Raw genomic sequence first — 119,984 nt, forward strand, 5'->3', positions numbered from 1 at the left:
CCCCGCCTATGCTGTCAGATCCCTCCTGGACTCCCGATGTTGTGGGGTCGGTTCCTGTACCTGGTGGACTTGGAGGGGTACGGTCCAGAGTAGCGGTGTTGGGTTCTGGTGGACTACATTCTAGATCCCAAAATCCTCTGAGATTTCCACCTTCGCTGTCCACCTTCCACCTTCTCCGTCTTCACGCTCGGGGCCATCGTCCTGGCCAGCGTCATCCTGTGGCTGGAGCCACGCGTAGGGGCTGGGGGGCTACTGTCCCGCTCTGGTGCTCAATGTTGCCGGTTTACTAACCACCGGTCCTGGCAACCCATCACGAGGCACATCTGGACTTCATCACTACTCTGATTATTCCTCCTTTATCTAGCACTCCCTAGCATCACTCTTCAGACAGTATTGTTTATGTGTTCATATCCAGGTGCTCTCTTGTTATCATTAACCTGTTATGGATAGGGGGCAGTATTTTCACGTCTGGATAAAAAACATACCCGATTTAATCTGATTATTACTCCTGCCCAGAAACTAGAATATGCATATAATTATTAGCTTTGGATAGAAAACACTCCAAAGTTTCTAAAACTGTTTGAATGGTGTCTGTGAGTATAACAGAACTCATTTGGCAGGCCAAAACCTGAGAAGATTCTGTACAGGAAGTACCCTGTCTGACCATTTCTTGGCCTTCTTTGTCATCTCTATCCATTACAAAGGATCTCTGCAGTTACGTGACACTTCCTACGGCTCCCATGGGCTCTCAGAGCCCGGGAAAAAGCTGAATGACGTAATTCAAAGCCCTGGCTGAAACACACGAGCGCTTTTGCTAAGTGGTCTATCAGCGGACAAAGGGCTTCATGCTCGTGCACGAGACGACACATGTTTTTATTCTATCGTCTCTGAACGGATTCAACGACTCCCGGTCGGAATATTATCGCTTTTTTACGAGAAAACTATTTTACACCATTTTAAAGACAAGACTCTCGTTAATCTAACCACACTGTCCGATTTCAAAAAGGCTTTACAACGAAAGCAAAACATTAGATTATGTCAGCAGAGTACCAAGCCAGAAATAATCAGACACCCATTTTTCAAGCTAGCATATAATGTCACAAAAACCCAGAAGACAGCTAAATGCAGCACTAACCTTTGATGATCTTCATCAGATGACACACCTAGGACATTGTGTTATACAATACATGCATGTTTTGTTCAATCAAGTTCATATTTATATCAAAAACCAGCTTTTTACATTAGCATGTGACGTTCAGAACTAGCATACCCCCCGCAAACTTCCGGTGAATTTACTAAAAATGTACTAAATTACTCACGATAAACGTTCACAAAAAGCATAACAATTATTTTAAGAATTATAGATACAGAACTCCTCTATGCACTCGATATGTCCGATTTTAAAATAGCTTTTCGGTGAAAGCACATTTTGCAATATTCTAAGTAGATAGCCCGGCATCACAGGGCTAGCTATTTAGACACCCAGCAAGTTTAGCACTCACCAAAGTCAGATTTACTATAAGAAAAATGTTATTACCTTTGGTGTTCTTCGTCAGAATGCACTCCCAGGACTTCTACTTCAATAACAAATGTTAGTTTGGTCCCAAATAATCCATAGTTATATCCAAACAGCGGCGTTTTGTTTGTGCGTTCAAGACACTATCCGAAAGGGTAAAGAAGGGTGACGAGCACGACGCATTTCGTGACAAAACATTTCTAAATATTCCATTACCGTACTTCGAAGCATGTCAACCGCTGTTTAAAATCTATTTTTATGCCATTTTTCTCGTAAAAAAGCGATAATATTCCGACCGGGAATCTGCGTTTAGGTAAACAGACAAAAGAAAATAAAGCATGGGGTCGACTCGTGCACGCGCCTAAGCCCATTGTCCTCTGATCGGCCACTTGCCAAAAGCGCAAATGTGTTTCAGCCTGGGGCTGCCTCGATATCATTCAGCTTTTTCCCGCCTTCTGAGAGCCTATGGGAGCCGTAGGAAGTGTCACGTTACAGCAAAGATCCTCAGTCTTCAATAAACAGAGGCAAGATGCTCAAGGAATGGTCAGACAGGCCACTTCCTGTAAGGAATCTTCTCAGGTTTTTGCCTGCCATATGAGTCCTGTTATACTCACAGACACCATTCAAACAGTTTTATAAAATTTAGGGTGTTTTCTATCCAAAGCCAATAATTATATGCATATTCTCGTTTCTGGGTAAGACTAGTAACCAGTTTAAATATGGTACGTTTTTTATCCGGCCGTGTAAATACTGCCCCCTACCCCCAACAGGTTAATCTTTGTACAATGTATGGTTCTTCTTTGAGATCACACACAATTGTTTCAGCTGCCCCTTGGACAGTGGTGGAAAACCAAAAGCTTTCAGAACCCTGGCCAAGGCGTGTTTCAGTTTTGTTGTAAAAAGTTATTGTGCGATGTCCTCAAAGTACTGTAGCGCTCAAAATTGTAAGCTTCTAGTTTGAACAAGCAAGACTGTCTTTGCTGGCTAGGATGGCCACCTTACACCCTATGCATGATTTCTTTAGCTTGATCGCAATGATTTGTTCCAGAACAAGAGCCAACGTTGCCTTGATAATCTTTACAATGGGGGTGGTGAGACAACTGTCCGCATTGTTTTGTAGGTATGTTAGATTCAGAGGTCCTGTTTCTGAAGCAATCTGATCAGTGGTAGTTCATTTGCATAAAATAATCCAGAGTTGCATGTTTTTGGTAAAGGTATGAGTCAGGATAGCCGGTCTCTGCATTGTCATCCAAGACCTCACAACACCAGTCACTAGATCCATGGTCTTGGAGGTCACATTGTGGATCATTTTGAGACATACTCCTCAATTGCTGTAAGCAACTCATGTTGATTGGTTGTCTTCCCTCTTTTTAACCTGTTGTTCTGGTAGATAGGTGCAGGGGCATATCACGTCAGTGCTTCCACCCACAGTCACACTCTAATTGATCTTCAATATCCGACGGGTTTAACTCTGATCTGACAGCCTGACACTGTTTCAACCCTTCAATACATTTCTGTTCTATTAGGAATATCTTTTGACTAAGACACACAACACATTCTAGAAAACACTCCGTTCACTTGAGGTAAAATCTACCTTGTGTCTTACAAAATTCCTTGCCTTCATTGAGTAAAATGTAAGCATAGGCTGTGAAGGCATGAAAACACCACCAATACCACCATCCGAACATTTCCACTCATGCCCAAACATGTCTGGATGTACAGTGAGGGAAAAAAGTATTTGATCCCCTGCTGATTTTGTACGTTTGTCCACTGACAAAGAAATGATCAGTCTATAATTTTAATGGTAGGTTTATTTGAACAGTGAGAGACGGAATAACAAATAAATCCATAAAAACGCATGTAAAAAATGTTATAAATTGATTTGCATTTTAATGAGGGTGTTACGCACGCCTCTAGAAAGAGGGAACGCAACACCCTGCTACAACTTAACTCTCCGTGGTGTGAAAAAGGTATAGAAGTGTAGGTGTGAGCAAGGATGACAAAAAGGCAGAGAATACCGTTAACAGGGAATTTATTCCTTCACGCGGTAAGGTTGGGGAAAAGGGGCTGGACGGAACCAAAGCAAAGAAAGTAAATATCAAAGCCCCCTCTCCGACCTTACCTGCCTACCCACTACTTACCTAACTAGCACCACCTGGTGCACTAACCAAAATACAGGGGATGGTCCACCCAGGTCTTTCCTAGTGTGCATAGACAATAAATTACTACGGGTATATGTATGCCCGCGGGCCTCTTGCCTAAGCACTCCCTAGGTGCCTTCCCCTTCCCCCCTGGGAACAAATGAAACAGAATATTCCAAATGTCTTTACAACAAACTGAGAAAAAAACCACTAACTCAGGACATTAAAGAAGCTCTCTCTGAGCAACAAACTAACACAGAAAATTACAATCAGCTCTCACAGCAACAACTACACAGTACATACCAAATGTCTTAGCAACAACCAACATGATATAACTCTCAGCCATTATCTGTGTCTCCCAGCAAATATCTCTCTGTCATCATCTGTGTGTCTCCTCCTCTGAGCAACAGCACACTGGCTTATATAGCTTTAGGTGGGGTTGTTAATTGGAGACAGCTGTGTCCTGACGAGGGGGCGGGGTCAGCTCTCCAATCAGGAATGGGGCCGACCAATCAGCTGCTTGGAGAACTTCAGGAAGCCATTACCTGAAACACAAACTACAACACAGAAACTGGGGAACGTAACAGAGGGAAATAAGTATTGACCCCCTCTCAATCAGAAAGATTTCTGGCTCCCGGGTGTCTTTTATACAGGTAATGAGCTGAGATTAGGAGCACACTCATAAAGGGAGTGCTCCTAATCTCAGCTTGTTACCTGTATAAAAGACACCTGTCCACAGAAGCAATCAATCAATCAGATTCCAAACTCTCCACCATGGCCAAGACAAAAGAGCTCTCCAAGGATGTCAGGGACAAGATTGTAGACCTACACAAGGCTGGAATGGGCTACAAGAACATCGCCAAGCAGCTTGGTGAGAAGGTGACAACAGTTGGTGTGATTATTCGCAAATGGAAGAAACACAAAAGAACTGTCAATCTCCCTCGGCCTGGGGCTCCATGCAAGATCTCACCTCGTGGAGTTGCAATGATCATGAGAACGATGAGGAATCAGCCCAGAACTACACGGGAGGATCTTGTCAATGATCTCAAGGCAGCTGGGACCATAGTCACCAAGAAAACAATTGGTAACACACTATGCCGTGAAGGACTGAAATCCTGCTGCGCCCGCAAGAAAGCACATATACATGCCCGTCTGAAGTTTGCCAATGAACATCTGAATGATTCAGAGGACAACTGGGTGAAAGTGTTATGGTCAGATGAGACCAAAATGGAGCTCTTTGGCATCAAGTCAACTCGCCGTGTTTGGAGGAGGAGGAATGCTGCCTATGACCTCAAGAACACCATCCCCACCATCAAACATGAAGGTGGAAACATTATGCTTTGGGGGTGTTTTTCTGCTAAGGGGACAGGACAACTTTACCGCATCAAAGGGACGATGGACGGGGCCATGTACCGTCAAATCTTGGGTGAGAACCTCCTTCCCTCAGCCAGGGCATTGAAAATGGGTTGTGGATGGGTATTCCAGCATAACAATGACCCAAAACAGACTGCCAATGCAACAAAGGAGTGGCTCAAGAAGAAGCACATTAAGGTCCTGGAGTGGCCTAGCCAGTCTCCAGACCTTAATCCCATAGAATATCTGTGGAGGGAGCTGAAGGTTTGAGTTGCCAAACGTCAGCCTCGAAACCTTAATGACTTGGAGAAGATCTGCAAAGAGGAGTGGGACAAAATCCCTCCTGAGATGTGTGCAAACCTGGTGGCCAACTACAAGAAACGTCTGACCTCTGTGATTGCCAACAAGGGTTTTGCCACCAAGTACTAAGTCATGTTTTGCAGAGGGGTCAAATACTTATTTCCCCCATTAAAATGCAAATAAATGTATAACATTTTTGACATACTTTTTTCCCTCACTGCAGTTGAAGAATTTATGTCAAACTAGGCATTGGTTTCTTGGGCGCTGACATAATCATTGCGTCTTCATTATCCGGATGGACCCTTAGTAGACTAGACCCGTTGATAGATTTCTCGGGTGTTTTAATCTACATGTTGGGTACTTGACCCAGCTCCATGGCTGTTTGACTGGGTATATCTTGTTTCACTCAGACATGTCTGAACAAATAACCTTAAGTTTTGTGACTTATATATAGCCAAAGTGGATTAAAAAAATAAAAAGATCAGAGCATGTTCGGATCAAAGTAATCATAACATGGTGACCCCACAGTTATAACATTTTATAATCAAATTGCATTACCTCCTGCCACGCCCCCCTCATAAATCCTTATGCTCCACCACTTTCAACCAAGACACTATGCAGTACAATATTCCCAAGCCAAGCCTCATCTGTACCCCCCCCTCTCCCCAATATGTGTGTGTGTGTGTGTGTGTGTGTGTGTGTGTGTGTGTGTGTGTGTGTGTGTGTGTGTGTGTGTGTGTGTGTGTGTGTGTGTGTGTGTGTGTGTGTGTGTGTGTGTGTGTGTGTGTGTGTGTGTGCGTGCGTGCGTGCTTGCGTGTGAGGTAGGGACAGGACGAACACAGTGTGAGTTACATGCCAGTCATTGTCTTGTCTCTCGCTTTCTTTTGCTCGATCTCTTTATTCATCAATCTCATACAATGTTTACCATGACAACCACAGTGACAGGCAATAGTGATGATGATGGTGATGATGAAGAAAAATAAGCTGATGATGATGTGGATGAAGAAGAGCAAAAGGTTCGGAGGTGTTTTCGTAGTTCTGCGACCAGCCTCTGGGAGGAGTCGCGGATGTATTCTTTCATGTTACTGTTTCTCTCAGTTCTGTTATTCACTCTATCTGTCTTTCTTTCAATTTGGTCTTTGTTTTTTGTCAGGTTTTTTTTGTGCCATGAACATGTAACGTCGCCAGTAAGCACCTGAGGCCTGGCCCACAATCCTGCCAGGACTAGCCTGATTAGTGGAACTGGGAGGGGCAAGGGAGAGGAGGTGTAGGAGAGGGGAGAGAAGAGTGGGAAGAGGAGTAGGAAGTAGAACAGTAGGAAGAAGAAGGAGAGGAGGAGTAGAAGAGGAGGGATGAAAGCAGTTCCTGCTCAGTGCTGAATCCTCCTGATGGACTGGATCTGAGGGGTCTGGGCGTGGGAGCCAAACTCACGGTAGCACTTATACTCTCCTCCGTGGCAGTCACACTCCATGACGTACTGGTGGCCACGGTAGCCGGGGAACTGGTAGCACACGAAGCTACAGGGAGAGAAGAGAGCAGGCCAATCAGATACACTGTTACTGTGAGGTGAGTCACAGTGGGCCAATGGAAATGAGGGTGAGGATCAACTTGGCAATAGGACAGCATAATGCAGGCAATATAAGTGCAAATATCACTACAGTAGTATAGTACTGGAGTAGCAGCTTCAGATTTGCAATTATAGAGTAAAGATTGGTCTGTGCTAGAAATGTACAGTAGTAGTAGCACGAGTTGTAGAAGCAATCATTATTAGCACTAGATATTGGTCTGTGTCGGTAGTGTACAAGTAGTGGTAGTACAAGTAGTAGTAGAGTAGTAGTAGTCGGTGGCAATTGTGTACAGAAGCAGCAGTGGTAGTATATTTAGTGTGAAGTGGCAGTGTCCCTGTCATGGAATTAGTACTTACGCTCCGCTCTGGATGTGCATGGATCCAACCTCATTGTTGAACCAGCCCATGGCCTGCAGGGAGGGGTAGTCATCACACATCTCAAACTGGCGACCAGTCATGTTCTCCTTCTCATAGATGGTTATGCGGGACTCCTTGTGGCTCTGATAGAGATGGAGAGAGGGAGATAGATAGAGAAAGGAGGGATGGTGAGAGCGATGAGCGATAGAGAGATGATGGGATGAAAAGGAGAGACATTTTAACACACAGTTTACATTCTTATAGTATTTCATATATTGTTATTGATAATTGAATGTATCATAAGGTTATACAATGTTATGCAATGTAAATATAATCTGGTAACATAGGCATGGTAATATGTCATGTTCATTATGTAATAAAGTAAAGATATTGCAGTGTGATTTGATGTATTGTAGATACTGTTGATAATGTGGAGTGACTCACAGCGGAGCAGATGGGTCTGAAGGAGATCATCCTCTCAATGCGGTAGGAGTTGCTGCCGCTGTAGGCCTCGAAACGGGGGTAGTCTCCCTTCTCCAGGACAAACTGCTGGCCACAGAAACTGGAGTGCTCATAACCCACCCAACTAGAGGGAGGGAGAGAAAGGGAGATGGAAAGAGGGAGATAGTGATGGAGGGAGATGGATTGAGAGAGAGGGCGATGTAGGGAGACAAAGGAAGGTAGGGAGAGAGAGGTAAAGAGATAAGAAAGGGAGATAGTGAGATTGAAATCAAGGAAAGAAAGACAGTGATGGATGGAAGGAGAATTGAAAGAAGAGATGAATAAGGAGAGAGAGTGATTAGTTAGTGCCCAATGTAAAAAGTTTTGGGACTACTTACGCTCCACACTCAACCTTCAGGGATCGGATGTTCTCCATGCCACACTCCATGATGTTTTGGCAGCAGGCGGTGAACTCCATACGTTTTCCCTGGAAGTACTCCTGGTCGTACACAGTAATCTTCCATGGGCCCATGGGCATGGTATTCATAGGGTTGGTCAGAGCCATTATGTCCTTCTGCCTCAGTGCTGACCTGGAGAGAGAGAGGAGGGAGGGAGTTAGAACAAATAAACATGCAATCATCCATACTGACATTCTTCTCCAAGCATGTCTCTGCACATAGACAATCATCACTGTATAAAAACATAGAAGCTCTCACGGAAATAGTCTGATATACATATAAATAATTCAGTTAATTCTTGATAAAATATATTTTTATCAAGAATGTCTTGAAGCTCGCAGTGAATGACCCATATCCTCTGGTCCCCTGACCTGTAGCTACAGAACAATACAGTTCATTGAATCATGAGGTAAAGCCTTAGACAGATGCCTGACCAGCTCTTTTAAATAAACAGAGTGATCTATGCATGATGACCAGTCATTTATACCTCTCCACTGAAGCTCCCTGTCATCAGAGCCTCAATGGTTCTCAGACTATTTTATACCATGATCCACTTAAACTGAAGCCTTTCAAATAATAGCATTGTAATCCTCCAAATAAGACAAAACAAAATGTATCTTAATTCTAACAGGTCTTCCGTGAGACCTCCCAGTCACCCCCCACCACTGTTTCCAGATACATAATTTGGGAAACACTACCCTGTAGTCCCGTTCTAACAGCCCTGCGAAGCTCTATCACACAGACAAATAGAAGTCTATGGGCCGGCTATGCTATGTCAAGACCCATCAGATCAGACCTATCCAAACAGACAGGACTAAATTAAGTCTGTTAGATAAACATGAAGCAATGTGCTAGCAGACCTACCTAAAACGTAAGCTGTGTCTGTCACAGGGTTCCACTGACTGGTCTGCCAGAGAGGTGTGTGTGTGGGTATATATACACCCCGGGGCCTGGGGCTAGGGGGTCGGCCACACCCGATTCACTGTCAGCACTTTGCTTTGGGATCCATTGTTACTAAGCCTGAACCTGCCTGAGATGGGGTTAACACACATACATATGCATACATGGGCGTACGCAGACACACACAGAAATAATTAAGGCAGGTCTTTATACCTTAGAGTGTTCATATATGGATTAATTGTGTATTCAGTAAATGGACATGCACACACACACACACACACACACACACACACACACACACACACATTTGCTCACAGAGACACAGGAGCACAGACTTACAGACACATAAAGTCAGACCACTGTAGATACAGATGGGGGGAGGGGGGGCAACTCAATATTAGGAAGATGTTGCTAATGTTTGGTATACTCAGTGTATGAAATAATATTACTAACTGGGTAGTTTGGGTCCTGGATGCTGATTGATTGAAACAGCATTTCAACTGTGTGTATATCAGATAATAGACCATGGGTATGAAACAAATAATACTTGTTTACTGTTCTACTGATGTTGGTAACCAATTTATAATAGCAAAAGACTTTGCGTCGTGCATTAGAACAGCCCTTGGTATATTGGTCATTATAAACTGGGTGGTTCGAGCCCTGAATGCTGATTGGCTGACAGCCATGGTATATCAGACCGTATACCACGGGTATGACAAAACATTTATCTTTTACTAATTACATTGGTAACCAGTTTATAAAAGCAATAAAGCACCTTGGGGGTTTGTGGTATATTGACCAATATACCACGGCTAAGGGCTGTATCCAGGCACTTCGCGTTGCGTCGTGTGTAAGAACAGCCCTTAGCTGTGCTATATTGGCCATATACCACACCCCCTCATGCCTTATTGCTTAAGTATACCACTAACTCTTTATTATGATAACAGTGTAATGTAACTTTACTTACTATGCATTTTTAGCTCAGTGTAACAGTGTTGGTCAAAAATACACGTTATGGGTCATTTGTGAATGACATAACTGATCAGCATTTTGGGAATAGTAGAAGGACATTTGTTAGGATGAGGGGGCAGTGGTACAATGCCAGGGGGGTAATGAGGGGGCAATATAACCCTGGTCTCTGCCATGGAGGATAGAGTGGTAGTTGGGTAGATCTTTGCACTGGTAAAGTCTGGTACAGTTTATTAGTACTGGCTGGTTATTTCTGATCTCTAGTGTGAATGGACCATGATTTAATAAAATATCAGATGTGGGGGTGGTATAAAAGAGCGAGAAAGAAAAAAAGAGAAAGAGAGAGAAAAAGAAGAGCTCTTGTTGCCAAGGATACAGAGTGAAAAATAAGAGCTCTTGTTGCCATGGATACAGAGAGAAAAAGAAGAGCGCTTGTTGCCATGGATACAGAGAGAAAAAGAAGAGCTCTTGTTGCCATGGATACAGAGTGAAAAATAAGAGCTCTTGTTGCCATGGATACAGAGCGAAAAATAAGAGATCTTGTTGCCATGGATACAGTTAGAAAAAGAAGATCTCTTGTTGCCATGAATACAGAGGGAAAAAGAAGAGCTCTTGTTGCCATGGATACAGTGAGAAAAAGAAGATCTCTTGTTGCCATGGATACAGAGAGAAAAAGAAGAGCTCTTGTTGCCATGGATGCAGAGAGAAAAAGAAGATCTTGTGTTGCCATTGATACAGAGAGAAAAAGAAGCGCTCTTGTTGCCATGGATGCAGAGAGAAAAAGAAGAGCTCTTGTTGCCATGGATACAGAAAAAAGAAGATCTCTTGTTGCCATGGATACAGAGAGAAAAAGAAGAGCTCTTGTTGCCATGGATACAGAAGAAAAAAAGATCTCTTGTTGCCATGGATACAGAGCGAAAAAGAAGAGCTCTTGTTGCCATGGATACAGACAGAAAAAGAAGAGCTCTTCTTGCCATGGATACAGAGGAAAAGGAAGAGCTCTTGTTGCCATGGATACAGAGAGAAAAATAAGAGCTCTTGTTGCCATGGATGCAGAAAGAAAAAGAAGAGCTCTTGTTGCCATGGATACAGAAGAAAAAAATAAGATCTCTTGTTGCCATGGATACAGAAATAAAAAGAAGAGCTCTTGTTGCCATGGATACAGAGTGAAAAAGAAGAGCTCTTCTTGCCATGGAGACAGAGAGAAAAAGAAGAGCTCTTGTTGCCATGGATACAGAGAGAGAAAAGAAGAGCTCTTCTTGCCATGGATACAGAGCGAAAAGGAAGAGCTCTTCTTGCCATGGATACAGAGAGAAAAAGAAGAGCTCTTGTTGCCATGGATACTGAGAGAAAAAGAGGAGCTCTTGTTGCCATGGAGACAGAGAGAAAAAGAAGAGCTCTTGTTGCCATGGAGACAGAGAGAAAAATAAGAGCACTTCTTGCCATGGATACAGAGGGAAAAAGAAGAGCTCTTGTTGCCATGGATACAGAGAGAAAAAGAAGAGCTCTTCTTGCCATGGATACAGAGAGAAAAAGAAGAGCTCTTGTTTCCATGGATACAGAGAGAAAAATAGATTTGTTCTTCTCTGGAGAATGTTGCAGTTTTTGGATGAGATGCAGAAGAGTTGTTTGTCAACGTTACTCACTGTTCACATAGCCATTGTTCATTTGTTTGTGTTCTAAAGTAGTGTATAGTTAAGTATGTAGCTAATTATTTACATTAGCCATCAACATTTTAGTTGTATTCAAGATTCTTCCTAGATTTATTTTGTTTGTGTCTATATGCTTGTGTATGTACACTTGTCTGTCCTAAGTAAATGCACTGATATGCTGAAAGCAGTGACAAACTGTGTCTTGGACTAGTTTCTAGTAAAGCATGCATTTACCAATATGCTGGAGGCAGAGCAATTTTCCATTTCACCTCCTTTTTCCTTTTCTTTTTTACAATCAACCTAAATGAACATGAATTGTGGCGCTGTCATTATTTCCATGTACAGTACGGTGTAGTGAACTGTACATCCATACTTAAGGCAAAGCAGGCACGCTCTGTCTGGTACAATGGGAGATTAGACAGGACAGAGCTAAAGTAAAATGCTATAGCCTATTCTAAATCTCTATGGCGCTATGCCTCTCTCCCCTGTATGTCATTGTGCTGCTAAAGCAAACAAGCAGAGATGGGACAAAACAGTATAGCGAGAGACTGGTGGGACTGTAGAATGCTTAACATCTAACAGAGGCTACAGCATCCATCCATCCACTCCTCTCACCAAACAATGAACACGTTGGGAACAGCTTACTGAGGTCAGCACATTGCCCAGACCTCTGTGTGTGTGTGTTTGTGTGTGTGTGTTTCTCAGTGAATGTTGGTCTATGCATATGTTTTGGATGTTTTGGTGTGCAGCGGCTTTGTTGCTAGTATGTGTATAAAGCATATGTCACGTCCTGACCAGTAAAAGGGGTTATTTGTTATTGTAGTTTGGTCAGGGCGTGGCAGGGGGTGTTTGGTTTGTGTGTTTCGGGGTTTTTGGTTTATGTTCTAGATGATCTATTTCTATGTGTTTATCTAGCTTGTCTATTTCTATGTTAGTTTTGTCAATGACCTCCAATTAGAGGCAGCTGGTTGTTGTTATCTCTGATTGGAGGCCATATTTAGTTGTGTGTGTTTTCACTTGTGTTTGTGGATGGTTGTTTCCGGTATAGTCTGTGCACCTTACTTTGTTTTGTTTAAGTGTTTTTCTTTAATAAAATAAAGAAGATGATAAATATACCCGCTGCATTTTGGTCCGCTCCTTACGATGACCGTTAGAGCATATCAATGTATGTGTGTGTGTGTCTGTGTGTGCGTGTGTGTGTGCGTCCGTGTGACACCCTTAGCATGTATTCCTCTGTGTGTGTGTGTCTGTGAGTGTTTCTGCTGATGTTAGCAGCAGCCTAGAAGTGACAAAGAGACAAGCACTGTCAGCAAGCCTATGGGAGGAGCTCTCTGTGACCATATATACTCTACCGTATACAGACATCGGCCATTCAACAAACACGCAGGCGGACAGACACACTCACGCCTTAGACCTGTGCTAAGAAACATAATCACCTTATCAGATGAAAATGTACACAGGTTGCTGTTTGTTTTGGATGAACCGATTCTTCAGTGCTGCAAACATTTTTTGGTGGGTGAAAAAGCTAAACATAATCCACAAAGAAAAGACTGCTAATAATTCTCCACAATCATAGAGTCCGCCCTTTTCTTTTGCGGTGTTCTCTTTCCGTTATTGCACCTTTTATGAAAATGTATTCTAGTAAACAAACTCAGCAATGTATTTTTTACAAATGGACTTCAGGAAAAATGTGAAAATGCTCCTTTTCAGCCTTGATGACAAACCAAACCATAACAAACCCATCCTGAAATGTCCACTGTGACTGGTTCTGCAGTAGAGGCCTGTAGGATGCAGCATTTCCTTATGGATGAACTTGTAGAACTGCTGTGACATTTTGGAACAGCTGTGACATTCCAGAATCTGTTTGACTTTCCAGAATGTCTGGGATATTCACTGGAAATCTCATGGACTAGACTGTATGCCATTGGCCATATTGGCAATGGCATACAATGCCATTGGCATATTGGCAGTCCGTTTTACCATATGGCACATTTTAATAACCTAAAGTTGCCATCTCCACATGCACCTACCTTCTCACCGATCTGAAAGAACAGGCCAGCCAGGTGAATGCAAACCTTTTGCAAACCTTTGGCATTTGCTTTATTGCAGAGGCAAGGAGAGAAGGCCACTTTTTTAAATACGCAACCTATGACCATATAGGAAATAACCCCAAATGATGTATAGACTGCCGTCTAGTCCAGTGACACTACATGGTCTGGTCAGTACAGGGTAGGGTACTGATAGGCTGTGGTAAATATTAGTCTCGGAAAGTCAAACCCACTCTCCACAGAGTCGGCAGAAAGTGGATGTTTCTGGTTCTCAAGGGTACAGTATTTTCAACCTAACTTCCATTTCCCCTGAAAAATGGAAGTGGGGACTCAGTTTAGGCATCTTTTTATGCCTGCTACCTGCTACCTAGGCAAGCTGGAATATTGGTACATTGTGTGTGGTAACCAGTATGTCTAGAGAGACAAATTAAATACTGCTAAGGCATTCAGTGTTGTGGTTCTGACCTATTACTCAATTGTACTTCCTAATGCACCTGCTGCAAATGATGAAACAATATGGAGAAATTTAGGCTATATAGGTTTATAGGCCTACCCCACATGATTAATATATCTGTTTGGTCCTCTGACAAACCAATAGGCCTAATTGACTTCTCTTGATGGAAATCAGCAGCCAGTATCATTTCAGCTGACATGGCAAAACATTTTTGGAGTGACATCCAAACGGACCATACATAATTGAGAGATAGGGGTAGCGCCCAATAGGGATCAAATAAAATATTATATCAGATGTCTAAAACCTTGCATTGTTTTTAAATGTAACATGTTAGTGGAGAAGATGCAGTTTGGGCATTTGGATCTCAACCAGTGCCACTTCCCTTTTTCCAATTACGACGAAAAGGCACAATGCTCACTTTGCCTTGCAATCTTTACGAGGCAGCTGCAAGCCCGCAGACGACTCCACCAGAGACTGTTTCAGTCAGGATACAGTGCGCTGTTGGTGGATTTGTTCGATGTTAGGAAGAGAGAGAGCAACTCTATAGCAGTATCATCTCCTGCAGACAGCAGACTTCAACTCAGAAAGAAGAAGGGCTTTGAATTAAGCACCAAGCAACTACAGACAGCAGCTGTAGCCTTTGGAGAGGGAGGGAGGGAGGACGACCGTTTTGTATCTTGCAGGCACGGGCTAGGAGAAGGGGGAGGAGAGACAGAGAATGAGCTATTCTTGCAGCAGCAGACGCAACAGCCGGGACCGTCAAGCGCTAAGAAGTCCACAGGTAATAATCCTGGCAGTTGCTGATACCGGAGTAAACAGCAGTAACAACATCAACAGCCAGGCTAGCCTGAACGCGAACCAAAGCCCAACAGCAGCAATGAAAGTAAAAAAAGGCTGCAACTCAACGGGTGTGGGGGTCCCAGCGACCACGGAAGAGGAACTGCTCGGGAACACGGCGATCACTCCCGAGGACGTATTGGGCTTGCAGAAGATCACCGAGAGTAAGTTCGATAGTCCATATACCACACTAGGCTTACCGATTGACTGGCTGCTTTGGGTAGCCTAATAATAAGACACGCATAAAACCCCATTCATTTAGTGAATGAAGTGTGAAGGGGCCTAAGCAAAGTGTTGCAGAGAGGGTGTTTCTTTTATTAAACAGTTTCCTTCTCTTCCACAATGTTCATGCATTCATTGCAACAATGTAACCACATTCCATCTTCTCTGGTTAATAATACATTGTCAGCTGAATTTTACGGAAAACTGCCCAGCTAGCACAATGGATCTGGGCCGATTCCAGCTGAGAGTCGGGGCACTCAGCTGAGAGTCAGACTCGGCCGATGTCATGTGGCCCGAGTCTGGGCCGCCTTCGGCAGTATTACTTATGGCTAGGATGCGGGGATTGAGCTCGGGCTGATTCAGGTGTGAGTTATCTGGCCCAAATGTATTACTTGAGGCTCAGGCCGATTGAGCTACTCTCTGGCAGATGATTATACGGGCTGCTTTATGTAATTAGCATTTCATTATTTATTTGGCCATATTTTCTCTTTGTTTCTGTGATCCAAAAATACAATTAACATTTAAATGAAATTCTTTAAGAGTCCTGTGTAGTATTTCAGTATTTTGATACTTTGTGCAAGGCAATTGATAAGCATTAAAAACTGTGTGGATGGAGCCTCCCGAGTGGTGCAGCGGTCTAAGACACTGCATCGCAGTGCAAACTGCGTTGCTACCGGGAGACCAATGAGGCCACCCACAATTGGCCCAGCGTCGTCTAAGTTAGTGGAAAGTTTGGCTGGCCGGGATGTCCTTGTCCCATCACGCTGTAGTGACTCCTGTGGAAAAGGTCAAGGTTTCTGAATACTTTTCCAATGCACTGTGGAGAGAGAGAGAGAGAATGGTTTAGCAGCTATATCTATCCATCTCTGATGCCCTAACCCCACTAACCTCCGTGTGCAGGAAGTTAAGTAACAGGTGGCCAGTAGGGCACTTAACTATTTTAAGTAATACCTTCTTACACAACAGGTGACGTCCCAAATGGCACCCTGTTCCTTATATATGTAGGGAATAGGGTGCCATTTGATGCCCATCCAAACACCCTCCCTCCCCTCACACTTAGCCTATAAAATGCTGGTTGTTGTTTTACTTAATCAAATCAAATGTATTTATAAAGCCCTTCTTACATCAGCTGATGTCTCAAAGTGCTGTACAGAAACCCAGCCTAAAACCCCAAACAGAAAGCAATGCAGGTGTAGAAGCACGGTGGCTAGGAAAACTCCCTAGAAAGGCCAGAACCTAGTGAGAAACCTAGAGAGGAACCAGGCTATGAGGGGTTGGCCAGTCCTCTTCTGGCTGTGCCGGGTGGAGATTATAACAGAACATGGCCAAGATGTTCAAATGTTCATAAATGACCAGCAGGATCAAATAATAATAATCACAGTAGTTGTCGAGGGTGCAACAGGTCAGCACCTCAGGAGTAAATGTCAGTTGGCTTTTCATAGCTGATCATTCAGAATATTTCTACCGCTCCTGCTGTCTCTAGAGAGTTAAAAACAGCAGGTCTGGGACACGTAGCACGTCCGGTGAACAGGTCAGGGTTCCGTAGCCGCAGGCTGAACAGTTGAAACTGGAGCAGCTTCTGTTATTCTGTGTAGCATGCTGACCTCCAGCCATACACTTATAAATTAGGATTCTTCCTCTGCACTACAGGGATGAGAGTTCCTCATGGAACCTTTTTTAATCCAGAACTTCTTCAGAACAATCTTCTCTATGAAAGAAATGGTTCTTTGTTAGATGAAAATGTTCTACCTGGAAGGATCCTTCTAGATGGACAAGTCGAGAACCCTTTCTTATACAGTGCTACTGCCATAGAAACAGAACAAGAGTAGTGTTGAACAATGTCCAGCTGGGAATACCCTAATGAGCCCAACTCCGAGGCCGGGACAAGCTCCAACTCGGAGTGTCGGGACGAGAGGGGAGTCATGCTTGGATGGCTGCAGCATCTTGGAAAATCTCTCCATGGTTACAGCAGCCTATCTCTCTGTGGCCTAACAGGAACACACACACAGAGACAGTCCTCTCTGTGTCAGGAGGGAGAGTCTGTCTCTCTGTCTGTCCATTCGTCCGCCTGGCTGTCTGTCTGCCTGCCTCGTTGGCTTGCTAGCTGGCTCATTCGCTGTCTGCCTGTCTGTTGGCCTTGTTTCCTCTGTCCCCTGAAGAACAAAGGGATCACACTCTTTCAGAGGCTGACACCATTTCTTCCAGTCAGAGAGAAAGAGGGAGACAGAGAGAGAGGAGAAGGACGCCTTATAGTCAGTGTTTGTGTGTGAGTTTATTGAGTTCTAACAGAGCACACAATGGACAAGACAGGAGTCTGACAGTCAGTGACTTTCATTTAGTTCTGTGACGACCCTCCCACTCTGTCTGCCGAATTCTTTCTCTTTGCTCTTGTGTTCCTTAATAGGATGTCAGTGGGCGGAGCTGGGAGGGTCTTCAACGAAATGGGACACACCCGGGATAAATACACCTTTTCCCCATTCATTGAGGAGACTCTCTCCATGCAGACACACTGTTGGATTTTGGTTGTGGGATTTTTGTGGCCTTTTTGGCTGTTTGCTTTGGCACCTTTCAACACATCTCATTATCACATCTACAGTGGGGACAACAAGTATTTGATACACTGCCGATTTTGCAGGTTTTCCTACTTACCAAGCATGTAGAGGTCTGTAATTATTATCATAGGTACACTTCAACTGTGATAGACGGAATCTAAAACAAAAATCCAGAAAATCACATTGTATGATTTTTAAGTAAATCATTTGCATTTTATTGCATGACATAAGTATTTGATACATCAGAAAAGCAGAACTTCATATTTGGTACAGAAACCTTGGTTTACAATTAAAGAGATCATACGTTTCCTGTTGTTCTTGACCAGGTTTGCACACACTGCAGCAGGGATTTTGGCCCACTCCTCCATACAGACCTTCTCCAGATCCTTCAGGTTTCGGGGCTGTCGCTGGGCAATACGGACTTTCAGCTCTCTCCAAAGATTTTCTATTGGGTTCAGGGCTGGAGACTGGCTAGGCCACTCCAGGACCTTGAGATGCTTCTTACGGAGCCACTCCTTAGTTGCCCTGGCTGTGTGTTTGGGGTCGTTGTCATGTTGGAAGACCCAGACACGACCCATCTTCAATGCTCTTACTGAGGGAAGGAGGTTGTTGGCCAAGATCTCGCGATACATGGCCCCATCCATCCTCCCCTCAATACGGTGCAGTCGTCCTGTCCCCTTTGCAGAAAAGCATCCCCAAAGAATGATGTTTCCACCTCCATGCTTCACGGTTGGGACGATGTTCTTGGGGTTGTACTCATCCTTCTCCTTCCTCCAAACACGGCAAGTGGAGTTTAGACCAAAAAGCTCTATTTTTGTCTCATCAGACCACATGACCTTCTCCCATTCCTCCTCTGGTTCATCCAGATGGTCATTGGCAAACTTCAGATGGGCCTGGACATGCGCTGGCTTGAGCAGGGGGACCTTGCGTGCGCTGCAGGATTTTAATCCATGACGGCGTAGTGTGTTACTAATGGTTTTCTTTGAGACTGTGGTCCCAGCTTTCTTCAGGTTATTGACCAGGTCCTGCCGTGTAGTTCTAGGCTGATCCCTCACCTTCCTCATGATCATTGATGCCCCACGAGGTGAGATCTTGCATGGAGCCCCAGACCGAGGGTGATTGACCGTCATCTTGAACTTCTTCCATTTTCGAATAATTGTGCCAACAGTTGTTGCCTTCTCAACAAGCTGCTTGCCTATTGTCCTGTAGCCCATCCCAGCCTTGTGCAGGTCTACAATTTTATCCCTGATGTCCTTACACAGCTCTCTGGTCTTGGCCATTGTGGAGAGGTTGGAGTCTGTTTGATTGAGTGTGTGGACAGGTGTCTTTAATACATGTAACGAGTTCAAACAGGTGCAGTTAATACAGGTTATGAGTGGAGAACAGGAGGGCTTCTTAAAGAAAAACTAACAGGTCTGTGAGAGCCGGAATTCTTACTGGTTCGTAGGTGATCAAATACTTATGTCATGCAATAAAATGCAAATTAATTACTTAAAGATCATACAATTGCTTTTGATGTGATTTTCTGGATTTTTGTTTTAGATTCCGTCTCTCACAGTTGAAGTGTACCTATGATAAAAAATTACAGACCTCTACATACTTTGTAAGTAGGAAAACCTGCAAAATCGGCAGTGTATCAAATACTTGTTCTCCCCACTGTATGTACGCAACCACTCACTTACGCTACTGATTACTGACTACACACCCCATTGTTAATTGTATTTAGGTTACTTCAGTTAATAAATATATTTTGTTATTCCTTATCTCCACATTGTCTCCCTTTTTGTTACGGACTTCGAGCTGGTTTGTGACAGTTCACTGTTCTTGTCCTTTAAAGACATGCTCCGGGACTTTAGCAAATTGGGCTAAACTACATTAGGATTTTTTTAACATCCCGCTTTAGGCTGGATGTGTCAATGTGTAGTTCATACATGTGTAATCTATGAGCAGAATTACTGTTTTACCTTAATAAGCCATGAAATCCCTAGTTTGAAAGTGACTGTTGATTGGTAACTGTGTGGCACCATTTTCCTATTCAGGGAATCTACACACATTTTAGTGACATACTGCAAGCTTGACCCATGTGGGCCAGCCCGCTAGCGATTTGAGTTCCAGCCCCTTGCTATTATTTTCAACATGTCAACCAAATAAGGTTTACAAGCTATACATAGTGCATTTATGAACGGGGATTTACAAACTGATGTATTTTATAACATCACTGTTTGCTAGTCGAGCTAGGCTAACTAGTTAGCTATAGCCAGAGCCATATATATATATATATATATAGAGAGAGCTATATTTAGAAACACGAAATACATGGCTCTCTGGCCATAGCTAGCTAACTTATCATAATAAGGCTCTGGATTATTTGAAAAATAAATAGAAAGGAAAATACTCCACATAGTAGCTATGTAGCTAATGCAAATATTCTACTGATAAAGCTACAGGATTAGTAGCACCCATTCATAACTTCACTAATTAATTTTTATTACTTGCAATTTACATATAAAATGTAAAAACCATAAGTCTATTAGTAGCTTGCTTCCCATATTGATAATCAATTTATACAATGTGTTGCTCATCATCAGACTAGCCGAGGGAAAGAACATGATCTACGGATAAAAGGAGGACGAGGACGGGCTGTGCAAGGTGCTCCCCTGGGCCAGGCTTGAGTTGCATAGGGGCGACGTTCAGCAGAGAGGGACTGGAATAGATGGTCCAAGTCGAGGAGAGACAGAATGCGGGAGCAGATGATGAAACAGTAGGATAAGAATTTGCAATTGCGCTCAGCATAGCAAAATGTCAACAGATAATGTCCTAGGCCTTATTAATTATACCGTTCATAACTTGTAAACATAACTCTCTTTCCCACTGTAATGCATTGATATTTAATAGCATGAATAAACAATATGCAATATCATTCCAGTAGCCTATGAAATGTTTTCTAGCACAATAGTAATAATAATAGTTACACCTGTATAACTGTGCTATTTATGACCCTTTCGAAAGGGTCTCTATGAATCATAACGAGTCTTATAATGCTACTCCTGAAAACATGTAACTAACATACAGTGGGGGAAAAAAGTATTTGATCCCCTGCTTATTTTGTACGTTTGCCCACTTACAAAGAAATGATCAGTCTATAATTTTAATGGTAGGTTTATTTGAACAGTGAGAGACAGAATAACAACAAAAAAATCCATGTCAAAAATGTTATAAATTGATTTGCATTTTAATGAGGGAAATAAGTATTTGACCCCTCTGCAAAACATGACTTAGTACTTGGTGGCAAAACCCTTGTTGGCAATCACAGAGGTCAGACGTTTCTTGTAGTTGGCCACCAGGTTTGCACACATCTCAGGAGAGATTTTGTCCCACTCCTCTTTGCAGATCTTCTCCAAGTCATTAAGGTTTCGAGGCTGACGTTTGGCAACTCAAACCTTCAGCTCTCTCCACAGATTTTCTATGGGATTAAGGTCTGGAGACTGGCTAGGCCACTCCAGGACCTTAATGTGCTTCTTCTTGAGCCACTCCTTTGTTGCCTTGGCCGTGAGTGTTGGGTCATTGTCATGCTGGAATACCCATCCACGACCCATTTTCAATGCCCTGGCTGAGGGAAGGATGTTCTCACCCAAGATTTGACGGTACATGGCCCCGTCCATCGTCCCTTTGATGCGGTGAAGTTGTCCTGTCCCCTTAGCAGAAAAACACCCCCAAAGCATAATGTTTCCACCTCCATGTTTGACGGTGGAGATGGTGTTCTTGGTGTCATAGGCAGCATTCCTCCTCCTCCAAACACGGCGAGTTGAGTTGATGCCAAAGAGCTCCATTTTGGTCTCATCTGACCACAACACTTTCACCAGTTGTCCTCTGAATCATTCAGATGTTCATTGGCAAACTTCAGATGTATATGTATTCTTGAGCAGGGGGACCTTGCGGGCGCTGCAGGATTTCAGTCCTTCACGGCGTAGTGTGTTGCCAATTGTTTTCTTGGTGACTATGGTCCCAGTTGCCTTGAGATCATTGACGTAATCCTCCTGTGTAGTTCTGGGCTGATTCCTCACCGTTCTCATGATCATTGCAACCCCACAAGGTGAGATCTTACATGGAGCCCCAGGCCGAGGGATATTGACAGTTCTTTTGTGTTTCTTCCATTTGCGAATAATCGCACCAAATGTTGTCACCTTCTCACCAAGATGCTTGGCGATGGTCTTGTAGCCCATTCCAGCCTTGTGTAGGTCTACAATCTTGTCCCTGACATCCTTGGAGAGCTCTTTGGTCTTGGCCATGGGGGAGAGTTTGGAATCTGATTGATTGATTGCTTCTGTGGACAGGTGTCTTTTTTACAGGTAACAAGCTGCGGTTAGAAGCACTCCCTTTAAGAGTGTGCTCCTAATCTCAGCTTGTTACCTGTATAAAAGACACCTGGGAGCCAGAAATCTTTCTGATTGAGAGGTGGTCAATACTTACTTCCCTCATTAAAATGCAAATCAATTTATAACATTTTTTACATGCGTTTTTCTGGATATTTATGTTGTTATTCTGTCTCTCACTGTTCAAATAAACCTAACATTAAAATTATAGACTGATCCTTTCTTTATCAGTGGGCAAACGTACAAAATCTGCAGGGGATCAAATACTTTTTTCCCCCCACTGTAAGTGGACTATGTCTTATGAAGTAGGCCACATTCATACAAAACCATAATACAGAACTATATGCTTGACAGTATATTGTCATGTGAGAAACCACAAGGTTGCTTTATCGAATCCCTGAGCCGACAAGGTAAAGAGCTGTCATTCTGCCCAAGAGCAAGGCAATTAAACCCCACACCAGCTGCTCCTGGGAGCCGATGATGTTGATTAAGGCAGTTCCCTGCACCTCTCTGATTATGAGGGGATGGGTTAGATGCGGAAGACACATTTCGATTGAATGCATTCAGTTGTGCAATGACTAGGTATAGTGCATTTGGAAAGTATTCAGACCCCTTGCAAATCAATTTACAATATTTTTGACATGCGTTTTTCTGGATTTGTTTGTTGTTATTCTGTCTCTCACTGTTCAAATAAACCTACCATTAAAATTATAGACTGATCATTTCTTTGTCATTGTGCAAACGTACAAAATCAGCAGGGGATCAAATACTTTTTTCCCTCACTGTATATATAGGGCGCACATGTATCAACTTTCACAGTGAATGCTTTTGTTCAAATGTTTTGTGTGCGTATTAATTGAATATTACCAAATGCATAAGTAAAAAATATTGCACCTATTTAATGTAACCCTTGCCGTTAATAGATTGTAAAGCAGCATAGAACTGACCTAAACGTTTGGAAAATATAAGTTCACTTTTGCATCCATAGTATTAAAACACATCTGAAGTGCAAGTGCACTGTTTAGCTGGGGAGGACGGCTGGGGAGGACGTCTACTGCTGATCACTAAAATATCCTAATGACTATCACACTTCCTCAAGCCAAAGATTATGGTGACACTATACCAAAGATGGTTTGGTATGGTTTAGAAACCAAGCTTGAGTTATCAGTATAACCCTGATAACCAATCACAGATGGTGTTGGGATCCAGAATGTCCTCCACCTGAACCCAACACCGCTCCTCTGGGCCATACCCCTCCCAGTCCACCAGATAGTGGAGCCAACCCCCAAGATGTCGGGAGTCCAGTAGAGATCTGGCGGCATAGGCCGGACCCCCCCTCGATGTCCAGGGGGGACAGCATCAGGGGACCAGGAACCACCGGCCTGAGAAGGTAGACATGAAAAGGTGAGATACAATAGTCACTGGGAATCTGTAGCCTATACGTCACCTCGTTCACCCTCCGGATAAACTTCAATGACCCCACAAACCGGGGGCTCAGCTTCTTGCTGGCCAGGCGGAGTGGGAGGTTCCTGGTAGAGAGCCAGACAATCCCCAGGGTGGTACATGGGGGGGCAGTGTGGTGGCATTCTTCCTGCTCCTTCTGACAGTTGATGGCACGCTGGAGTCTCACGTGAGCATCGCGCCACAGTTCTTCTGCGCACCCGAACCACTCATCAACCGCAGGAGCTTTGGTCTGGCCCGGGGTCCACGGAGCCAGGGCCGGCTGAAAACCCAGAACACACTGGAAGGGGGTCAACCCAGTGGAGGAGTGACGCGGCAAGTTCTGGGCGTGTTCTGCCCATGGAAGGAATCGAGCCCACTCTCCCTGCCAGTCCTGAAAGTGACTCCTCAGGAACCTCCCCAGCTCCTGGTTCATCCTCTCCACCTGCCCGTTGGACTATACCTCGAGGCCTATACCTGGAAGTGAAGCTGACCGTGACCCCGAGCTTCTCCATAAAGGCTCTCCATACCCGTGATGTGAACTGGGGGCCACGGTCGTAGACAATGTCCTCCAGAAGGCCATAATGCCAGAAGACCTGCTGGAATAGTGCCTCAGCGACCTGGAGAGCTCTAGGGAGACCAGAAAGAGGGATTAAACAGGATTTTGAAAGTCTATCCACAACCACCAAAATGGTGGTGAACCAGTCAGAGAGGAGATCAGTAACAAAGTCAATGGATAGATGGGACCAGGGATGCTGCGGCACGGGAAGGAGTTTCCCTGCTGGAGAGTTCTGGGGGGATTTGTTTTGGGCACATACGGAACAGGAGTTGACGTAGCGAGTGACGTCATGTGCCAAGGTGGGCTACCAGTACTTCTCAGAGATGGATTGGTAGTGCGAGAAATACCTAGATGTCCAGCGATGACAGCTGTGTGTGCCCAGGTCAGCAGCTGATCCCTTATCCTCGTGGGAACGGAGATGCGTTCGGGAGGACAGTTAGTGGGTGCGGGCTCCCTCTCCAAAGCCTGGCGAATGCCCACCTTGCTTGGCACAGATTTAGCCTCCTCGCTGTTCAGGTTCCGATGGTCGGTGAGGATGACGAATGGTTCCTTGGCACCCTCCAGCCAGTGTCTCCACTCCTCTACTACTCCACTACTCACCGCCAGGAGCTCTCGATCACCGATGTCGTAATTCCTCTCTGCAGGGGACAGTTTTTTAGAGTAATATGCACACAGACTCAATTTCTGTGGATTACCCTGTCATTGAGACAGAGCTGCCCCCATGCCCCCCTCTGAAATGTCCACCTCCAATGCAAAGGATATCGTGGGATCTGGGTGTTTGAGCAATGGGGCGGAGGTGAAACGTCCATTTTACATTTACATTTTACATTTACGTCATTTAGCAGACGCTCTTATCCAGAGCGACTTACAAATTGGTGCATTCACTTTATGATACCCAGTGGAACAACCACTTTACAATAGTACATCTATATCGTTTTTTTGGGGGGGGGGGGGGTTAGAAGGATTACTATATCCTATCCCAGGTATTCCTTAAAGAGGTGGGGTTTCAGGTGTCTACGGAAGGTGGTGATTGACTCCGCTGTCCTGGCGTCGTGAGGGAGCTTATTCCACCATTGGGGTGCCAGAGTAGCGAACAGTTTTGACTGGGCTGAGCGGGAACTGTGCTTCCGCAGAGGTAGGGGGGCCAGCAGGCCAGAGGTGGATGAACGCAGTGCCCTTGTTTGGGTGTAGGGCCTGATCAGAGCCTGAAGGTACAGAGGTGCCATTCCCCTCACAGCTCCGTAGGCAAGCACCATGGTTTTGTAGCAGATGCGAGCTTCAACTGGAAGCCAGTGGAGTGTGCGGAGGAGCGGGGTGACGTGAGAGAACTTGGGAAGGTTGAACACCAGACAGGCTGCGGCGTTCTGGATGAGTTGTAGGGGTTTAATGGCACAGGCAGGGAGCCCCGCCAACAGGGAGTTGCAGTAATCCAGACGGGAGATGACAAGTGCCTGGATTAGGACTTGCGCCGCTTCCTGTGTAAGGCAGGGTCGTGCGAATGTTGTATAGCATAAACCTACAGGATCGGGTCACCGCCTTGATGTTAGCGGAGAACGACAGGGTGTTGTCCAGGGTCACGCCGAGGCTCTTAGCACTCTGGGAGGAGGACACAATGGAATTGTCCACCGTGATGGCGAGATCATGGAAAGGGCAGTCCTTCCCCGGGAGGAAGCAGCTCCATCTGGCCGAGGTTCAGCTTGAGGTGGTGATCCGTCATCCACACTGATATGTCTGCCAGACATGCAGAGATGCGATTCGCGACCTGGTTATCAGAAGGGGGAAAGGAGAAGATGAATTGTGTGTCGTCTGCGTAGAAATGATAGGAGAGACCATGTGAGGATATGACAGAGCCAAGTGACTTGGTGTATAGCGAAAATAGGAGAAGGCCTAGAACTGAGCCCTGGGGGACACCAGTGGTGAGAGCACGTGGTGCGGAGACGGATTCTCGCCACGCCACCTGGTAGGAGCGACCTGTCAGGTAGGACGCAATCCAAGAGTGAGCCGCGCCGGAGATACCCAACTCGGAGAGGGTGGAGAGGAGGATCTGATGGTTCACAGTATCAAAGGCAGCAGATAGGTCTAGAAGGATGAGAGCAGAGGAGAGAGAGTTAGCTTTAGCAGTGCGGAGAGCCTCCGTGACACAGAGAAGAGCAGTCTCAGTTGAGTGACCAGCCTTGAAACCTGACTGATTTGGATCGAGAAGGTCATTCTGAGAGAGATAGCAGGAGAGCTGGCCAAGGACGGCACGTTCAAGAGTTTTGGAGAGAAAAGAAAGAAGGGATACTGGTCTGTAGTTGTTGACATCGGAGGGATCGAGTGTAGGTTTTTTGAAAAGGGAAGCAAATCTCGCTCTCTTGAAGACGGAAGGGACGTAGCCAGTGGTCAAGGATGAGTTGATGAGCGAGGTGAGGTAAGGGAGAAGGTCTCCGGAAATGGTGTGGAGAAGAGAGGAGGGGATAGGGTCAAGCGGGCAGGTTGATGGGCGGCCGGCCGTCACAAGACGCAAGATTTCAGCTGGAGAGAGAGGGGAGAAAGAGGTCAAAGCATAGGGTAGGGCAATGTGAGCAGGACCAGCGGTGTCGTTTGACTTAACAAACGAGGATCGGATGTCGTCGACCTTCTTTTCAAAATGGTTGACGAAGTCATCCGCAGAGAGGGAGGATGGGGGGAGGGGGATGAGGATTCAGGAGGGAGGAGAAGGTGGCAAAGAGCTTCCTAGGGTTAGTGGCAGATGCTTGGAAGTAAGAGTGGTAGAAAGTGGCTTTAGCAGCAGAAACAGAGGAGGAAAACGTAGAGAGGAGGGAGTGAAAAGATGCCAGGTCCGCAGGGAGGCTAGTTTTCCTCCATTTCCGCTCGGCTGCCCGGAGTCCTGTTCTGTGAGCTCGCAATGAGTCGTCAAGCCACGGAGCAGGAGGGGAGGACCGAGCCGGTCGGGAGGATAGGGGACATAGAGAGTCAAAGGATGCAGAAAGGGAGGAGAGGAGGGTTGAGGAGGCAGAATCAGGAGATTGGTTGGAGAAGGATTGAGCAGAGGGAAGAGATGATAGGATGGAAGAGGAGAGAGTAGCAGGAGAGAGAGAGCGAAGGTTGCGACGGCGCAATACCATCTGAGTAGGGGCAGAGTGAGTAGTGTTGGAGGAGAGCGAGAGGGAAAAGGATAAAAGGTAGTGATCGGAGACTTGGAGGGGAGTTGCAGTGAGATTAGTAGAAGAACAGCATCTAGTGAAGATGAGGTCAAGCGTATTTCCTGCCTTGTGAGTAGAGGGGGACGGTGAGAGGGTGAGGTCAAAAGAGGAGAGGAGTGGAAAGAAGGAGGCAGAGAGAAATGAGTCAAAGGTAGACATAGGGAGGTTAAAGTCACCCAGAACTGTGAGGGGTGAGCCATCCTCAGGAAAGGAACTTATCAAGGCGTCAAGCTCATTGATGAACTCTCCAAGGGAACCTGGAGGGCGATAAATGGTAAGGATGTTAAGCTTGAATGGGCTAGTGATTGTGACAGCATGGAATTCAAATGAGGAGATAGACAGATCGGTCAGGGGAGAAAGAGAGAATGTCCACTTGGGAGAGATGAGGATTCCAGTGCCACCACCCCGCTGACCAGATGCTCTCGGGGTGTGCGAGAACACGTGGTCAGACGAGGAGAGAGCAGTAGGAGTAGCAGTGTTTTCTGTGGTAATCCATGTTTCCGTCAGCGCCAAGAAGTCGAGGGACTGGAGGGTAGCATAGGCTGAGATGAACTCTGCCTTGTTGGCCGCAGACCGGCAGTTTCAGAGGCTGCCGGAGACCTGGAACTCCACGTGGGTCCTGCGCGCTGGGACCACCAGGTTAGAGTGGCAGCGGCCACGCGATGTGAAGCGTTTGTATGGCCTGTGCAGAGAGGAGAGAACAGGGATTAACAGACACATAGTTGATAGGCTACAGGAGAGGCTACGCTAATGCAAAGGAGATTGGCATGAAAATTAACTAAACAACTGGGGAAGCGAGAGAGCAGGGCCTCCCTCACTAACAATTCACTGAAACGCTAAAACGCTAAAATATAACTTTTTTTCTAGCTACCACTAGAAATTAAAATTTATGTGAACTACATTGGTTCAATGTTTCCAGGAATAGGCTCGAACTTAGTTTATTCCGCTAGATAACTTGGTACAGTATTCTTCCGTGAAAACCCACCTAGTGCACCGTGTCCTATGACGCCGTAGCTAACTAGCTAACTAGCATGCTAGCATCCTATAACACACGGTTAGCACCAATATTTGGTAACAACAAGCTACCAATGGATCATTCGTGTCCGTGTCTAGTTCATAACGCAGAAGTAATTAAACGTTGGCTAGCTAACACAAAGTCAGTCCTGCTAGCTACACAGGTGGACTACACATCTCGAATGTTCAGAAAGTTAAGCTTACTTTGCAAAAATCTTATTGACTAAAAATGATACAGCTAGCTGGTAGGGTTAGCTTGCTAGCAGTGGGTGCGTTGTTGACTATGTAAGAAAATGTAGCTGGCTAGCTAACCTCGATAGTTACTCTGTACTACGCCTTTATCTTGATACAAAGACAACTATGTAGCTAGCTAACATTACACTAGTCAAATCGTTCCGTTGTAATGTATATAGTTTCTACAGTACTGCTGATTGGTAAAGTTGGCTAGCTAGCTGTGGTGTTATGGTGTTGACGTCCCTTAGGGAGATGGAAGGCCTTGGCTGAGGAGAGAGGTGAGAGGAGCGGCTACGGAGCGCAAGTTCCTGATAAAACGGCAGGAGAAGTTGGCAAACCCAAAAAACTGTTCTAACCCCTTTATGGTGGTTGGGACTGGCCATGACCTGACCGCATCTACCTTCTTGTTATCCTCACTCTCTGCAGGCTGATTTCGTAGCCTAAGAAGGAAACAGCCTTCTGATGAAATTGGCACCTCTCAGCCTTGACGAACAGGTGGTTAGCAAGGAGGCGTTCCAGGACTGCTCGAACGTGAGAGATGTGATCCTCCAGGGTAGCCGAGTATACCAGGATGTTATCAAGATACACAACCACCTGGCACCGGAGCATGTCCCTGAACACCTCATTAACGAATGCCTGGAACACTGACGGAGCGTTGGCTAAGCCAAATGGCATCACCAAGTACATGTAGTGGCCAGACACTGTGCTAAACGCAATCTTCCATTCATCCCCCTCCCGGATTCAGATGAAATTGTATGCACTCTGTGGGTCCAGTTTAGTAAAGAACCGGGCACCACGGAGCTGTTAGATGGCTGCCGGGACCAATGGGAGAGGGTAACGGTACTTCGTGGTGATTTCATTGAATCCTCTAATCAATGCAGGGACGTAACCCTCCATCCTTCTTGGCCACAAAGAAGAAACCAGCCGACGCGGGAGAAGTAGACGTGCAGATGAAACCTTGTTGGAGCGTCTCTTGGATGTAATCCTTCATGGCCTGGGTATCAGCCACCAACAGAGGGTAAATGCGGAGGGTATCTTGTGACCTGGTGCACTGGTGATGAAGGGGATGTTCTCCTGATGAATGGACTCCACAGTGAGGGTGATGTGTGTGATGGTTCCGGATCCTAGTGGCCGATTATCGAGGCCTTGAACCGGGAAAGGAGAGTAGAGTGGGTATGTGATGATGTTAAGAGAGGCAAGGGTCTAGTCAATAAAGTTCCCCGCAGCACTGTAATCCACCAACGGTGTAGTTGACAGTCCCTCTTGTACTGTGTCTAGTGTGATGGACAAAAAAATAAAACAAATAAAGAGTTTAGCAGAAAGTGATGAAGATGAAATACTCACTCCTGCACCAGGAGGTGGAAGATCACTTGACCATCCCTCTGCTCTTGTGGATCCCGGATTAGGAAGTGTCGGACACCGCTGGAGCTGGTGCCTTCCTTGACCACAATACAGACAGAGCCCCAGTTGTCTCCATCTGCGTCTCTCCACCGCGGGGAGACATGTGACCCCTACCTCCATGGGTTCAGGCTCTGATCCTGAGTTTTCAGTGAGGGAGGGAGAGAAGCAATGAGTATACCGACACTCCCGAAGTAGGTTATCCAGATGGATGGCCATCGCAATGAGTGCGTCTAGGAAGAGGTTGTCATCGCAACAGGTCAGTTCTGTCTGGACCTCCTCACGCAGACCGCTTCTGAATAGCGTACGAAGCATCTGCTGGATGCTGCTACTGTCCGGAAGGTGACTGTGCATTCGGCAGCCGTCTGGTCCCCCAGCCACAATTGAAGTAGGCGCTCACCCCACTCTCTGCCCTCCAGGGGATGATCAAAGCATTTGAACAGAGCCATGAACCCCTCATATGAATCTAGCACCTCCTCTCCTCTCTCCCAGATGGCCGTAGCCCATTCCAATGCTCACCCGGTCAGCAGAGAAATAACTGTGGCAACATTAGACCTCTCGGTGGTGGGGGACCCATGTGGTGCGTAAAGTAGAGGGAGCACTGAAGCAGGAAGCCACGGCATTTAGATGGGGTGCCATCATATTTAGTGGGGGGGACAAATGGGCATCGCTGACCTGAGTGAGTTGCTGAATGGGCTGTTGTGCTGGCTCTCTGGGTCAACTGGTTGTAGAGTATACTCCGCTAGTTGACGATAACGCCTCCTGGGTGTGTTCAAGACGTTGCACAGTGTGAAGAACCTCTCACATAGCCATCCCCAGTTGTACCAACTGGTCATGGTGATGACATAGAAGGTATCCCTGCTCGTCAACTGTCTGGAGATGCTCTTTTTTCCTGCTGCCTCCATTGTTGGAGTCAGTGTTCTGTAACGGAGACGCTGAGAGTCGAGAAGCAGGTGAAAGGTTTAATAAAACAATAAACATGGAACGAGACAATATAACAGCATTTATAAACACAGGAATAATACTGACTGGGGAAAGAACCTAAGGGAGTGCCAGATATAGGGGAGGTAATAAGTGAGGTAATGGAGTCCAGGTGTGCCTCATGATGACGTACAGGTACGCGAAATGAATGATTGCATTTAGCTGTGGTTTTGGTTTTTGTGACATTATATGCTAGCTTGAAAAATGGGTGTCTATTTCTGGCTGGGTACTCTGCTGACATAATCTAATGTTTTGCTTTCGCTGTAAATCCTTTTTGAAATCGGACAGTGTGGTTAGATAAAGGAGAGTCTTGTCTTTAAAATGGTGTAAAATAGTCATATGTTTGAAAAATGGAAGTTTTCGGATTTTAGAGGACTTTGTATTTCGCGCCACGCCCATCATTGGATATTGGAGCAGGTGTTCCGCTAGCGGAACGTCTAGATGTATTAATCTAACCACATTGTCCGATTTCAAAATGGCTTTACAGCGAAAGCAAAACATTAGATTATGTTAGGAGAGTACATAGACACAAATAATCACACACGCATTTTCCAAGCAAGCATATATGTCACATAAACCATATCGGACATATCGAGTGCATAGAGGAGTTCTGTATCTATAATTCTTAAAATAATTGTTATGCTTTTTGTGAACATTTATCGTGAGTAATTTAGTAAATTGTTAGTGAATTCGCCGGAAGTTTGCGGGGGGTATGCTAGTTCTGAACGTCACATGCTAATGTAAAAAGCTGTTTTTTGATATAAATATGAACTTGATTGAACAAAACATGCATGTATTGTATAACATAATGTCCTAGGGTTGTCATCTGATGAAGATCATCAAAGGTTAGTGCTGGCTTGGTACTCTGCTGACATAATCTAATGTTTTGCTTTCGTTGTAAAGCCTTTTTGAAATCGGACAGTGTGGTTAGATTAACGAGAGTCTTGTCTTTAAATAGCTGTAAAATAGTCATATGTTTGAGAAATTGAAGTAATAGGATTTTTAAGGTATTTGAAAATCGCGCCACTGGATTAGACTGGCTGTTGCGTAGGTGGGACGAATTCATCCCGCCTAGCCCAGAGAGGTTAATCTGAGTAACAATGCCCTGTCTTAGGTCAGTTAGGAACACCACTTTATATTTAGAATGTGAGATGTCAGAATTATAGTAGAGAGAATCGTTTATTTCAGCTTTTATTTCTTTCATCACATTCCCAGTGGGTCAGAAGTTTACATACTGTCACCACTTCCGCTGAAGTCGGTCCATCTCATTGTTCGGGCGGCGTTCGGCGGTCAACGTCACCGGTCTTCTAGCCATCGCTGCTCCACTTTTCATTTTCCATTTGTTTTGTCTTGTTTTCCTGCACACCTGGTTTACATCTCCTCAGAATTACTATGTGTATTTAGCCCTTTGTTCCCTCTATGTCTGTGTGGGGTATTGTTTATTGTCAAGGTTGACAAGCTTCCGGCTGGTTTGCGCCAGGTTTTGTTTTGTACCCGTGCTTTGTGGCAGCCGGTACTTTGTACTTGGTTTTTGTACTTTGTGCTACCTCACTTGTTCTTTGGGCATTTGTTTTTGTGACGCGGATTGCGTTTTGTTCAAATGATTGCCTAAGTAAAGTGCTTTGTCCACTCATCTCTGCTCTCCTGCTCCTGACTTCCATGCACCAGCTACACCCACCGTTGACACATACACTCAATTAGTATTTCGTAGCATTGCCTTTAAATTGTTTAACTTGGGTCAAACGTTTCGTGTAGCCTCCACAAGCTTCCCACAATAAGTTGGGTGAATTTTGGGCCATTCCTCCTGACAGAGCTGGTGTAACTGAATCAGGATTGTAGGCCTCCTTGCTCGCACATGCTTTTTCAGTTCAGCCCACACATTTTCTATGGGAATGAGGTCAGGGCTTTGTGATGGCCACTCCAATACCTTGACTTTGTTGTCCTTAAGCAATTTTGCCACAACTTTGGGAGGTATGCTTGGGGTCATTGTCCATTTGGAAGACCCATTTGCGACCAAGCTTTAACTTCCTGACTGACGTCTTGAGATGTTGCTTCAATATATACACATAATTTTCCATCCTCATGATGCCATCTATTTTGTGAAGTGTACCAGTCCCTCCTGTAGCAAAGCACCCACCCACAACATGATGCTACCACCCCCGTGCTTCACGGTTGGGATGTTGTTCTTCGGCTTGCAAGCCTCCCCCTTTTTCCTCCAAACATAACGATGGTCATCATGGCCAAACAGTTCTATTTTTGTTTCATCAGACCAGTGGACATTTCTCCAAAAACTATGAACTTTGTCCCCATGTGCAGTTGCAAATCGTAGTCTCGCTTTTTCTATGGCGGTTTTGGAGCAGTGGCTTCTTCCTTGCTGAGCGGCCTTTCAGGTTATGTCGATATAGGACTCGCTTTACTGCGGATATAGATACTTTTGTACCTGTTTCCTCCAGGAACTTCACAAGGTCCATTGCTGTTGTTCTGGGATTGATATGCACTTTTTGCAGCAAAGTACGTTCATCTCTTCCTGAGCGTTATGACGGCTGCTTGGTCCCATTGTGTTTATACTTGCGTACTATTGTTTGTACAGATGAACGTGGTACCTTTAGGCATTTGGAAATTGCTCCCAAGGATGAACCAGACTTGTGGAGGTCTACAATTTTGTTTCGGAGGTCTTGGCTGATTTCTTTTGATTTTCTCATGATATCAATCAAATAGGCGCTGAGTTTGAAGGTAGGCCTTGAAATACATCCACAGGTACACCTCCAATGGACTCAAATGATGTCAATTAGCCTATCAGAAGCTTCTAAAGCCATTGCATCATTTTCTGGAATTCTCCAAGCTGTTTAAAGGCGCAGTCAACTTTGTGTATGTAAATTTCTGACCCACTGGAATTGTGATAAAGTGAATTATAAGTGAAATAATCTGTCAGTAAAGAATTGTTGGGAAAATTACTTGTGTCATGCACAAAATAGATGTCCTAACCGACTTGCCAAAACTATAGTTTCTTAACTTCTATGAGCTAGGTGGGATGCTAGCTATGGGCTAAGTCCACCTGCGGGACACACTATTCAACAGCCAGTGAAATAGCATGGCGCGAAATACAAAACAGCAAAAATCTCATAATTTCATTTTCTCAAACAACCAACTATTTTACACCATTTTAAAGATAAACTTCTCGTTAATCTAACCACATTGTCCGATTTCAAAAAGGCTTTACGGTGAAAGCATAAAATGAGATTATGTTAGGACATAAACTTCACAAGAAAAACCACACAGCCATTTTCCAAGCAAGGACATGCATCATAAAAACCAAAAATACAGCTAAAATATTCACTAACCTTTGATGATCTTCATCAGATGACACTCATAGGACTTCATGTTATACAATACATGTATGTTTTTCTCAATAAAGTTCATATTTATATCCAAAAACCCAAGTTTTACATTGGCGCGTGATGTTCAGAAAATGTATTCCCACCAAACATCCGTTGAATGTGCACATCAATTTACAAAAATACTCATCATAAACAGTGATAAAATTTACAAAAGTTATTGAAAGAATTATAGATATCCTCTATGGGCTAGGCGGGACGAATTCGTCCCACCTACGTAACAGCCACTTGAAGCCTGTGGCGCGATTTTCAATACCTTAAAAATCCTATTACTTCAATTTCTCAAACATATGACTATTTTACAGCATTTTAAAGACAAGCACTCACCATAATCATATTTACTATTATAAAAATGTCATTACCTTTTGTTGTCTTCGTCAGAATGCACACCCAGGACGTCTACTTCAATAACAAATGTTGGTTTGGTCCAAAATAATCCATCGTTATATCCGAATAGCGGCGTTTTGTTCGTGCGTTCCAGACACTATCCGAAATGGTAAAGAAGGGTCGTGCGCATGGCGCAATTCATGACAAAAAAAATCTAAATATTCCATTACCGTACTTCGAAGCATGTCAACCGCTGTTTAAAATCAATTTTTACGCCATTTTTCTCGTAGAAAAGCGATAATATTCCGACAGGGAATCAAATTTTCGGCAAACAGAGGAAAAAATCACAAAGGCGGGGGCGGTCGGGTCACGCGCCTAAGCCCAGAGTCCCTTGATCGGCCACTTGAGAAAGGCGATAATGTGTTTCAGCCTGGGGCTGGGATGACGACATTCAGGTTTTTCCCGGGCTCTGAGCGCCTATGGACGACGTAGGAAGTGTCACGTTAGAGCAGGATCCTTAGTAAAAGATAGAGATGGAAAAGAAGTTCAAGAAATGGTCAGACAGGCCACTTCCTGTAAAGGAATCTCTCAGGTTTTGACCTGCCATTTGAGTTCTGTTATACTCACAGACACCATTCAAACAGTTTTAGAAACTTTAGGGTGTTTTCTATCCATATATAATAAGTATATGCATATTCTAGTTACTGGGTAGGAGTGGTAACCAGATTAAATCGGGTATGTTTTTTATCCAGCCGTGTCAATACTGCCCCCTAGCCCTAACAGGATATACTTCTCCTTAATGCAACCGCTGTGTCAGATTTTAAAATAGCTTTACGGAGAAAGCACATTTTTCAATATTCTGAGTACATAGCTCGCCATCAAAGCAAGCTATACAGATACGCGGGGTCAACTAAACTCAGAATTAGTATTATAAATATTCTCTTACCTTTGCTGATCTTCGTCAGAATGCACTCCCAGGACTCCTACTTCCACAAGAAATGTTATTTGTGTTCGAAATACTCCATATTTATGTCCAAATACCTCCGTTTTGTTCGTGCGTTCAGATCACTATCCAAAGGCATAACGCGCGAGCGTAAATCCAGACATGAAAAGTCAAATAGTTCCATTACCGTTCGTAGAAACATGTCAAACGTTGTTTACAATCAACCCTTAGGGTCTTTTTAAGGGGTCTTTTTAACATAAAACGTCGATAATATTCCAACCGGACAATAGCGTATTCATTACAGAGGAAAAAGAAGGAGAGGCGGGCCAACGTGCCCACGCAGTAAACAACTCACTGGTCCCAGGCAGTCCATTCATTGACTGAGCTCATATTTTCTGCCCAGTAACAGGAGAAGGATGAAACACGTTTCTAAAGGCTGTTGACAGCCAATGGAAGCCTTAGGAAGTGCAATGTGACCCCACAGACACTGTAATTTCGATAGGGATTCAAAAGAAGAACTACAATTCTCAGATTTCCCACTTCCTGGTTGGATTTTTCTCAGGTTTTTGCCTGCCGTATGAGTTCTGTTATACTCACAGACATCATTCAAACAGTTTTAGAAACATCGGAGTGTTTTCTATCCAAATCTACTAATAATATGCAAATATTTGACTCTGGGCCCGAGTATTAGGCAGTTTATTCTGGGCACGCTTTTCATCCGAAAATGAAAATACGGCCCCCTATACCTTAAAAAGTTAACAAGAAATTTGGGGAGTGGTTGAAAAACGAGTTTCAATGACTCCAACCTAATTGTATGTACATTTTCGACTTCCACTGTATGCTGAGCACTTGTTGGCTGCTTTTTCTTCACTCTGCGGTCCAACTCATCCCAAACCATCTCAATTGGGTTGAGGTCGGATGATGGTGGAGGCCTGGTTATCTGATGCAGCACTCCATCACTCTCCATCTTGTTCAAATATCCCTTACACAGCCTGGAGGTGTGTTGGGTCATTGTCCTGTTGAAAAACAAATAATAGTCCCACTAAGCACAAACCAGTTGGGATGGCGTATCGCTGCAGAATGCTGTGGCAACCATGTTGGTTAAGTGTGCCTTGAATTCTAAATACATCACAGACAGTATTACCAGCAAAGCACCCCCACACCATCTCACCTCCTCCTCCATGCTTCACTGTGGGAACCACACATGCGGAGATCATCCACTCACCTGCTCTGCGTCTCACAATGACACGGTTGGAACCAAAAATGTAAAATTTGGAATCAGACCAAAGGACAGATTTTGGTGTCATGTCCATTGCTCGTGTTTCTTGGCCCAAGCAAGTCTCCTCTTTTTATTGGTGTCCTTTAGTAGTGGTTTAGTTGCAGTAATTGATTCACGCAGTCTCCCCTGAACAGTTGATGTTGAGATGTGTCTGTTACTTGAACTCTGTGAAGCATTTATTTGGGCTGCAATCTGAGGTACAGTTAACTCTAATGAGCTTATCCTCTGCATTAGAGGTAGCTCTGGGTCTTCCTTTCCTGTGGTGGTCCTCATGAGAGCCAGTTTCATCATAGCGCTTGATGTTTTTTTCGACTGCACTTGAAGAAACTTTCAAAGTTCTTGAAATTTTCCGTATTGACTGACCTCCATGCCTTAAAGTAACGATGGACTGTCGTTTCTCTTTGCTTATTTGAGCTGTTCCGGCCATAATATGGACTTGGTCTTTTATCAAATAGGGCTATTTTCTGTGAACCACCCCTACCTTGTCACAACACAACTCATTGGCTCAAATGCATTAAGAAGGGAAGAAATTCCACAAATTAACTCTAAACAGGGCAATTGAAATGTGGTCCAGGTGACTACCTCATGAAGCTGTTTGAGAAAATGCCAAGTGTGTGCAAGAGTGTGCAAAGCTGTTAGCAAGTCAAAGGGTGGGTACTTTGAAGAATCTCAAATATAATAAATATTTATTATATTAACACTATTTTTATTTAACCAGGCAAGTCAATTAAGAACAAATTCGTATTTTCAATGACGGCGTTCCCCGGCCAAACCCTCCCTTAACCCGGACGACGCAGGGCCAATGGAGGGCCGCCCTATGCGACTCCCGATCACGGCCGGTTGTGGTACAGCCCGGGATCGTAACAAGGTCTGTAGTGACTCCTCTAGCACTAAGATGCAGTGCCTTAGACCGCTGTGCCCCTCATGAGCTACTCATTTTCGCCCTACCCTCTGTAGCGCCTTGCAGTTGGATGGCAAGCAGTTGACATACCAAGTCAAGATGCTCTCAATGGTGCAGCGGTAGAACTTTTTGAGGATCTGAGGGCCCATGCAAAATCTTTTCCGTTTCCTGAGGGGGAAGAGGAGTTGTTCTGCCTTCTTCACAACTGTGTTGGTGTGTACACCATGATAGATTCTTAGTGATGTAGACGCCAAGGAACTTGAATCTCTCGACCCACTCCACTACAGCCCTGTCGATGTGAATGAGGGCGTGCTCGGCCCTCCGTTTCCTGTAGTCCACGATCAGCTCCATTGTCTTCTTGACATTGAGGGAGAGATTGTTGTCATGGCACCACAGTGCCAGATCTCTGACCTCCTCCCTATAGGCTGTCTCATTGCCCTCTGTGATCAGGTCGTCAGCGAACTTAATGATGGTGTTGGAGTCTTGCGCAGCCACCAGTCGTGGGTGAACAGGGAGTACAGGAGGGGGGGACTGAGCATGCACCACTAAGGGGCCCGGTGTTGTGGTCATCCTGGTGGATGTGTTGTTGTCTACCCTCACCACCTGGGGGCGGCCCATCAGAAAGTCAGGATCCAGTTGCAGAGGGTGGTATTCAATCCCAGTGTTCTTAGCTTAGTGATGAGCTTGGAGGGCATGATGGTGTTAAACGCTGAGCTGTAGTCAATGAACAGCATTCTCAATTATTTTTTTACAGGAAACAAGCACAGCACTTACACAAATAACTGATGATTGGCTAAGAGAAATTGATGCAAAACAAGAGCGCTACACAAACAAGGAGGTGATTCCACCTCGGGAGGCAGGAAGGAGGCAGTAGGCTAGCTAGCTCGTCTTGACGAGTCAGCTAATGTCACGTTTCGATGGCAGGAAAAGGGGTGAAGTCAAGCGCAGGAGACGGAGGTCCGTTGAACAAAACGTTTAATAATCTATAAACAAAAATGCCGCAACAAGGCAGGGTGCAAAGTCCCAATAAGGCAGGAGAACAGCTCCAAAATACAAAATAGACAGGCCGCAGCCCGGCAACCCTTAAACCTAAATAGTACGCGGCAAAGTCTAATACATAAATAAATCCTGGCCACAACGTAAAACATAACAAGCAACAATCCCACACAAATCCCCAAACCAAGCAGACAAACTAAATACCCCCCTAATTACAAACAAGGAACAGGTGCAGACAAAAAACAGACATAACTAACAGACACTGAAACATGGATCGGTGGCAGCTAGTAGGCCGGCGACGACGACCGCTGACGACACAGGCGTTGTGACAGCTAACCTGACAGCTAACCTTCTGTGGACGTTGTGACAGCTAACCTGACTAGCACGCTTTGCAGTGCTGTTTAGTTAGCCTGATCCCGTCCACATAAGAACAGATCGTCAACAAAGTCAAGGAAGAGAGGTAAACATGCATGAGCGAGGCAGGCACAGGCTGCAGGGAGTGCCCAACAACCTAACCGCCCTCTTGCTTCAAGTCGCCTCCCTTACCCGGCGACAGAGCACACAGCAGTCGGGTTGAGCTAGAGCAGCTTTCGCATGCCTCAGCCCAGGCAGACAATGTAAGCCCCTAATCCTTCCCTGGGTTCCGTAACCCAGCTGAGGTACGGGCAGCTGTGAGAGGAAGCCATAAGAATTCCACATGTTTTCCAAGGGAACCTACCTGCAGCATGGACTAGGGGAACATGCCAGGCGTGGTCAAGACGCTGTTACGTGTTCAGCCCGCACACAAGCTTACACGAGTGGGGGGCAGCCGGAGCATGCACCATGCTGAGACATACCATATATCAAGAACATCTTTTCATTTATTTGGGCATGGTCTTGAACCCGAACCCAGCTTCTTAGCCTTCGTCGTTTTGGTTGCGTTAGCCATCTTAGCCAGTTAGCCAGGCTAAACAGGCCTAAGAATAACTAACAGATTCAGCAGGAAACTCACAAAACCAGTTGCCAAGAGTTAACCAGAAGGATGAGCACGCTCTCTTTAAGTGGGACAGTTAAGTTGGAGTAATGGCTGACAGATTTCACGTTTACATGTTTATTTAAAAAAATGTGTGACATTGTTCTGCTCAGCTGAAGGTGAATAGCAGAAGAATATAAGGAATTTATCTCTGCCTCGGTTATCAGTGGAAGGCGGGGCATCCGGTGAGGCACAGGTTCATTGGCCTTGTCAGGCGTGATTCAAATGGGATTCAGTAGAGGGCGCTAGCGCAAACTCCCCAAAGCTGTGTTGTACCTAGTTGACCGACTGAAATGGAACTGAACAAACACTCCCAATAACAACATCTGCTTTAGACTCAGGTGTCAAGTCTCTAAGATGCTGGCCAAATTACTACACTCGGCTTCTGTTCTGTGGGAGTTCTCTCTCTGTCCCCTGCTTCCATCTGTCTGCCTGCCAGCCTGCTTGTCCGTCCAACTGTCTGTGTAGTGTTGTGTTAGAATGAAGTGACCCATCCTCTGATTGGAGAGGACTACATGGTCACACCATGACAACATCATGGATCACCAAGCCCTGGGGAGTTAGCGTTCAGAGGCAGGGCTGGACATTTACTACATGCCACTGTTACGAACATGTCAAAATAGTTATTCCCTGTTACGAACATGCCAAAATAGTTATTCCCTGTTAGGAACATGTCAAAATAGTTATTCCCTGTTATGAACGTGTCAAAATAGTAATTCCCTGTTACGAACATGTCAAAATAGTAATTCCCTGTTATGAACGTGTCAAAATAGTAATTCCCTGTTACGAACGTGTCAAAATAGTAATTCCCTGTTACGAACGTGTCAAAATAGTAATTCCCTGTTACGAACCTGTCAAAATAGTAATTCCCTGTTACGAACCTGTCAAAATAGTAATTCCCTGTTATGAACGTGTCAAAATAGTAATTCCCTGTTACGAACGTGTCAGAATAGTAATTCCCTGTTACGAACATGTCAAAATAGTAATTCCCTGTTACGAACGTGTCAAAATAGTAATTCCCTGTTACGAACATGTCAGAATAGTAATTCCCTGTTATGAACATGTCAAAATAGTTATTTCCTGTTATGAACGTGTGAAAATAGTAATTCCCTGTTATGAACGTGTCAGAATAGTAATTCCCTGTCATGAACGTGTCAGAGTAGTAATTCCCTGTCATGAACGTGTCAGAATAGTAATTCCCTGTTACGAAGATTGTTTCAGATCTGCAATGGGCCATTAAGTGTTGTCTTGGAGTAGATGTCAGAGTAGGGCCTGATTTTGGAACTAGGCATCTGTTTTTCACCTGCAGCACAGCCCCATATCCATCCCCATCACATCCCCTCTGGGCCAGCACAAAATAATTTGGCAGCAGACCACCATACTGTACCCTCCTTCCCTCCCTCTTCACTCAGATTCTCTCCAACCCTGCCCACCTACGTCACCTGCTCCCTCCCTCTACTAACCATACTGTGTCCCCCCCTGCCCCCCTGCCCCTCTGGTTCTAAACCTTCTCCCCTACCCCCTCTTGCTCCCCCCCTGCCTCCCTCTCTCCCCCCACTCTCCAGTGAGTGATAAAATGGATATGCTTCCTTGCGAGTCACTAGTCCCGTTGAGCTGTGTTAAAGCGCAGTGGCTTCCTGCTCGTCCCTGATTGGCTGTTCAAACAGACCTGAGTGGTCACTCTGGCTGCACATGTATTCTTTTATAATCTTGTTTTATTCTTCTCTCCTTTGATGGCTAGAGAGTGACACATAACATGGTCATCATGATCCTCATGGTAATCTATTGAGTGTTAAGGAAAAGACAGGCCATTCTCCATTCAAACTCAGCTTAATGTGATGTAAGTTTTGAGAAATACAACTTTGTTATATGTCAAGGTCAAAACTGTAGCCTACATTTGAAAAGAGAACACTAAAAACTTCACTCCCCACAACTCCAGTTCAAACCCCACTGTTTCCTTTATGAGGCATGCTAGATGTATGTAGCCTTCAGACAGTGTGTGTCTGTTTTATTATATCCATACACAACTAAAAGCCAAACGCTGTGGTTACAGTGACACAGACTCTGCTCTGCCGTTCATTTCACAACTCTGTTTTATGTAATCCCTACTGTATGCATTTCTAGCCACATCCTGATTCACATCCTGATTGGCTCAGTGGAGAAAGAACAAGCCCTCATTGGTCAAAGGCCGGGACAACTGTGAAGATGTCAGGGTGATGATGTCAGTTAATGGTATCATCATCATATTTTACATCTCCAGGTGGGGGGTTTGGATAGAGAGGTGAGGTGAGGTGCCCAGTGTGAGTAAGTGATTCGAGGGCAGGGGACCATGGTAATGCTGCTTCCAGTGGTTAGAAGGCCACCCATCACTGTGAGAGTCAGTTGGCTTTTTCAGTTGTCATGGTGATTAATTATACAGTCCAGCTGATGAGAACTGGGTCAAATGCACCTACAGTTTGGGGTCATGTACAACTATGTGGGCTGTATGGATAAGTGGGTTTCCTATTGTTATTGTATGAAGCCTATAGCTTACTTAGTGAATGGACTGATAGTGATTTAAAATATCAGCCTTCTATACAAGCGTTTTGTTAGCTGTTAGGTGCATATTTGTGGCTGTTGAATGGTAATGAGTGGAAATGTAATTTCAACTGCTGTTGTGTTGGCTTCCTTTGGTACAAAACCTGTCTTCTCTGCTATGTTCTGCTCTCCTCTCTTGCTCTTTTTCGGTTCCCATCTGCTCCTCCCTTGTGCTCAGTTTCTCTCTCTCTCTCTCTCTCTCACTCTCTCTCTCTCTAATGTCAATGTTTTCTATTCTCTAAACACACACACACCCTACTAATCCCCAGGAGGCTAATCTGAGATCGAGGATTAGTGTCTAAATAAAGGCACCATCGTCCCTCAGCTTTCTGTCCCCATATACCACCGTCACATGACATCACCCACATGACCCAGGCATCCCACTGCTGGCTTGCCTCTGAAGCTAAACAGGGTTGGTCCTGGTCGGTCCCTGTATGGGAGACCAGATATTGGTAAAAGTGATGTTGGAGGGCCAGTAGGAGGCACGTTAAACAGGTGTCCTGAGACTCTGTGATCATGGCACTTAGGGTAAGAGTAGAGGTGTTAAACCTGGTGTCCTGGCTAAATTCCCAATCTGACCCCCCCAATCTGACCCAGCTCCTCAGTAAAAGGCACATGACAACCCGCCTAGAGTTTGCCAAAAGGCAGCTAAAGGACTCTCAGACCATGAGAAACAAGATTCTCTGGTCTGATGAAACCAAGATTGAACTCTTTGGCCTGAATGCCAAGCGTCACGTCTGGATGAAACCTGGCACCATCCCAACGGTGAAGCATGGTGGTGGCAGCATCATGCTGTGGGGTGTTTTTCAGAGGCAGGGACTGGGTGAATAGTCAGGATCGAGGGAAAGATGGACGGGGCAAAGTACATAGACATCCTTGATGAAAACCTGCTCCTGAGCGCTTAGGACCTCAGACTAGGGCGAAGGTTCACCTTCCAACAGGACAACGACCCAAAGCACACATTCAAGATGCAGGAGTGGGAGTGGGACAAGTCTTTGAATGGACTGGCCCGCCCGTTCCCCAGACCTGAATCCAATTGAGCACATCTGGGACATCATGTCTCGCTCCATCCACCAACGCCACGTTGCACCACAGACTGTCCAGGAGTTGGCGGATGCTTACAGGCACGTGGAGGCCACACACACTACTGAGCCTCATTTTGACTTGTTTTAAGGACATTACATCAAAGTTGGATCAGCCTGTAGTGTGGTTTTCCACTTTAATTTTGAGTGTGACTCCAAATCCAGACCTCCATGGGTTGATAAATTGGATTTCCATTGATTATTTTTGTGTGATTTTGTTGTCAGCACATTCAACTATGTAAAGAAAAAAGTATTTAATAAGATTATTTATTTCATTCAGATCTAGGATGTGTTGTTTAAGTGTTCCCTTTATGTTTTTGAGCAGTATATATAAATGCAACATGTGTTGGTCCATGTTTCATGAGCTGAATAAAAGATCCCAGAAATGTTCCGTATGCACAAAAAGGTGATTTCTCTAAAATGTTGTGCACAAATTTGTTTACATCCCTGTTAGTGAGCATTTCTCCTTTGCCAAGATAATCCATCCACCTGACAGGTGTGGCATGTCAAGAAGCTGATTTAACAGCATGATCATTACACAGGTGCACCTTGTGCCGGGGACAATAAAAGGCCACTCTAAAATGTGCCACAGATGTCTCAAGTTTTGAGGGAGCATGCAATTGGCATGCTGACTGCAGCAATGTCTACCAGAGCTGTTGCCAGAGAATTGTATGTTCATTTCTCTACCATAAGCAACGTTGTTTTAGAGAATTTGGCAGTATGTCCAAACGGCCTCACATCCGCAGACCACGTGTACCCGCGCCAGCCCAGGACCTCCACACCCGGCTTCTTTACCTGCGGGACGGTCTAAGACGAGCCATCCAGACAGCTGATGAAACTGTGGGTTTGCACAACTGAAGAACTTCTAAAAAAAACTGTCAGAAACCGTCTCTGGGAAGCTCATCAGCGTGCTCGTCGTCCTCACCAGGGTCTTGACCTCACTGCAGTTCGGCGTCGTAACCGACTTCTTCAGTGGGCTAATGCTCACATTCCATGGCCACTGGCACAGTGGAGAATTTTTCTTCAGTGTAGATGTCACCTTGATACATACAGTCTACTACTCAATGGTGAGGGCATGAATGGCAACAACAGGGCAACAATACCAGGACACAGTGCTTTTCGTTCCCACTTGACATGCACTACTGTCTGGCAATGGAATGGGAAGTACCTTGCCAATATCAGGGTGACCTTCACAGTAAGCACATGCATACAACACACAAAGCAATAGTAGACCTATCAGCAATACTTAAAAAAAATACATATTATTTGTTTCTTTTTTTTTTACCCCATTTTCGTGGGATCCAATTGGTAGTTACAGTCTTGTCTCATCGCTGCAACTCCCTTACTCGGGAGAGGCAAAGGTCGAGAGCCGTGTGTCCTCCAAAACACAACCCAACCAAGCCGCACTGCTTCTTGAAACAATGCCCACTTAACCTGGAAGCCAGCCGCACCAATGTGTCAGAGGAAACACCGTACACCTGGCAACCGTGTACAGCCCACCACAGGAGTCACTAATGTGTGACGGGACAAGGACATCCCTGCCGGCCAAACCCTCCCCTAGCCCAGACAACGCTGGGCCAACTATGCCCCACCCCATTGGTCTCTCCTGGACTTGAACCCAGGATCTCTAGTGGCACAGCTAGCACTGCAATTCATTGTCTTAGACCACAGCCCCACTCGGGAGGCCAAGCAATACTTTTAATAAAAAATAAACAATCGTTAGTTTTATAACTGAAAATTTACAATTATTTGTGTAAGACTAGCATTGAAATATGACTCATCCTCTGGCTTAAAAACCGAAGTCCAAACTCTCGCGGTACAGTAGCTCAATGCAGTTGCATGGTAAGAAACCAAAATAAAAAAATACAGCTCAATCAAAACTGTCTAACCAAAAGCAGAGCACTTTCGACATACCCACTCCTTACTACACGCCCAGTACTTTCCTTTCGACATACCCACTAATTTCTACACGCCCAGTACATTCCTTTCGACATACCCACTCCTTTCTACACGCCCAGTACTTTCCTTTCGACATACCCACTCATTTCTACACGCCCAGTACTTTCCTTTCGACATACCCACTCCTTTCTACACGCCCAGTACTTTCCTTTCGACATACCCACTCCTTTCTACACGCCCAGTACTTTCCTTTCTACATGCCCAGTACTTTCCTTTCGACACCCACTCGCCCATACTCAGATCGCCATATTGGAATGCAGCTACCCCCTTCTCCTCATGCCATCATGGCCACCTAATCATCCCCAGCTTCAAATTGGCTTATTCATCCCCCCTCCTCTCCCCTGTCACTGTTCCCCAGGTCGTTGCTGTAAATAAGAATGTGTTCTCAGTCAACTTACCCGGTAAAATAAAAATACATTAAACAGGGAAAAACTCTGAGCCACAAAAGATACATTATTGGCCAGGGAGTGTAAATCAAATCAAATTTGTATTGGTCACATACACATGGTTAGAAGATGTTAATGTGAGTGTATCGTAATGCTTGTGCTTCTAGTTCCTACAGGGCAGTAATATCTAACAAGTAATCTAACAATTCCCTACTAGCTACCTAATACACACAAATCTAAAGGGGTGACTGAGTATATGTACATATAAATATATGGATGAGAGGTGGCCAAGCGGCATAGGCAAGGTGCAGTAGATGGTATAAAATACAGTATATACATGTGATATGAGTGATGTAAGATATGCAAACATTATTAATAAAGTGGCATTATTTAAAGTGGCATTGTTTAAATTGACTAGTGATCCATTTATTAAAGTGGCCAGTGATTGGCTCTCAATGTAGGCAGCAGCCTCTCTGAGTTAATGATTGCTGTTTAGCAGTCTGATGGCCTTGAGATAGAAGCTGTTTTTCAGTCTCTCGGTCCCAGCTGTGATGTACCTGTACTGACCTCGCCTTCTGGATGGTAGCGGTGTGAACAGGCAGTGGCTCGGGTGGTTGTTGTCCTTGATGAACTTTTTGGCCTTCCTGTGACATCGGGTGCTGTAGGTGTCATGGAGGGCAGGTAGTTTGCCCCCGGTGATGCGTTGTGCAGACCGCACCACCCTCTGGAGAGCCTTGCGTTTGAGAGCGATGCGGTTGTGCATCTGTAAAAGTTAGTAAGGGTTTTGGGTGGGTTTTGGGTGACAAGCCACATTTCTTCAGCCTCCTGAGGTTGAAGAGGCGCTGTTGCACCTTCTTCACCACACTGTTTGTGTGGGTGGACCATTTCAGTTTGTCTGTGATGTGTACGCCGAGAAACTTAAAACTTTCCACCTTCTCCGCTACTGTCCCTTCAATGTGGATAGGGCGGTGCTCTCTCTGTTGTTTCCTGAAGTCCACAATCAACTCCTTTGTTTTGTTGACGTTGAGTGAGAGGTTGTACGCTATAGATTCAGGGTAGATATTGAATGTACAGTAGCTGGGTTACAGTGCATTCAGTAATTATTCATACCCCTTGACTTATGCCACATTTTCATGTGTTACAGCTTGATTTGTTTTTTTTACACACAATTACCCATGTTTTTGGAAATGTTTGCAAATGTATTGAAAATGAAATACCTCATTTACAGTGCATTCGGGAAGTATTCAGACCCCTTGACTTTTTCCACATTATGTTACATTAGTCTTATTAAAAAATGGATTAAATAAAAATAAATCCTCAGCAATCTACAAACAATACCCCATAATTGTCACACCCTGACCTTAGAGATCCCTTTTATTCTTGTAACGCCCTGGCCATAGAGAGGGGTTTTTGTTCTTTATTTTGGTTAGGCCAGGGTGTTACATTGGGTGGGCATTCTATGTTCCTTTCTCTATGTTTTTGTATTTCTTTGTTTTGGGCCGTGTGTGGCTCCCAATCAGGCACAGCTGAAGCTCGTTGTTGCTGATTGGGAGTCACACATAAGGAGCATGTTTTTCCTTTGGGTTTTGTGGGTAATTGTTTCTGTTCAGTGTGTTTCCTGTCAGTACTGTTTGGCTGTTGGTTTTCCTGTTTTTTTGTATAGTGTTCTCTTTGTTTGAATTAAATTTCAAGATGAACACTAACTCCGCTGCACCTTGGTCTTCTTCCGACGACAGCCCTTACAATTCTCTATTTGGTTAGGTCAGGGTGTGACTAGGGTGGGAAATCTATGTTACTTATTTCTATGCTGGCCTGATATGGTTTCCAATCAGAGGCAGCTGTCTATCGTTGTCTCTGGTTGGGGATCATATTTAGGCAGCCTTTTCCCACCTGTTGTTTGTGGGATCTTATTTTGAGTTAGTGCATGTTGCACCGCTGTTGTCACGGTTTGTTGTTTTGTTTATAGTTTGTTGTATATCTTGCATAGTTTCACATATTAATAAAGATGTGGAACGATACTCATGCTGAGCCTTGTTCCTTCTCTACACACAAACGTGACAATAATGACAAAGTAAAAACAGTTTTTTAGACATTTTCAGAAATACATTATTTACATATTTATTCAAACCATTTGCTATGACACACAAAATTGAACTCAGGTACATCCTGTTTCCATTGATCATCCTTGAGATGATCCTACACCTTTACTGGAGTCCATCTGTGGTAAATTCAATTGATTGGACTTGATTTGGAAAGGCACACACCTGTCTATATAAGGTCCCACTGTTGACAGGTTTATTTGAGATTCTTCAAAGTAGCCACCCTTTGCCTTGATGACAGCTTTGCACACTCTTGGCATTCTCTCAACCAGCATCATGAGGTAGTCACCTGGAATGCATTTCAACTAACAGGTGTGCCTTGTTAAATTGTGGAATTTATTTCCTTCTTAATGTGTTTGAGCCAATCAGTTGTGTTGTGACAAGGTACGGGTGGTATACAGAAGATAGGCCTATTTGGCAAAATTCGAAATTGTGTTTTTTTTACATTGGTTAACAGGCACAGTGCAACAAAATGGCATATCATACACTGCATTTGAGGAACAATGGGAAAGTAATTCTGCTTTGAATGTTGATAAACTTGTAACCTCACTTTTGAGATAATGGCCAAAATAGAATGTTTTGGTACCTACTGGAGAGCTCTTCTTTGTCTACACCCATTCAGCATCGTTCTCACCCTCTTAAGCTTTAGTCCCCACCCAAACCCTAACCATTTTACTCACCCTAGCAGAGCTGGTTAGGCTGTTTTCATGTTATCCAGAGCATTGGTGACTATAACTGTGCTGCTTACAACAATTTATTACGCTTTTTTGCCAACGTTTACTGACACCGGCCATGGGTGTTGAGCGTTCGTAAATTCATCAGTTATTCTGAGCTTTGGCACACTCAGATGAGAGTGCTCTGAAATCGGAGTAGATGGCCAGACTGGATTTACGAACAAATCCGAAATGGTTACTTGCACAGTGAAGTCTTTTGTTAAACATTTAGCTAGCTAGCTAGGTAAACAATGAACCATAATCTCAACTCATGATGTTTATACCCTGCTTGAATCTGCAGGTAGCTAACCAACCAGGTTCAATGTTAGCTAGCTAACATTAGGCCATAACTAGCAATGCAAATGGCTCTGAGATACGAGTAACAAGATCATACACATAACGTTAGCTAGTGAGCCAGCCAGCTAATGTTCGCTAGCTAACAGTACACTTTATGAAATCACTTTCAAAATTAGAAATGTGTAATGTCTGAAAATGTAGCTAACTAGACTATCTTACCTGTATTCATCATGGATGGACACGTCTCCTGTCAAGGATAGAAAATAAAACATAGAATGCCCACCCACCTATCACACCCTGGCCTAGCTAAACAGAGAAAACACAGCTCTCCTAGGTCAGAGTGTGACATCATGAATGGACACGTCTGCTGTCGGTTGCCATGGTTGCACTAAGTTTGAAGATGTAAACCGGAGACAGGTGTTTTCGCTATCTCCTTAGCTATCATACTCAAATTCCACTGATTTCAAAACTAGGTCCTCCAGAAAGTGGAGAGCAACACTTATGCAGTTTTACTACGTGATACATTGACACAAAAAGAAGTGTTAGACAGGATTACCTACACATACTGACCAGCTCAAATAGACAGAACCGTGCTATATAGTAGACAAATCCAAACTCCTCTCTCAGCATGTCCAGCCCACTCATTATCTCAGACAATCATGGCTAGCAGAAAGGTTCCTGTTTTTTTCTGTGGCTAAACCAACTTAGGCTCGTAATTTAACAATTTTATTTGTATTTACAGATGACATACACGTTTGTTATTAAGGCACATGAAAGATCACATGTTCGAGAAGGCATTTCTGCCAATTAAGGCATTTTGATTTAAAAAAAAGTTTACGTTGAAATGGCGACATATGCCTAGTTTCTTGAAATGGGCCACATATTATGGCAAGAACAGCTCAAATAAGCAAAGAGAAATGACAGTCTATCATTACTTTAAGGCATGAAGGTCCGTCAATCCGGAAAATGTCAAGAACTTTCTTCAAGTGCTATGATGAAACTGGCTCTCATGAAGACCGCCACAGGAAAGGAAGTTCATTAGAGTTACCAGCCTCAGAAATCATCATTTAACTGCACCTCAGATTGCACATCAAAGAGTTCAAGTAACAGACACATCTCAACATCAACTGTTCAGAGGAGACTGTGTGATTCAGGCCTTCATCGTATAATTGCTGTAAAGAAACCACTACTAAAGGACACCAATGAGAAGAAGAGACTTGCTTGGGCCAAGAGACATGAGCAATGGACATTAGACTGGTGGATATCTGCTTTTTGGTCTGATTTTGAGATTTTTGGTTCCAACCGCCGTGTCTTTGTGAGACGCAGAGTAGGTGAACGATAATCTCCGCATGTGTGGTTTCCACCGTGAAGTATGGAGGAGGAGGCGATGGCTGCGCCCGGCTGGCGGGCGGCGATGGTTGCGCCCGGCTGGCGGGTGTCCCTGGCTGCGCCTGGCTGGCGGGCGTCCCTGGCGGCTCCGGCGGCACTGACCCAGGATTCACCAGGCTGGGGAGATATGAAGGAGGCCAGGCCCTGGGCGCAAGCACAGGACTCACCAGTCTGGCGGGCGGCTCTGGCAGCTCCGGGCTGGCGGGCGGCTCTGGCGGCTCTGGCCCAGGATTCACCAGGCTGGGGAGACATGAAGGAGGCCTGGCCCTGGGCACAGGCACAGGACTCACCAGGCTGGGGAGACATGAAAGAGGCCTGGCCCTAGGCGTAGGCACAGGACTCACTGGGCTGGCGGGCGGCTCTGACTGCTCTGGACAGGCGGGCGGCTCTGGCGGCTCCGGACAGGCGGGCGGCTCTGGCGGCTCCGGACAGGCGGGCGGGTCTGGCGGCTCCGGACAAGCGGGCGGCTCTGGCGGCTCCGGACAGGCGGGCGGCTCTGGCGGCTCCGGACAGGCGGGCGGCTCTGGCGGCTCCGGACAGGCGGGCGGCTCTGGCGGCTCCGGACAGGCGGGCGGCTCTGGAGGCTCCGGACAGGCGGGTGGCTCTGACGGCTCCTGACTGGCGGGCGGCTATGGCGGCTCCTGATTGGTGGGCGGATGTGGCGGCTCCGGACTGGCGGGCGGCTCTGGCGGCTCTGGCGGCTCCAGATTGGCGGGCGGCTCTGGCGGCTCCGGACCGGCGGGCAGCTCTGGACTGGCGGGCAGCTCTGGACAGGCGGGCTGCCCGCCGGTCCGGAGCCGCCAGAGCCGCCCGCCAATCTGGAGCCGCCAGAGCCGCCAGAGCCGCCCGCCAGTCCGGAGCCGCCACATCCGCCCGCCAATCAGGAGCCGCCATAGCCGCCCGCCAGTCAGGAGCCGTCAGAGCCGCCCGCCTGTCCGGAGCCTCCAGAGCCGCCCGCCTGTCCGGAGCCGCCAGAGCCGCCCGCCTGTCCGGATGGGGAGACCCACTGGCGGCCTAGTCCTGGGAGGTGGCACAGGACGGACCAGGATGGGGAGACCCACTGGAGGCCTGGTCCGAGGAGGCGGCACAGGAGAGACCAGGATGAGGAGACTCACTGGAGGCCTGGTCCGTGGAGCAGGCACAGGACTGACCAGGATGGGGAGACCCACTGGCGGCCTGGTCCGTGGAGCAGGCACAGGACTGACCAGGATGGGGAGACCCACTGGAGGCCTGGTCTGAGGAGGAGGCACAGGACTGACCAGGATGGGGAGACCCACTGGAGGCCTGGTCCGTGGAAGCGGCACAGGAGAGACCAGGATGGGGAGACCCACTGGAGGCCTGGTACGTGGAGCAGGCACAGGACTGACCAGGATGGGGAGACATGCAGGAGGCCTGGTTCTGGGCGCAGGCACAGGATAGACCGGGTCCTGAAGACGCACTGGAGGTCTAGAGCGCACGGCCTGCACAACCCGTCCTTGCTCGATGCCCAATCTCCCCAGGCAGATGTTAGGAGCTGGGATGTAACGCACCGGGCTCTCCACGCGTACTGGGGACACCGGCGCTTTACTGCATAACACGGTGCCTGACCAGTACTACGTTGCCTCCTGTAAGCACGGGGACCTGGCTCAGGTCTCCAAGGGCATGCCTTTCGTTAACCTGTTAGGGCTAGGGGGCAGCATTGACACGGCTGGATAAAAAACATACCCGATTTAATCTGGTTACCACTCCTACTCAGTAACTAGAATATGCATATACTTATTACATATGGATAGAAAACACCCTAAATTTTCTAAAACTGTTTGAATGGTGTCTGTGAGTATAACAGAACTCAAATGGCAGGTCAAAACCTGAGAGATTCCTTTACAGGAAGTGGCCTGTCTGACCATTTCTGGAACTTCTTTGCCATCTCTATCATTTACTAAGGATCTCTGCTCTAACGTGACACTTCCCACGTCGTCCATAGGCTCTCAGAGCCCGGGAAAAAAGAGAATGTCGTCATTCCAGCCCCAGGCTGAAACACATTATCGCCTTTCTCAAGTGGCCCATCAAGAGACACTAGCTTATGCGCGTGACCCCGACCGCCCCCGCCTTTGGGATTTTTTCCTCTGTTTGCCGAAAAGGAGATTCCCTGTCGGAATTTTATCGCTTTTCTACGAGAAAAATGACGTAAAAATTGATTTTAAACAGCGGTTGACATGCTTCGACGTACGGCAATGGAATACTTTGAATTTTATTGTCAGGAATTGCGCCAAGCGCGCGACACTTCTTTACTATTTCGGATAGTGTCTGGAACGCACGAACAAAACGCCGCTATTCGGATATAACGATGGATTATTTTGGACCAAACCAACATTTGTTATTGAAGTAGACGTCCTGGGTGTGCATTCTGACGAAGACAACAAAAGGTAATGACATTTTTATAATAGTAAATATGATTATGGTGAGTGCTAAACTTGCCGGGTGTCTAAATAGCGAGCCCGTGATGCCTGGGCTATGTACTTAGAATATTGCAAAATGTGCTTTCACCAAAAAGCTATTTTAAAATCGGACATATCGAGTGCATAGAGGAGGTCTGTATCTATAATTCTTAAAATAATTGTTATGCTTTTTGTGAACGTTTATCGTGAGTAATTTAGTAAAATGTTAGCGAATTCCCCGTAAGTTTGCGGGGGGTATGCTAGTTCTGAACGTCACATGCTAATGTAAAAAGCTGGTTTTTGATATAAATATGAACTTGATTGAACAAAACATGCATGTATTGTATAACATAATGTCCTAGGGTTGTCATCTGATGAAGATCATCAAAGGTGAGTGCTGCATTTAGCTGTCTTCTGGGTTTTGGTGACATTATATGCTGGCTTGAAAAATGGGTGTCTGATTATTTCTGGCTTGGTACTCTGCTGACATAATCTAATGTTTTGCTTTCGTTGTAAAGCCTTTTTGAAATCGGACAGTGTGGTTAGATTAACGAGAGTCTTATCTTTAAATGGCTGTAAAATAGTCATATGTTTGAGAAATTGAAGTAATATGATTTTGAAGATTTTGAAAATCGCGCCACAGGATGGCAGTGGCTGTTACGTAGGTGGGACGAATTCGTCCCGCCGGTCCCATAGAGGTTAAATAGCAGAAAGGAAATCTTTATTGGAAAGATACTTATCTACCATTTGACAAATACAAATAATCTTGCTCTTTTGTCCATAAAAAATCATAATAATTTTGCTTTCAAGACAACTGGAACTCTGGGACAACTGGGGGAAAAAAATAGATCAAATCATAAAGTCAGAGATAATCAGGTCAGAAAGTCGAAGCTCTAGAAATAGGCTCAAGTTCCCCACCTGGAATTCCGAGTTGGATGACCTGTTAAAAAAACTTTTCCCAGTTCCGAGTTGTCTTGAACACACTGAAGTCGGAAGTCGGAGATTTCCAAGTTCCGACTTTCCAGTTGTTTTGAACACAGCATAATGTCATCATGGGTACTCAACTCTTACCATACGAGATCCAGAGACTGCTGGTTTTCTTTTCTATCTCATAGTTAATTGCACACACTTGGTGTCCCAGCACACACTTGGTGTCCCAGGTCATAATGCACTATCCTTCATTGCGGGTGATAGGTTCCGTACACATCACTGAATTCTGTATCAGAAAGTAGGCTGGACCTCTTAAAACTCGCAGATCAATGCGCTGCTCTCTTTTTGTTTATAAAATCCTTACTTCATTATTGAATTACAGACATTTGAGTCACCAGACCCGATCACAGGTATGGCTAACTTTGGAGATCCCTTCGGTCTCCACAGAGTTAGGTTTAGTTTTTTTGCACCTTACTTGTGGAATGATCTCCAGAACTCTCTAAAGTTAAATGTTTTGGTGCCACTAGGGGCAGTTCAGACGGCTGGTTGAGGAAAGTGTGATTGTTTTTCATGATTGGATTTTGTAAGTTACTTTTCTTACATTTCTTGTAAATATTGTTTTTCTTTACTTTGGTATTGTGAATTTATATGATTGTGTGCCAGGCTCCCTTGTAAAAGAAGCCTTGGTCTCAATAGGATGTCCCTTTTTAAATAAGATGTAAATAAAGATAGAATATTGCTTTGGTAATCTCCTGCCTGTGTATTCCTAGTAACCTAACCTATTTACACTGTATGTGTAATCCTCAAGGTTATTGTTATGCACTCTGCATTGGCAACCATTTATTTAAAGACTTTACAGAAACAGAGGATCAGTAGACGAAGACTTCCTTTCTTCTATAAAAAAAGAAAATACTATATAATTGTGTTTATATTAACATCCTTTCTTTCTCTCCTTTTCCCTCCCTTAACACCCCCTCCCTCCCTCCCTCCCTCCCTCTATCAGACTACTTATGTGGGCCAGGTCAGAATGTGTACAGCATTGACTTCACCAGGTTCAAGATCAGAGACATGGAGACAGGCACAGTGCTGTTCGAAATCACCAAACCTCCTCATACAGGTGAGACACACACACACACAGGGGTCTGATTGGCCTATTATGATGAGTGTTACCTTTGAGTGTTATCTCTGTCTGTCTGTCTGTCTGTCTGTCTGTCTGTCTGTCTGTCTGTCTGTCTGTCTGTCTGTCTGTCTGTCTGTCTGTCTGTCTGTCTGTCTGTCTGTCTGTCTGTCTGTCTGTCTGTCTGTCTGTCTGTCTGTCTGTCTGTCTGTCTGTCTGTCTGTCTGTCTGTCTGTCTGTCTGTGCGTAGATAAAGCAGGAGATAAAAGCGCCATTGATCCAAACGCCGGGAGGTTTGTCCGCTACCAGTTCACCCCCGCCTTCCTGCGGCTAAGACAAGTTGGCGCCACGTAAGTCTAACCAATTAACTCACAAGGAGGTCTGTAACCCTAATCCCCATCTTACACAGAAGTCTAACCCTAACCCCCAATCTACACAAGTCTGTAACCCTAACCCCAAATGTACACATAAGTCTAAACCTAACCCTCAGTTTACACAGAAGTCTAACTCTAACCTACAAAGAGGGATGCATTTTAATCCTAAGGATATTGCCTCTTCCCCTCCCCCGCCCCCCCCTCTCTTTCTGCCTTTATCTCACCATCCTTCCCCTCTCTCAGTGTTGAGTTCACCGTAGGAGACATGCCCATAGAGAACTTCCGGATGATTGAGAGGCACTACTTCAGAGAGAAGCTGCTCAAAAGCTTTGACTTTGAATTTGGCTTCTGTATGCCCAGTAGCAAGAACACGTGCGAACACATCTATGAGTTCCCCCCTCTGTCTGAGGATGTCAGTGAGTACACACACACACACACACACACACACACACACACACACACACACACACACACACACACACACACACACACACACACACACACACACACACACACACACACAGCGAGAGAGAGAGAGAGAGAGAGAGGGGCCTGGGAAATGTGCTGACAGACAGTGTTTGTGTCCAAATACCCATACTTGCGTCCTAAATAGTAGGCCATTTGAGTATACGAAAAAATTATGTTTAATAGTATGCAACAGTTCCAAAATCGAGCATACTTTAAATGCCTGGATGTCATTAATTTCGGCTTTGACAAAAGCTGATCAATTAGATATGGGGATGTGCTACCAAAATCAATGAATAGCAGGAAACAATGCAATTGCACATGACTCATTCTCAGTATGTGAAAATAGAATTCTAGTTATAGTATGTACATTTTCAAAAATCGAGTATGGTTTAAATGCCAGGATGTTATACTAATTTTGGATCTTCGTCTAGTAGAATTCGATGCACACTTTTCCACAATACATTGGAAGAGGTGGGCTGCGAGTGAGAGGACATAGTTCTCTTCAAGTAGCCAAACAACAATACTAGGCTACTTAATTGGGAAGAGGCCGAATAGCAAAGCTTCTGCACAGGTGTTCAAATGTAGGCTAAGTAGTTTTGTTCTCCTTAACATGATCACAAGTATTGTATCGTAGCCTACTTGAAAACAGAAGTCTATATATTTTTTGTTTTACCCAAAGTGGATTTCTGTTTTCTCATTGAAAAGTGTTTCTGGTTTTCTTGGCCTTCGTCAGAGCTTCAAATAGATGAAATTAAGGTTGTTTTGGTCAGTGTTTACACACAATACCCCATAATGTCAAAGTAATTTTTACAAATTAATTACAAATGAAAGGCTGAAATGTCTTGAGTCAGTAAATAAGTATTCAACCCCTTTGTTATGGAAAGCCTAAATAAGCTCAGGAGAAAAACTGTGCATAAGAAGTCCCATAATAAGTTGCATGGACTCACTCTATGTGCAATAATAGTGTTTAACATGATTTTTTTTATGACTACCTCGTCTCTGTACATACAAATATCTGTAAGGTCCCTCAGTCAAGCAGTGAATTTTAAGCACAGATTCAAGCACAAAGACCAGGGAGGTTTCCCAATGCCTCGCTAATAAGGGCACCTATTGGTAGATGGGTAAAATGAAAAAATCTGACATTGAAGTTATTAATTACACTTTAGATGGTGTATCAATATACCCAGTCACTTCAAAGATATAAGTGTTCTTCCTAACTAAGTTGCCGGAGAGGAAGGAAACCGCTCAGGATTTTCACCATGATGCCAATGGTGACTTGGCTGTGATCCAATACAACACATTACTGAGTATCACTCTCCATATTTTCAAGCATAGTGGTGGCTGCATCATGTTATAATGGGTATGTAATCGTTAAGGACTGGGGAGTTTTTCAGGATAAAAATAATCCTAGAGGAAACCTGGTTTAGTCTGCTTTTCACCACACTGGGAGATGAATTCACCTTTCAGCTGGACAATAACCTAAAACACAAGGCCAAATCTACACTGGAGTTGCTTACTAAGAAGACAGTGAACGCTCCTGAGTGGCCGTGTTACAGTTTTGACTTAAATCTACTTGAAAATCTATAGCAAGACCTGTCTAGCAATGATCAACAACCGATTTGACAGAGCTTGAAGAATTGTTTAAATAATAATGGGAAAATGTTGCACAATCCAGGTGTGGAAAGCTCTTAGAAATGTACCCTGAAAGACTCTGTAATCGCTGCCAAAGGTGCTTCTACAAAGTATTGACTCAGGGGTGTGAAAATTCAGACGTTTGATTGCAAATGCCGAGGGAGTCGAAAATAGAACACAGAAGGCTGTGTAATCTCTGAATTACAGCTTCAAACTAAGGGCAACCATCCGTGACAGAGAGGGAGAAAGAGCTGATGATTCTTATGGCATTGCACATGGTCAGTGTGAACCAGAGTGACTTGACACAATGGGCCAAGCAAGCTGTACAAAAAAAACGGAAACGACAGAGGACGTCTTATTTAAAGAAAGGGGTTGCAGTCTGCCGTGAAGCATTCATCCATGTATACGGGTAAGAGTCTAGCTGCATTTTCAGATATTAGAAGTTTCTAATTTTGTCAGAAAGTTGTTTTCATTGCAAGTTAAAACATTCTGTTAGCTAGCTAACATTGAACCTAGTTGGTTAGCTTTAGCTACCTGCAGATTCATACTACATCATGGTGTATAGCAATGACAATTTGTTTCTATTGCTACTGTATGAGGATTATGGTTCATTGTTTAGCTAGCAAGCTAGTAGCATGCCTAAACAAAATACTCCACTTCGCCAGATGATTACATGACCAATCAAGTTAGCCAGGTGTACAGTCGTGGCCAAAAGTTTTGAGAATAACACAAATATTAAATATTGCTGCTTCAGTGTCTTTAGATATTTTTGTGAGATGTTACTATGGAATACTGAAGTATAATTACAAGTGTCAAAGGCTTTTATTGACAATTACATGAAGTTAATGCAAAGAGTCACTATTTGCAGTGTTGACCCTTCTTTTTCAAGACCTCTGCAATTTGCCTTGGCATGCTGTCAATTAACTTATGGGCCACATCCTGACTGATGGCAGCCCATTATTACATAATCAATGCTTGGAGTTTGTCAGAATTTGTTTTTTGTTTGTTTGTCCACCCGCCTCTTGAGGATTGACCACAAGTTCTCAATGGGATTAAGGTCTGGGGAGTTTCCTGGCCATGGACCCAAAATATCGATGTTTTGTTCCCCGAGCCACTTAGTTATCACTTTTGCCTTATGGCAAGGTGCTCCATCATGCTGGAAAAGGCATTGTTCGTCTCCAAACTGTTCCTGGATGGTTGGGAGAAGATCGCCCGGCAGATGTTAGGAGCTGGGATGTAGCGCACCGGGCGCTCAACGCGTACTGGGGACACCGTGCGCTCTGCCGCATAACACGGTGCCTGACCAGTACTACGCTGCCTCCTGTAAGCACGGGAAGTTAGCTGAGAATTCCTTCCTGACTGAGGCCAACTTCTCGTGTGCCCCCCCCCCCCACACAATTTTTTTTGGGGGGGGCTGCCTCTCGTGCCTGCCTTGCCTCATACCACCGCCTCTCAGCTTTCGCTGCCTCCAGTTCCTCTTTCGGGCGGCAATATTCCCCAGCTTGTCCTTTTCCGTCCAGAATTTGTCCCTTTCCGTCCAGAATCTCCTCCCAAGTCCACGAATCCTGAACCTTCTGCTCCCTGTTACCACGCTGCTTGGTCCACTTATGGTGGGTAGATCTGTAACGGTCGTTGTGAACACAGGACCAAAACGCAGCGGGGATATGAATGCTCATCTTTTTTAATATTGAGAAAAGTGAACACTTACAAAATAAACAAAACAACGACTACACAGTTCCATAAGGCACAGTAGCTATATGGAAAACATCTACCCACAAAACCCAAAGGAAAAACAGGCTACCTAAGTATGACTCCCAATCAGCAACAACAACATACAGCTGTTCCTGATTGAGAGCCATACCCGGCCGAAACAAAGAAATCCCAAACATAGAAACACGGACATAGAATGCCCACCCAAATCACACCCTGACCAAACCTAAATAGAGACATAAAAAGGCTCTCTCAGGTCAGGGCGTGACACTTGTGGGGGCCGTAGAGCAAAACGGTGAACACCAGTGTGTTTGTGAGAGTCTCCCATTGTGTTCGTGAGAGTCATAATAGTAGGTGAAACTGTTCGAACGCTACAGATGTTTACGTGAGAAGACAGATATTCGGGATGTCTCATGGTCTGACAAAACCAGTCCTTTCACCCCAGATGCAGAAGTGTGACACTGGCAAAAAAATGTATATCTCTAGCTTAAACAAACAGATATTGATGGGAATTTTTGTTATGTTACTTAGATAGACAGTGTGTTAATCAACTCTAGTGGCTTAAGTGTTGTTAGATTACATAGTTACCTCAATCATTATTTAAAATAATTTCTGTGACATCACAGCAATTGCAGCAATTGCTAGCTAGCAGGCTCAGATAAATAAAAATCCCTCTAGATACAGCCACTTCTCATAGTCATGTCATGAGATTTGTAAATTTGTAAATGAAAGAGGAATATAATAATAAGAATCGAATGGAGTTTCCCATCTCTCCATTTGGAGTATTTCTGGTGCAGCACAGATGGTGTGACAAAGGCATTTCCTAAAAGACCTGCTAAATTCTTTGTTAATTTTAAGGTTGGAACCAATATGCACTACCTCCAGCAGGCAGAGAGGCAAGCATGATTAGTCCGCCAGCTCAGGGACAAGCTACAATTTTAACACCCCTGTGTAATGTTCAATGTAATTGCATTGCTGGACTTCTTGAAACTAAATGTATTTGTATTGTAAAAATGTTTTATTTCTAAAAGGAAATGTATGGTTTAAACATGTCTTTAATGTTTGTTTGTTTTAGCTGATCGTGATAATTCTCTAAGTGTTAATACATTTGTGTATGTATCATTAATCCTTTATGTATGTGTTATGAATGACCAAAGGTGTCTGACTTTATAGATAGTACAGCGTCATATGATACAAGGCATGTATGTATGTGTTATAAACAGGAGTTAAAATCTGATATCAACTTTGGAGGGGACAATTACATGAAATTTTCTCAAGAGCAATTCCTGAGGGGGACACCAAAAGTAGTGCTGTAACACATAGCCTACATTGTAATATGGTAAATGTATATTGAGGAACCAAAGAAATAAGGTGTTTGCCGTACTCCTAACTACCGGTACCCAAAACTACACAACTAATCACAACAGCAATACCATTGCCTTTAACAAATCTTAGTTCAGTCACCAGTTTAAGTTGAGAGTGGGGGTATCCATGGCATTTTCCAATTATGTTCCTATTTTACAAGTAAAGAAAATTGAGAACCTTTCATAATGTTGTCAAACAAAGACTCAACAAACTTACCTGAGACTCCCTGTCTCTGCCAGTCTGTCCCTGCATATCTGTTCCCAACTCTGCTGTCTGTGTGCCATCTGTTGCCTGCTCTGCCTAATGACATCATTGTGAAACATTTCCGTTAGAATTTCATTTCTTTCTTATGAACATTTTATCAACTAGTCTTTGAGATATTAGGCTACTAGGGTTCTTACTTTGCGTTTTGGTGTACTGAAAAATACTCTGATGTCCATCTTTTATTTTTCTGCCATTTTTCTACCTGGCTGGCTGGCTGGCTGGCTGGCTGGCTGGCTACACACACACACACAGTGTGTAGGTTATTTACAGTAGGAGATGGGCTTCTATCATCTTATCTTTTATCATTCTATTTGGGCTTCGATCTAAAAGGTAGCTAGCAAATGTGAAACGGATTAAAATGACAAGAGTTGACAGCTGTATGAGTTCACCATTTACACAACATACGCTGCAACCTTTTGCAATTTTAATAGTTTGTTTCATATTGGCTGGCTTCCAACAATAGCTGAATTTGCAAAGCTAGCGAGCATCAATTCCGTTTCAGTGGTGTTTGCTATAATCTTTGCTACCCGTGTTAAATAAAGGTGAAATAAAATAAATAAACAAAAGTTCCCTTGCGACAATTTAGCTTTTGCAACGAGACCATTAAATATATTTAAGACAATGGTAGAAGAGAGTGTAGTTCTGTTCAGTTTGGACTTCAGTTTATCGCTAACCTTATCACAGGGACTTTGAAGCACTAACTTACATCATCTGCATGCTGATCTTGGAATAAATTGACGATAGCAAAGATTCCATTTTTGACGAGGCCACATAAATGGAATAGGTACTAGCTAGATTAATAGTTAATATTTGCGCGCTAGCTCTGCATATTCAGCTAGTGTGTGTGCGCGATTGACTGGATTAACCTCACGTCAGTTATGTTCATTGAGTGCCTTTCAGACAGTGGATACGACCCCTCTGTTACCTTGCCAACTAAGGAACTGGCAGTGGATCAAACCATTGTGAGGCAAAGGGTGGGGGGGTCGCAATCTTTTGAAACTTAAAAACGCGCTATTAAGTGTCTATAATCAGCACAATTGCTTTCATTGCATATTATTAATATTATTTAAATTACATAGTTATGTTTCAGTGATATATTGGGGGGGACAAATCATATTTTTCCCAGGATGGGGGGGGTCGTGTTCCCCCCGTCCCCCCCGGGATTCCCGCCCCTGGTTATAAATTACCAAAGGGATCTGACTTTAAAGTACAGTGTCATGCGATGTAGAGTCTTTATGGATGTGTTTTGAATGACTGAAGGCGTCTCACTTCAATCTAAGTATTACAGGGCACTACATAAAGTGTCAATAAATAGGTTATTAACGTTCTGCTGACTCATGAAGGACAGCCACAAAATCATAATTAGGGCTTAATTCTGGCCATTTCCACAATTTCTCTTCTTAAAATTGTATTTTAAATCTAACACTAGCTAATGAAGGACAAGTTTGATGTGTTGGTCCACCAGATCTTCTGTACATTTGAGCAGAAGTGTCTAGGAACGAGATTAGGTGTAATGTGACTAACATGAGTTCACAGAGCGTGTGCCATCTTTCAGCACAACATGCCACCCTTTATACAAAGCACATGTTTATATCATATTTGACATAAGTGAGTTATGTCACATTTGACATTGGTGATTATGTCACACAGTTATGCCACATTTATGAACCCTTCATAAAGCATGACATACGGTTATAGATGTTTTGTATCACATGTAGTATTTATGAAGGCATTATGAAGCCTTTATAAGCTGAATGTAATTTAAAATGGGATAAAATATGGTCATCTAGAAATTTTCTATTTTTCTATTGCCACTATTCAAATAACAATTTCAGTGTACCGTTTCTACCTTCTGTATCCTGTGACATTAAACTTTGATTTGATATAGTGTGTGTTTACCAGGGACAGTAATGTGAAGATCAACATGACCTGCACCAAAGTCAGATTAGGATATAGGACAAGGACTAGATAAAGTGTATTTTTACCTGGAGTTTTTGCTTATTGTAGGCTACTGCTTTCACCACTTTTAGTCTTGAAATCTTTGTTTATTTACTGCACTATCTTGCTCTGTTTAGCACATGGCCTTAAAGAGATGGGTGGGGCTAAGGCTTAAGTGTTACGTCCTGACCATAGAAAGCTTTTATTTTCCCTGGTAGAGTAGGTCAGGGTGTGACAGGTTTTTTTTGTCTAGTTTATTTATGTCTATGTTGGTTCTAGTTTCTTTTTTCTATGTTGGGGGTTTTGTCTAGTTTATGTATTTCAATGTGGGGTTCTAGTTTCTGTATTTCTGTGTTGTTGTTTTTTGGGATGATCTCCAATTAGAGGCAGCTGGTCATCGTTGTCTCTAATTGGGGATCATATTTAAGTTGTTGTTTTTCCCACTAGGTTTTGTGGGAGATTATTTTGAGTTAGTGTAGAGTTGAGTTAGTGAGTTTGTTGTTTTGTTTATTCGTTTATTTGTATGTCTTGCATAGTTTCACAGTTATAATAAAATGTGGAACGATACATACGCTGCGCTTTGGTCCCATTCTTCAGACAGCCGTGACATTAAGAGGGTGTAAACGAGGTTGAATGAGTGTAAACAAAGAAGAGCTCTCTAGTACAAAAACATTCAAAGGCCATTTTCTTAAAAGTGGGGTTACAAATTTCAAAACAGCATTACTTTTCAATTGTTCCTTAACTGTAGTGCATTGTATATTTTGAAGCTCTGAGTCAGTACTTTTATCCAATGTAGATAACATCATTTCACATTTTGGAACATAAGATCGTAAAGAGATGGTCGGTCATATTTGGCCTTGTGTTTTAGGTTATTGTCCTGCTTAAAGGTGGATTTGTCTCCAAGTGTGTTGGAAAGCAGATTGAACCAGGTTTTCCTCTAGGATTTTGCCTGTGCTTAGCGTTTCTTTTTATACTTAGCTCCATTCTGTTTATTTTAATCCTAAAAAACTCCCTAGTCCTTGCGATTACAAGCATACCCATAACATGATGCAGCCATTACTATGCTTGAACATATGAAGAGTGATGTGTTGTGTTGGATTTGCCCCAAACATAACGCTTTGTATTGAGGACATAAAGTACATTTTTTTGTCAAATTTTTTCGAGTTTTACTTTGGTGCCTTATTGCAAACAGTATGCATGTTTTGGAATATTTTTTTTCAGTACAGGCTTCATTATTTTCACTCTGTCATTTGAGTTAGTATTGTGGAGTAACTAGAATGTTATTGAGTCATCCTCCGTTTTCTCATATCACAGCCTTTAAACACTGTAACTGTCTTAAGGTCATCATTGGACTCATGGTGAAATCCCTGAGTGGTTTCCCTTTCACCTTTATTTAACCAGGTAGGCTAGTTGAGAACAAGTTCTCATTTGCAACTGCGACCTGGCCAAGATAAAGCAAAGCAGTGCGACACATACAACAACACAGAGTTACACATGGAATAAACAAACATACAGTCAATAATACAGTAGAAAAAAATACATTTAAAAAAGTATATATACAGTGTGTTCAAATGAGGTAAGATAAGGGAGGTAAGGCAATAAAATAGGCCATAGTGGCGAGGTAATTACGAGATAGCAATTAAACACTGGAGTGATAGATGTACAGAAGATGAATGTGCAAGTTGAGATACTGGGGTGCAAAGGAGCAAGATAAATAATACAGTATGGGGATGAGGTAGATGGATGGGCTATTTACAGATGGGCTATGTACAGGTGCAATGATCTGTGAGCTGCTCTGACTGCTGGTGCTTGAAGTTAGTGAGGGAGATAAAAGTCTCCAGTTTCAGTGATTTTTGCAGTTTGTCCCAATCATTGGTAGCAGAGAACTGGAAGGAAAGGCAGCCAAAGTAGGAATTGGCTTTGGGGGTGAGCAGTGAAATATACCTGCTGGAGCGCGTGCTGCGGGTGGGTGCCGCAATGGTGACCAGTGAACTGAGATAAGGCGGGGCTTTACCTAGCAAAGACTTCTAGAAGACCTGGAGCCAGTGGGTTTGGCGACAAGTATGAAGCGAGGGCCATCCATTGAGAGCGTACAGGTCGCAGTGGTGGGTAGTATATGGGGCTTTGGTGACAAAATGGATGGCACTGTGACAGACTGCATCCAATTTGTTGAGTAGAGTGTTGGAGGCTATTTTGGAAATTACATCGCCGAAGTCGAGGATTGGTAGTATACTCAGTTTTACAAGGGCATGTTTGGCAGAATGAGTGAAGGATGCTTTGTTGTGAAATAGGAAGCCAATTCTAGATTTAATTTTGGATTGGATGCTTAATGTGCGTCTGGAAGGAGAGTTTACAGTCTAACCAGACACCTAGGTATTTGTAGTTGTCCACATATTCTAGGTCAGAACTGTCCAGAGTAGTGATGCTGGACGGGCGGGCAGGTGTGGGCAGCAATCGGTTGAAGAGCATGCATTTGGTTTTACTTGCATTTAAGAGCAGTTGGAGGCCATGGAAGGAGAGTTGTATGGCATTGAAGCTCGTCTGGAGGGTAGTTAGCACAGTGTCCAAAGAAGGGCCAGAAGTATACAAAATGGTGTCGTCTGCGTAGAGGTGGATCAGAGAATCACCAGCAGCAAGAGCGACATCATTGATGTATACAGAGAAGAGAGTCGGCCCGAGAATTGAACGCTGTGGCACCCCCATAGAGACTGCCAGAGGTCCGGACAACAGACCCTCCGATTTGACACACTGAACTGTATCAGAGAAGTAGTTGGTGAACCAGGCGAAGCAGTCATTTGAGAAACCAAGGATGTTAAGTCTGCCAATAAGAATGTGGTGATTGACAGAGTCAAAAGCCTTGGCCAGGTCGATGAATACGGCTGCACAGTATTGTTTCTTATCGATGGCGGTTACAATATCGTTTAGGACCTTGAGCGTGGCTGAGGTGCACCCATGAGCAGCTCTGAAACCAGATTGCATAGCGGAGAAGGTGCGGTGGGATTTGAAATGGTCGGTAATCTGTTTGTTAACTTGGCTTTCGAAGACCTTAGAAAGGCAGGGTAGGATAGATATAGGTCTGTAGCAGTTTGGGTCAAGAGTGTCCCCCCCTTTGAAGAGGGGCATGACCGCAGCTGCTTTCCAATCTTTGGGAATCTCAGACGACATAAAGGTGAAATAAATAAATACAAATAAAATGCTAGCTAGTAGCTAGTTAGCTGGCTAGCTTCTGTTGGGGGATTCTGGTTCGAAAGTAAAGAAAAATACTTTAGAAAGTAGCAGATCCATACCACATTGGGTGAGGCGGGTTGTAGGAGAGTATATTGAAGTTGAGGTTTAGGAAAAATATAAAAAAGATATGCGAAGAAAAAAGATACAAAAGATATATACACGGGACACGGGACAAGACGAGGACAACGACATCTGACTCCTACTCCATCTTGGATTCCTCTCCGGCAACTGGGTTAGGAATGATGCCTGAGTCTTTGTAATGACTGGGTGTATTGATACACCATCCAAAGTGTAATGAATAACTTCACATGTTCAAAGGGATATTCAATGTCTGTGTTTTTATATATATTTTTAACCAATCTACCGATAGGTGCCCATCTTTGTGAGGCATTGGAAAACCTTGGTCTTTGTGGTTGAATCTGTGTTGCTCGACTGAGGGACCTTATAGATAATTGTATGTGTGGGGTAAAGAGATGAGGTAGTCATTCAAAAATCATGTTAAACTCTATTATTGCACACAGTGAGTCCATGCAACTTATTACAAGACATTTCAGCTTTTCATTTTTTATTATTTTGTAAACATGTCTAATAACATAATTCCACTTGGACATTGAGGAGTACTGTGTGTAGGCCATTGGAACAAAATCTAACTTGAATACATTTTAAGTTCAGGCTGTAACACAACAAAACGTGGAAAAATAAAGGGGTGTGAATACTTTCTGAAGGCACTGAATAACTATATTCCTATTCTATTCAGAGTTTAGAGAGAAAATCTAATTGGATATTAGCTATTATCCAGGTTGGTTAATGAGATGTATGTCTGTTGAATTTGAAAAAGAAACACCCTCACTCGGCCCCGCCCCACCTACTCAGCCAGTCAGGATCCGCTAGTCCATTGTGGGCATGGCATACTGCATGCTTTTTATTGAACAGTATGTGCTATATAGTATGCAACGATGAGTACAAATGATGCAATTTAAGTATGTAGTACGCTAGTATGGGTATTCGGACACAGCCACAGTGTTGTTATGTGGTGATTTTGATCTGTTTGGTAATTAAAACCCAATAATGTTGTTGGTCCAACAGACCCGCAAACACTGGGTGAATAACAAAAACATGAACACCACACATGGGTTACATTTATTTTCAATTGCTAATATGCATTGGTCAAAACTGAAGTCACATTGTCCAAACTCTTCACACAGTCAACGAAACAGAACTGTACGTGGAAAAACTGTGAATCATTTTTTATTGCTTTCACACAAAATACATTCAATGACCACATTCTCTGAAATCCATTAACTCTTTTCTCATTCATACTCCACCACCTGCAAAACGATATATTTGCAGCACATGTTTTCAAATGCTAACACACCATTTTCAAAACTGTTGATGGCAAATGTCGTGCATTTCTGCAGTAACCAGATTGAAACATAGAAAATCTCAGAAGAATATTTAATCGTTCCAAACATAGCTGATTGCAATTTCATCTGAAAGCCTACCCAAGTGTCCTTTTTTTAGTGTCGTTACCAAACAGACAAAAGAGGACGGCTTTGGGATGATTTAGTTTGGAAACATGGATCAAGGAAGACAGGTTAGTGTGGAAAGAAGAGTGTCAGGGAGAGGGAGAATGCATGGATGACAAAAGAGAGGAAGACCAAGAGCGGTGGTCTCTGATGAGATAAGGGCCACAATTATTGACCATGTTGTAAACCATGGTCTCTCTTTGAGAGAGGCCGGTTTAAGGGTGCAGCCAAATCTGCAGCGTTCAACAGTTGCATTTATAGTACGAATTTTCCGGCAAAACAACAGGTGAGATGTGCATCCTTCAATGATAATTGAACTACATATTACAGTACAATACAGTATGTTCACATTTTTGTTCAGTATGTTTATCCCCGCTAAACACCAGTCTCAACGTCAACAGTGAAGAGGTGACTCCGGGATGCTGGCATTTTAGGCAGAGTTGCAAAAAAAAGCCATATATCAGACTGGCCAATAAAATAAAAGATTAAATGGGTAAAAGAACACAGACACTGCTAAACTGAAGGCCAGCATCCCGGAGTCGCCTATTCACTGTTGACGTTGAGACTGGTGTTTAGCGGGTTCTATTTAATGACTCTGCCAGTTGAGGACTTGCGAGGCATCTGTTTCTCAAACTAGACACTCTAACATATTTGTCCTCTTGCTCAGTTGTGCACCGGGGCCTCCCACTCCTCTTTCTATTCTGGTTAGGGCCAGTTTGCGCTGTTCTGTGAAGGGAGAAGTACACAGTGTTGTACGAGATCTTCAGTTTCTTGACAATTTCTCGCATGTAATAGCCTTCATTTCTCAGAACAAGAGTAGACACAGAAGGAAGTTCTTTGTTTCTAGCCATTTTGAGCCTGTAATTGAACCCACAAATGCTGAAGCCTCAGATACTCAACTAGTCAAAAGAGGGCCCGTTTTATTGCTTCTTTAATCAGAACAACAGTTTTCAGCTGTGCTAACAAAATTGCAAAAGGGGTTTTCTAATGATCCTTTTAAAATGATAAACTTGGATTAGCTAACACAACGTGCCATTGGAACACAGGAGTGATGGTTGCTGATAATGGGCCTCTGTACGCCTATGTAGATATTCCATTAAAAAAAATCAGCTGTTTCCAGCTACAATAGTCATTTACAACATTAACCTGTTATGGCTAGGGGGCAGTATTTTCACGGCTGGATAAAAAACGTACCCGATTTAAACTGGTTACTACTCCTGCCCAGTAACTAGAATATGCATATAATTATTGGCTTTGGATAGAAAACACTCCAAAGTTTCTAAAACTGTTTGAATGGTGTCTGTGAGTATAACAGAACTCAAATGGCAGGTCAAAACCTGAGAGATTCCTTTACAGGAAGTGGCCTGTCTGACCATTTCTTGAACTTCTTTGCCATCTCTATCTTTTACAAAGGATCTCTGCTCTAACGTGACACTTCCTACGTCTTCCATGGGCGCTCAGAGCCCGGGAAAAACCTGAATGTCATCATCCCAGCCCCAGGCTGAAACACATTATCGCCTTTGTCAAGTGGCCGATCAAGGGACTGTGGGCTTAGGCGCGTGCCCTGGCCGCCCCCGTCTTTGTGATTTTTCCTCTGTTTGCCGAAAAGGAGATTCCCGGTCGGAATATTATAGCTTTTTTACGAGATAAATTGCATAAAAATTGATTTTAAACAGCGGTTGACATGCTTCGAAGTACGGTAATGGAATATTTAGAAATGTTTTGTCACGAATTGCGCCATGCGCACGACCCTGATTTACCATTTCGGATAGTGTCTGGGACGCACGAAAAAAACGCCGCTATTCGGATATAACGATGGATTATTTTGGACAAAACCAACATTTGTTATTGAAGTAGCAGTCCTGGGAGTGCATTCTGACGAAGACAACAAAAGGTAATCAAACTTTTATAATAGTAAATCTGATTTTTATGAAGGCTAAACTTGCTGGGTGTCTAAATAGCTAGCCCGTGATGGCTGGGCTATGTACTTAGAATATTGCAAAATGTGCTTTCACCAAAAAGCTATTTTAAAATCGGACATATCGAGTGCATAGAGGAGTTCTGTATCTATAATTCTTAAAATAATTGTTATGCTTTTTGTGAACGTTTATTGTGAGTAATTTAGTAAATTGTTAGCAAATTCCCCGGAAGTTTGCGGGGGGTATGCTAGTTCTGAACGTCACATGCTAATGTAAAAAGCTGTTTTTTGATATAAATATGAACTTGATTGAACAAAACATGCATGTATTGTATAACATAATGTCCTAGGTGTGTCATCTGATGAAGATCATCAAAGGTTAGTGCTGCATTTAGCTGTCTTCTGGGTTTTTGTGACATTATATGCTAGCTTAAAAAATGGGTGTCTGATTATTTCTGGCTGGGTACTCTGCTGACATAATCTAATGTTTTGCTTTCGCTGTAAAGCCTTTTTGAAATCGGACAGTGTGGTTAGATAAAGGAGAGTCTTGTCTTTAAAATGCTGTGAAATAGTCATATGTTTGAACATTTTTAGTTTTTGTATTTTTTAGGAATTTGTAATTCGCGCCACGCCTATCATTGGATATTGGAGCAGGTGTTCCGCTAGCGGAACGTCTAGATGTAAGAGGTTAACAATGTCTACACTGTATTTCTGATCAACTTGATGTTATTTTAATGGACAAAACAATGTATTTTCTTTTAAAATCAAGGACATTTCTAAATGACCCCAATCTTTTGAGCGGTAGTGTATGTATGAGTACATGTGTGAATGTTTATTTGTGTGTGTAGTGTATTTGAACGGTAGTGTATTTAAGTACAGTTAATAAAGTGAAAAGGTGTTATTCTTATTCTATAATGAAATACTGACTTATGTGAAAAATCATTCACACTTCAAAGAGAAAAGTTCATCATTTATGTAATGCTCCATGTTGTTAGTGTTTTTTAGGTCAGTGTGTTATGAGTGACAATGTATGCTTTCTGAGTGAGAATTGTTGCCAGTGTTATGGTCGAACGAGCTTATTTTGAGACGTACAGTATGAAGTGTTTTTTTGGTTTGAGTGAGTTTTGGAGGTGAGATTAATTGTTTTGCGTGTAATGCAGACTGTGTGAAGAGTTTTGAAAAAGTGCCTTCAGTATTGACCGATGCTTGTTAGCAATTGAAAAAACCGAATATATATAATGTGTTGTGTCTCTGTCGCTCCCTGCAGTGCGAGAGATGATCCTGCACCCGTACAAGACACAGTCCGACAGTTTCTACTTTGTGGACAACAAGCTGGTGATGCACAACAAGGCAGACTACTCCTACAGTGGCGGCCCATAGAGGATAGAGGACCAACCAGGCTCCTGCAGACAGACAGACAGACAGAGGGACCATGTTACTCAGTGGCACTGTTAAAAACCCACTGATCCCATGCTCTCATCCTCCCTCTCAGCCCTATGGAAAAGCTACAGAAACACCCCTGAACAGACCCAACTCAGTTGCTGTGTGTGTGTGTGTGTGTGTGTGTGTGTGTGTGTGTGTGTGTGTGTGTGTGTGTGTGTGTAGCTTGTCTGTCAGAGCCTGGGAACACATGCACCAACACACACAAACACACACAAAGCGACAGAGGCAATAAGACCAGCAAGTTTCTGTATAGGACCAGTAGAGGCTAGAGAAGAAACGTGTAAATAAAACGTCTCTGTATATTTATTCTGTGGGTGTGTGTACAAGACTGTATGTTTGTTATGACTGTGTGTGCGTGCGCATGCATATATGTGTCTGTTAGTGTGTACAACATGTGAGTCTAAAACTTAATAAAATTAGTTAACTGATTTTGAAAAGTTTTTCAGTTATACTCTTCGTCCATCACAATAACTCAGTTTTACTGCATAATATCATATGACTGGTATATATACATAGATTTGACATCACATATCATGGTAAATCACAGGTAAATATACATGTACATTTCACTTTATATTTTATGTTTATCAACAATAGGGAATTTTTATGGAACTTTATGGACAGAGGACTTTCCAAATACAGTTAAAACTAGGTAATTTGGTGCCTTCAGAAAGTATTCACAACCCTTGACCTTTTCCACATTTTGTTGTGTTACAGCCTAAATTTTAAATTGATTAAATTTAGATTTTGTGTCACTGGCCCACACACAATACCCCATAATGTCAAAGTGGAATTGTTTTTTTTGAGATTTTTACAAATGAATAACTCTTTTGTTATGGCAAGCCCAAATATGTTCAGGAGTAAAACATGTCTTAACAAGTCACATAAGTTGCATGGACTCTTTGTGCAATAATGTTTAACATGATTTTTTAATGACTACCTCATCTCTGTATCCCACACATACAATTATCTGTAAGGTCCCTCAGTCAAGCAGTGAATTTCAACCACAAAGACCAGGGACGTTTTCCAATGCCTTGCAAATAAGGGCGCCTATTGGTAGATGGATAAAAAATACAAAAAGCAGATATTGAATATTCATTTGAACATGGTGAAGTTATTAATTACACTTCAGATGGTGTATTTTTTAACCTTTATTTAACTAGGCAAGTCAGTTAAGAACAAATTATTATTTTCAATGACAGCCTAGGAACAATGGGTAAACTGACTTGTTCAGGTGCAGAATGACAGATTTTTTATATTTTTTTTACCTTGTCAGCTTGGTGATTTGATCTTGAAATCTTTCGGATGTTAGTCCAACACTCTAACCACTAGGCTACCTGCCACCCTGCCCCATGTATCAATACACCCAGACACTACAAAGATACAGACTTCCTTCCTAACTCAGTTGCCGGAGAGGATAGAAACCGCTCCGGGATTTCCCCATGAGGCCAATGGTGACTTTAAAACAGTTACAGTTAATGGCTGTGAAAGGAGAAAATGGAGGATAGATCAACAACATTGTAGTTACTCCACAATACTAAACTAATTGACAGAGTGAAAAGAAGGATGCCTGTACAGAATATAAATATTCCAAAAGATTAATCTTGTTTGCAACAAGGCACTAAAGTAATTCTGCAAAAAAATGTGGCAACGCAATTAACTTTTTGTCATGAATACAAAGCATTATGTTTGGGGCAAATTCAATACAACACATTACTGAGTACCACTCTCCATATTTTCAAGCATAGTGGTGGCTGTATCATGTTATGGGTATACTTGTAATCATTAAGGACTGGGGAGTTTTTCAGGATTAAAAAGAACAGTCAAAATCCTAGAGGAAAACCTGTTTCGGTCTGCTTTCCTCCAGACACAGGGAGATGAATTCACCTTTCAGCAGGACAATAACCTAAAACACAAGGCAAAATATACACTTAAGTTGCTTACCAAGACGACATTGAATGTTTCAGAGTGGCCTAGTTATATTTTTGACTTAAATCGACTTGAAAATCTATGGCAAGACTTGAAAATGCCTATGTAACAATGACCATCAACCAACTTGACAGAGTTTGAAGAATTTGTGCAATATTGTACAATCGAGGTGTGCAGAGCTCTTAGAGACTTAACTAAAAAGATACAGCTGTAATCACTGCCAAAGGTGATTCTAACATGTATTGACTAAGTGGTGTGAATACTTATGTAAATTAGATATTTCTGTTTTTCTTTTTCAATAAATTTGCAAACATTTCTAAAAACATGTTTTCCCTTCGTCATTATAGGGTATTGTGTGTAGATGGGTGAGAGAAAAAAATATTGAATCCATTTTGAATTCAGGCTGAAACTCAGCAAAATGTGAAATAAGACAAGGGGTATGAAAACTTTCTGAAGTCACTATATAAGATAGCCAATAGATTGGTAGTGTATCCATTCAAAACAAAATTATTATATTTACCATATGTACAGTACCAGCCAAAAGTGTGGACACACCAACTCATTCCAGGGTTTTCCTATATTTTTACTATTTTCTACATTGTAGAATATTAGCGAAGACATCAAGATTATTAATAACACATATCTTTATTTTTACTATTTTCTACATTGTAGAATAATAGTGAAGACATAAACTATGAAATAAAACTTACGGAATCATGTAGTAACTAAGTGTTAAACAAATCAAATGCATTTTATATTTGAGATTGTTCAAAGTAGCCACCCTTTGCCTTAATGACAGCTTTGCATACTTTTGGCATTCTCTCAAACAGCTTCATGAGGTAGTGACCTGGAATGCATTTAAATTAACAGGTGTGCATTGTTAAAGCTCATTGGTGGAATTTTGTGTTGTGTTGTGACAAGGTATGGGTGGTATACAGAAGATAGCCCTATTTGGTAAAAGACCAAGTCCATATTATGGAAAGAACAGCTCAAATAAACAAAGAGAACTGACAGTCCATCATTACTTCAAGACATTACTTTCAGTCAATGTGGAAAATAACTTTGAAAGTTTCTTCAAATGCAGTTACAAAAACCATCAAGTGCTATGATGAAATTGGCTCTCATGATGACCGCCACAGGAAAGGAAGACCCAGAGTTACCTTTTCTGTAGAGGATAAGTTCATTAGAGATACCAGCCTCAGAAATTGCAGCCCAAATAAAAGCTTCACAGAGTTCAAGTAACAGACACATCTCAACATCAACTATTCAGAGGAGACTGCGTGAATCAGGCCTTCATGGTCAAATTGCTGCAAAGAAACCACTACTAAAGGATACCAATAAGAAGAAGAGACTTGCTTGCGCCAAGGAACACGAGCAATGGACATTAGACCGATGGAAATCTGTCCTTTGGTCTGATGAGTCCAAATTTGAGATTTTTGGTTCCAACCGCCATGTTTTTGTGAGACGCAGAGTAGGTGAACAGATTATCACTGCATGTGTGGTTCCCACCGTGAAGCATGGAGGAGGAAGTGTGATGGTGTGGGGGTGCTTTGCTGTTGACACTGTCTGTGATTTATATAGAATTCAAGGCACACTTAACCAGCATGGCTACCACAACATTCTTCAGCGATACACCATCCCATCTGGTTTGCGCTTAGTGGGACTATCATTTGTTTTCAACACAACAATGACCCAACACACCTACAGGCTTTGTACGGTCTATTTGACCAAGAAGGAGAGAGATTGAGTGCTGCATCAGATGACCTGGCCTCCACAATCACCCGACCTCAAAACAAATGAGATGGTTTGGGATGAGTTGGACCGCAGAGTGAAGGAATAGTAGCCAACAAGTGCTCAGCATATGTGGGACCCCCTTCAAGACTGTTGGAAAAGCATTTCAGGTGATGCTGGTTGAGAGAATGCCAAGAGTGTGCAAAGCTGTCATCAAGGTAAAGGGTGGCTACTTTGAAGAATCTAAAATCTAAAATATATTTTGATTTGTTTAACACTTTTGTAGTTACAACATGATTCCATACGTTTTATTTCATAGTTTATGTCTTCACTACTAATCTACAATGTAGAAAATAGTAAAAATTAAGAAAAATCCTTGAATGAGTAGGTGTGTCCAAACTTTTGACTGGTACAGTATATCAAGTATTTTGCACTGTTCCTTAGCAATCATTTAAAGCACAACACCTTAGTTTAACCATTGTCATCATGGGAGAAAAACTAACATTTTACAATGTTACCATACCAGCAGACCTGTCCAGTCAGTCTTTGTTTTCACACAACATTTGTGTTAGGTTCTGTAAATGTTACAACTGTGTTATTATCAGCACTATGAAATTGCGGCTAGTTCAGGGCTTCAGGGTTTTTCTTTCAGGTAATTTAGAAAATCATTTTGAGAATGTTCAGACGTTTCTTTGTTATGAAACGTATTGCAAAAGGATTCATATGTAGCAAATATTTTGGATACTTTTCTCCCTCTTTCTTTCTCTTTCATTCTTTGCACGTCTGTATTATCTGAGTTCCTCTTACTCTCTTTTTTGTCTTTCCCACATCTCTCCATTCCTCCTCTCTCTCTCTGCCTGTCCCTCTTTCTCTGCCTCTCCCTCCCTCTCACTCTCTCCCACTGTCCCGACACATCCATCTCGGTCTCTAACTTTTACCTCCTCTCTTTCTATCAGAAACACATTCCAATGTGTTAAGCAGCATACAGGTGTCATGTTCCCCAGTAAGATAAAATGGATGAACTGGAATGACCATGTTAGTCAAACAAGTTCAACAGATTTTATGATTCATTCATGTAACATGATTTAGAAAATTAACTGATAAATATGTAATGTTTTTAACCATTCTATTGCCAGTCTGGGTGAACCAAAAATAAATAAAGTTTTGCGTGATTTTTTTTAATAAGAAATAACTTTTTTATTTGAAAAAATGATTACGGGTTTTGTGTGTGCGTGTGTGCATTCGCACATGCGTGTATAGTGTATCTGTATTTGTAGCTGATGCTGAAGTTGAAAGGGAAAGTTATGTGACCTGTCTGCACAGATTCTCTAGATACAGTACAGTACCTCTAGATACAGTAAATAAATGTGATGTAAACATCTCTGAGCAAAGAGCAGAGTTTGCAGTGTTACTTGATTAAAAATAAACAAGAGCATGAATGGTATATTATATACAACATATAAAAAAAAAAAATTGACAGGGACAACCCAGCAAACCAAAATTGGTTCTGTGAAAGTTCCCAGAAAATAGTTCTCATAACACAAAATATGTTTGCCTGATGTTGCAAGAACGTTCCCAGAACGTTGCTCTCACATTTTGTTGTGGCAGTATGTTCTAAAAACATTACTTGTGTTATTACATTACCTGGAAACCCAATGACAACATCTGTGGTGGTTATCACAACATTTGAGTGAATTTTAGGAGAATATTCCCAAATAGATTAAATTTAAACATTTTACATTTACATTTTACTTTTAAGTCATTTAGTAGACACTCTTATCCAGAGCGACTTACAGTAGTGAATGCATACATTTCATTTCATGCATTTGTTTTTTGTACTTTTCTGAAAAACAACAACGTTTTGTTATCAAAAACATTATCCTAATGTCACAACTAATGTTCTGGGACTGTTCCCGGTTGTTCTGGGAATGCAAATCAATCAACATTTCTGTAAATGTGCCAGATTTAGACTTCTGGCTAGTTTTCCAATTCCTGGGCAGATCGATATATGTGACCCGTTTCAGGAAACTAGGCGTATGTCACGGGTCATTACTTCACAGGAGAGCTGTTTGAACGTAAACTTTAACCAAAAATGTTAAATAGTTTTTGGGGTAGAAATGCCTTCTCGAACATGTGAACTTTCATGTACCTTATCAAATGTATGTCATCTGTAAATACGAATACATTTGTTAAATTACCAGCCTAGTTGTTTTAGCCACAGAAAAAGTCAGCAACCTTCCCGAATGCCATGATCAGCTGAGATAATGAGTGGGCTGGACATGCTGAAAGATGTATTTGGATTGGTCTGCCATATAGCACTCTTCTGTCTATTTGAGCTGGTCAGTATGTCTAGGTAATCCTGTCTAACACAGCTTTTAAAAAAATGTATCGCGTAGTTAAACTGTATAAGCTGTTAGGATTCCTTCCTTACGTCCTTGTTAATCATTGGTTCATTGGTGAAATAAGCATTATGACAATATCATTAATAAAATCATTCAAAAACCTTTATTAACTTCTTAACCTGTTGGGGCTAGGGGGCAGTATTTGCACGGCCGGATAAAAAAAACTTACCCAATTTAAACTGGTTACTATTCTTGCCCAGAAACGAGAATATGCAGATTATTAGTAGATTTGGATAGAAAACACTCTGAAGTTTCTAAAACTGTTTGAATGGTGTCTGAGAGTATAACAGAACTCATATGGCAGGCAAAAACCTGAGAAGATTCCATACAGGAAGTGCCCTGTCTGACAATTTCTTGCCCTTCGGTTGCATCTCTATCGAAAATACAGCATCTCTGCTGTAACATGACATTTTCTAAGGCTTCCATTGGCTCTCAGAAGGCGCCAGAAAGTGGAATGACGTGTCTACTGTCTCTGGGCGAAGAACAGCAGGGGAATTTGTGAGTGGTCAGGCTGGGAACAGTGACACTGGAGATGCGCGTTCATGAGAATTCTCATGCTTCGAAGTACGGTAATGGAATATTTTGAAAATTTTTGTCACGAAATGCGCTCGCGCGTCACCCTTCGGATAGAGACCTGAACGCACAAACAAAACGGAGCTATTTGAATATAACTATGGATTATTTGGAACCAAAACAACATTTGTTGTTGAAGTAGAAGTCCTGGGAGTGCATTCTGACGAAGAACAGCAAAGGTAATCCAATTTTTATAATAATAATTCTGAGTTTAGTGAGCGCCAAACTTGGTGGGTGTCAAATTAGCGAGCCTGTAATGGCCGAGCTATCTACTCAGAATATTGCAAAATTTGCTTTCGCTGAAAAGCTATTTTAAAATCTGACACCGTGATTGCATAAAGGAGTTCTGTATCTATAATTCTTAAAATAATTGTTATGTATTTTGTGAACGTTAATCGGGAGTAATTTAGTAAATTCACCGGAAGTCTGCGGTGGGTATGCTAGTTCTGAACATCACATGCTAATGTAAAAAGCTGGTTTTTGATATAAATATGAACTTGATTGAACAAAACATGCATGTATTGTATAACATAATGTCCTAGGAGTGTCATATGATGAAGATCAAAGATTAGTGCTGCATTTAGCTGTGGTTTTGGTTTTTGTGACATATATGCTTGCTTTGAAAATGGCTGTGTGATTATTTTGGCAGGGTACTCTCCTGACATAAACTAATGTATTGCTTTCGCTGTAAAGCCTTTTTGAAATCGGTCAATGTGGTTAAATTAACGAGAGTCTTGTCTTTAAAATGGTGTAAATTAGTCATATGTTTGAGAAATTGAAGTTATAGCATTTTTGAGGTATTTGTATTTCGCGCCACGCGATTCCACTGGCTGTGGAATCGCAAGCGTCCCACGTTCCCAGACAGGTTAATCTAACCACATTGTTCGATTTCAAAAAGGCTTTACAGCGAAAGCAAAACATTAGATTATGTCAGGAGAGTACCCTGCAAGCAGAACGCCTCACCAATATCCAATGGTAGAGCGTGGCGCGAAATACAAATACCTCAAAAATGCTATATCTATCCAATCAACCCTAGAGTCTTCATCCTGTCATAGAACATAGTACAGTCGTGGCCAAAAGTTTTGAGAATGACACAAATATTAATTTCCACAAAGTGTGCTGCTTCAGTGTCTTTAGATATCTATGTCAGATGTTACTATGGAATACTGAAGTATAATTACAAGCATTTTATAAGTGTCAAAGGCTTTTATTGACAATTACATGACGTTGATGCAAAGAGTCAATATTTGCAGTGTTGACCCTTCTTTTTCAAGACCTCTGCAATCCGCCCTGGCATGCTGTCAATTAACTTCTGGGCCACATCCTGACTGATGGCAGCCCATTATTGCATAATCAACGCTTGGAGTTTGTCAGAATTTGTTTTTTGTTTGTTTGTCCACCCGCCTCTTGAGGATTGACCACAAGTTCTCAATGGGATTAAGGTATGGGAGTTTCCTGGCCATGGACACAAAATATCGATGTTTTGTTCCCCGAGCCACTTAGTTATCACTTTTGCCTTATGGCAAGGTGCTCCATCATGCTGGAAAAGGCATTGTTCATCACCAAACTGTTCATGGATGGTTGGGAGAAGTTGCTCTTGGAGGATGTGTTGGTACTATTCTTTATTCATGACTGTGTTCTTAGGCAAAATTGTGAGTGAGCCCACTCCCTTGGCTGAGAAGCAACCCCACACATGAATGGTCTCAGGATGCTTTACTGTTGGCATGACACAGGACTGATGGTAGCGCTCACCTTGTCGTCTCCGGACAAGCTTTTTTCCGGCTGCCCCAAACAATTGGAAAGGGGATTCATCAGAGAAAATGACTTTACCCAAGTACTCAGCAGTCCAATCCCTGTACCTTTTGCAGAATATCAGTCAGTCTCTGATGTTTTTCCTGGAGAGAAGAGGCTTCTTTACTGCCCTTCTTGACACCAGGCTATCCTCCAAAAGTCTTCGCCTCACTGTGCGTGCAGATGCACTCACACCTGCCTGCTGCCATTCCTGAGCAAGCTCTGTACTGGTGGTGCCCCGATCCCGCAGCTGAATCAACTTTAGGAGACGGTCCTGGCGCTTGCTGGACTTTCTTGGGTGACCTGAAGCCTTCTTCACAACAATTGAACCGCTCTCCATGAAGTTCTTGATGATCCGATAAATGGTTGATTTAGGTGCAATCTTACTGGCGGCTATATCCTTGCCCGTGAAGCTCTTTTTGTGCAAAGCAATGATGACAGCACGTGTTTCCTTGCAGGTAACCATGGTTGACAGAGGAAGAACAATGATTCCAAGCACCACCCTCCTTTTGAAGCTTCCAGTCTGTTATTCGAACTCAATCAGCATGACAGAGTGATCTCCAGCCTTGTCCTCGTCAACACTCACACATTTACATTTTTTTTTTTTTACATTTAAGTCATTTAGCAGACGCTCTTATCCAGAGCGACTTACAAATTGGTGCATTCACCTTATGATATCCAGTGGAACAACCACTTTACAATAGTACATCTATATCTTTTTTTGTGTTAACGAGAGAATCACTGACATGACGTCAGCTGGTCCTTTGTGGCAGGGCTGACATGCAGTGGAAACATTCTGGAGTATAAGCAAATTGCCATCATACAAACTGAGGCAGCAGACTTTGTGAAAATGTATATTTGTGTCATTCTCAAAACTTTTAGCCACGACTGTACAATGTAGGACTTGATTGAAAGTTCTCTGGTTCAGTATGTCATCATAGGGTGTTAACCATTCTGATATGGTGTGGAGACTCAAAAGTTTCAGCTGATAACACGTGTCTCTATGAGGCCTTCCCACTATATTAGTACAGTTTTCAGTGTAGGCTTGGTTCATCATAACTGGGATAGTACTTCTTCCCGTAACCCATGGTATATCTGCAGTTATCTTTCCTCCTCTGAACGTCAGGGTAGCGTTCACCTCTTACATCTAGACGTTCCGCTAGCGGAACACCTACTCCAATATCCAATGATAGGCGTGGCGCGAATTACAAATTCCTCAAAAATACAAAAACTTCAATTTTTCAAACATATGACTATTTCACAGCATTTTAAAGACAAGACTCTCCTTTATCTAACCACACTTTCCGATTTCAAAAAGGCTTTACAGCGAAAGCAAAACATTAGATTATGTCAGCAGAGTACCAAGCCAGAAATAATCAGACACCCATTTTTCAAGCTAGCATATAATGTCACAAAAACCCAGAAGACAGCTAAATGCAGCACTAACCTTTGATGATCTTCATCAGATGACACACCTAGGACATTATGTTATACAATACATGCATGTTTTGTTCAATCAAGTTCATATTTATATCAAAAACCAGCTTTTTACATTAGCATGTGACATTCAGAACTAGCATATCCCCCGCAAACTTCCGGGGAATTTGCTAACAATTTACTAAATTAATCACGATAAACGTTCACAAAAAGCATAACAATTATTTTAAGAATCATAGATACAGAACTCCTCTATGCACTCGATATGTCCGATTTTAAAATAGCTTTTTGGTGAAAGCACATTTTGCAATATTCTAAGTACATAGCCCAGCCATCACGGGCTAGCTATTTAGACACCCGGCAAGTTTAGCACTCACCAATATCAGATTTACTATTATAAAAGTTTGATTACCTTTTGTTGTCTTCGTCAGAATGCACTCCCAGGACTGCTACTTCAATAACAAATATTGGTTTGGTCCAAAATAATCCATCGTTATATCCGAATAGCGGCGTTTTGTTCGTGCGTCCCAGACACTATCCAAAATGGTAAATCAGGGTCGTGCGCATGGCGCAATTCGTGACAAAAAAATCGAAATATTCCATTACCGTACTTCGAAGCATGTCAACCGCTGTTTAAAATCCATTTTATGCCATTTTTCTCGTAAAAAAGCGATAATATTCCGACCGGGAATGTCCATTTAGCTAAACAGAGAAAAGAAAACAAAGCTTTCGGTCGACGCGGGCACGAGCCTGAGTCTCACAGTACTGTAACCAGCCACTACCCAAACGCACTACTTTTTTTCAGCCAGAGCCTGCAAAGTCACGATTCAGCATTTTGCCGCCTTCTGAGAGCCTATGGCAGCCGTAGGAAGTGTCACGGGACAGCTAAGATCCTCACTCTTCAATAAACAGAGACAAGAAGAACGACACCTTGTCAGACAGGCCACTTCCTGCATGAAATCTTCTCAGGTTTTTGCCTGCCATATGAGTTCTGTTATACTCACAGACATCATTCAAACAGTTTTAGAAACTTTAGGGTGTATTCTATCCAAAGCCAATAATTATATGCATATTCTAGTTACTGGGCAGGAGTAGTAACCAGATTAAATCGGGTACGTTTTTTATCCAGCCGTGAAAATACTGCCCCCTAGCCATAACAGGTTAACAAGTCTCTACCTAGTAAGTTTACAGGTTTTTCAGGTGAGTTTAACATGGGGGCTGTGATTCTACCCCATCTTCAAAATCCAGTGTCAGATCTTTCGTCCAGTACACATTTCTGGGTTGTCCTGATGCCCCAATTACTGTTACTGATGATTTGCTCAGGGGAGCCTGAACAACTTGTCCCAGTTTGCCTAAACAGGAATAGTGCGCTCCAGTGTCTATTAGGAATGGTAGGTCATGTCCATTAACGTTGAGAGTAACCATTGGCTCTTCTCTTCCATCTTTGATTTCATACTGGAGACACTGGTGCAGGGGAGTCAGGCACCTTAATTTTTGATTTTGAGGGAAATAAGAACTGTTGGTGTTCAGATTTCCCATTGGCCATGACTGTTCTCCATCATTAACTTGTCCTTCTTGTCCATGGGGCATATGTGGCCCCTGCGGAGCATTTTCACCTCCGGGCGAGTGGTACTGTGGCTGAGGAGCATATTGCTGCCAAGTTGGGTAGTACACTCCAGAATGTGCATTAGCAAAATGTCCCCTTCCTCTGCCAGGCCCAAAGTTTCCTCTGCCCCTTCCTCTTTCATTTCCCCCACACTGTGAACATATATGCCCCATTTTCACACAGGCCCAGCGTTAAGTGTTTGTCCAATCACGAGGGGTTCTGGCGGGCCCATATCCTCTTCCAGTCCATGGTTGTGGTTTACCATAAGGCTGCATAGGGAAAGGCACATATCCTGCAGGCACCAGGTTCACGGGTACCAGATGTGACGGGGGGGCTGCAGGTTGTGGTTGTGATGAGCCTGTAGGAACAACTTGAGCAGTCATCACATTGTGAGTAAACCCACCACTTCCTTTCTCGATCTGTGCAAGCTGGGCCTTCTTCAGTGCAGTGTCTAGTCCTCCTTTCCTCAATTTCTCATCATACTTTTGTTCCTTCCAGTTCTTGAACCAATGTCTGAGATACTCTTCTTTCTCTCCCCCAGTCTTTCTGTCCCATCCTATTTCATCTTTAACCTTTTCTCTGATGGGTTCAGGGCAATTCTTGGCAGTATAATCATTGAACATGCGTTCTCCAGTGTCATTCTAGTCATATCTTTTTCTGAGTTCCTCATTCCATATTGCTTTCAACTTTTCAAGCCATTCTGCGAAATCTGTGTTTTTGTCAAGGGCCACATGGCTTAGTCTGGCCATTTCTCATACAGTGGGGTATTCATATCTTAGAGTCCTCCACAGGGGTGCTCGGACTTCACTCAATACTGTTTCAGGTGGAGCATCATCGATGTTCTCAACAGCAGCTTCTCCAATTGCCCTGGTGTCATCATCCTTGCCAGTAGCGCCTTGAGGTCCCAAAGGCACAAGTTTTTGTTGTGCCTGTGTAAATGCTCAAAAGTATGTATCCACCCATCCGCTCCTTTTGAGATCCTGGGCATGCCTTTCACTGCTGTTTCCAGGTCTTCAAAACTCCAAGCCTTGTATTCCTGAGTCACCTGTCCCCAGGGACAAGTACGATACACCAAGGGCATGGAAAATGTCTCTCAGTTCTACTTCACACTCTTCTACCTCCCTCTGGTAGCGTCTTACCATATCTTTGGCTTGTCTGACCTCATATTTCAGCTTTTGACTTTCCTCCACATCATCTGTGTCCATTGTCTCTTTAACCTGTCTGGGCTAGGGGGCAGTATTTTCACGGCCGGATAAAAAAACGTACCCGATTTAAACTGGTTACTACTGTTGCCCAGAAACGAGAATATGCATATTATTAGTAGATTTGGATAGAAAACACTCTGAAGTTTCTAAAACTGTTTGAATGGTGTCTGTGAGTATTTGTTCCGCATTCTATTGTTCTCTCTAGCTTTAGTTTGGTTACGGTAGCCTTGTTCATGAAGATCTGTCCTTCAAGCAACATCATTCCAATCACAGTTTCTGATATTAGGGTACTTTTCTTCTTCATCTTCTTCTTATCCATTTGTTTTGTCTGAATGATCTCCTTGACTAAATCCAACCTAGTCTTGCTGAATGAACCAGCTATTGGAAATCTATTTTCTCCTGCCATCTCTGTCCAGACATGCCATTTCCTAAAAGTGAATGTAAATTCCACAGCGGGATGCTTCATTAGCATATATTCAATAGGCGTGACAGGTGTCATTGCTCCTATCTCCTCATTCTGGTTTGACTGTGCCATGGTGCTCCGGCTTTTTATTTAGCTTGTCTGCGTGTAATGTGTTTTTCTAACCTCCATAGGGTTATCCTAAAGTGGATGTAATATATAGGAATATGCCTATATAAATTCTCCTCTATCTTCATTCAGTGGGTGATATTTAATTACAGTGGGTGATACTGTAATCCTAATTCTACTCTCACTTGATCCAGTCTATAGTAAATGGTTCTACTTATACTCAAATATATTTCACACACGGGCCTCACAGAGACAACCTCATGGTAAACTTCAATTACTAATGTTTTATCTTACGGGTGTAGAGTAATAGTTATATGTTATACACCAGTGCCCCCTGGTGATAGGATCCAAAAAATATATATATATATTTTTTAATTGTCTACAGAACGTCTTTATAATTATCTTACTGATGTACTAAGGGGTTGTACATTTCCAATACTGTGCTATGGTATGAAATGGTCACTAACAAAAACGTTCAACCTTTTACTCCTAACTTTGTATTCCACTATTGGGCCATTACCCCATTACCCAATAACTGTCATAATCCACAGCCAAACAAACAATGAAACATACAACGCACCGTTCATAACCAACTCAACTCATTCATTGGGTACCTCTACAAAATAAACTCCACAAAATAAAAATAACTAGAATTGAGTAATTTTTGCCCGCGTTACAACCCAAATAATCTCTAACAAATCAAAGTAAAACCGGACAATTGTTGCTCTGAATTGTCTCTAACAAATAAACAAAGAACTAGTATGAGTAATTGTGGCCCTGAATTACTTCTAACAAATACAATTAAAACCTTCAAACTTTCATTTCATTCATCCTATATTGACACCATGCATTTCACCAATAGTCCGTTATGTAATTTCTCCAAACTAAAATCCGATTATGTCATATTCAAAGCGTATGTCTATAATTTAGATTGAGTGAGGTGCCACTTACTTGTTAGAGGGAAACCACACATTAAATGCCATTTAATAACAGACTTAGATTAAACGGGTGTCTGCTTACCTTACTTAAGTTTGAGCTCTGGCAATGTAGTGTGGAATCTAAGCCAACCAGGGTGATACTTACTCCTGGCAAGCTCACGAAATGTTGGGGTTCATTCCTTACGTCCTTGTCAATCATTGGTTCATTGGTAAAAATAGCAGTATGACAATATCTTTAATAAAATAATTCAAAAACCTTTATTAATGCAATTGCAGACAGAAGTTGACAATCCGAGTAAGTTCTGCATCAAACAAAAAGTTTCCAGTTGTTTTGTTACACCCTCAGTCTATCCTGGTGATGTCACTGCCTACGTCATTACCTTTTTACTCCTGAGACCAAAACCCTATATAAACAATGGCTTTTAGTGTTATCTAAAACTTAGCAGTAAGCATCCACTCCCCAAAGCTGATTTACTGTGGAATGTTTGACTAGTCTTATCTCCTCCACTCCCCTGCAGAGCTCCTTCTTCACAGTCACACATTCTCAGAGGGGCCTTTTTATAAGAAAGAGAGAGAGAGAACTAAAAAACAATTGTGGAATACTAAACCTCTACAATGAATATATATTGTTAATCTGTAGTCTAGGACCCTATAAATGTAAGGAGGGAGGGGTCTTATAACCCCTCCCCTTCTATTAATACTACATGAAAATAATCAATTATTCTAATACATCAAACATTTTGGTACAACCCTTTTCATGACCCCTAGGTGAACCCGACAAGCCTAATGTCAGGTTAAAGTGTACTGTTAGCTAGCTAATGCTAGCTTGCTGGCTCGCTAGCTAACATTACGTGTATGCTCTACACTTTTAGGAGGACCGAGTTTTGAAATCAATGGAATTCGAGTATGATAGCGAAGGAGATGGAGAAAACACTTGTCTCTGGATTACATCTTCAAACTAAAAGCAACCATGGCATCCGTGACAGGAGACACATCCATCCATGATTTATACGGGTAAGATAGTCTAGTTAGCTACATTTTCAGACATTAAATGTTTCTAATTTTGACAGAAAGTGGTTTCATTTCAAGTTAAAGTGTACTGTTAGCTACCTAGCTAACATTAGCTGGCTGGCTGGCTCGCTAGCTAACATTAGGTGTACTATCTTATTATTCGTATCTCAGAGCCATTTGCTTGACTAGTTATAGCCTAATGTTTGCTAGCCTCTATGGGCTAGGTAGGACGCTAGCGTCCCACCCGTGGTGCACTCCATCAACAGCAGGTGCATTTCAAGAGCGGCAAATTTGAATCCAAATAAATGTCAAAATTCAAATTTTTCAAACATACAACTATTTTACACCCTTTGAAAGATAAACATCTCCTTAATCTAACCACGTTTTACGATTTCAAAAAGGTTTTACGGCGAAAGCATAAATTTAGAGTATGTTAGGACAGTACATTTACAAGAGTTGTGTGTAATGTTTTGTCAATCCAAAGACAGGGTCACCAAAACCATAAAACCAGCTAAAATGATGCACTAACCTTTTACAATCTCCATCAGATGACACTCCTAGGACATTATGTTAGACAATGCATGCATTTTTAGTTCTATCAAGTTCATATTTATATCCAAAAACAGCGTTTTACTATGGCATTGATGTTGAGGAAATCGTTTCCCTCCAATAACCGGCAGTCAAGTCAACACCACAAATTAAATAATTAAAATTAGAAAACATTGGTAAAATATTATATTGTCATTTAAAGAATTATAGATTTACATCTCTTGAACCCAATCAACTTGCCAGATTTAAAAATAACCTTACTGGGAAATCACACTTTGCAATAATCTGAGCACTGCGCCCAGAAAAATACGCGTTGCGATACAGACTAGACGTCATGTTGGGGAGATCTAAAATCGAAAATACTATGTAAATAATCCATTACCTTTGATTCTCTTCATCAGATGTCACTTCCAGGTATCACAGGTCCATAACGAATGTAGTTTTGTTCAAAAAAGCTCATCATTTATGTCCAGAAATCTCCGTCTTGTTAGCACATGATCTAAGCCAGCTGGACTTCTCGTCATGAACGAGGGGAAAAAATATATTTACGTTCGTTCAAACATGTCAAACGTTGTATAGCATAAATCATTAGGGCCTTTTTTAACCAGAACATGAATAATATTCAAGGTGGACGAATGCATACTCTTTTATAACGTATTGGAACGAGGGTACCCAACATGAACTCGCGCGCCAGGTGTCTAATGGGCCATCATCGTTCCATGGCTCTTGTTCGGTCAGATCTCCCTCCAGAAGACTCAAAACACTTTGTAAAGGCTGGTGACATCTAGTGGAAGCAATAGGAAGTGCCAAAATATTCCTCAGCCCCTGTGTTTTTCAATGGGATAGGTTTAAAGGTAATACAACACATCAGGTATCCACTTCCTGTCAGAAAATGTCTCAGGGTTTTGCCTGCCAAATGAGTTCTGTTATACTCACAGACACCATTCAAACAGTTTTAGAAAATTTAGGGTGTTTTCTATCCATATGTAATAAGTATATGCATATTCTAGTTACTGGGTAGGAGTGGTAACCAGATTAAATCGGGTATGTTTTTTTATCCAGCCGTGTCAATACTGCCCCCTAGCCCTAACAGGTTTAACTGACATTGAACCTGGTTGGTTAACTACCAGCAGATTCATGCAGGGTAATATCATTATGAGTTGAGATTATGGTTCATTGTTTACCTAGCTAGCTAGCTAACATTAGCTGGCTAGCTCGCTAGCTAACGTTACGTCTATGACCTTATTATTCGAATTTCAGAGTCATTTGCTTGACTACTTATAGCCTAATGTTAGCTAGCTAACATTGATCCTGGTTTGTTCACTAGCTGCAGATTATGCAGGTTTTTTTGCCTGCCATATGAGTTCTGTTATACTCACAGACATTATTTTAACAGTTTTGGAAACTTTAGATTGTTTTCTATCCAAATCTATTATATGCATATTCTAGCTTCTGGGCCTAAGTAACAGGCAGTTTACTTTGGGCACGCTTTTCATCCGGACGTGAAAATACTGCCCCCTTGCATAAGAGGTTAAGGATCCACATGGGAGGCTATGTGCTAAACAACCAAAGATTTCAAGACTAAAGGCTGGTTTCTATGTGCGAAATGACATGTCTGTAGACAGTTATCGAAGTGACATCATGAACATTCTATTGTCATCCAACATCAATCTTGTTGTTGTTGTTATGAAAAAATATAAACACAACAAAACGACAGGCTGCATGACATCAGCATGCATTGTATTTAAACACCAATAAACCCATCCATTTAAAAATGAATTTAGTATATGTCAATATAGCAAATCAGGCAACTAAAAGCAACTTTCAAAACAATGTTTTGGTTAATTTCAAGCTTGTTTGCTAGCTATCTAACGTTAAGTTAGCTGGCTAGACAGCTCAAATAATGACCATATCATAGCTGACAACATCTTAACTTTAGCTAATTTGTAATCATTATTACAGGAAAATAAACTCACAACAAGATCATTATTTACAAGTTAATGGCAAGCTAATTACAGAAAGGTTGTAAGTGTGACGAAATAAAAGCAGGGCATTCTACCGGAGACAGTGTGACTGTGAGTAATCAATCCCAAAATCTTATCTTAACCTATTTTACCCCATTACAAAATTTGGTTTAGTATGAAAACTCTGTGCCATTACAATGTGGAATGTTTTTGTGTTCATTGTTTGTTTGTATTTTTAATATCTTTGCCAACAAACATAGTTGCTATCTGTAGATTCAATGTAGATTTGTGTATGAAATGCATTTAGGAACTTACACTATTCGTTTTTAGATGCTAGATAATAAGGAGTCAGGCAGATCCACAGAAAGTAAAGACAGTATAGGTTGAAATTAATCTACAATTTGAAATGACTACACATTTTTGGAGTTAAGCATATTCTAAGATTTTTTTTAATAAATAAATTAAAAAATCCTTCAACGTAAACTACAGGAAAAGATGTCAACCAATACACCTGCATTTTTTAACAACAAAGACATCACCAAATTCTACAATGGTCTTCCCTCTGCGTGTTTTTTACCATTCTGACATACCTTTCCATAGCATGGGCTGCCTCATGCTCAGTTCTCACTCCTTCTGAACAACTCATTCTTGTGCTGATGAAGCAGCGTCTTGGTCTTCCTCACAAAGAGTTGTCCTTACACTTAAATGTTAGTGCTGGTATCATGCAACACAATCTCACATTCAGTTTGTGCATACATGTACATAATGTATTTCAGCAGATTTAGTGCGTTTTTGTGCTACTTAATCCGTGCGAAAAGACAGATTTAACCAGTTGGCTACACACAAGCCTTTCCAACAACCATAGACGCCTATATTTCTTTCTTTTTTACATTATGATTACATAGATATTTTGTCTTTATTTAATCCCTATTTTAACATTGTAGTTGTATGCCTATATGTACTGTTTTCGATTTCAATTTTTTGGAACAGACTTCTCAGAATATAATGAATTTAAGCAATGCATGATGGCTAATGGTGTTTTATTCGGTTGCAGTTCCATGTATTTCTTACAAAAAACAAACATGTAAACTGTTTTTATTGACCAGAATGTAACTGAAAATACAATAGCAACCTTGTCAGTGTTCATCAATACCAATATTTTTTTATTTTCGTATCAAATTTGGGGAAATGTATTCAGTCATTGTAGTCTTAAAATATTGTTGGCTGACCAAAACATGAACCCGTAATAAGGATAGGGTGGAATTGTACTATGAGCTGGCTGAGTCTAAATACATGGCTCTGAGTGTAAGCACCTTTTCACTAGAAACTATCTTGGGTTAAAATTACCGACCGTGCGAAATAGCAAGAAAGCTTTTGGATTTCCACTGGGCTGCACCTACGGTTATGAGAGCGATGAATCATGTGCAATACCTATGTCGACCTGTGATGAGCTGCAAAACACTGGAAAGCTTCTAGCCTACTGGAAAGTTACAAGAAGAAGAAAAGTTACCTCATCCGGTCATGTGACATTTATTGTTTATAGATTTTTCTCGCCACACCAGAGGTCTGGACCCTGGACTGATAACAGGTAGGTCGCCAGTTCGTCCCTTATTCAAAGAAATACAGCATGCATACACATTTGTTTTGTGTTTGTTAAAGTGTGTGGTTTAAAACACGTGTTAAACCAGTAAGGAAGGTTATGTAACTAAGGTGAAAAAGAAAGTTGCATACACAACATAGAATGTGTGGATATTTTTGTTGCATTTGGATATCATTCTCACTTATTATTTTAGCCATCTATACATTAGGCTATATATTCACCTTTTTCCTCTTTGCATCTTCAAAGAAATACACATTGCTACTCAATCTGTATTCATCGTGTGACCTCTCCTTGGAAGCAGGAGAGAGGGACCATTGAAGGGACGTAAAGGAGTTGATGAAATCCTGTTAAGACATAGACAATCAGATGAGAGGAAGTCCTAACTTGTCAATGACCTAAATTGATTGGTCATATATAAGAGAGAAGACAATGTAGACACTAGCCTTTTATACAATGGGTGGGTCTAATCGTGAATGCTGATTAGTTAAAACCACATTCCAGCAGGTGTCTATTTCACAATTTACCCCCGGGCTAAATCTATGAAGTTGAAATGCCTATTTACTCTGTTCCATCTGACTGCACAATCCACTGTTTCATCAACCATGCCAGGAAATGTATAAACTTGATCTCCACCATAAAAAGCATCTAGACATTATCTCCCATTTCTTTTAGACTAGCATTTTGTTTTCAACAGCAGAGATTTCCTCTGAAGAATCTTATGTTTGTGAATCTGTTTCAACATATTTGTAATTACAATAAGACCTTTTAGTATGTACAACACATTAATGGCATGGACAAAATGTAGAAAGCACTTAGGTATTTCAAACACAAATTCTTTACTTGTGCCTATCTCTTGTAATCCTGACCTGCCCAATGTGTTCTTAAAGGTTGACCTCTATAAATGGTGCTTGCTGGGTCTTAGGAGGTTTGCTGACCTGTTCCATAGTGGATTGAATACAATGAAGTAATTTATCGAAATCCGTACTGAATACAACATCTCTGGTACAGATTCTTTTAGATATCTTCAAATCCGAAATCCTGAGATCTCAGTTATCAGAAGTTGAAGAATTAATAAACACATCTATACCTATCAAAGGAATGATTGCTAAGCTGTACCTGACATTAAGACAATGTGAATCCACTTTTATCCCTCTTCAAAGGATGTGAGAAACGATTTTGGTAAGGAATTTGAGAAGGTCTGGCTTGTAATCTGGAATAAGATACACTACGCACTTCTTTGGGGTAGGGGGCAGTATTTTGACGTCCGGATGAAAAGCGTGCCCAAAGTAAACTGCCAGCTACTCAGGCCCAGAAGCTAAGATATGCATATTATTAGTAGATTTTGATAGAAAACACTCTGAAGTTTCTAAAACTGTTTGAATGATGTCTGTGAGTATAACAGAACTCATATGGCAGGCAAAAACCTGAGAAAAAAATCCAACCAGGAAGTGTGGAAATCTGAGGTTTGTAGTTTTTCAAGTGATTGCCTATCTAATATACAGTGTCTGTGGGGTCATCTTGCACTTCCTAAGGCTTCCACTAGATGTCAACAGTCTTTAGAACGTTGTTTCATGCTTCTACTGTGAATGGGGAGAGAATAAGAGCATATGGAGTCAGATGACTGAGAAAATGACATGAGCTCAATCACGCGCACTCCCGTGTGAGTTAGGTGTGTTCCTTTTCATTTCTGAAGACAAAGGAATCGTCCGGTTGGAATATTATGGAAGATTTACGATAAAAACATCCTAAAGATTGATTCTATACATAGTTTGACATGTTTCTACGAACTGTAATATAACTTTTTTGACTTTTCGTCAGAACTTACTGCGCAAGCACAGTGCATTTGGATTACTCGACTGAAAGCACGAACAAAAAGGAGGTATTTGGACATAAATATGGACTTTATCGAAACAAAACAAACATTTATTGTGGAACTGGGATTCCTGGGAGTGCATTCCGATGAAGATCATCAAAGGTAAGTGAATATTTATAATGCTATTTGTGACTTCTGTAGACTCCAAAATGGCGGGTATCTGTATGGCTTGTTTTGATGTCTGAGCGCTGTACTCAGATTATTGCAAAGTTTGCTTTCGCCGTAAAGCTTTTTTGAAATCTGACACAGTGGTTGCATTAAGGAGAAGTTGATCTATAATTCTGTGCATAATACTTGTATCTTTTATCAAAGTATATGATGAGTATTTCTGTAAATTGATGTGCTCATTCACCGGTAGTTTGGAGGCAAAACATTTCTGAACATTACACACCAATATAAAATGGGGTTTTTGGATATAAATATTAACTTTATTGAGCAAAACGTACATGTATTGTGTAACATGAAGTCCTATGAGTGCCATCTGATGAAGATCATGAAAGGTTAGTGATTAATTTTAGCTTTATTTCTGGTTTTTGTGACACCTCTCCTTGCTTGGAAAATGGCTGTGTGGTTTTTCTTGTCTAGGTGCTGTCCTAACATAATCTAATGCTATGCTTTCGCCGTAAAGCCTTTTTGAAATCGGACACTGTGATTGGATTAACGAGACGATTATCTTTAAAATGGTGTATAATACTTGTATGTGTGAGAAATTTGAAAGATGAGATTTTTGTTGTTTTGAATTTGGCGCTCTGCTATTTCACTGGCTGTTGGCGAGGTGGGACGCTACCGGTATAGGTTTTAATAGTTAGAATATTTTGATCGGATTCATTAGGATCCACATTAGCCGACGCCAATGGCTACTCTTACTGGGGTCGACACATTACAGACAAAATACTACAATTTACAGACATTTAAAAACATTGACATGTAGTGTGTGTACATACACTACCGGTCAAAAGTTTCAGAACACCTACTCATTCCAGGGTTATTCTTTATTTTTCCTATTTTCTACATTGTGGAATAATAGTGAAGACATCAAAACTATGAAATAAAACATATGGAATCATGTAGTAACCAAAAAAGTGTTCTTTAAATAGCCACCGTTTGCCTTGATGACACCTTTGCACACTCTTGGCATTCTCACAACCAGCTTCATGAGGTATGCATTTCCTGGAATGCATTTCAATTAACAGGTGTGCCTTCTTAAAAGTTAATTTGTTGAATTTCTTTCCTTCTTAATGCGTTTGAGAAAATCAGTTGTGTTGTGACAAGGTAGGTATACAGAATAATGTAATTTACCAAATAGGGCTAAGTCCAAATTATGGAAAGAACAGCTCAAATAAGCAAAGAGAAACAACAGTCCATCATTATGTTAAGTCAATACGGAATATTTCAAGAACTATGAAAAATTCTTCAAGTGCAGTCGCAAAAACCATCAAGCGCTATGATGAAACTGGCTCTCGTGAGGACCGCCACAGGAAAGGAAGACCCAGAGTTATCTCTGCAGCAGAGGATTAAAGTTAACAGACACATTCAAGTAACAGACACATTCAAGTAACAGACACATCTCAACATCAACTGTTCAGAGGAGACTGCGTGAATCAGGCCTTCATTGTCGAATTGCTGCAAAGAACCCACTACTAAAGGACACCAAAAATAAGAGACTTGCCTGGGCCAAGAAACCCGAGCAATGGACATTAGACCGGTGGAAATTTCTTGTTTGGTCTGGATTCCAAATTTGAGATTTTTGTCTTTGTGAGACACGATGTAGGTGAACGGATGATCTCCACATGTGTATTTCCCTCTGTAAAGCATGGAGGAGGAGGTGTGATTGTGTGGGGGTGCTTTGCTGGTGACACTGTCTGTGATTTATTTCGAATTCAAGGCACACTTAACCAGCATTGCTACCACAGCATTCTGCAGCGATACGCCATCCTGTATGGTTTGCGCTTAGTGGGACTATAATTTGTTTTTCAACAGGACAATGACCCAACACACCTCCAGGCTGTGTAAGGGTTATTTTACCAAGAAGGAGAGTGATGGAGTACTGCATCACATGACCTGGCCTCCACAATCACCCAACCTCAACCACATTGAGATGGTTTGGGATGAGTCAGACAGCAGAGTGAAGGAAAAGCAGGCAACAACTGCTTAGCATATGTGGGAACACCTTCAAAACTGTTGGAAAAGCATTCCAGATGAAGCTGGTTGAGAGAATGCCAAGAGTGTGCAAAGCTGTCATCAAGGCAAAGGGTGGCTATTTGAAGAATCTCAAATATAAAATATATTTTCATTTTTTTAACATGCTTTTGGTTACTACATGATTCAATTCAAATCAAATCAAATACATTTAATTGAGTTGTTGTAGATCTTACAGTGAAATGCAACAATAAAATACCAGTAGCTAGGCTATATATAGGGGGTACCGATACAGAGTAAATGTGCGGGGACACAGGTTAGTCGCGGTAATTGAGGTAATATATACATGTAAGTAGAGGTAAAGTGACTATAAACGGATAATAAACAGAGAGTAGCAGCTGCGTAAAAATGGGGGTGGGGGGACAATGCACATTTTCCGGGTAGACATTTGATTAGCTGTTCAGGAGTCTTATGACTTTGGGGTAGAAGGTGTTAGGAAGCCTTTTGGACCTAGACATGGTGCTCCAGTAATGCTTTTCGTGCAGTAGCAGAGAGAACAGTCTATGACTAGGGTCACTGGAGTCTTTGGCAATTTTTAGGGCCTTCCTCTGACACCGCCTGGTATAGAGATCCTGGATGGAAGGAAACTTGGCCCCCAAAAAATAAAGGGAACACTTAAACAACACAATGTAACTCCAAGTCAATCACACTTCTGTGAAATCAAACTGTCCACTTAGGAAGCAACACTGATTGACAATAAATTTCACATGCTGTTGTGCAAATGGAATAGACAACAGGTGGAAATTACAGGAAATTAGCAAGACACCCCCAATAAAGGAGTGGTTCTGCAGGTGGTAACCACAGACCACTTCTCAGTTCCTATGCTTCCTAGATGATGTTTTGGTCACTTTTGAATGCTGGCGGTGCTTTCACTCTAGTGGTAGCATGAGATGGAGTCTACAACCCACACAAGTGGCTCAGGTAGTGCAGCTCATCCAGGATGACACATCAATGCGAGCTGTGGCAAGAAGGTTTGCTGTGTCTGTCAGCGTAGTGTCCAGAGCATGGAGGCGCTACCAGGAGACAGGCCAGTACATCAGGAGACGTGGAGGAGGCCGTAGGAGGGCAACAACCCAGCAGCAGGACCGCTACCTCCGCCTTTGTGCAAGGAGGAGCAGGAGGAGCACTGCCAGAGCCCTGCAAAATTACCTCCAGCAGGCCACAAATGTGCATGTGTCTGCTCAAATGGTCCGAAACAGACTCCATGAGGGTGGTATGAGGGCCCAACGTCCACAGGTGGGGGTTGTGCTTACAGCCCAACACCGTGCAGGACGTTTGGCATTTGCCAGAGAACAAGATTGGCAAATTCACCACTGGCGCCCTGTGCTCTTCACAGATGAAAGCTGGTTCACACTGAGCACATGTGACAGACGTGACAGAGTCTGGAGACGCCATGGAGAACTTTCTGCTGCCTGCAACATCCTCCAGCATGACCAGTTTGGCGGTGGGTCAGTCATGGTGTGGGGTGGCATTTCTTTGGGGGGCCGCACAGCCCTCCATGTGCTCGCCAGAGGTAGCCTGACTGCCATTAGGTACCGAGAGGAGATCCTCAGACCCCCTGTGAGACCATATGCTGGTGCGGTTGGCCCTGGGTTCCTCCTAATGCAAGACAATGCTAGACCTCATGTGGCTGGAGTGTGTCAGCAGTTCCTGCAAGAGGAAGGCATTGATGTTATGGACTGGCCCGCCCGTTCCCCAGACCTGAATCCAATTGAGCACATCTGGGACATCATGTCTCGCTCCATCCACCAACGCCACATTACACCACAGACTGTCCAGGAGTTGGCGGATGCTTTCGTCCAGGTCTGGGAGGAGATCCCTCAGGAGACCATCCGCCACCTCATCAGGAGCATGCCCAGGCGTTGTAGGGAGGTCATACAGGCACGTGGAGGCCACACACACTACTGAGCCTCATTTTGACTTGTTTTAAGGACATTACATCAAATTTGGATCAGCCTGTAGTGTGGTTTTCCACTTTAATTTTGAGTGTGACTCCAAATCCAGACCTCCATGGGTTGATAAATTGGATTTCCATTGATTATTTTTGTGTGATTTTGTTGTCAGCACATTCAACTATGTAAAGAAAAAAGTATTTAATAAGATTATTTCATTTATTCAGATCTAGGATGTGTTATTTTAGTGTTCCCTTTATTTTTTTGAGCAGTGTATATATATATATACAGTATCTCACAAAAGTGAGTACACCCCGCACATTTTTGTAAATATTTGAGTATATCTTTTCATGTGACAACACTGAAGAAATGACCCTTTGCTACAATGTAAAGTAGTGAGTTTACAGCTTGTATAACAGTGTAAATTTGCTGTCCCCTCAAAATAACTCACCACACAGCCATTAATGTCTAAACCGCTGGCAACAAAAGTGAGTACACCGCTAAATGAAAATGTCCAAATTGGGCCCAATTAGCCATTTTCCCTCCCCGGTGTCATTTGACTCGTTAGTGTTACAAGGTCTCATGTGTGAATGGGGAGCAGGTGTGTTAAATTTGGTGTCATCGCTCTCACACTCCCTCATACTGACTGGTCACTGGAAGTTCAACATGGCACCTCATGGCAAAGAACTCTCTGAGGATCTGAAAAAATGAATTGTTGCTCTACATAAAGATGGCCTGGGCTATAAGAAGATTGCCAAGACCCTGAAACTGAGCTGCAGCACGGTGGCCAAGACCATACAGCGGTTTAACAGGACACATTCCACTCAGAACAGGCCTCGCCATGGTCGACCAAAGAAGTTGAGTGCACGTGTTCAGCATCATATCCAGAGGTTGTCTTTGGGAAATAGACGTAAGAGTGCTGCCAGCATTGCTGCAAAGGTTGAAGGGGTGGGGGGTCCGCCTGTCAGTACTCAGACCATACGCCGCACACTGCATCAAATTGGTCTGCATGGCTGTCGTCCCAGAAGGAAGCCTCTTCTAAAGATGATGCACAAGAAAGCCCGCAAACAGTTTGCTGAAGACAAGCAGACTAAGGACATGGATTACTGGAACCATGTCCTGTGGTCTGATGAGACCAAGATAAACTTATTTGGTTCAGATGGTGTCAAGCATGTGTGGCGGCAGCCAGGTGAGGAGTACAAAGACAAGTGTGTCTTGCCTACAGTCAAGCATGATGGTGGGAGTGTCATGGTCTGGGGCTGCATGAGTGCTGCCGGCACTGGGGAGTTACAGTTCATTGAGGGAACCATGAATGCCAACATGTACTGTAACATACTGAAACAGAGCACGATCCCCTCCCTTCGGAGACTGGGCCGCAGGGCAGTATTCCAACATGATAACGACCCCAAACACACCTCCAAGACGACCACTGCCTTGCTATAGAAGCTGAGGGTAAGGGTGATGGACTGGTCAAGCATGTCTCCAGACCTAAACCCTATTGAGCATCTGTGGGGCATCCTCAAACGGAAGGTGGAGGAGTGCAAGGTCTCTAACATCCACCAGCTCCGTGATGTCGTCATGGAGGAGTGGAAGAGGACTCCAGTGGCAACCTGTGAAGCTCTGGTGAACTCCATGCCCAAGAGGGTTAAGGCAGTGCTGGAAAATGATGGTGGCCACACAAAATATTGACACTTTGGGCCCAATTTGTATATTTTCACTTAGGGGTGTACTCACTTTTGTTGCCAGCGGTTTAGACATTAATGGCTGTGTGTTGTGTTATTTTGAGGAGACAGCAAATGTACACTGTTATACAAGCTGTACACTCACAACTTTACATTGTAGCAAAGTGTAATTTCTTCAGTGTTGTCACATGAAAAGATATTCTCAAATATTTACAAAAATGTGAGGGGTGTACTCACTTTTGTGAGATACTGTGTATATATATATATATATATATTTCTTTTTTTCACTGCATTGTTTGTTAGGGGCTTGTAAGTAAGCATTTCCCTGTAAGGGCTACACCAAAACAAGTGCAAATTATTCTAGAATGTTCTGGCTTACTTTTACAAACTTTTATTTGTATTAAAAGTCAAGTCTTGATTCTATTGAAATAATCTGCTCATATAAAAGTTATTTAAATCTGTTGTTCGCAATCGTTTGTATTGATTGTCAAACATCAAAATTGTAAATTTTTCTAAAAACATCTGTCCTACATTTCCAACCTTTGATTTGCATAAAAAGTCAGTTGTCGATTTGATAGAAATAATAAAATCATATGCAAATAGTTTAACCTCATACATCTAGACGTTCCGCTCGCGGAACACCTGCTCCAATATCCAATGATGGGCGTGGCGCGAAATACAAATTCCTCTAAAATCCGAAAACTTCCATTTTTCAAACATATGACTATTTTACAGCATTTTAAAGACAAGACTCTCGTTAATCTAACCACACTGTCCGATTTCAAAAAGGCTTTACAGCGAAAGCAAAACATTAGATTATGTCAGCAGAGTACCAAGCCAGAAATAATCAGACACCCATTTTTCAAGCTAGCATATAATGTCACAAAAACCCAGAAGACAGCTAAATGCAGCACTAACCTTTGATGATCTTCATCAGATGACACACCTAGGACATTATGTTATACAATACATGCATGTTTTGTTCAATCAAGTTCATATTTATATCAAAAAACAGCTTTTTACATTAGCATGTGACGTTCAGAACTAGCATACCCCCCGCAAACTTCCGGGGAATTTACTAACAATTTACTAAATTACTCACGATAAACGTTCACAAAAAGCATAACAATTATTTTAAGAATTATAGATACAGAACTCCTCTATGCACTCGATATGTCCGATTTTAAAATAGCTTTTTGGTGAAAGCACATTTTGCAATATTCTAAGTACATAGCCCAGCCATCACGGGCTAGCTATTTAGACACCCGGCAAGTTTAGCCTTCACCAAAATCAGATTTACTATTACAAAAGTTTGATTACCTTTTGTTGTCTTCGTCAGAATGCACTCCCAGGACTGCTACTTCAATAACAAATGTTGGTTTGGTCCAAAATAATCCATCGTTATATCCGAATAGCGGCGTTTTGTTCGTGCGTTCCAGAAACTATCCGAAATGGTAAATCAGGGTCGTGCGCATGGCGCATTTCGTGACAAAAAAATTCTAAATATTCCATTACCGTACTTCGAAGCATGTCAACCGCTGTTTAAAATCAATTTTTATGCAATTTATCTCGTAAAAAAGCGATAATATTCCGACCGGGAATTTCCTTTTCGGTAAACAGAGGAAAAAACAGAAAGACGGGGGCGGCCAGTGCACACGCCTAAGCCCACTGTCCCTTGATCGGCCACTTGAGAAAGGCGATAATGTGTTTCAGCCTGGGGCTGGAATGACGACATTCAGGTTTTTCCCGGGCTCTGAGAGCCTATTGGAGCCGTGGGAAGTGTCACGTTACCGCAGAGATCCTACGTTTTGGAATGAGATGTCAAAGAAAGACAATAAATGGTCAGACAGGCCACTTCCTGTAAAGGAATCTCTCAGGTTTTGACCTGCCATTTGAGTTCTGTTATACTCACAGACACCATTCAAACAGTTTTAGAAACTTTGGAGTGTTTTCTATCCAAAGCTAATAATTATATGCATATTCTAGTTTCTGGGCAGGAGTAATAATCAGATTAAATCGGGTACGTTTTTTATCCAGCCGTGAAAATACTGCCCCCTAGCCATAACAGGTTAAATCTGGATGTCCAAGATGGCAACTTGAGCACAGCAGTGTAGATCACCTCAAGATAAAAATGTAATATTCAATATCGGTGTATTAATATTAGTACTTCACACACTGGTGGTTAATAACCTTCAATCTGGATAACAACACAAAACAAATCATAAGGCTAGAGAAATGTATCGACAAATATTACGAAAACAAGCAACACCGAAACATGACGGAGAGTAAAAAAGGTGAACCAATCCCCAAAAGAAAACACGTCTCTTCGACGGACACAGACTTAAGCTTTTCACCACTGTGAATGGTAAGGGTGGAAAACCAATCTGTTAAAGTCGATAAAGACAACCTGGGCATACTTGAATTAGACTGTAAAGATATAAAGGAGTTGAAGGCAAGCCTCGAGATGAGTGACGAAAAAGCTGCGACATTGGAGAAAGAAAGAAAATGGACAGTCAAGAAGATTCAACTGACGTTAACAACTTAATAAGGAGAACATGTTTCTGAGAGAAGCCTTGACATACAGACTAGATCCATGAGAGAAAATCTGGTACTTACTGGTATCCAAGAGAAAGAAGGAGAAGTTCCAGAAGGTGTAGTGAGGGAGTTCCTCCTTACAGTGTTTCGGACAGAGATATGAGCGCCCGATCGTTGCCAAATTTGCTTTCTTTAACCTCTTGGGGCTAGGTGGGACGCTAGCGTGCCACCCGTGGTGCACTCCATCAACAGCAGGTGCATTTCAAGGGCGGCAAATTTGAATCCAAATAAATGTCAAAATTCAAATTTTTCAAAAATACAACTATGTTACACCATTTGAAAGATAAACATCTCCTTAATCTAACCACGTTTTACGATTTCAAAAAGGTTTTACGGCGAAAGCATAAATTTAGAGTATGTTAGGACAGTACATTTACAAGAGTTGTGTGTAATGTTTTGTCAAGTCAAAGACAGGGTCACCAAAACCATAAAACCAGCTAAAATGATACACTAACCTTTTACAATCTCCATCAGATGACACTCCTAGGACATTATGTTAGACAATGCATGCATTTTTAGTTCTATCAAGTTGATATTTATATCCAAAAACAGCGTTTTACTATGGCATTGATGTTGAGGAAATCGTTTCCCTCCAATAACCGGCAGTCAAGTCAGCGTCACAAATTAAATAATTAAAATTAGAAAACATTGGTAAAATATTATATTGTCATTTAAAGAATTATAGATTTACATCTTTTGAACGCAATCAACTTGCCAGATTTAAAAATAACCTTACTGGGAAATCACACTTTGCAATAATCTGAGCACTGTGCCCAGAAAAATACGCGTTGCGATACAGACTAGACGTCATGTTGGGGAGATCTAAAATCGAAAATACTATGTAAATAATCCATTACCTTTGATTCTCTTCATCAGATGTCACTTCCAGGTATCACAGGTCCATAACGAATGTAGTTTTGTTCAAAAAAGCTCATCATTTATGTCCAAAAATCTCCGTCTCGTTAGCACATGATGTAAGCCAGCCGGACTTCTCGTCATGAACGAGGGGAAAAAATATATTTCCGTTCGTTCAAACATGTCAAACGTTGTATAGCATAAATCATTAGGGCCTTTTTTAACCAGAACATGAATAATATTCAAGGTGGACGAATGCATAGTCTTTTATAACGTATTGGAACGAGGGTACCCAACATGAAGTAGCGCGCCAGGTGTCTAATGGGACATCACCGTTCCATGGCTCTTGTTCGGTCAGATCTCCCTCCAGAAGACTCAAAACACTTTGTAAAGGCTGGTGACATCTAGTGGAAGCAATAGGAAGTGCCAAAATATTCCTAAACCCCTGTGTTTTTCAATGGGATAGGTTTAAAGTCAATACAACACATCAGGTATCCACTTCCTGTCAGAAAATGTCTCAGGGTTTTGCCTGCCAAATGAGTTCTGTTATACTCACAGACACCATTCAAACAGTTTTGGAAACTTTAGAGTGTTTTCTATCCATATATAATAAGTATATGCATATTCTAGTTACTGGGTAGGATTAGTAACCAGATTAAATCGGGTACATTTTTTTTATCCAGACGTGCAAATGCTGCCCCCTAGACCCAACAGGTTAAAGGTAAGAAAATAATAAAAAGCCTGGGTAAAAGACTTGCTGCCACGAAAATAGGTCCTTTGCTGTTGTTCTGGAATTGATTTGCACTTTTCACACCAAAGTACGTTCATCTCTAGGAGACAGAACTCGTCTCCTCCTGAGTGGTATAATAACTGTTATTGATAAATAACAGTCATCACATTAATGATAGTCACGTCATGACACATGAAATGCATGCAACAAACAGGGTACGCTTTTTAACATGTCAAATAAATATTAGCAAGTCAGGTTCGCTATGTACAGCAAAATAACTAACTAGCTCTCTGCTTGGCTAGCTATCTAGCTGAACACAGAAAGTTAGCGCATTGTTCTTTGATTGGCTAAATGGATCCGTCTCGTCACAAGACTTTGTCTAAAGTTTTGACATTTTGAATCATGAATAGTGCATCCGACGACACGTAGACTTTCTAGAACTAGACCGTTCACAAACTTACACTTCAGTGTTGTGACGCAAAAATTTTTGCAAAATGCATAGTGCATAGAATTAAAAAGGTATTGTCAGATATTATTCATCCTAATTAGACAGGTTATTTACATGGACGATACACTGGAGATAATAAAAGACATCATTTCCAATCCCCCAGTTACGGCTTGGTAATTGTGGAGGAGGAATGAGGCGCAGGAAGCAGCGAACACAGGGTAGTGGTGTTTTTAATATACACTCACACAAAAAACAAATGTTCCCACACACAGGGGAGAAAATACAAATGGCGTCCAACAACGTCGACACGAACACAAGCCGTCTCACAAGAAACAATCATTAATCCCGCACGAACAGGAGCGGGCCAGCTAAACTAAATAGCCCCGCTAATGGCTAATTGACCACAGGTGTCACAAAATAAAAAAAGGGAAAAGCAAAAGGGAATCGGTGGCAGCTAATAGGCCGGTGACGACGACCGCCGAGCGCCACCCGAGCAGGAGGGGGCGCCACCGTCGGTGGGAATCGTGACAGTACCCCCCCTCCTGACGCGCGGCTCCCGCAGCGCGCTGACACCGGCCAAAAGGTCGACCCGGAGGGCGAGGCGCAGGGCGATCCGGACGGAGGTGGTGGAACTCCCTCAACATAGATGGGTCCAGGACGTCCGCCGCCGGCACCCAGCACCTCTCCTCCGGGCCGTACCCCTCCCAGTCCACGAGGTACTGTAGGCCCCTCGCCCGGCGTCGCGAGTCCAGAATGGCCCGTACGCTGTACGCCGGGGACCCCCCGATGTCCAGAGGGGGCGGAGGGACCTCCGGCACCTCATCTTCGTGAAGGGGACCAGCTACCACCGGCCTGAGGAGAGACACATGAAACGAGGGGTTAATACGGTAATAGGAAGGGAGTTGCAACCGATAACACACCTCGTTTATCCTCCTCAGGACTTTGAAGGGCCCCACACACTGCGGCCCCGGCTTCCGGCAGGGCACGCGGAGGGGCAGGTTCCGGGTCGAGAGCCAGACCCTGTCTCCCGGTGCGAACACGGGCACCTCACTGCGGTGGCGGTCAGCACTCCTCTTCTGCCGTGCACTGGCCTCCTTTAGTGAGTCCTGGACGGCTCTCCAGGTCTCCTTGGAGTGCTGGACCCAGTCCTCCACCGCAGGAGCCTCGGTCTGACTCCGGTGCCATGGTGCCAGGACCGGCTGGTAACCTAACACACACTGAAAGGGTGATATGTTAGTAGAGGAGTAGCGAAGTGAGTTCTGGGCTAACTCAGCCCAGGGAATATACCTCGCCCACTCCCCTGGCCGGTACTGGCAATACGACCTCAGGAACCTGCCCACCTCCTGGTTCACCCTCTCCGCCTGCCCATTGCTCTCGGGGTGATAACCGGAGGTCAAACTGACCGAGACCCCCAGCCGCTCCATAAACGCTCTCCAGACCCTGGATGTGAACTAGGAACCTCGATCAGAGACAATGTCCTCCGGCACCCCGTAGTGCCGGAAGACGTGGGTAAATAGGGCCTCCGCAGTCTGCAGGGCCGTAGGGAGACCGGGCAATGGGAGGAGACGGCAGGACTTAGAGAACCGATCCACAACCACCAGAATCGCCGTGTTCCCCTGAGAGGGGGGAAGATCTGTCAGGAAGTCAATGGACAGGTGCGACCATGGTCGTTGTGGAACGGGGAGGGGCTGTAACTTCCCTCTTGGTAGATGCCTAGGAGCCTTACTCTGGGCACACACCGAACAGGAAGAGACATAGGACCTCACGTCCTTAGCTAAGGTGGGCCACCAGTACTTCCCCCTTAGACTCCCCACTGTCCTCGCCTCACCAGGATGACCCGCAGTAGGTAGCGTGTGCGCCCACCGAATCAAACGATCACGAACACCGAGCGGCACATACATGCGCCCCACGGGCACCTGCGCAGGCGCAGGTTCCAACACCAATGCCCGCTCGATGTCCGCGTCCACCTCCCATACCACAGGTGCCACCAGCCTAGACGCTGGAATGATGGGAGTTGGATCGATGGGCCGGTCCTCCGTGTCATAGAGACGGGACAGCGCGTCGGCCTTAGTATTTAGGGAACCCGGTCTATAGGAGATGGTAAACCTAAACCAGGCGAAGAACATGGTCCACCTCGCCTGACGTGGATTCAGTCTCCTCGCTGCCCGGATGTACTCCAGGTTTCGGTGGTCGGTCCAGATGAGAAATGGGTGTTTAGCCCCCTCAAGCCAGTGCCGCCACACCCTCAAAGCTTTAACCACTGCTAGCAACTCCCTGTCCCCCACATCGTAGTTACGCTCCGCCGAACTGAGCTTCTTTGAAAAGAAAGCGCAGGGGCGGAGTTTCAATGGCGCACCCGAGCGCTGTGATAGCACGGCACCCACCCCAGCCTCGGATGCGTCCACCTCCACTACGAACGCTAAAGACGGGTCCGGGTGCGCCAACACGGGTGCGTCGGTGAACAGCGTCTTCAATTTCTTGAAGGCTCCGTCCGCCTCCGTCGACCATCGCAAACGCACCGGCCCCCCCTTCAGCAGTGAGGTAATGGGAGCCGCTACCTGGCCAAAACCCCGGATAAACCTCCGGTAGTAATTGGCAAAGCCTAAAAACCGCTGCACCTCCTTCACCGTGGTTGGAGTCGGCCAATTACGCACGGCCTTAACGCGGTCACACTCCATCACCACCCCCGTGGTGGAAATGCGATAACCCAGAAAGGAGACGGCTCGTTTGGAAAACTCACACTTCTCAGCCTTAACGTATAGGTCATGCTCCAGCAGTCTACCAAGCACCTTGCGCACCAGGGACACATGCGCGGAGCGGGTGGCGGAATATATCAGAATGTCATCGATATAGACAATCACGCCCTGCCCGTGCAGGTCCCTGAGAATCTCGTCAACAAAGGATTGAAAGACGCCTGGAGCATTTTTCAACCCATACGGCATGACGAGGTACTCATAATGGCCTGATGTGGTACTAAAGGCGGTTTTCCACTCGTCTCCCTTCTTGATACGCACCAGATTATACGCGCTCCTGAGATCCAGTTTTGTGAAGAACTGCGCTCCGTGAAATGATTCCACCACCGTAGCGATGAGAGGTAGTGGGTAACTAAACCCCACTGTAAAAGCGTTTAGACCTCGGTAATCAATGCACGGACGCAGACCTCCCTCCTTTTTCTTCACAAAAAAGAAACTCGAGGAAGCGGGTGAGATGGAGGGCCGAATGTACCCCTGTCCCAGGGATTCCGTGACATATGTCTCCATAGCCGCCGTCTCTTCCTGTGACAAGGGGTACACGTGACTCCTGGGAAGTGCAGCGTTAACCTGGAGATCTATCGCACAATCCCCCTGTCGATGAGGTGGTAATTTAGTCGCCCTCTTTTTACAAAAAGCGATCGCCAAATCGGCGTATTCAGGGGGAATGCGCACGGTGGACACCTGGTCTGGACTCTCCACCGACGTGGCACCTATGGAAACTCCTAGACACCTACCTGAACACTCCTCTGACCACCCCTGGAGAACCCCCTGTTTCCACGAAATACAGGGATTGTGACCAGCCAGCCAGGGGACCCCCAGCACCACCGGAAACGCAGGCGAGTCAATAAGGAAAAAACTAATGCGTTCCTTATGATTCCCCAGCGTTACCATGTCCAGTGGCACCGTAGACTCCCTGACTAGCCCTGACCCTAATGGTCGCTATCTAGGGAGTGCACGGGGAAAGGGGAATCTATCGGCACCCGCGGAATGCCCAGCTTAATGGCAAGTCCACGGTCCATAAAATTCCCAACTGCGCCTGAATCGACTAGCGCCCTATGCTGGGAAGAGGGAAAAAATTTAGTAAACAAAACACGTAAAAACACATGACCAACAGGGGGTTCTGGGTGAATCTGGTGCTGACTCACCTGAGGTGACCGAGAAGTGTTCTGCCTACCATCTCGACTCCCAGACTGGCTCCTCCAGCACCGGTCGGCTGTGTGTCCTCTCCGACCACAGCTGGTGCAGGAGGAGCCACCTCCTCCGGTGCCCCTTGGCACGGCCCCCCCTACCTCCATAGGGGTAGGGGCGGGGGTGCACGGGGGTGGAACGGGCAGGACCCTCTCCGAACGCCTGCGGGCAGCCAGCAAGTTGTCCAGTCGTATGGACATATCTATCAGTTCGTCCAGAGACAGAGCTGTGTCCCGACAAGCCAGCTCCCTGCGGACGTCCGCCCGGAGACTGCAGCGGTAGTGGTCTATGAGGGCCCTGTCGTTCCACCCCGCCCCAGCAGCCAAGGTCCTGAACTCCAGCGCGAAGTCCTGGGCACTCCTCGTCTCCTGCCTGAGGTGGAACAGCCGTTCACCCGCCGCTCTTCCTTCCGGAGGGTGGTCGAACACGGCCCGAAAGCGGCGGGTGAACTCCGGGTAGTGGTCCCTCGCCGTGTCTGGACCGTTCCAGACCGCATTAGCCCACTCCAGAGCTCGGCCCGTCAGGCAGGAAACGAGGGCACTCACACTCTCCTCCCCCGTGGGAGCAGGTCTGACGGTGGCCAGGTACAGCTCAAGCTGGAGCAAAAACCCCTGGCACCCAGCCGCCGCCCCATCATACTCCCTCGGGAGCGCCAGACGAAGCGCGCCAGAGCCAGACGTCATGGGAGGCGAAGATGGCTGTATCGGGGGAGGTTGAGGTGGAGAGAGGATACCACTTCTCTCCCATCTGTCCATCCTCTCCATCATCTGGTCCATTGCCGATCCGATGCGATGGAGGACTGTCGTGTGGTGGAGTACGCGTTCCTCCATCGAGGGCAGAGGAGTGGCCGCTGCTCCCGCTGATTCCATGCCTTCTATCGTGGTACGGTATTCTGTTACGGCTTGGTAATTGTGGAGGAGGAATGAGGCGCAGGAAGCAGCGAACACAGGGTAGTGGTGTTTTTAATATACACTCACACAAAAAACAAATGTTCCCACACACAGGGGAGAAAATACAAATGGCGTCCAACAACGTCGACACGAACACAAGCCATCTCACAAGAAACAATCATTAATCCCGCACGAACAGGAGCGGGCCAGCTAAACTAAATAGCCCCTCTAATGGCTAATTGACCACAGGTGTCACAAAATAAAAAAAGGGAAAAGCAAAAGGGAATCGGTGGCAGCTAATAGGCCGGTGACGACGACCGCCGAGCGCCACCCGAGCAGGAGGGGGCGCCACCGTCGGTGGGAATCGTGACACCCCCATATATTTTTGGGGTAAATATATATATATATCTAAATACATACATACATACACATACCAATATATATATATATATATATATATATATATATATATATATATATATATTTACCTATATATATATATATATATATATATTTATGTATGTATGTATAGATATGTATGTATGTATAGATATGTATGTATGTGATAGAGTATGTATGTATGTATGTATGTATGTATGTATGTATGTATGTATGTATGTATGTATGTATGTATGTATGTATGTTTAGATATGTATGTATGTATAGATATGTATGTATGTATGTATGTATGTATGTATGTATGTATGTATGTATGTATGTATGTATGTATGTATGTATGTATGTATGTATGTGTATATTCATGAATGTTTATATATATATATATATATATATAAACATTCATGAATATACACATACATACATACATACATACATACATACATACATACATACATACATACATACATACATACATACATACATACATATACACACTTAAAAAAATATACCTTTATTATTCCCGCAAACCCTACCAACCCTCCCCAAATTGGCGTAAACTAATAAACAATAACACTTAGGCTTCTACCTTCAGTTTATACATACTATACACATATTACAGACACAATCCATTTTACAATAGTTATATTTTGTTTGTTTTTAGTCCTGGCCTTCCTCTATTTCTGATGTCCATCCAGTTTGATTTCTATTTGTAACTGTGCTATTTCACAACATTTCTGAACCTATATACATTTTACAGACCCCGTATGTTTTACATTTGTTATCTTGTTGTTATTAGTCCCACCCTTCAGCTCCATTCAACCCCTCCCATCTATCTCTTAACACCATCCATTTTGGATTTCTATTTGCTGTATATTTTTCAACTGTGCTGTGATGCTTCACAAAAGTACTGAATATTTATATTCTCATAGCTTCTACAGATTGTAAATTAAAGCTAAAAAATGTGCTAAAATAATTATTATATTATTGATCGATTGACTATGACTTTTCAAATCACCCAGTATTGCTATCTGCAGCTATGTTCTAGGTAAATGTTACAATTCTTCAGCCATTCCTGGACCTGTGACCAAAAACGAGCTACATATGGACAGTACCAAAATAAATTATCTAATGACTCTGCCTCCTCGCAGAAAAATCTGCAGTGCTGGGAAGATTGTAGCCCCCATATATTTAAAATTGTATTGGTTGCAAGAATAATAATTTAAATAGAAAAATTAGAAGTTTTGAATCCATTGTTTTGCGTGTCGATTCATAAACCATGTGCCATGGAATCAGTACATCGAAAATCTCTTCCAAACTATTTTGCAATGTCTGTGGCACAGCTGTCAATTTGTTGGTCCTTAAATGAAACTGGTATATATTTTTATTCATCACAGTTTTCTTTAACCATTTTTGGTCTTTAATGCAGGGCCAACAGACAAGTTCCTTACTTTTTCCCCCTTCCACTTGCCTCTTCCATTTTTGTGGTAATGCTGCAATTAGTTGGTTGTAGTTTTGGGTAGAGCAGACATTTCCATATGTCTGTGTTAGCTGCATGTGTGACATAACTCCACCAGTCCTATTTATGATATCATTTACAAAGATTATACCTTTTTTAAAGTTATCAAAAAATGTTTTTTTTATCAATTAGTATATTTGATATACTAATATTTGTTGTATTATTTGTTCTATCTTTGGATTGGATTGAACTGAAATTGCAACCAACTTTCTAAGGCTTGTTTCTGAAATAATGATATTTTAGAGATGATTTAGTTTTTAAATAACTGAAAGTGAGCAGTTGTAATCTAAATAAAGGGGAAAAGGCCATTCTTGAACATGGGGTGAGACATTTTAACTAATATACTAGAGAACCATTTCGGATTTAAGTATAACTTTTGTATAACTGATGCCTTTAGTGAGAGATCTAATGCTTTAATATTTAATAAGTTCTTCCCTCCGAATTCATATTCGTTATATAAATAGGCCCTTTTAATTTTGTCTGGCTTGCCATTCCAAATAAAATTGAATATTTTTTTTTCAGATCATTTAAACAGCAGGTCACTAGGTGTAGGCAAAACCATAAGCAAATAGGTAAACTGTGATTTGACTAAAGAGTTAATCAGGGTGATTTTTCTACAAATACACAGGTATTTTCATTTCCATGGTAGCAAGATCTGATCTATTTTTGCTAACTTTCTATTAAAATGTATTGGAGTGAGATTGTTTCTTTCAAAATATGTATACCGAGTATGTCCACATCCCCGTCAGACCATTTTATTGGTAAACAACACAGTAATGTAAAAGTAGCATTTTTTTGTGATCCAATACGTAATATAGTACACTTCATTATTTGGTTTTAATCCAGAGAGGTTAGAAAAAGTATCTAGATCCTCTATGAGGCTGTAGAAGGATTCTAATTTTGGTTTAAAAAGAAAACATGAATCAGCGTACAATGACACTTGTTTTTAAACCACGGATTTCGAATGCCTTAATATAATTGTTGGATCTAATTTTAACAGCTAACATTTCAATAGCAATAATAAATAGATATGCCGATAGTGGACAACCTTGTTTTACTCCTCTTGCCAGTTTTAAACTTTGAGATGTGGCCATTATTTTCTATTTTGCACATAGGTTTTCTATACTTAACCCATGTTATAAGAGATTCTCCAAAATTGAAATATTCCAGGCATTTATATATAAACTCCAGTCATACTTTATCAAAAGCCTTTTCAAAATCAGCTATGTAAACCAGGCCTGGTGTCCCCGATATTTCATAGTGTTCTATTGTTTCCAGTACTTGTCTTATATTATCTCCAATGTATCGTCCGTCTAAAAAACCTGTCTGATTAGGATGAATAATATCTGACAAAACCTTTTTCATTCTATGCGCTGAGCATTTAGCTCGAATTTTTGCATCACACACTGAAGTGTAAGAGGCCTCCAATATTTTAATGGACTGGATCTTTATATATACCATTTGGGTCCTGTTTCAGTAATAATGATATCAGACCTTGTTGTGTGTCCGATAATCTACCATTTATATAGGAGTGGTTAAAACATGCTAATAATGGTCCTCTGAGTATATAAAACAAGTTTGTTATACTTCCACTGGTATGCCATCCAGCCCTGGAGTTTTCCCGGACTTAAGGCTTTAATTGCATCAAGAAGTTCCTCCTCTGTAATTTGGCCTTCACATGAGTCTTTCTGTACAGATGTTAATTTTACATTATTAATAGGATAAAATCCATACAATTAGCTTTGGTTAGTGGAGATTGAAAAATGAAAACTTAAAGTACTTTACTTCCTCTTTCAAAATATTGTTTGGTGAATCATGAGTGACTCCATGATTTCTAACAAGTTTCAAAAAAATGTTTTGGTAGCATTTCCCCATATTCCATCCAGTTTGCTTTATTTTTATAATATATTACACTTGATCTTTCTTGAATAAGTTCCTACATTTCTTTTTGTTTTTCTTATTCTGAGCCTCTATGGTACATTTCTTATTGTTATCTATCTGTACTGTTAGTCCTTCCATTTCCTTTGTTAAAATGGTGTAACGGGGTGAGTGACTGGTTGCCGGGAAGTCAGGCGCAGGAGAGCAGAGATGGGTGATAACAGGAGAACTTTAATATACACCCTGGCCCAAAGGCACAGGCGAGGCAGCACAAAGCACAACCACTGTAACATGAACCGGATTAAACAAAACAAACAAACCTGTGTTTGAAACAAACCTAGCGCAAGCCAGCCTGTAGCGTAACACCCTACACAAAGAACAATTCTACACACAGACATGGGGGAAACAGAGGGTAATATACATTTAGTCTGATGAGGGAATGTGAACCAGGTGTGCGGGAAAACAAAACAAAACAAATGGAAAATGAAAGGTGGAGCGGCGATGGCTAGAAGACCGGTGATGTCGACCGCCGAACGCCGCCCGAACAAGGAGAGGGACCGACTTCGGCGGAAGTGGTGACAAATGGACTCTTTTGACCTAAATTGCTTTTGTTTTGAAGATGAGTACTGAATTGCATGGCCTGTGAAGGCACATTTAAAAGTGTCCCATACAATAAGGGAATCTGCAGTACCTATGTAATGTCGGAAAAAGTCCGTTATAAATTATTCTGTCCTAGTTAAAAACAAGTGATTATCCAATAGGCTTTGATTACATTTCCAATATCGTCGCCCACGTGGAAATTCTGTAAGAGTAATATATTTGCCAATTATGTGATGGTCCGACCGCATTCTGTCCCCTATTAACACTTTTTTATATTTTGGTGCAGAGAGAATGACGTAAGAAAGTAATAAAGACAATAAGCTTGATTGAGCCTCGGCCATGTATATTTCACTAGGTATTTACGCCTTCATATATCCACTAATATATCCATGACATTCATGATTTCCTTAAGCGCATGAGGCTGATAGTTTGTAGTGTGAATACCTCCACAGAGGTATTTAAAAATGTATTATAATCCCCAACCATAATAATAGACTATTTTATTGCTTGTAGGGTTGATAAATTATTATATATATTTTCAAAGAACCATGGCTCATCATTATTTGGACTGTATAGGTTAATAATATATATGTATATACAGTTGAAGTTTATGTCGATATAGGACTCGTTTTGCTGTGGATATAGATCCTTTTGTACCTGTTTTCTCCAGCATCTTCACAAGGTACTTTGATTTTGTTCTGGGATTGATTTGCACTTTTCACACCAAAGTATGTTCATCTCTAGGAGACATAACGCGTCTCCTTCCTGAGCGGTATGACGCCCATGCTGTTTATACTTGCATACTATTGTTTGTACAGATGAACGTGGTACCTTCAGGCGTTTGGAAATTGCTCCCAAGGATGAACCAGACTTGTAGAGGTCGACAATTTTTTTTCTGAGGTCTTGGCTGATTTCTTTTGATTTTCCCATGATGTCAAGCAAAGAGGCACTGAGTTTGAAGGAGGGCCTTGAAATACATCCGCAAGTACACCTCCAATTGACTCAAATTATGTCAATTAGCCTATCAGAAGCTCCTAAAGCCATTACATAATTTTCTGGAATTTTCCAAGCTGTTTAAAGACACATTCAACTTAGTGTATGTAAATTTATGACCCACTGGAATTGTGATTCAGTGAATAAGTGAAATAATCTGTTTGTAAACAATTGTTGGAAAGATTACTTGTGTCATGCACAAAGTAGAAATTCTAACCGACTTGCCAAAACTATAGTTTGTTAACAAGAAATTTGTGGAGTGGTTGAAAAACGAGTTTTAATGACTTTAATCTAAGTGTATGTAAACTTCCGACTTCAACTGTAAGTACACTGCTCAAAAAAATAAAGGGAACACTTAAACAACACAATGTAACTCCAACTCCATCACACTTCTGTGAAATCAAACTGTCCACTTAGGAAGCAACACTGATTGACAATAAATTTCACATGCTGTTATGCAAATGGGATAGACAACAGGTGGAAATTATAGGCAATTAGCAAGACACCCCCAATAAAGGAGTGGTTCTGCAGGAGGGGACCACAGACCACTTCTCAGTTCCTATGCTTCCTGGCTGATGTTTTGGTCACTTTTGAATGCTGGCGGTGCTTTCACTCTAGTGGTAGCATGAGACGGAGTCTACAACCCACACAAGTGGCTCAGGTAGTGCAGCTCATCCAGGATGGCACATCAATGCGAGCTGTGGCAAGAAGGTTTGCTGTGTCTGTCAGCGTAGTGTCCAGAGCATGGAGGCGCTACCAGGAGACAGGCCAGTACATCAGGAGACGTGGAGGAGGCTGTAGGAGGGCAACAACCCAGCAGCAGGACCGCTACCTCCGCCTTTGTGCAAGGAGGAGCAGGAGGAGCACTGCCAGAGCCCTGCAAAATGACCTCCAGCAGGCCACAAATGTGCATGTGTCTGCTCAAACGGTCAGAAACAGACTCCATGAGGGTGGTATGAGGGCCCAACGTCCACAGGTGGGGGTTGTGCTTACAGCCCAACACCGTGCAGGACGTTTGGCATTTGCCAGAGAACACCAAGATTGGCAAATTCGCCACTGGCGCCCTGTGCTCTTCACAGATGAAGCAGGTTCACACTGAGCACATGTGACAGACGTGACAGAGTCTGGAGACGCCATGGAGAACGTTCTGCTGCCTGCAACATCCTCCAGCATGACCGGTTTGGCGGTGGGTCAGTCATGGTGTGGGGTGGCATTTCTTTGGGGGGCCGCACAGCCCGCCATGTGCTCGCCAGAGGTAGCCTGACTGCCATTAGGTACCGAGATGAGATCCTCAGACCCCTTGTGAGACCATATGCTGGTGCGGTTGGCCCTGGGTTCCTCCTAATGCAAGACAATGCTTGACCTCATGTGGCTGGAGTGTGTCAGCAGTTCCTGCAAGAGGAAGGCATTGATGCTATGGACTGGCCCGCCCGTTCCCCAGACCTGAATCCAATTGAGCACATCTGGGACATCATGTCTCGCTCCATCCACCAACGTCACGTTGCACCACAGACTGTCCAGGAGTTGGCAGGTGCTTTAGTCCAGGTCTGGGAGGAGTTCCCTCAGGAGACCATCCGCCACCTCATCAGGAGCATGCCCAGGCATTGTAGGGAGGTCATACAGGCACGTGGAGGCCACACACACTACTGAGCCTCATTTTGACTTGTTTTAAGGACATTACATCAAAGTTGGATCAGCCTGTAGTGTGGTTTTCCACTTTAATTTTGAGTGTGACTCCAAATCCAGACCTCCATGAGTTGATAAATTGGATTTCCATTGATTATTTTTGTGTGATTTTGTTGTCAGCACATTCAACTATGTAAAGAGAAAAGTATTTAATAAGATTATTTCTTTCATTCAGATCTAGGATGTGTTGTTTAAGTGTTCCCTTTATTTTTTTGATCAGTATATATTTTTGCAATTGCATTTACTTTTGATTCTTAAGTACATTTAAAAGCAAATACTTTTAGACTATTACTCAAGTAGTATTTTACTGGGTGACTCACTTTTACTTGAGTCATTTTCTATTAAGTTGTCTTTACTTTTACTGAAGTATGACAATTGGGTTATTTATCCACCACTGGCTTTATTCAGTCTTCCTACTACTATAATGAAACGGTCTGCTGAGTCTGCCTCTACACTTGACATTGGTTATTTATCCACCGTGGTATTATACAGTCTGCCTACTACTATAATGAAACGGTCTGCTGAGTCTGCCTCTACACTTGACATTGGTTATTTATCCACCGTGGTATTATACAGTCTTCCTACTACTATAATGAAACGGTCTGCTGAGTCTGCCTCTACACTTGACATTGGTTATTTATCCACCGTGGTATTATACAGTCTTCCTACTACTATAATGAAACGGTCTGCTGAGTCTGCCTCTACACTTGACATTGGTTATTTATCCACCGTGGTATTATACAGTGCTCCGCTAGTTTTAGATTGAAAATTGGAATGATATGATTGACTGCATATGACCTTGTAAATGTATGTTCCTTAAGGTTAGCCACATAAGTTTCGACTTCTTAACCATGGATTGTAGCGTAGTTGTGTCGTCCGAGTAGCCTTCCCTGTAGCTCAGTTGGTAGAGCATGGTGTTTGCAACGCCAGGGTTGTGGGTTCGATTCCCACGGGGGGCCAGCACAGAAAAAAAAAAAAAAAAAAAAAAATGTATGAAATGTATGCATTCACTACTGTAAGTTGCTCTGGATAAGAGCGTCTGCTAAATGACTAAAATGTAAAAAATGTAAATGATGACAAGCCTTGTTCCATGTTGTAGACGGTTTTCTTAACTGTATCCAATTCAGTACGAACCATTGCTGTATGCTGTGCGAGTTCATTCTTGTATGTCCTTACTGAGCGCCTCCTTGAGTTCTGACTTGCGTATAGATGAAATGTCCGCTCTAAGGGCAACAAGAATCTCGGCCTTCAAATCCTCAGTGTTCATTTTTCCCGAGCTGATGGGAGGAGCCACTGCTCCCATTTGTTGAGGAACTCGAGTTCCTCGTCTTGGGCCTAGTGTTTTTGTCACGTCCTGACCAGTATAAAGGTTATTTGTTATTGTAGTTTGGTCAAGACGTGGCAGAGGGTATTTGTTTTATGTGGTTCGGGGTGGTGTTATGTAGTAGGGCGTTTGATTTATTATTTCCGGGGTTTTGGTCTATGTTCTATGTTTTGGTATTTCTATGTTCTTTCGGGTTTGTTGTATTTCTATGTTTAGGTTAATGGGGGGGTTGGACTCTCAATTGGAGGCAGGTGCTTTCTCGTTACCTCTGATTGAGAGTCCTATATATGGGTAATTGTTTGGGTTAGTGTTTGTGGGAGATTGTTTCTTGTTTTGCCTGTCTGAGCCTTACAAGACTGTTTTGTTGTTCGTGAGTTCTTCGTAATTTTGTTATTTTGGTGTTCACTTTAAGTTATAAATAAATCAAGATGAGCATCCACATTCCTACTGCGTTTTGGTCCTCCATTCCAGACGACAACTGGGACAGTTTTCTCTTTTGTCTTTTGTCAGTGACTCCGCTGAACTTAAACTTTTGCAGGTAATGCGTCATTTACGCATTAAGTAAAAACAAAGTAAAGCACGTAATTTCCTAGTTCTTTTTGGGTTGAAGTGCAAAGAAAATATTAAATAAATGCAATTTCAGCAGGAGCTCACAAAAACAAAGTTAAGTACAAATTATTCTAGCAATATCTGACCTACTTTTAAAACCTTTGTTTTGCATTAAAAGGAAAGTTTTGATTGCATAAAAATATTAAAATAATATGAAAATGCATTTAAATCTCTTGTTCGCAATAACTTTTGCATTGATTGTCGTAGAAACATCAGAGAAAGTGCAAATGGTCTGGCCTACTTTTACAACCTTTGATTTGCATAAAAATTATAGTTTTGATTTAGTAGAAATAATCAAGTTAAATAAAAATGCATTTAAATCTCTTATTCGCAATAACTTTTGCATTGATTGTCACAGAAACATTAAACCAAGTAAAAATTATTCTAAACACATATGGCCTACTTTTACATCCTTTGATATGCATAGAAAGTCAATTTTTGATTCTATAGAAATAATTGAATAATTTGAAAATGGATTTAAATCTCTTTTTTGTAATAACCTTTGTATTGATTATCATCATTATCATAAAACGTGAAAACAAGTGTAATCTATTCTAAAAAGGTCTGTCCTACATCTACAAACTTTGATTTGCTTAAAAAGTCGTGTTGATTTGATAGAAATAATCATATCATATGAAAATGCTTTTAAATGTATAGTTCGCAATACCTTTTTAATTCATTTTCATAGAAACATTAAAACAATTGAAAATTATTCTAAAAACATCCTGCCTACTTTTACAACCTTTTATTCACATAAAAAGTAAAGTGTTCATTTGATAGAAACAATCCACTCATATACAAATGCAATTAAATTTGTTGTTCACATAATTTTGCATTGATTGTCAAACAAACCTCAAAACAAGTGCACATTATTCTAAAAACATATGGCTGACTTTTACAACCTTTTATTTGCATAAAAACTAAAGTGTTGAAAATATGAAAATGCATTCAAACTGCAGAATGAATAACATAAACACATAACACTGACAGAAGCATTATTTAAACAGAAATGTTTCTGATGAGGTTACTAACGGCCATCATATTTGACATTAAACCATTGAATAAGATGTTAGAGTGGGAGAATTTTGTTTGGTTACACATCAGGTGGGATGTATCATTGGGGATTCATCATTCAGTATGGAGTCACTGTAGAAATGGGAGTATTCCAGGCAGGAGATGCCAACAACTGTCTGGAGTTGTGCCTGCCTACACTGTGATGAAAAGGTCTAACCCCTCAGTTTTCAATTTTGAATAGGCCAACATCCAAGCATAGATGGGTGAAAAACTTGAGTTACCCATTTTCATAAGCTATTTGTATATGACACAACAGACCAAACCCAGTTCGTCATACATTGGGCATCTCTGTGTATATAATGATGTGCACATATTGAGCAGTTTGTGTTCGCTTGGAAGACTGAAAGAAAAAACTGAATTACCAATTTTTGTATTCAATGTTGCCACATAAAAAAAGGAGTCATAAAATAAATTATTATTTTAATTGACTGGATAACAGGACTTAGATGTAATTCGTGCAACTTCATCAAAAGTGCTAATTCCTTGAACTCCACATGATGCCTGTGGAATCGTCCCAGCAAACTGTTCTCTTTTGAGTGACATTTCCTTCTAGGACAACATTATGGTCGAGTGTGATGGCATGTCGGGGAAGCTAGCAACAACCTGTGTTGCCATCTAAATATTCAGAAAAAATTTGACAATTTAAATGCAATTCATGAATGTCCATTATGACATAAAGGTCATTCACACATACAGTATGCACTCAGTAGACAGTTTATTAGGTACACCACCCCGATCACGAACATGATTCACTCCTACAGACAGTGAGTCATGTGGTTTGCTATATAAAGTTGCCTACTTTATATAGCAAACCACATGACTCACTGTCTGTAGGAGGCATTGAGGCATTCAGTTACTCTTCGATTGAACTTTAGCATGGGCAAAACAAGTGACCGAAGCGACTTTGATCGATCGTCGGTGCCAGTCGCGCCGGTTCCAGTATCTCAGGAAAGGCCGGGTTCCACTCCTATCAGCTAATAACAAGAAGAAGCCGCTCCAGTGGGAACGCTATCACCAACACCATACAATTGAGTAGTGGAAATAAATCACCTGGTCCGTTGAATCCCGGTTCCTGTTGTGTCATGTTGATGGCAGAGTCAGGATTTGGCGTAAGCAGCATGGCCCAGTCGTGCCTGGTGTCAACGGTACAGGCTGGTGGAGGTGGTGTAATGGTGTGTGGAATGCGTTCCTGGCACACGTTAGTCCTCTTGATACCAATTGAGCAACATTTGAACGCCTCACCTTGTCAAATCCATGTCCCAAAGAATTCAAGCTGTTCTGGAGGCAAAGGGGGGTCTGACCCGGTACTAGGTGGGTGTACCTAATACATTGGCCATTGATTGTATGTAAGACATTAGATAAAACATGTAATGTAGTGATTCAGTAATGTCATCAGCTCACCTCCATGACAAACACCCCACATCTGAATCTGTCCTGTTGTACAGTGTGGTTGATGGTAGCTCCCTTCTACTTAATCCCTGCCAGTCATCCTTCCCTGACAGTTAAGGCACACTTTGAAGTACTCCGTGTCTTACAGTGCTTTTGGAAAGTATTCAGACCCCTTGACTTGTTCCATACTTTGTTACGTTACAGCCTTATTCTAAATGTATTTATTCTTTTAAATTCTCAGCAATCTGCACACAATATCCCATAATGAAAAAGCAAAAACAGGTTTTTTGAATTTTTTGCAAATGTATTAAAAATAATAAACAGAGAATTCAAACACTTTGCTATGAGATTCAAATTGAGCTCAGGAGCATCCTGTTTCCATTAATCATCCTTGAGATGTTTCTACAACTTGGAGTCCACCTGTGGTAAATGAAATTGATTGGACATGATTTGGAAAGGCACACACCTGTCTATTTAAGGTCCCACAGTTGACAGTGCATGTCAGACCAAAAACCAAGCCATGAAGTTGAAAGAATTGTCCTTAGCGCTCCGAGACGAGGCACAGATCTGAGGAAAGGTAAACAACTCTGCAGCATTAAAGGTTCTCAAGAACACAGTGGCCTCCATTCTTAAATGGAAGAAGTTTAGAACCACCAAGACTCTCCAGCCAATCTGAGTAATCGGGGGAGAAGGGCCTTGGTCATAGAGGTGACCAAGAACCCAATGGTCACTCTGACAGAGCTCTAGAGTTCCTCTGTGGAGATGGGAGAACCTTCCAGAAGGACAACTACCTCTGAAACAATCCACCAATCAGGCCTTTATGGTAGAGTGGCCAGACGGAAGCCACTCCTCAGTAAAAGGCACATGACAGCCCGCTTAGAGTTTGTCAAAAGGCACCATGAGAAACAAGATTCTCTGGTCTAATGAAACCAAGATTGAACTCTTTTACCTGAATGCCAAGTGTCACGTCTGGAGGAAACCTGGCAGCATCCCTACAGTGAAGGATGTTGGTGGCAGCATCATGCTGTGGGGATGTTTTTCAGTGGCAAGGACTGGGAGACTAGTCAGGATTGAGGCAAAGATGAACGGAGCAAAGTACAGAGAGATCCTTGATGAAAACCTGCTCCAGAGCGCTCAGGTCCTCAGACTGGGGAGAAGGTTTACCTTCCAATAGCACAATGACCATAAGCACACAGCCAAGACAACCCAGGAGTGGCTTCGGGACAAGTCTCTGAATGTTCATGAGTGGCCCAGCCAGAGCCCGGACTTGAACCCGATCTATCATCTCTGGAGAGATAGCTGTGCAGCAACGATCCCCATCCAACCTGACAGAGCTTCTGTCAGGTTGGATCTGCAGAGAAGAATGGTAGAAATCACTCAAATACAGGTGTGCCAAGCTTGTGGTCGTCATACCCAAGAAGACTTGATGCTGTAATCGCTGCCAAAGTTGCTTCAACAAAGTACTGAGTAAAGAGTCTGAATACTTATGAAATGTAATTTACATTTTTTA

General features: G+C 42.8%; 2 protein-coding genes across 2 annotated transcripts; one reads left to right on the top strand and one right to left on the bottom strand.

The window, feature by feature from the left end:
• Positions 1-6,188: 6,188 nt before the first annotated feature.
• LOC106560675 (beta-crystallin A1-like) lies at positions 6,189-9,052 on the bottom strand. The gene is made up of 5 exons (XM_014123781.3): positions 8,998-9,052; positions 8,074-8,265; positions 7,679-7,820; positions 7,235-7,377; positions 6,189-6,827 (listed from the first exon to the last, which is right to left on the bottom strand). The coding sequence occupies exons 2-5, from the start codon at positions 8,238-8,240 to the stop codon at positions 6,680-6,682; spliced, it is 600 nt and encodes a 199-aa protein (XP_013979256.1). The 5' UTR covers positions 8,241-8,265; positions 8,998-9,052; the 3' UTR covers positions 6,189-6,679.
• Positions 9,053-14,556: 5,504 nt separating this feature from the next.
• LOC106560676 (protein unc-119 homolog A) lies at positions 14,557-71,065 on the top strand. The gene is made up of 5 exons (XM_014123782.3): positions 14,557-15,157; positions 54,657-54,770; positions 55,021-55,120; positions 55,388-55,560; positions 70,461-71,065. Exons 1-5 carry the CDS (start codon positions 14,875-14,877, stop codon positions 70,571-70,573), a joined length of 783 nt encoding a protein of 260 aa, XP_013979257.1. The 5' UTR covers positions 14,557-14,874; the 3' UTR covers positions 70,574-71,065.
• The last annotated feature ends 48,919 nt before the right edge of the window (positions 71,066-119,984 follow it).

Source organism: Salmo salar, chromosome 10, assembly GCF_965601325.2.
Source record: "Salmo salar chromosome 10, fSalSal1, whole genome shotgun sequence".
Taxonomy (NCBI): Eukaryota; Metazoa; Chordata; class Actinopteri; order Salmoniformes; family Salmonidae; genus Salmo; species Salmo salar.

Excerpts from the sequence above, each read along its gene's own strand:
- LOC106560676 (XM_014123782.3), top strand. The coding sequence starts at position 14,875 with ATGAGCTATTCTTGCAGCAGCAGACGCAACAGCCGGGACCGTCAAGCG. Across the intron at positions 15,158-54,656 it reads CTTGCAGAAGATCACCGAGA|ACTACTTATGTGGGCCAGGT; the intron begins GTAAGTTCGATA and ends TCCCTCTATCAG. Across the intron at positions 54,771-55,020 it reads CACCAAACCTCCTCATACAG|ATAAAGCAGGAGATAAAAGC; the intron begins GTGAGACACACA and ends GTCTGTGCGTAG.
- LOC106560675 (XM_014123781.3), bottom strand. The coding sequence starts at position 8,240 with ATGGCTCTGACCAACCCTATGAATACCATGCCCATGGGCCCATGGAAG. Across the intron at positions 7,378-7,678 it reads TCAGACCCATCTGCTCCGCT|AGCCACAAGGAGTCCCGCAT; the intron begins GTGAGTCACTCC and ends CATCTCTATCAG. Across the intron at positions 6,828-7,234 it reads ATGCACATCCAGAGCGGAGC|CTTCGTGTGCTACCAGTTCC; the intron begins GTAAGTACTAAT and ends CTCTCCCTGTAG.